At 42.4% G+C, this 144,179-nt stretch overlaps 3 protein-coding genes across 3 annotated transcripts; 1 reads left to right on the top strand and 2 right to left on the bottom strand.

Annotated features, from left to right (window-relative positions):
- Positions 1-36,772: 36,772 nt before the first annotated feature.
- On the bottom strand, positions 36,773-106,098 carry arhgap35a (Rho GTPase activating protein 35a). The gene is made up of 7 exons (XM_073483065.1): positions 105,289-106,098; positions 60,220-64,069; positions 53,669-53,810; positions 45,638-45,715; positions 43,847-43,978; positions 42,248-42,353; positions 36,773-40,935 (listed from the first exon to the last, which is right to left on the bottom strand). The coding sequence occupies exons 2-7, from the start codon at positions 63,955-63,957 to the stop codon at positions 40,437-40,439; spliced, it is 4,695 nt and encodes a 1,564-aa protein (XP_073339166.1). The 5' UTR covers positions 63,958-64,069; positions 105,289-106,098; the 3' UTR covers positions 36,773-40,436.
- A 4,051-nt stretch (positions 106,099-110,149) lies between these two features.
- On the top strand, positions 110,150-118,019 carry ap2s1 (adaptor related protein complex 2 subunit sigma 1). The gene is made up of 5 exons (XM_073483078.1): positions 110,150-110,279; positions 110,872-111,021; positions 111,530-111,643; positions 114,661-114,720; positions 116,227-118,019. Exons 1-5 carry the CDS (start codon positions 110,277-110,279, stop codon positions 116,326-116,328), a joined length of 429 nt encoding a protein of 142 aa, XP_073339179.1. The 5' UTR covers positions 110,150-110,276; the 3' UTR covers positions 116,329-118,019.
- A 1,789-nt stretch (positions 118,020-119,808) lies between these two features.
- rab4b (RAB4B, member RAS oncogene family) lies at positions 119,809-132,922 on the bottom strand. Its single transcript, XM_073484050.1, has 8 exons — positions 132,711-132,922; positions 128,137-128,217; positions 126,139-126,253; positions 125,785-125,847; positions 123,407-123,561; positions 123,134-123,229; positions 122,796-122,974; positions 119,809-122,670 (listed from the first exon to the last, which is right to left on the bottom strand). Exons 1-7 carry the CDS (start codon positions 132,724-132,726, stop codon positions 122,859-122,861), a joined length of 642 nt encoding a protein of 213 aa, XP_073340151.1. The 5' UTR covers positions 132,727-132,922; the 3' UTR covers positions 119,809-122,670; positions 122,796-122,858.
- Positions 132,923-144,179: the final 11,257 nt, after the last annotated feature.

Here is a 144,179-nt window from a genome sequence, read left to right as displayed (position 1 = left end):
CCTGTCATAATTACCATCCAGCCCAGCCTGAGTGTACACAAAAGAAACGCTGCACTTCACCTGAACTGTATTAAATATGAAGTTGAAAGCATCAGCGCACGGAATCATATATATTTACAGTTTTTACCAAGTAAAATGATTTAGTCTCTGAAGACTGCTCTGATGTCATCCCTCGCTTAGTATTGACTTCATCTTATAAACTGACATTCTCGGCAACAATTGCCATTTTAAAGGTGCACTACGTAGTTTTGGGGGAGAAATTTTAATCAGAAGAGAAAGATCTTTAGTGACTGAAACAAACTAAATGAACACACTCTCTTTGTTTTAATGACTGAATAAACTAAATCAACAAACTGACCTTAAAGGGCAACACAGTTTCATACTGTTTTATTTTAGCTTCAAATAGTGTTTCCGGGGACCCCATTTTCCTCTGAGAACAGCTTGTTTCAGTTATGTAAACAAACAAATATTTCTGAGTTTGTATTATTTCCTCATTAACATTGTAAATATAAAAATTCTGAGTTTGAATTTCCTCTCCAAAACTACATAGTGCCCCTTTAAATTCTTATTTATGACTTCTGGAGCAACTGGATGCACAAAATAATCCACATAACGAATACAATTACGTTAAATCAATCGATATGATTTTACAAAATGTCTAATCTTAAATCCCTAAACGCTGTATTAAAAGTAGTGCAATACATCCTGGGGTTAGTTTTCGCTATAAATAAAAGGCATAAAGAGACGCTGGATCAACAGTAAGCTTGAAATGAACTCAAATGTATGAACATAAAGTTCAAAACATCTAAAAGTCGATAAAAAGAAATACAGTCTCTAAAAACGCTCAGTCCATCATGGAGTTAACCATCCCTGACCTTTATGATATCTAGGCTTGAAAGAGAAGATCCCGGGTCAATAAAGTAGCACAAGTCAAAATAATAGCTGCGATCTATTCTGAGGTTAAATACCACGACCTCGATGTAAGGCGAGGCTAAAGGTGAAGGAAGTCAATGATAAAAGCTTCTTATTTTGTATTGTAAGAGAGAATACTGATCATATTCATATACAGCGTTTCTAATGTTCAGATGTTCCCCAAAAAAGTTAGTGGTGAACAAACAGAAAAGGTAGAAAGAAGAGAGAAAAACTTCTCTCTCTGACTGTGGAGAGAGGAGTCCGCTAAGTGGATGCAGGTCTCTATAAGGCGGAAGATGGTAAATCCACTCCCGCAGGCAGAGACCACATCAGCACTGACCTCCAAATAACCACAGGCCAAAGCACAGCACACAGGGTCACTCACTCTCGCCAGCACATGCACGTACACACCAGTGTGTGTGTGTGCGGACTTGAAAGCACCACCCTCGTTCTACACACCAGCACTGAGATGTCCACATGCTAATACAGACACATCAATTAGCATGGTGCAGATGTCAGAGTTCAGAGCGGTGTCAAACTCTTGATAAGAGTTGCACAAGTTGTGTAGGTGTCTCGCAAGCACGCTGGGGAAAAACAGGATACCCGTTGGCCTCATACTATATTCCCACACACTGCTCGGAGCTTTGTTTGAGTATTTCCAGATTTAGTGTTAATTTATGTAGCATCTGCTTTATGTCACGGACTACATGAGAGAGCAAGGAAGAAGGGGAAAAACGACATGAAAAAGAGATCTCGTGAGGCAAATTCGCACCTGATCTGATGTTCGATTTAGAGCCCGTGGATGCCTATACATTGTGCGCACGTCACTAAGTAAATGCATGTGTGTGTGCGAGTGTGTGTGTGTGCAGCCTGGTGGATCCCTTCAGGCCGGTGTGTGAATGACAGCGGGGGTTATGTAAGGAGCCACAGCGGGGCCGGAGTGGACAGTCCGACCGGAGATCAGGTCAGCAGAGTGTGACACTAAACACATCTCCCTGACACTGCGCTGACACCCTCTGTCACAGACCCACACACTGTCTGTCAACGCTCTTCACACACACACACGCACGCACGCACGCCGAGAGCAAGGCATGTGTGAGCTGCTGTCTGTCAACACACCAGACACTGACCACCTCGGTGTGTGTGTGTGTGTGTGCGCGTGTGTGTGTCGATGAGAGCAACAGAGAGAGACAAAAATATCAAGAGAGGAAGGGAGGGAGTCTGTCTACCTGAGAAGTTGTCCATGAGTCACAAAAAGTGAGTCTGCCTCTGTCTGCCAACCAAACTACATTTAAAAACGACTGATTTAAACTTTCTTGCTTATTTATGGAACATTAATAGAGAATCTGGCAAAGAAAACCAGATGTGAACCTCCCAGCAGCATCAGAAACACACCCAAGTGCTGATTTTTGGCAGAAAAATAAAAGCGGCGCTCATCTGCCTGCTGCTCAGAATTCCTTTTATTAAAAAATTCATTTCAACTTTTGTCTGCCATCTTCAACGGGACTCTTTGTTTTCAGTTTCACAAAGTAATCCAAGTCGGGGTCTGTCACATAGTTGCCTGTTGGCACGAGCTGCAGATCCTTAAATCCAAAATCCGAAGGAGAAACCTGCGTCTGGGTCTAATATAAAAGGCCTAATGGTGGGTCACGACCGGAGCATCCTGCACATGCGAGAAGAGAAACGGATGGAGAGGCTTCGTGGCTCAGTGGGCCGAGGTATAAACTGTACCAACGGACACGCTCTGACCCTAATTCGTGTCAGTTTTGCAACATGCATACGTTGCTGCTGTGTGCGATCTTTACAGAAAATTTCAAAAAGATAAAATAAAAATTGCACAAAGTCACTCAAAACTGCCGGATAACGTGAGCACAGGCAGTAACTCTTCTCACTCATCCTGACACCTGAGAGAGTGGCTCTCCTCTGCAGGTAGTCATTTGGTTTGAATTTATCTGAGCACCTGCTCTCTCAGCAGGTGTGTGTGCAAATGATGCTGTTGGCGGTTTATGAAACAGAGCAGAATTTATAGCAAACACACATTTGCACACACTCATGCATGCACACACACATTTTTCCTTTGTGAAATAACTGCTCCACCACTCTGAGAGTCTGACTTTTTTTACTCCAGGTGACAAGCCTCCAGCCACAGTAACGACAAATTATGGCAAAAAAAGAAAGAGAGAGAAAAAAAAAAAGCAGAAAAACCTGAAATCTCTCCGTGATGGTTTGATGTTGTTATTTACTTTACAGCAGCGGCGGCGAACACTGTGCGTTTGTCACAGTCATTCTGCCAATTTGGACCACCTGCTGCAAACACCCTGAAGGCACCGAATGTTACTGAGCCAGTAAACTGTGTCCAATTCTGCCTCTGCAGGTGGAGACGGACACGCAGCCGCTCACTCTCTCTGCTCTGCTCTCTGCTTCTGTATCTCAAACTCCAGCGCGCGCACACACACACACACACACCCCCAAACACACACACACACACACGCACGCATGCAAAATTTATCAGAAAGAGTTGGGCCATAATTACCTACACGCACAATTATCTGGCTTATCTGAAGAGGAAAGATTGGAGAATGTTTTATCTGTTACACTAAATTGATGAAATGCAAAAAGAAACTTTGTGGAAAAGCAGTGACGGTGCTTTCAAGGAAGAGCAAATATTAATCTAATTATCTGAGCAAATGAAACAACAATAATCATTTATAGTACATTATAAAACGGCCGCTTTATCTTAAAATACGCACATTTATCAGTGGATTTTCTGTGTATTCATGCATGCTGTCATGCAGTAAAAAAAAAAAGAGATGTCAGTAAGTAGAGGAGAGTTTTAGAAATAAACTCCTAATTCCTTTAATCTCATTTTATAATTTATACCCTAAATGATTTTGACTTTCTACTGATTGCTAACGTGCAAATTAAGTCTAAGAAATGTTACGATTGTGAAATATTTCTGTTCTGCTCTTAATTAGACTCAGTAAAAAGTTCCCTCCGCTGCGCACATGCTGATATTTTATCACAGAATATTTTTTTTTTTTTTTTTTTTTAAAAACACTACTTTAGGTGTAAATTTAACAAGTTATAATAAAACTCGTTTTTTTTCCTTATCGAGATTTGACGATATATTGAGACATCAAAATAAATCAGACTAACAGCAAGAATCTGCATGATAAAAGGGGACAACTTTATGTGCATGTGTGTCCGGCGTGTGTGACAAAAACAAGCCCGAGAGTGAGAAAGTGTGTGTACGCTCATGCATGTGTGTGTGCGTGTGTGACCATAAAGTTGTTAGATCCATTATCTACTCACCTGACGGGCATTTCCAGCGTTCAGTCTGTTGCTGTTGATCTGATCCACTTTGTCTCTCTCTTCTTCCTCCTCCTCCTCTTCTTCTTCTCCTTCTTCTTCTTCTCTTCCTCCTCCTCTCCGGAGCCCCTTGCTCTGCCCTGGCGGTGCCCCCCCACCACACCACCACCACACCACCACCACCTCCACCAGCAGCAGCAGCAGCAGCAGCAGCGGCAGCAGCAGCAGCACCACCTCCACCGGCACCTCAAGCTTAAACACAGCAAACAAACACTGTGTGTGTGTGAGCCGAGGGGGCTGGGACGGGGGCAGCGTCAATCCCCTCACTTTCACAAAAGCCGTGACCGTGCAGCCGGACACATCGTGGACTCCCGTTGCAGAAAGAGTGTGTGTGTGTGTAAGAGAGAAAGAGAGGGAGAGAGAGTGTGAGTGTGTGTTTGTGTGTGTGTGTGTGTGTGAAGCTGATGTAGCTCTCCTTGGCTCTCAGACTCACTTCACCAACACTCTGCTCCGCTGCTTCTTGGAGATGGACTCGGATTAGGACACAGCCAGTGTGAGAATCTCTTCCTCGCTCTCTCTCTCTCTCTCTCACTACGTCTCTCTCTCTCTCTCTCTCTCTCTTTCTCTCTCTCTCTCTCTCTCTATCCAGCCGGCATGCTCCCTCCCACCCTTCCTCTCTCCCGCTCACTCATTCACTCTCCTCGCTGAGCTTCTTTCTTTTCATTTCCTCTTGGGAAAGCCGTGCACACCAGTTGTCTCTGCCTTCAGCTGCTCTCTCTCTCTCTCTGTCCCTCTCCCTCCCTCTCTCTCTCTCTCTCTCTCTCTCTCTCAGTCACTAGTAAATATAAAAGGCATGCTTGTACAGCCCCTCGCCTCAGTCTCTCTCCGGCTCTCCCTCCCTCACTCCCTCGCTCGCTGTGTCTCATGCTTTCGTTTACCCCCACCTCCCTGTGCCCCCCTCACTTTCTTTCTCAGTGTCAAAGCTGCCTTTCAAATGCTGATTAGCAGCCGGAGTAAAAGAGAGAGAGAGAGACGGAGAGGGAAGGGATGACTGAAACAAGTGGGAGATTCCATCACATCCACACGTATTGTAAACTGTGACTCCTGTCCCGTGCAAACACGCAGACACACACACAGACTTGTTTTTGGCACTTAGTAGGACATGACATTGACTTAAAATTAATTCCTGGAGACTCACCTGACCTTAACCTTAACCGAAAAACAAGTTTTAACGCTAAAATTGAATGCTTTACCTTGTAGGAAAGGGATTAATGTCCAACAAGTCATCCAAACTAAATGAACAAACCCAGCGTTTGCAACTGTCTTCCAAAACGACCCACAGAGTATCAGAATTTTCTGATCTTTTATTATCAAAAGTCAATTAATTCGGATAAAAACACGGAAATTATAGTTATTCTCATCCAAAACAACCAACACTGCCACCGCTAAAGTTAAGATTTGATTTGATTTAGACGCAATGCCTGCTTTGTAAAGAAAGGTTAAGGTCATGAGATAGAGGTCATGGTAAATTAAAAAAAAAAAAACATTTGTTGACCCATCTATCCATAATTGTTAAAAATCTCACACTACCTTGGCCTTTGCCTCTGAGGGAAAAAAAAGATCTAATTCACGACACCACAAGAGAGTCTTTGTCAGGTAAACATAAAAGTCGTATTAGGCATTTTAACAAGTGACAAATGTAGTCGTTTTTCTTCAGTAGACAGTTGTCTTTGTCCTTAATGGAAGATGAGTCCACATAATGTGACCGTGTGAACGGATTATTTGAAGTCCAACAAACAGCCTCACACTATGCACACAGACACTACCTCTTAGCACAATGTAAAAATACATAATTACAAATAAAAGTCTTGCATTCAAAATCTAAGTACAATCTAAGCACTTATGTACAAGTACAGACTTATTTACAGCAAAGTAAAGTCAGAGTTAAAATACTCACTATGCTCATAAAAGACAGAGATCATAATATTGTGTTATTATTACTGATGCATTAAAATTAAAGCAGCATATATATGGTTTAGCTCGTGGAGGTGGAGTTAATTCCAACCACTCTATACAGTAAAGATGGTGGACTCTTAATCTGAAAAGTAACTAAAATTAATGAAGCTGAGTAAAAAGTACAACACTTTTCTCTGCAATGTAAAGGAGTCAAAGTATTAAGCAGTGTCACACCAGAATACCTCAGCGAATGACTTGATTACCAGTGCAAACAGCGGCGGAGACCCTCATCTGATGCCTCTGGCAGCCTTCTGGATTCACATCCAACAACACTACTTGTTACCGCCACTGCCACTGGATGAATATAAATGCACTTTAAGGTCAAAACAAAACAAAGCCCCCTTTCCCAAAAGCACCTGAAAGGTTCAATGTGGTATTTTTGACCTCTGCAAGCACTATGGAGCTGTTTTTATATGAGTTTTGGTTGTCTTGTGGATGAGGACGCACACACCCTTTCAAAATTATTCCACTGATCTACAGGTGGAAACACGTCAAGATGTGCAGCGATGTATCAACAAAGGCAGAGCAGAAGAAGACTGTTAGCTACTAAACATGAATGTAAACAATGACACACTTTAGAAATAGGATTATGAGAAAAGAAATGCATTCAACACATGTATTTAACCCCAAGAGTAAGTGTTTTGATCAGTGACACTGAATGTAAACATAACTCTTGCTTGTTGAAAGAGCTACGGGGCACCTTTAACTACAATAATCAAAGTAATAATCTATGGTCCCATTGTTAAACCGGATTGGTCACTGTGTCATATTAGGTGATTATAAAGTTATAAATTCTTAACAAGACTTGACCAGGAGACACGACAGGCTATACTTCGGTCCTCAAACATGTTTTTTTCAGGAAGGGGGTGCTAGGGACCAACTTCTGGAAACAAGATTTTTTTTAATCACTGGCGTCTGAAGCAGCGTGTATGATACTGGCTGTCTCCTGTTTGGAAAAATCGAACGAAAAGTAAGAAAAAACTAACGGTGATCTTTCCCGTTTCACAGTTTCACCTCACAGCACCAACGACACTATTCTTGCTCTGCCTTGTTCACAATTGTGAACTGAAGACTTCTCTGTCTCTTGGACATTTCACACGCCGTGGAATTTGTTTCAGAGAGCAAAATAAATTCAAACGTGCTCGTCTTTGTGTTGGGACATCATGAGGCAGCACCAGTCGTCGTCCACTGTGTTACACACTGCACAGGATAAAGCATCCAATTGTCACGCCCATCGCCCATTTTCATTCCTGACTGACTACATCTGTTGGGTCGGACTATTAATTGTGTAGTCTGAACCCAGCTAAGTCTATTGGTTAAGATCTAAGGCTGAAAATGCTTTCAGAAACGGGGCCCAGATGCAGTCATTTCACGTGTTTGAAGGCTTTCTCCACATCTGCAGAGACCACAAAACCACATTACTGCCTGTTGCGAACATATATGAAACATTCAGTAATCATCTGATATTAATACATGAACTGTGGCACGTCTAAAAGCCTGATTCATCTGATTGGTCAGCATTATGATCTCACATATTTAACATATGTTCTGTTGATAAATGTTTGACAAAGCGGGATAAAATCGAAATACTCAAGTACAAGTACCTTAAAATCGTACTTGCGTACAGTGATTGAGTAAATGCACTGTATGTACAACCTATGGTCAACACGTGCTCAGACCCACAACCTCATACACAAAAGCAAACAACACATACGATCACAGATGCACATACACACACATGCAAGCGTATACGTGAACAAATAATCACTCAGAGACTCACTCAAGTACTCTCTCTCCCACCAATCTCCCCCCTCCTTCCCCCTCTCCTCTGTTCGTTCCCCTTGCCCTCAAACACTACTCAGAATATTGATACATCACCCCCTCCTCCTTTTTCTCTCTCTCGCTCTCTCTCTCCGTCTCTCTCTCCCTCCATCACTCACTTTCTCTACTGAATACTGATAGGCTGTCTACTCCGTGGTCTGAGTTTCAAATCTCTCCCTCCCTCACTCCCTCCATTGCTGCACCCACTGCAAAAAAAAACAAAAAAAACAGCAACATAAAGGAGGAAATAGCAGAAGTTAATGCACTGAGGTAGACATAAATTCACTTAAGTACCATTTCAGATTATGTCAAGCTAAAAATGGGCTTAACATTGTGGAAAAGGAGCGGAGAGGGGTGACAGAGGAGGGGGGGGAGGAAAAGTGGCTGCTTTGGTTGGCTGTCTTGCCAGCGGAAACTGGCTGAGCGGCTCACAGCACCGTAGTGAACGGGCGGCCGGCAACAAAAGGAAAAAGACGTGTGAAAAGTTCAGGCAAATGAAGACGCATTCAGTGTTTTTTGTCCCACTCCCACCCTCCCGCCTCATTGTTGGGCATGTCGGCTATGGCGCGGCCGAGGGGGAGAAGAAGGGAGTGAATGAGGTCGTCAAAGAGTCCCAGTGAGCCCCCTCCACTTCACACACACATCGAAACATGCACGCACACACACACACACACAACACTCAACAGCTTGAAACAGCTGAGAGCAGGAGAGAGCGACAATAAGAGAAACAACACAGACAGAAAATGTCCTGCTTTTCTCACATGGATGGGAAGGTGGAAGGGCCTTTCAGGGTATTTGTGTGTTTAAGTATAAGTGTGTGTCTGCGCGGGAGAGGGAGTTTGTGTGTGCCTAGTCTCTTTGGAGGAGGCTTTCTGTCTGCATTAGAAGTGCAGCGCGTCTGAGACACTGGGAGAGGGAGTGTGTGATTTTGTCCTCCAAGTCTTCCCCAGGCGTCCTTGAAGGAGACTGGCAGGGAATATCTGACTCTGTGTGTGTGTGTGTCAGTGTGTGTTTGAGCCCTCACAGGCTTAGTTTAGTACCGGAGGCTTGCCTCGCGGAGCAGTATTACAGGTGTTCCCTTCACAAATCAGGGTGCTCCTGGAAGTAACAAAAACCACAACCGCAGGCTGCAGAATTAACCCGGCCTGATGAATGAGAAATGTAATTGAATCGAGTGGGTAAATAAGAGTAAAAATCCTTAAGTCAGTGTGCGAGTGTGTGTGTTTCTGTGTGTGTGTTTCTGCACATGCATGTGGAATAGCGTGTGACGACTGTTGCAGTCAGCAAGACAGTCACACCCATGTCTGGCCTTGTTTCTCCGCCTGTCTACACATGCTATCGACTGTGGTCAGTTCGATGTAGTGACAGAAAACAGCCTTTTTCAGAAAAGCAGTTCAAACAGGTCAGGCATCAAAGGCACATTCAGAACCTTCATTTCAATAAAGTAGCCAAACCATAAAAAAAGTACAAGTCATCCATTCAGAATGAGATTCTGGATAAGTGCCAGAGACGGTATGTTATAACTGGAAATGCATTACGTGCATGCACAGAAGGTCGAGATATAATACCAACAAAGTCACATGTGTGACTCGAGTGATGGAAGTGACCTGATAAAGGGCAGTCGTCTCCTACAGAATCTTCTCGTCAGGAGTCCAAGTAACGAGGAACTCTGGCAGTGATCCAGGATTCACGGTGATCCAGGTTCTGCTTCATTCTTCCTGACTGCCAAAGATTGCATGTAATACTTGGATGACCCAAACGGACAAGGTCACAAGGAACCTGGACTCAACGTGCCTCAGTTGCAGACTGATGGAGCAGACAAGACCTGAAAGAAATGAGAAGTTGGGCCACATGGTAATCCCAGACCCCAACACAAACAGTCCCTGGCAACGAACATGGCATTAGGCTTACGGACTTGCTTTACAGATGCAACAGCGAGGGGAAAGGCAGTCTTACCAGACAGCCTTCTCAGGTCAGCTCATTCCAGGGGCTCAAATTGGCAGGCACCTCGCTGGAGATCAACTCTTAGAAAACAGCCCACCAGATGATGTTACCCTACAGTTCCATTGTCAACTAAAACATGTTGAGTTGAGGTACACCTTAATGGTAGAGAAGGAGAGTCCCTTAACCAACAACATCTACAAATATTTCAGCAGTATAGTCCCAGAGCAACACTCTGATACTTGCACTAACTGGAAGAGCAGAAGAACTAAGAAGCAGATGGATCACATGAAAACTGTATCCTCCCTGGCCAGTTTGGAGCCACCAATAGCACTGTGTGGTTGCATTTGTCTATCCAGTCAAGGATCAACACGAGTAGTGGAAGTGGGAAGGGAAGGTATACAGAAAGCTGTCTGGCCAGGCAAGTTCCAGGTCATCCTGCCCCAGTAAACGTTGCTTTTGAGACCAAGAACCACAGTGGAGAGTGTATTGATATTCCTGAGGCAAACAGGTCGACCTCCACTTTGCCGCACCTCTCCCAGATCAACAGAACCACCATCCAGTTCAGTCTCCATTTGCCATGTCTGCAGCCTTGTTCTGGACACCTGGCACATGTATTGCCCTGAGACTACACATATATGTGCTGCAGCCTCTGCTGAGGACTCCGGGTTCCCCTGCCACAGCCCCCAGCCTGACAGGTAGGAATTTGTTGGCTTGACTCCTATAACCGTGTGACGGCTTTGGGGTTAGTTTGTGGGAATGTCATCTCTGGGTGCCTTATCCCTTTGTGTCCACAAGGAAGGCTGTGGAGGAACTTGTTAGAGGTGACCCTGCTGACAAGGGGAGCTTCTGGCTCTCAAGCGACTCTGAGTGCTGGCTGCAGGGCATAAGTCAGCAAACTATTTCCTGACCTTATTCACTTGTGCACTATGTTCCAAGGTCTGTTTGGCTGCAGGCCCAAACATCTGGCCTGGAGTGATGGCCAGCGTGGAGTGAGAGTGTCTACCTATACCCCTCTGACAAGGGGGACTGGGGAAGCCATGTTGAGACGCTGGCCCAAGTCAAAGTGGACATCAGTTTGTCAAGCTCTTTGGTCATGAGAACAAACACCTGGTAAGAAGCATCACTCAGGCGCTGTATCAAGGCAACAACTGCGAAAGCCTGCAATAGAGTTAGAACAAGATGGGAAAGACAATTTCCAATACATCCCATCTGAGCTGTTATATCATAGCCTTTGGTAGGGAGGTCATCACTGACCACAGGTGTTTGGTCCAAGTGCATCATCTGGAGATACTATCAGGGAAGCAATGGAAGTATCAATCCTTCATAGCAGCCAAATCCCTGCAGTCACTCGGTAGGTGGAGGAACACCTTGGGGTCTGGTCAGCACCTCTAAAGTTTGTCAATGGGTGGTACCCTGGAGATGGCCACCTTAAATTTGCAGATTGTTGTGGAGGGCACAGCCTCTACAAGGACAGCTTCTAGACCAAGCCGTGATATGGCCAATTGAAGGGTTTACTTAACCGTGGGATGATCAGCCTCAGCTCAGTTGTCCAGCTTTCATATCAGTAAAAAGATTACCTGAGACCACAACAGATGGCACATCCTCAACACGTTGGCTAGCAACAGGTTGGTTGTAGGTAAATACATTTTTTTACTTACTCCACCTAAAAGTAGGCAAAGAATAAAACTGTAAATAAATGAAAGCAAAACATATTATAACTAAAAGTCCGCAGTGACTAAACTGAACTCTATACACTTGCTGGCATGGTTTGACTCGGCACATCGGCCCAGCGTGGCAGAGATTTCCATTTCCATTACAATGCGCCTACCTGCTTGAAGGTGTGTCTTTAATTTATGACGCACTTGTCTTGAATAGTGGTGAAAGGAGCAGCTGCAAGTACTCTTCATTCTTGCTATGGAAGAATCGCTGCTAATATAGCTCTGCTAATTTGGTGATAAACTCATTTTATTTCCCATGAATTCTTCACAATAAAAGTCCCCCGTTACAAAGCTCTGTAAAAGCTTTTACTACGAAGCAGCAAAATCAGGAAATGCTTAGCTTTCACTCGCGGTAACTGTTTCGCTGAAAGCAAACGTGATGAACAGTAAAAGAAAGCAGATATTAGAAATACGTAACAGGAAGCAGGAGAGAAACTAAACTCTATTTGGTTTCCTGCATGAATGTGATAAATATTAATTATAATAAATAATACACTTTTTTTTCCATCTGTAAGGTTTCATAGGTGACTGGTATTTGCTCAAACACAGAAAGGTTGAGAACTTCTGACCTAAAGATTGATCAGATTTATAATGTGTCTTCTGAACTACCACAGTATACTCTCTTTTTCCGAAGCAAGATAAAATCGTGAAAACTGGCAGATTCTTTACAGCTAAAACACTGCGTTCATGCACAGAATGAGAATGAAGCTGCTCTGCTGAAATACTGCCAAAAATAAACAAGGCTACATCAGACATAAACATATTGAAATTTGATTTTAACATATCTGAATGTACAAACCCCCAACAAGAAAAAATGCTGCCAGCATTTATAAAATACTTCTTCCTTTGGATAATAATGTTTCTTTGGATAACATTCAACATGCAGTAGTGAATGTTAAAGAAATGATCAACCATGTGACTGCTGAACGCTCAAGCAGGGCAATTTTCCCCAATCTTATTCTAACTCTTGAATAATTAAGAGATAATTCTTGATAGTCAACTAGAAACTGGAGTATTTTCACAACGGCAACCTCAAAAGGGAAGAACGAATAATTTTCCACATCAAAATCAATTTAGTAGTCTTGGGAAGTAGTTGTTAGACCAAAAAGACACAATCGAATTGCATTATGTGATGTGTAGGATCTGGTTAAACTGCTGAAATGCTCTTAAATGAGAAGGAAACCTAACCTTCATACAAATGTGTTTAAAATACCATTACCATTATCATTATTAGTTTGTTTTAACAAAATATTAATGATAATGGTGTGAAGCAGCCATTTCTGCAACACTGAATATAATTTATTTTTATCTGGCATCTTTTTCTGACAAGAAATGAAATACTTCTCCAGATTCTGTAGCTGTCAGTGTAGTATTTAAGACTGTAAGAACAAAACATTTTCTTCACCTTCCCCTTAGCCGTTCACACGGATGATAAGTATAAAAGGGGTGTTTAAAGATAACTGCAATAGAGCAGATAATATTCCAAATCTATCAGACAATAATTCTTTGAGGGCATGTGGCCATTAAGGAGCCATTTCGCCTTTTGTTGAGTATGCTCCTCCATATTTCATTGAGATGCATATCTGCCTTTCACACTGTCTGCCTGCTCCGCTATTCTCTATTCAACAGTGACCCATTGCTCCCTGCCATACAATCCTTCACCTTTCTGGGCTTAAAAGTAATTACCACTTTAATTTGCTGTCCGCTTTTGTGCATGCCTGAGTGTATCTGTGGCTGACTGAAGTGCTTGCTGTGTGTGAGTGTGTGTTTGGGGGGTACATATATGCATACAAAAGGAATTGAAGTGCAAGTATTTATGATTGTGAGTCGAAACAATGAGTTGATCATTGAAATGAGATAGAAAATGAACTGACAGTTAATCTTTGAGTAATTGTCATTTATCAAGTCGGTCAAGCAGCATCTCAAATGTGAGGATTACCTGCTTTTATCACTTATATATTACTGTAAATTAAATATATTTGAGTTTTAGGACTGTCAGACCGAACAGCCTAGACGTTACCTCGGGATCCAGGGAAATGCGAGGTTGCATTTTTTCCCCTAAATTTTAGACCAAATGGTTTCGAATAATTGGGGAAGTAATTGACGAATGAACCCAAAATGAAAATTAACATTAGTTGCAGCCCAAAAATGTGGCTTAATGAATGATTGTGTGTATGCAATTAGTGTCTGCATATGTCTAGAAATAAACAGAAGGAAGGTGTGTGTGCATGTTTGTTATTCTCCCACATAACGATTTGTAATATATATGTCTTTGTACTGAAATATTTGTGACTGTGTGCATATAAAAAGTGCGTGTGAGTTTTCCTATTTTTTAATGTGTGTGCACGTTTATGTTTAGCCTCCCATTGGCCCAATTACTCCAGAACCAAACCCCCTCTGCATCCCTGCTTCCCCCTAAAATCCCTCACCCCTCTCACCTCCCAGTCCCAGCGGTGGACCCCTCAAACACCCCAACCTTCCACACCCCCGCCTCGCAGCCCTTCACGGCCAGATTGTCCATCACAATACACCCGACCCCTCACAGGACCTCCACCACCTCCACTGTACCTTCTGCTCCCCCTCGTCTCCCGAAGTCCCACTAAATTGCTCCTAATTCTGCCCCCCTCCTCCCCAACATCACTCCTCCACCCCCCCACCCCCCTGCCCTCCCCAGTCCCAGGTGAGCTGACGACACAAGGAGAGCAGAAACACCCTGCGAATATTAATGGTTTGATCTGAATATTAATAAACCATGCATCTTAATGATCTTTAAAAAAAAACAAAGAGCCACAGTCGAGCGCTATACTGCCAGGATACACACATACAGAAAGGCCTATGCAAACACACACACTGAGCTGAACTATCTGTCCTGCGCTGTGCAGATTAGTTAAAACAGGGCCTTATCCTCCAACCTGCTGTTTAAATGCTGAGCATCACGTTCAAGACAAATGTGTTGTCTTTTTTTCCCTCTCAGTAAATGAAGACACCTCTCCTTTCCCACGTCCTTCTCCTCTATCTCCTCCTGTTGCTCTCTTCATTTTCTTTTTATCTCCTTCTACTCTTTTAGTTCAAGCAGCCCCCACCCTCCCTCCTCTTCCTCTCACTGTTGCCCCATTTCACCCCCTCCCCTTCCTCTTTACCTTCTCCCTCCCTGTTCCCCCCCCCCCCCACTATCTCACCCTCTCTCTCATTCTATCACTTTCTCACTAGATTACCCCATCTCTCCCTCGCTCCCTCTCCCAGCCTCACCTACTCGATATTCCAGCCTTGTTCTCCTGCAGTCTCCAGCACAACTTTCTGACCCACTTCCTCTCTCCTCCCTGGCCCCCTGATCAAAGCCTGCAGGACGGCATCGCCTTGGGCAGAGGAGAGGGAGAGCGCGAGATGGGGGGATGAAGGGATCGGAGCTTGAGAGAAGAGAGGAAGAGACAGATAGAGAAGGGATAGAGCGGCACGAGAGAGGGGGAACAGAGAGATCACAAGGACGGGAAGAGGAGCCAGGTGCCCTCTCAGCCCAAGGACAAAAGCTCTTCCTGGCTGATCACACACACACACAGTGAGTCCTGTCAGCGCCGTCATTCCTGGTCATGTACATCATGTGTAAAGATGGCGTTGACATTAATGTGGTGTGATACAAAAATATCTTTTTTTTGCCACGGCTCGAATCCCCCAAACAACTCAACTTTACAAGTGATGGCCATTAAAATTCAACAGGATGTTTAATAAATTACACTTTCAGATTACATGTTGTCCCATCTTGTTATTCTGTTTTGCATTCAGGCGTTGCACAGGTGAGTGCACTGACAATGTGTATCTGTATCTCAGCAGGTGTCAGTCAGGGTGTAAACTCGCCTTATTATTAAGTTGTTGTTGTTGTCTTAAAGTCGTACTCTCTTCAAAAAAATCTGCACGTGAAGGAAGAATTTTGAGTGTTTTCCATAATCAAGTTGCACTTTGCACTGCGATATCCTTCCTTGCTTTCAACAAGGAAGGAGACGCTCACTTCGAGAAAATTATTACAAAATTCATTACAGAAGAATTTGCACTGACTTGTTCTGACAAAGTAAGTGTTTTAGGACTCAGTTCTGCACAGACACGACTTGATAAGATGGAGAATTTCGCAGTGCACGGCCTTCTTCTCCGAGGAGTCGTTATAATTTTAAAGGTCTTGCGTCTGGGTTCGGGATGTAAGCTCTGTCCATCCCAGTGGCCGTGTCGGTTGGGCAGTCGGGGCGGGCGGAAAAGGATGGAGGAACACCAGCCCATTTGTACCCAGAGCGAGGTGGCGTGTACTTTAACATTCCCCGCACATCCCGACAAAGAGCACTAATTATAAATAAATTAGGGACACGACACGGTGTGCCACAGGGGGACCAGCCAGAGCAGTCACAGAATAGAGAGACTGATAGAGAGAGAAGAGGGTGTGTAAAAGAAACAGAGAGAGGTAGGAGGGAGGGAGAGGAGAAGACAGAGAAGAGCAGACAGGAGAGATTTGGCAATGACATAGAGGAGCAAGTAGGAGAAGAAAGTAGATAAGAAAATAGAGGAATGGAGCGCGGGGAGGCCTGGGGATAGAGGGAGTGAGGGGAGGGAGTGTAAGCGAGCGGGTATACAAGGCCTGAATCCTCAAAATATAGCGTGAACATACATCTGCTGCCAAAAAACTGACAAGATTCTCTCTAGATGACAGAGGCAGTGCAATATGTTTGAAGAGAGATAGAAAAAGGTGGCAGGGAAATTAACAACCAAAATGAAACAGAGGGAGGCAGCGTCTTCAAAGGAAAAGAAATACCCGATACAAGACGAACTCTACAAAAAGAAAAAATTATCTGACCCGTATCTTTTAGGAATGGATTGCTGTTATTTAAGAAGTAAATAATACAAATCTGATTAAGCAAATACTACAATAATCATAGGGTGGCGATATCTAGCAGAGAGTTCTACACACACTGGTAGTCAACACTCCCTACCTGTCACTCAAGCTTATCTGAGATGACTTGTCAACCAAGCAAGTGCATGTCAAGAGACTGCCGTGTGTGTGTGTGAGAGATCTGTTTCTGTTTCTTTGCGTCCATGTGCACACGGGGGTTGTGTGTTTGCAAGCGTTTGTTCGTCGCGCGGTGTGTGTGCTTAGCGGGAGCATGTGTGCGTGTGCGCAAGGGAGAGAACCTCGCCGCTATCTAAATGGATCACACTTCAGAGTGTGCCGCCATTTCTCAGAAGCTGCCATCTCCGCGCAGACAGACAGACACACAGACAGGCAGACAGACTGGGTGGGTGGGTGGATGGGTGGGAGACGGGCTCAGCCGGCTTGCTCCACTCAAGGTTATGTCCTGCCTGGAGTTGAGAACTGATGACTGTCGCCACAGCAGGAAAATGCGCCGGAGTCAGAGAGGAAAAATAACCGTGGTCTTCACTCGCGGGCGTTTCTCCGTGTGATGTGATGTGAATGTCTTAAATGATGGAAGTTAACAACCTGCCAGGACGATAGAGCCAGGAGACGTATATCGTCCCCAGAACAACTGCTTTGTGTCTCTCTGTTGGGGCTGGGGGTCAGAGGTCAGCCGACTGCGACACAGACAGAGAAAGGTCGACTGACTGACCTGCGATTGGCCCCCTGACATGGCGACCCCCCACTGACACAGCGGTAGCCATGGCTACTGAGCTGCAGACAAACATGATGTCAGTATAAGACTTGACAGTGGGGGGGGGGGGGGGGGTGCAGGAGAGAGGTCAAATAATAACTCATCTCACATTCCCCTCGACACACACACACATTCACACACAACTAATCTCCCATTAAAAATCATTATTTTCCGATGACATGGCAACAGACGCATCTGCAAAGTGCAAATGGTATAAAAGCGTCGGGGTCTCCATTATCAAAGTCTACGCTTTTGTCTATAGTCTCTAAACTTTCTGCACAGAGGAGAGTTAAAGAAGAAGAAAGGTAAAGAAGGGAGGGAAGACAAGAGAGGAGCAGCTTGTTGCATTAGCATTCCACCAGCAGAGAGGCTGTCTGTTTGCCTCTGGCAGCAGCCGAGAGAGGGGGACACTCTCTGCATCCTCACACAGCTCGTCTATCTCTCCCTCTGTCACTGTCTATCTCTCGCTCTGTCTGTCTCTGCCTGTCTCTCTCTCCCCATGTCTGTCTGTTACATTTCTCCCTCCACTCTGCCACTGCCTGTCACTGTTTTTCTCCACTCTGGACAATTTTCTCTGCAGTCTTCTTGCATCTCCCTATCACTCTATCTCACACTGTCATCTTTATGTTTATCTGCCTCCCCACTAATTTCTACTTCGCCCCCCCCTTTTCTCTTCACCTTATTTTCATTCGAGACCTCGCGTGCCCCCCCCCCCCACGGCCTCCCCTAGAAATCATACTCTTCGCGACTGAGCAAACCAAACTGCTCGAGCCTTGATGGCCAGAAGTGTGCCGTGAAGCTACGCACTGTATCAGGATGTTGGCGGCTATGTGTCTGCATTTGAAATAACAGTTTTATCTATCAATAATGTAGCGTGAATAAATACATATGCAGACGCGCACAAACAAGACTCATGGACGCGTGTTTGCACAGACACTGTATCACAATCCATTTCCCCTCATTAGATCATTCCATTAAAACGGTAAATATAATTGTGAGGGTTAATCTGCATTTGAATTTAAAATGTAATTCTACGTTATCGAGTCGCACGCATGTAAACACAGTCACGCAGGTCATGTGTTGCAGGATGACTGCGAAGGCAAACTCCCTCTGTGTTGCCATGGGGATTTTAATAAACACAAGCTTTGACCACTCCACGCATGCAGATACATAAAAAGCAATCCATTAAAATAGTATCATGTTCATTCTCAATAATTCATTGAATGTATTAAAGGTTGCATTTTTTTGCATTAATTATTAAATGGAATTCCTTCTGTAAATGAACACAAGATGGAAAATGGAAGAGCGCAGCCAAAATATGAGATTATACCTTCTTCTCTCAGACGCTACTAAAAGAGATGTTCATCTAGCACCTTATCTTTATTAGAAAATGGCAAGTGGACAAATGTACCGCGTAAGTCTATAAATGGGAGGACGGCTATTACATTGTTTAGGTTGCTGACCTTCAGCGTTGAGCTTTCAAGGGTGTTTGCATCCACAGAAGGCAAATAGTTGAGGAATCTTCACCATTTCTATACATATTACAGCTTAAAGCAAGGAGCATTTTTGGGCAAATACTGGAATGTTATAGACTTGCCCAGTCAGGCACCAACTGATTACATGTTAAATTTGCTGAAGAGCAAAAAAAAAAGCCTTGAAACAAACACAGAGTGACGTTGGTTACAGCACAAATGTGGTGGAGCTTCACCAGGGATCATACCAAGTGTCTGCTTGGTTGTTGGTTACTGTAAAGGCTCTGACACCAATGTGATGATTTCATTTATGTCCTCCATTTTCACAAATACATTATTTATGTCACGTAGTCATCAACTATGTAGATACAAACGTAAACACTTGAATTAAAGTTGAAAGCTGCTTTAATTAGATTGTTATTGTTTTATTCTTAATCAAATTTGCTGGATTAAGCAAGTTTGATACAGACGTCATAAGTTCCTGTACAATAATCAATCTTCGAACTCATCAGCTATAGTCTGACAACGATTTAGCCTGTGCAATGGCCAATGTTTCGGGGCTTACAGTGAGACTAGGTGAGAAACGACATTTTGGCTAATCTCTTTAAACAGATGTGTGCATATAAATACAGATACATTTTTTAAAAAAGCTATAAAGAGCTAAATCGTCATCAAACATTAGCTGATGGGTCCTGAGTTAGGGGTATTAGGGCCAATTATTGGGCTGTTGTTTAGCATTTCTGTGGTTATCGGTATCAGTAATCAGATTGCCGATTAATAAACTCATTTAAAAATGTGCTGCTTTGGCTCTGATACAACGTCCTCTCACACATGTGATAATATGAATCTGTAAAGTAACTAGTAACTAAACTTAATAAATAAATGTAGTGGAGAGGAAGTGTAAAGTAGCAGAAAATGGAAGTACTCAAGTAATGTACCTCAAAATTATACTTAAGAACAGTACTTGAGTAAATTTTACTCATTCCCTCACCTGAATTTTGAAGATTTTCATTTTTACCACAAATGAATATCAGATCCAAAAATCGGTTATCGGTATCAGTATCAGCCCTGAAAAAGTCATATTGAGTCCTGAGATTGCATTTAAGCCAGTGTGCTCGAATGGAAACCAGAGCACTTCCAAATACCAAAATCTTGTCCCTTGCGTACAGATTCTGCAATCACATGTGGATATCTGTTTATAGAGATTATACACTGTTAGATACAAGTGACAGACACAAGATAAGAATGAAAATATAAACAAATAAAAAATAAAACCAGCACAGAGCCAAAACTACAAAAACGTGTCACTGTCCTACTACTGTTTGTGCAGGTGTTTGCACCTATTTGACTTGAATTGTCAAGAGAGGAAAAGTGCTTTTTGACTTGTCAAGATCCAGTCTCTCTTCTCTGCCATGAAAGAAGTCAAACATTTAAAGAATTCAACTTTTGTCAGCGTTTTTTTTTTTTTATCTCCACCTGCATGCGTGAAAGGTGGCGCCTTGTGACTCTCCAGCACCGTTTCCCGTCTGTCTCTTCCTGAAAACAATGAACATCAGCTCTGCTATCGACCACATACCGCAACAAAGTGAATGCGGCTTAAAACACAGAAAAAAAAACCCTTAATGAAAACATTCAATCACGATAGAACAGAATTACCATATCAGTACGATGAGTACTCGCCATAATACTCCGATGATTACTCTGCTTTATCAAATTTAATTAGATTATAAAGGCTTAGCCGCCAAATAGCTGTGGGTAAGTAAATCATGTGCCGTTCAGGATGCTGAGCTAAAGCCAAGCCAACTCTGTACTGTAGCCACAGAGACAAAATGCATTCAAACAAATTAATAGTCCATTAAATAAAAGCAAAACTCCGCCGGCTAATAGTGCCTTAAAAGCATATTAGCATTAGAAGAGGATAGACACTCATTTGTCTGGTAGGAGAGTGTTTTAGCAGCGAGAAGCCTCGTGATTCTTTCTTTACATACATGTGACATCTGGTGGAGGTCTTTATCGCTACAGTGCTGTGAGTGATGCTTCGACCTAACCCCGACATGATCAATTCTTTCCTTTTTTTCCTCCTTCCCTTTCTTTCCTTTTCCTACACTGTCACTGAAACTCATCCTTCTCATTTAAAAGCTACTGTATCTCCCTTGTCTCAATTAATCTCACTCTCTCCCTCTGTTTGCCCTTCCGCTTTTCCACTCCCCCGCATGCCTGCATCCATCTTGTTGCCGCCCTCTCCCCTTCCCCCTTAGTCGCCCCCCCACCCCAGGCCCAGCCACCACTCTGGTATTCCCAAAGTCATCTGCAATCAGACATCTTCAATGGATTAATTACACTGTCCTCACACGGCTTGATTGAGCATCTAACATCTGCTCCCCACCTCCTCAGACCCCTGATGCTCCCTTTTCACCTCCGCCCACTTACACAGACCTCGGACGCTTTCTTCTCCACCACTTTTCATCTCTCGTTCATGCCTCCTCTCCTCCTCCAAACCTCTTCCTTCAACTCCAGAACCCCAGCCCGACTTCCTGTTCTCTAAAATGACCAAAGCGGCTGCCCCGCTCTTCTGCGGGCTGGGGAGCCTCGCTAATTGGACATCGATTGGCAGGATCCTCTCCATGATCTCTCTGGAATATCTGGATCACGCTAATTGAAGAATTAACTTAGGTGAGACTTGGACCTGGAAGGGAGCGAAGACAGAGACGGGCAGAGACAAAATGCTTCAGCTTAAAGAAATACAATAGCGTACACATGGGGGTGCATCCAGGCGCACGCACAGCAATCGGGGAAAGACGTGCAAGAAATCAGAGTTCTCTCAAAGATAAATAGGTATAGACATTTTGCCACATGGTAGGCTTCACAAAGTGGTAAATGGATCATTATTATCTGATTTAGCGTAACTAAGCTCCCATTAGCGTCCTTAACAACACAGCAGAGAGAAAATTAAACAAACTTCTCCAGAGGAAGAGTTTAACTACTCATGTTTAGCACACAGTCTCTTCCCACACCTCCCTCCAACACACACATGCACCTCACATCAATCATGGATCCCAGACCATAACCCCAAAAGCAGAGTGCTGCTTTGAGTCATTCTAAAATCATGATGGATGACAACTTCCCAAAGCAATCCCTCTGCGTGCCAGCATCATTTAACTAAAGGCATCAACCTGCCCCAGCCAATACCACTCCTCCGTTTTCGCCGGCCTGAGAGCGCCGGACCCGGCATCCAAACCCCTGACATGATTCCCCAAAAAAAATCCTCCTGAGGAGACATATGAAGGCTGCCACAGAAAGAATGAGCTTCACACAAGTTTCTGATCATGAATCTGTTATTGCCCCCCCCTCCCTGCACCCTCTTCTCACGAGCGGTATAGATGACGAGAGACGAGATTGCGAGGAGGTTAAGCTGACCTCAGGCTCGCGCTTTGGAGCTGGCTTACCCTGGAGTGTGAGATGACAAAACATTTAGCCCCATCTCACTTGCAGCTCACTGACAGGCAGAAACAAAAGAACAGCCTCGGAGGAATTTAAAATCATTGAATGAATGTCAATTAATTTCACAGGACGGAGTTGAATTGATTAGAATATAAAACAATCTTTCTTGAAAGCAAAGGGGAATTGATGTCCAAGGCCTTCAAACAACGCGAGTGGGAAGACAGAAAAACGACAGAATGAAAGAAAGACGGCGGATTTTTTTTTTGTGTGTGTGTGTGTGTGCCCAGGTGCATGTGTGAGCGTGTGTGTGAGCTCAGCAGTTGTGTTACACGCTTGGCTGGCGGGGTGTGTGTAAAGTAATTAACATGATAGCCTCCCTCTCAGCCTGATAGCCTGTTCCCTGCAGCGAGGTCGTTCAACAGACACCAACAGACACCTGAGCGGCGTCTCAGACACAACCCTGGAACGCATCTCTAATGCAAACACACACAAACATGTTCGACCCGCATATGCCTGGTACCAACAAATACTGGGAACACACGGCTATCAGCAGAAATGACATGGTACATGTATACCTGTCAGCGGCATATTGCATGATAGCTGACAAACGTTTTTTTTTTTTCTTTCAAAATAAACTCACATTCATTAATTCAACTTGACGATCATGCTGACAGAATGCAAAATACATGTTTAAGAGACGATGTGGACGCAGGAAATAGAGATAAATAGAAAAGCAGAGCTCAGACCTCTGCCCAGACACGCTCTAAATAACAGGAAATGTGAAGATGATTTTAAGTCACGTCTAAATCTGCTTTAATCTATATTTTTATAACAACGTGACGAACAATGGGCCGCTCATAGTGATGAACATGCAGATCCGCAGCTCCCCTCCAGCTTAACAGTGAGTTTCCCCTCATTGTTTAGCGGTTTGTCCTGCAACTTGACTGTTTTGGGTTTATTCTCTCTTCACTACCTGCTCAGCATAGGTTGAACAGGTGTCGCACTGTATATGGCACTGCACAGCATATTTATCCCTTGTCCCCGTGTCCCACATATTGAGATGAGGTCCCACATTTTGTCAAACCACTGCAGTGATGATAGACAGATGACACGCTTTCCTAAAATCTGGCTTTCATCCACTGGCTGTCAAGAGAAACCAGGCTGTCATCACGGGAACGTGTTTTGTTTTATGTCAATCAAACCACACAGACATGAAATACAGGTGAATTGATAAAAATACAGGTTAACATATCACTGTCTTTGTTGTGCAACAGCATTTCGGCTGAATATGGAAGAAAAAGGACAGATAACAGCAGCTGAAATAACTAGTATTTAACACACTGTGCAGCACTCCAGGTCAGAAGCATGGGGTAGTAAATTAGCACTAGTGATTTTTCTACAACCAGAGGTACAAAAAAGACAAAAAATATCATGTGGTGGTACATAAGCAGCTTACTACTGAACTAACCAAAGGGCAAAGCACCGGTTAACAGCAAAGGTGCAGAATAGAAATGTTTATTTGAATGATATATTAAAATTTTAGACTCTCAGCATTGGTAATGTGTCCCACATTGGCCCACATTTGGCTTGTTGGGATATGGTCACCATAGCTCTGCACTTAACAGCAGACAGACACAGTTAGCAATTAGCTGGTGAACAAAGTGTGGCATTTAGCGACTAAACAAATTTCCCTCGGTAACTGTTGGATGTGAATATAAGCAACTGTTTGCCATCAAGTTCACAATATCAACTTAAAAAGTGAGGATATGTCAGTGTTGGCAACTTTTTGTTGCGTCTATTTTTGGACATTACCCAAATTCTATATGAGAATGATTTGGACTATGTAGCAGAATAATTAAAGCTATGTCAGACTCATGACCAATCACTTAAGTCTAATTAGAAATCTGATTTCCTGCGGTGCCACCTAAAGATGATACACAAATGTTCACATTTTATCTGTGTTCAAGACTTAGGACAGAGAAGTCAACACAAGTCATGTCTAAAAGAATTTGGATACAATTTGGCAAAACAGTAAATATCAAAAAACCTAAAGAAAATCTTTTTTTCAGCGTCATCCAAATATATTATGTACCAAACGATGACGAGATGATTGGATGAAGTGTGTAGGTATTCTGTTCAGGCAAAAATGGGCGAAAAAGATTTGTCTTAAGGAATCTAGAAATGTTGTTTGTTGATTACATGGTTCTGTAGTAATGAGTGAAAAGAGGTTTATGAATAGTATTTGAATCTACACTGTTATAGTCTAACTTTGTACCAATGTAACTGAAAACAGTTGTGCAGATTTTGATCCTAAAAAACACGTGAGGGGACGCAAGACACGGTGGAGGCAGCAAGACCCAAATGACCACTGATAACCAGCACAATGCTAACAATATCCTTCCCTCGTCTTCCAGTACAATCTATTGTTTCCCTCTTCTTCATCCCTCATAACCCTGGGACCTTCGCTCTGGTCCTCTAATCCTAAAACTCTGTCTTGGCGCAGACCCCCAAAGACCCCCTTCAGCCCCACACAGCCCTCATTTGCTAAAGGATTAGAGTGAGGGCACCGGGGTCAAAGTGAGGCCAACACCAGAGCGCCTAAAAAAGAAGAAATGCACACACACCAGGGACCGCAGAGCCACGAACACAAACACACACACATTAGCATTGTGTGAACTGTGCACACATGACACTGCTTTAGAGCACACACACAGTCTGAGGAGCATAACTGCATTATGTATTCACATACTGTAGGTTTGTAGGCAGGACCCTCATCCCCAGACACGAACTGAAACAGAAACACAAATTTGCATGAGCATGTGCAGAACTAAATAAATTGACCTTAACTCTCTAAGTCAAAAAAACACTAATACATATTTGTGCGACTTTAAAAAACCAGGGTCAAATAACAACTTCAGAGAGAGGAGGGCCCCGGTGATAAATCGCAGCAGCTTTAAGGCGGCATGAGACACACCTTCGAAAGAAGTCTAAGTGAGAGAGAAAGACAGGAGGGAGAGTCAGCAAGAGAAGAAAAGTGATTGTCAGGGAGAGAAGAAACATCACTCTGAAAACTTCTAAAGAAGGCCCTGCTCTGGGTTTTAAATGCTCTCCTCCCTCTATCACTCCCTCTCTCTTCCCACTTTCCTCTCATCCCTTTCATGAATTAAAAGCACGGCCGGTCTGTGGGGAGAAGCATAGTTAATTCCGATCAGATCTCCTCCTCCCCCCTCTCCGCCTTCCCCCACCCTCCCCCTCTCCTCCCTGGGCGATGGTTGCCGTGCAGTCTGACAGACGGAGATGGGATCTGACAGTAAACAGGCGTGTGGATGCCCGGCGCGTGATTGACACGTAGGCAGGTCGGCGGGGGCCCGCCCCCCTCCTAATCCTGCCCTGTCAGCTCTAATTGGGGAGGTGGGGCTCTATGTCACCAAGGTGACTGATTGACAGGACCTCAGCTTTGCATAGATATGAGGGAAAGGTGGGGAGGTTCACGCATGGCATAACACTGTTAACACTACTATACTGCTAATAGAGATGTGTGTGTGTGTGTGTGTGTGAGTGTGTCCGCGCGTGTGCCTGTGTACGTGTGTGTGCGCGTGTGTGTGCACTCATGCACGTTCACAGACACCCCGATGCAGGTGAACACACTCAAGAACATGGCTGAGCGCACAAATAAACCCACAACAATAACCATGAACAAAATCGACATGCATACAGAATGTCTGAACGCAGAGTGCATCTACAAACATACACACACACACACACTCACACACGCACAATCTCTTGACATGCTGTGATGAAGAGCAGAGGTGGTAAATGCTACAAGTGCTGAGACACGGGACGCAGGGAGGAGTGATCCTCAGGTCTTCACCATGTCGAGGCCAATGAACGACATGGCAGGGGTTAGACACTTTGCTATAACACTTCAACCTGTGGACACGGAAAGGCATATGTTAATGTGTTAAATGAAAGATTGTCCATGCGTCGATTTGTGTGTATGCATGTTGGGGTGATGCCTTTCGCACACATTAGATGTTCTCTATGGCAGTGGTTCCCATCTTGGGGGTCAGGAAGCCCTAAAGGGTCGTAATATGATTAACAAGACCAAGAAACCATTACCAAGGAGTTTGAGAAACACTGTTTTAGCACGTAAGCATGCTAACAATTGCTAATTAACACTAAACACTAGAGCTGGGATGATACGCTTATCTGTCGATGCGATACGATCACGATACTTGGGGATTCGATACGTATTGCAGTATTTACATCCAGTGATCCAATTTACTGCGATTTTTGTTTCTTTTTTGACACTAGACCATGGAAAAAAGTTAAATCATACACTTCTTAAAGACTGTGTATCATGAGTCATATTTCCAGTCAGTCTCTCTGACTTTTATTTCAGTTTTGACCCTTTGAGGTTCTCGTAGCTGCTCAGGGTTGAAGCAGAGTGTAAAGTCAGCAGTTCATATGAAATACTGTATGTTCCTGCAAATATGAGCAGACATGTTGTTTAATGTTAAGTAGGTGAATTAAAACGGATAATATGTAAAGATAGTGTTATCGCGATGGTAACTTTTGTTTGTGATAATGGGAGTTCCCATTATGTGTTAGCATCGAGCTTACAGATTCGATTTAGGAATCGTGATAAAAAAGAATAACGATACTTACGTGAATTGATTTTTCCCCCCCTATCCCTACTAAGTACAAAGTACAGCTGAGGCTATTGGGAATTCAATCAGTTCAGTCAGTTTTGCAGGTAAGTAAAACCAAATTATTGGACGGATTAAAATATCAAAATGTCTTGGTAGCGCTTGAAGAAAGGGCAGGGGATCACCAAAGTCTATAATATTAATTTACTGGGCACCATGACTATCTGTGCAAAATGTCATCGCAATCCATCCAATAGTTGTTAAAACATTTTAATCTGGATCAAAGACTGACAGACCAACATTACGTAACACTCTCAGTTACCAATTTATTCATAAAAACCAACCAGTCCAACACAACGGCTCTGCGATAAATCCTACATTCATGAGGGGTTTGATGTTTCAGAGATGTGTTGATTCAACTTTATGCCCATTTTTAAAGGCTGCAGTTTGCGATGTTGTTAAACAGTATAGCGATACTGAGAGTTTAATCAAATATATGGCTCGTCCCATGTGCTATAGCATGCTATGCTGTCTCACTGTCCACCCTATATACGTACATCAAAGGGGGTAGACTAAATAGAGGCAATTCTGTCTATTTCCTCTACTCAAAAGTCTATTTTTTTATTAACTTTTCTCTAATCTTTGCTTTTTTTCTTGTGAAATTCTGGACAGATTTACACCCTCGGGCCTTTAAAAAGTCTAAGGGGGAAAAGTCACTGTGGTTAAGCTGCTCACAATCTCACAGACATGCAAAAACTATAATGCATGTTACCACTGCCTGCTTCATTATAAGAAAAAAGGTTGGGAGCCACCGCTTTCAATGTGCTCCGAAGCGTCTGAATTTGTGCGGCTAATTATAAATTGTTAATTGTAATACAAAACAGCTCACATCATTGTGTGTGAATTCCTTTTTGTGACACAGTGCTGTATGTGGGTGCATGTGTGCACGTGCATGTGTGTGTGTGTTTTGATTGACAGCTGCCACTGACCTGTGCCAGTCAGAGTGCCATGCTGCGGGGCGGTGGGGTCGATCGCTACGGAGACGACCTTCGCCCTCATCTGCATCCTGCCTTCATTAGCAGAGCCAGGCAAGGAGAATAACAACCCAATAAATTAATAAAGAGAAAGAGGGAGGGTGGGAGGGAGGGAAGGAGGGAGGGAGCGGACAAGAGGAGAGCAGGCAGAGCAAGGGTAAAATGGGAAGAGAGAGCGAGGGAAGGAAGGAAGCAGGCGTGAGGTAAGGGCAGGGAAGGGGAGGTATGAGAGGAAAGAGCGACGCACTGAAGTATGGAGAGCTGGGAGGGAGGAGATGGAGGGAAAAGCTGCAAAAAATGGAGTGTGTATGTATGTGTGTGTGTGTGCGTGCGTGCGTGTGTGAAGGCTACATGTGTGTGTGGTCAGCTCAGGTAGAAAAAAAAGCTAATGAATGAGAAGTATAGAGAGGCTGAAAAAGATGGGCAGAGAGAGTAAAAGGTGCATGAGTATTGAATTTATCCATAGCAGGAAAATCGAAATGCATATAAAAGATGCATCCCACAGTATATCGTGATGATACACCGAGCCACGAGTCAACCAAAATTTGTAAATTCACCCGAAAAGGATTGGAAACAGATTTAGCCAAGAATATCTCAGGGGCTGATTTAGAAATGTGGCTCCGAGCCCTGTTTAAACAGAGTATTGATACATTACCATCTGTACTGGCTCTTAAAATGCCAGTATAGACGGAGACGCTCTAACTGGTCCACAGAGCAGCATTCTGACAGGGCCAAATGTTCCCAGTCTCATTCATGACTGGGATGAACTTAGCATGCCAACAACACAGCCAATGTGTTAATAAAGTATGAGGTTTAATCATCTACTATTGTACTGGATACGGAGCCTTGCCGGTCTTGTTCACAAGCAGACAGAGATCGAGGAAAATACCTCTCGAATACCTCCACACTTGCAGTAAAACACACAGCGGAGTCCAGGGGACGCTTGCCGCGTTAATAAATTATGAACAAGTATGTTACACGGGATAGACTGTTGGTTGGGAGCTTTCCCAGGAGGACTCTAGTAATGATGCTTTCTCATCCTCCAGCAGAGCTGTATAGCATACACCAACTTCCATTACTCCATCTTCATCAGTATGATGGATGGAAATGTGGCCTATCCTCATACCAGCAGATCTGTGTTTTAGATTTCTCAGAGGGAGGCTGTTTTCAACAATGAACTGTATATTTCAAACTTATCTGGTGTTCCCATGGGGCTCCCAATCTTTTCTGTCTGATACACAACAACCCTGCTAGATAAGCTGAAGTGCCCCTTTAATGACCCCACCAGTCTGAACTGATACAATGGATGTTATTTAACTCTATTGATTATATAAAAGTGGATAATGTAACAGTTTTTCCTGCAACTGAACTGTCAGTGTTTAGGCTACTTTCCTCAGGTTTACATCATGAGTGGCAGGAGCCAGGATATTCAACCTTTATCCAGAACTTAAAGCTAACTATTAGAGCTAGATCCCAGACCCAGAGATGGCGCCTATACAGTTCAATTAAAATTGCTTGCCTGGCATGTACGCTAAAAAAGTTTCCTGCTTGACCAACAGACTTTACATTGTGATGACGTCACAGACTTTTACATTGCTTTTCTCGGCTCAAGGAAACTTTTATAAATGTAAAACCTCAATGGATCCAGGTCTAAATAATACACTCATAGATGCTTTAAGCTAAAAGTTTTTTGTTTGTTTGTTTTTTGTTTTTGTTTTTTAACTACTTTAACCAGTTACATTGCTTTTAGCTAACCATTTTAAACATTTATTTCAACCATTAAGGCTAGCCATCCTTTTAGCTAACTCTTTTGAACATTTACATTATATTTAGCACCGTTTACATTACTTTTAGCTTTTATTTTTCACTAACTATTACCCACCACTTTTAGATTATTATCTTTACTTTTAGCTTACTATTTCAGCCACTTAGCCATTTTAATCACTTATCAATTGGTAACTATTTAAACCCTTCATCCATTACATTAAGCTCCAGTGTTTAGACTTCCCAGCTCGCTTGCTAACGATTTTACCCACACTCTTAATTACAACCCAACAATTAGTCGAGCTACTACTGCCGCCTTTCCAAGTGGCAGTTGCATAAGTACATCATACGGTAAGTACCGCTTGTTTTTAGAGGAATACAACGGCAAACTGACTGCAGCTTGTGATAGAAAAAGACGGTACAGATAGCTCAGTTTGAAACATTGAGAGATGTTCATCGAGCCTATCACAGCCAAGTCTAACTGAATTTGGCGAGGCAACAACACCAGCCCTCTCAGGAGCAACACGCCGCCTGCTATAACCACATAATAACACACATCGCATCAACTAGACCCATCTGTTGAGATGACACAGGTAATGTGCCTGACCCTGTTTTCTCTGTCTCTCTAACTGAGAAGTGCTGGCTGTTCAGGGTTGAGGAGTGTGAGCGCCGGGGAGCGGGACCTGCTGTGCTGGGGAGGAAATTCTCAGGGCGATCGATGCGGAGGATTAGGGCCGGCTTTGGGGCTCAGAGGCCTGGATCTGAGCAGTATTCTCAGTGGGGCCCCTGGGAGAGCTGGAGAGGAAAGCTGGAGGAGAGAGAAGAGTAGGGCCAGGGGAGAGAGGAGAGAAGGCTAACCTGGAACTGTCAGGAGGCTGAGAGAGGGTTGGCCAGGCTGGGAATAGCAGAGCAGTCATGGTCCCACTTGACATTATGAATGGCACTGAAACTCTGCCACCCACTCTGATAAACACACACTGGCCAGTCTGATTGGATAAGCTGCAGAGCAAAGAGGAGGGAAAAGGAGATTTAATGTAACAAGAAAGAGAAAAACAGATAAACACAGATGAAGTTGGTTATTTTGTCTCTTTACACTCCATCTTTTTATTTTCCTCAGGCCAAATGGGTAGTTGTCTTCTAACTTGATGAGTGCAGCACACAACAAAAGGCTCCCTCCGTCTGTGTGTCTGCCTCTGATGCTCATGATTGGTCAGCCCATTCGCCAGCTCGCCGCTCTCCCCCGGGTACAGACGGTTGGATCCATGATTCATTTCGCAATGAGGAAGAAAAAAAATAGGAGAGAGCGCATGTGAGAGAAGAAACAGCCAAGACCACTGGGAAATTATACGGTGGAGCGGCGTGGTGGATCTGGAATTAAACGGCATAATTAATCAAGCAAAAAAACAAGCACGTTGCTCATACATTTATTATTTGCATGTTTTCCACTTCAGGAGATGTAATCAGCAGATATACGTTTGGGCCCCTGATCCTTGTCGCGGGGACCTGGAGGCCGAGAGCCCATTTCGACCACTGACCCTAAAAGTGTAAAGTGGGATCAGTTCTGCTCAGCGCTTTATTTTTTTCTCCCTGACTATCATCTCCACACAATGCCCTCTGCCTCCGAAGTAATCTCCACAACAAGCAGAACAAGTCCCACAGAATCATGTTGTTGTCTCCCTGTCCTTTAAATTAGGGTGTCTGCAAAATTGGGTTCACAACTCCGGGCTCTCTGTGGAGTTGTTCTGCATTATGCAGTGTGTGCACTTGACCCGATGAGGAAAAAACAGCCACGTTCAGAAAGATAGCGTGGAAATAACACAGCAATATGATTACATACTTGTAAGGAGCTGAGAAAACCATATAAACACATCATAAAAAAAAGTAAAAATAAGTGGTTCACTGTTACAAACAGAGCTACAAAGGTCACATTAGGTTACAAGTGATTACGTGTAACCCTGAGCACTAGCATATCATCATACTGTATCTTTATGAAAGCGAGTCCTCTTTGTTTTTGTTGATTTGCAATGGTTTTCAGGACAGGTAGTAATTTAGCATTTTCTTTATTGATGCACCTACAAGTTGAGCACACATGATTTGGCTTATTTGAAGCTCTGTGAGTGGTCTTATGTTGCTTTAAAACTCATTGATCACAGTGCTGACTGTCAGGTCTGTTTTGTACCATCTTGTTTTGTAGCTGTGAAAATGATGATTGAGTCACTTTCCTCTCAGTGTGATTCTGCCGGCCCTTGTGGTCATTTTCAATGTTATTTTCAAGGTATTTCTCTTACGAAAACCTCATAAGGTCGGCAAACTGAACACTGGTTCCCAAAACTTTTGGCTTGTGACAATTTAAATACCTTTTGTAGATGATGATATGATGAGAAGTTCAACAAAAGATCAAGGTTCTCCTCTCTGACTGATCTCTGTTAGCTGGTGTTTGAAGTCCTGCAGGGGGTGAAACTTCTGGTAAAACATAAAAAGCAAAGATTTGGAGAAAGTCATCTCTCTATTCTACTACACGTCACTGTACATCACTGATTGTTTTCATCAGTGGTGGAAAATGTACCCAAAAATCACACGAGAGTAAAAGTAAAGATGAAAGTCACCCAGACGAATAGTACTTGACTAAAAGTACCTGACTGTAAATGTACTATCAAAAGTAAAAGTACATTATACACATATTTAGCTCTGATGCAGCGTGTAATCTGCAAAGTAACTAGTAACCAAAGTAATCAAATAAATGTAGTAGAGTAAAAAGTACAATATTTGCCTCCATAATGTAGTGGAGTGGAAGAATAAAGCAGCAGGAAAGTAAAACCAACTCAAAATTGTACTTAAGTACAGTACTTGAATAAATGTACTCAGTTACATTTCATCAGTGGAAATAGTGAACATAAAATTTAACAAACAAGTTCTTTGTGTAACTGAGATTACCCTGTATTTTTTTTCCCCATTACTTTATCATCATCTGTCAGTGTTTTTTACCTGGAAAGTAACTAATTACATAATTAATAATTACATGCTTTGCTTGAGTATTTCCATTTTTTTGGAACGTTATACTTTTACTCCACTACAATAGTCTGACAGCTTCAGTTACTAGTTACTTTTCAGATTACCTTCCTGCCCACGTATCTCCAGATGTCTCCAAAAGTCATACTTGAGTAAAAGTCCTAAAGTATCTGATGTTAAATGTAATTAAGTATCAAAAGTGCCAGTAAAAGTCAACGATACATATATTTACATGTATGGGTCGACTGATTATCAGAATTAGTGTTTTACCAATAAATCCATCTAAAAATTCTCTACTTTGGCTCTGACGCAGCATGTAATCTGCAAAGTAACTAGTAACTAAAGTAATCAAATAAAAGTAGTGGAGTGATAAGTACAGTGTTTGCCTCCAAAATGTAGTGGGAGTGGAAGAATAAAGCAGCAGGTGATGGAAATACTCAATCAAAATGACAGTACTTGAGTAAATGTACTTAGTTACATTCCATCGCTGCTTTTTATGCTGCTGTAACACCTATTTCTCCTCCGGATGATCAATAAATGTAATCTCATCTTCTAATAATCACACTACATCTTATTACTACACGTCATCAGTAGTAATAGCAGGCTATAATAACATGTTGTTGTTGTTATTGTGGGATTACTGATGTGATCTCCACCTACACCTCCTGCTCCTGCCTCCTCCACGTGTATCTATAACCCTCATTATGCCCATTATGCGTAAATACATCCGCCCAACACTTTGAAACGTATCACTTTCCGCGCGGGTCGATACGGCTGTTCCTGAAGCGCCGTCATCAATCGAGGTATCAATATGGAAATACCAGTGTGACCCAGACATTAATCAATGGGCTCCTCGGGGAGGAGAGAGGAGGGCAGGGGCACGTAAAATCATCAATGAGACGGATCGGGCCGCGGTCAGGCTCGGACAGTGCGTATTGATAAGAGCATCTCCACCTGTAGCGGCCCGGAGCGGAGAGACAGGCCGCATCTGAATTCAATACCCGCCGCCGCAGCTGCGAGCTCGAAGCCCAGAAAGACACGGTTGAGCGGAGATACGTGCCTCGACTCATCATAAGACCAGTCTCTTTTTCTACATACATGTCCCCTCCTCCTCCTCCTCCTCCTCCTCCTCCTCTGTCTACCTCAACTTTTTTTTTCCGGTCATGCCTCTCCACTAAAGAAGCACCTCTAACACGCAGCAGCAATGACTTCAAATTAACTTCTTTGTCTTTATTCCGAGGCTTATGCTTCCTCCTCCACCTCCTCCTCCTCCTCCTCCCTCCGCACCATCTCTGGAGTTTAGTCAAACCTATTTCCTCCTTCAACTTCAAACTGTGAGAGGGGAACTGCAGCTCCCACATCAATGAGAAGAGTCTTCAGATGCTCGTCTCAGGCATTCATCTCGCTGTGAGCGCCGGATTAAAACGTCGTCTCGCTGTTGACATCCAAACCTTGACCCAATCAATTAGGTCCATGCTCTGCGTTTGCCTCCTTTACCCGGATACAGCAGAGCGGTGCCTCACGGGTAGTGCGCGGGGCAAGTCGGCCTCCTAGTGGCGCGTTCGCGCACGCACACTGGGAGAAGGCAGCAAAGTGCCCTGTGGAGGAACATTTCATTAAAGACAGAAAGGGAATATTAGATGACAGTGGTGTATTTAAACGGGCTCACTGGAGCTGTAGTCATTTGTTTCACTTCTGCAAAGTGTGCAAAAATTCCTCATCCATCCTTCATCTCCATATTCAGTCGAGCAATGTTGACGCTGCCCATATTTGACTTCCAATCAAACCCCACACCGCTCGCTCCCTCATGACACTCCTTAAAGGTTAGAGTTCAAGGGTCGTGTGTCCTGTGTGCACACAGTCCTGCCCTTTTCATTCCCAATCAGCCGCCCGTCTCTCTCTCTCTCTTTCTGTCTCTCTCTTTTTCTTCCTGTGCCAGAGTGGAGAGATGCACCACAAAGGTCATGGACATGGATTTCCTTTGGTTTGACTCAATGAAAAGGTCAGATGAGGGCACCATGAAATGGCAGTGAGGCCTTCACATCGCCCTCACAGGGACCGGAGTCCTTGCATCACCCTGAAATGGCACAGGCCCAGGCCCTCTGGGGCCGCTCTCACCAGAACCACGAGGGTCCCGTGAGCCCCCGTGACCTCGTTTGGTCTCCCTGTGGCTTTACTGTCCCTTCAACGGCGTGCAGGAAAGAACAGAGGAACAATCTGCGGTGCAAAGTCTGTCATATGTTGTGTGGAACGAAACTTTTTAGAGCACACTGCGGAGGAAATTCATGTGCGCTTGTCCCTCTATTTCATTGGAAATTGCTGTTTCCCGTCTTTTCTTACAGTATATGTTTGAAGAGTGTGTGTTGTAGTGTTGTTCTCTGTGGAAATAGATCAGGATTGCTGTGGTATTTTGCTCCTCCACCCAAAAACTGCATCTAGGCCAGCTGTATCTCTGCTGGTAGAGCAGATTGGCTATCAATCGTAAGCTTTGTAAGGATCCCAGTTTCCTCCTCCACATGTCCAAGTGTCTTTGAGCAAGACATAGAGCCCCAAACTTTAGAAAAACATCTGCAAAATTAATGTAATATACCTTACAGGTGACTGAACGAGTTCAGGTGAATATACGATGAAAAACTGGTCTGTGGTCTCTGAAGGTTTGACTCACACCAAATACCATGTGTGTTATATTCCAACTTTATTTTCACACTTAAATTTATTTTATTTATGTGGTTTTGAGCCTCATTTTCAGCTTTTTTAGTGTGCGTACACCTGTGGTTGTTAAACCTGGGGGAGTCGGTATCCAATAAGGTGTTGCAAGATAAAGCCGAGGGGTTTCAGTTCAAGATTATCAACAAGAAATTAATTGATAATCATGCAACTATTTTTTTATTATATTTTACCAGAACCTCTTCTAATCTTTAATTTTGTAACAGCCGGATAATCTGACCTCTTTAAGCATCTAAAATCTTTTAATGGACGTCTCTTCATTTCATGGTGTCACATGCTTAAAAGGTTAGGAAACACTGATAAAGACCATTACCTGCATGGATGGATTATTGAACAGGTCTACTGGGCACAGGGCCCAGATGTGTCAGGGGGCACCCGGGCCAGAGCCTCTGATTGAAGTGACTGTTAACATTTCTTTAAATCTTTGTAGTCAATCATAGGACTAAATAGAGACTCAAAATGAACACAAAGCCACAGAAAACAACAACAGAGACACAAAACTACCACAAGATGATAACAAACAACTGTGCGGAGAAACAAAACAACTACAAAGACAAAAGAAAAGAAAGAAACAAGGGACACACACCTGCCACAAAGACACAAAACAACTACAAAAGGACATAAACACAACTACAAAGGGACACACACCTGCCACAAAGACACAAAACAACTGCAAAGGGACGTTGATGAAGGTTCTGTCATCCAGTTCATGGTAACTTCTAAGTGCTGTATTGTAGGCAACTGGACTCGTTTCAGTTTCTTGAAGACGTTTCATCCGAGAGGCTTCTTCAGTTCTAACTAACTGGAGGGGACTACAAAGGGACACACACCTGCCATAGACATAAAACAACTACAAAAAAAGACACACCTATTACAAAAAGAGATAAAATTATTACAAACAGACCCTGTCTCTTTCAATTTTGGTGTGCTCCTATAAAAAAGAAGTGAAGAGCCTTATGAATGTGCCCAGCGGCCCGTTGTCTCATAATCCGTCCATGATTTCCCGCTTTAAAACTTTGGTTTGGAAATCTGGATAAGTGTTTGCTCATACGTAATGTGCTGATTTTTCATGTGGTGCTGATAAACAGCTATGTATGAGTTCTTTCTCGATGTTGTTAACAGCAGTTTGACTCACAAACCTTTCCAGAGCTTTGTGTTGATTCATTTAAAGTTTGAAGTTGATGAAGGATTTGTTACTGCAGACGGTGTCCCAGGACGTTCACCTCGCTCCTCAGACTCGATCAGGATTTCCTTTACCTGTTCCACGCGTCACTGATTGCTCATGTGTAACAAAGAGACACGAAGCAGATGTTTTACAAGATTTGATTTATTAACTATGATACAGATCACATAAGGCCTTGCTGTATACACCATTCCCATTGAGACAAATTACCATACTCAGCAAATAATGACAGGTTTTTTGTTTGATGTTATCTTTTCTCTTTACAGTACTTCATTTCTTTTTTTTTTTATCATTTTCTTTTCCCCCCATTATTTCTTAATATTTTTTTTTATCATCTCTTAAATAGTGAGAGTGGTGGAGCCCTCTTCCTTGGTTGGGAAGAAATCATGCACTATACTGGGCTGGTCTCTCAATCGTTCACAAAGAAATTGTTAAAAAAAAAAAAAAAATGCTTTGTATTTTTTTTAATTATTAAAATAAAACATAAAAAGAAACTTTATTTTTTTTCTATCACCACTGACTAAAGGGCAAAGTGTTAGACCCCCTAACATACCAATAAACAACCATTTGAATATAGTTTTGCTTGTTTCTCATTTTAACTTAACAGACATCTGTCACCATTGTTGCAAGAAAGAAAAGAAAAAAGAAAAAGAAAAGCAATGCAGCCACATGTTATCGCTTAACCAAAGTCACATTTTTAATTCAATTGTTCTTCTAAACTGTCACTTTGCTTCCCATCTCTCCCTCGACCCTTTTTTCCACAGTCTTTGGCTGCCTCACAGTCAGTTCAGTATTAACACATTGATATACACAGGGAACGCCACTGGCCGGCGTTCACACACAAGTACCAGTGGTCACCCCTCCTTCCTCCCTCCGTCTCCCAAATAATGATCCCATTCACCAGCTCGCTGTCTGTCTTCCCTCCCTCTCGCTCTCCCCAATCTCTCCCCCATCTCTCTCACACTTTCTCTGAGGATCAGTGTGTGTAATCTGGACGAGCTAACAGGGTTACACAGCGGGGTAATGACCGCAAGGAGAACTGCATTCCTCTCCTTCACGTTTGTTTGGATCACGCTGGTGTCTGGCCGTCTGCCAAGCACAGCTTGCTAGCATGTTAGCTCAAACCCACCCACCCAAACACACACTCTTTAATTCCTCCATCACACACACACACATACATCCACACACAAGGTAAATAGGTAGTGTAGACTGATAAAAGCTCCTGTAAGAGTTCAGTGATTGGTTAAAAGGCTTGGGTTTTTTTTTTTTTTTCACTCCTTTTGGGAGGAGAGGACAGTCTGGGGAGACATGCAGAGATGCAATTCAGTGTCAAACAGAATAAGTGACCTTGCTGAGCATCTGCTTAACATTAACACACGTAAGTTCACATGCGCACACTCTTTGTCGAGACACACATGCGTGCACACACACACTTCAAAAAGCTGCTTCGATCAGGGCTCAGCAGTTCCTCTCGAGCCCCATCTCGCCCGTTTCTACGGTAACAGCAGACTGGGCCGAGGAATTCTGGGATGCTCCACTCCAGTCATGCAGACGGATGAATGGACTGTCTGTTCCGTCTCTCCCGGACCCAAATGTCTCTCTTGGACAGGGAATGACTCGGGGATGTGGTGGCATAACAGTGACAGCAGGGGGAATCTGGTGCAGTGGTTACACTCTTGCAAATCATATTTCGAGTCCGGAGAGAGCAGGTTTGAGTCGTCTTTCCAGAGAAATGATGCTGTGCCGTTCGAGGACAGCGTGCTGAGGCCTGGAGCAGTGGTTACCAATTATTTCTAACGATAAAAAGCCTCCCACCTGTCTAAGCTCTTACTCTCTGGCCCGTGATGCTACATTGTGCCTCAATCTCCTAAATCTCCATTTCCTTCCACTTAAATATGGCGTCTGGGAGGTGGCACGCACTCCTCTACAAAGGGCTGAGTGCTCTGGTGAAGTGGAAACTAACAACAGAAGACAGAGAGGCAATTTTATTCACTGCATGTCTAATCAACTGCAACACAGCCACTTGCTTTTTTGCTACAGAGCCTGAATCTAAATAATCTCAATTGATTTGTACCAGAGTGAAAACTGCTGTTGTTATTTTATTTGCCCTCTGACACTTCATGAGCTCCAGAGTTAAAATCACCTGACATACAATGATGAAAAATCATAACAATTGCACCTATAAGAGAATCTGACGCTACAAAAAAAAAATTGAAAAAAAAAAAAAAACAGTAGGAAAATGGTGCTACGCCCATGCAGTAGTGGAGGCGAGGTTATGGCTGCAACACCCAGTTCTTCCTCTAGATGTCAGTGGTGTGCTCCCAGAGAAAGAGAGTAGGGTGGACTGACAATAAAGTGAAAAGGTGGCTGTCATGTCACAGCAGCTCCAATTTAAAATGTGCCTTCAAAGTGCTCAGAAAAGTGCTTTTTGAACAAGGTCCTCACTGTGGAAACTGCAGCGTCGACTCGCTCGTAAAAACCACTGGAGCGTGAAAGAAGCAACATGACAGGTGAAGGTCCAACCCTGGAATTATTCCCACTATCTGCCTAATACAGGGAAATTCAGGTTACACAAAATGGCATGGATACATGCGCACACAGTCACACAGACACTTGCACACAAGGCCACTCATTGAGCAATAGGCCAGGAGATCTCTGTGTTCTTGTGAAATGAAGAACAGAGTAAAAAAGAGTGGGAATGTGACTGTAGAATCAAGATTTGGACCAATTAAAATATCCACTTTTTAAGCTGCTTTCTTCACGTGTTTACAAAGATGAGGTCGAAGTTCAAACCGAGAGAGAGAGAGAGAGCAAACAGGAGACTGGGAGGAGGAGCCTTCCCAGAATGCCAAGGGTGTGAGAGCCCCCATAATCCTTCGCTCCAATTTGCTGCCTAGCTAGATCCGGTCGGTTGAGATTGTTTTTTTGTTTTTTTTCTGTGCTTGGCATACTGCCTTGACTGAAACTGAATTTTTGTGAGTGTGTGTGTGTGTGTGAGGGGTTGACTGATAGGAATGTGTAAGTCGCAGAGGACAGAACATCCTGTCGGGTGAGTAGTAAGACGTGTTTCTTGCTCCAGTCCTCTGCACACATGAAATAAACAAACGCATGTTCAGGACTCGCTCTCTGCTCTCCAGGTAGGTACAGCAGGTGGGTTGGTTTGCAAAAACTGACCACCAAAATTCCCAGCACAGTTAGACGCTACTACGGGATTGAGGAGGATGGTTGTCGGAGGCACACTGGCCACTGGGTGTTTGTGTCAAGTGTGTGTCTGTTTGTGTGTGTGTGGTGAAGCAATCCCAACATAACAGATCATATTCGCCCTCGCACTTTACTTCCGAGGCCCCTCCCTGAGTCCCTTTAACAGTTACTGGCATCATCTCACTCTTCTTCATTAGTGTGTTTGTGTCTAGGTTCTCTATAAGGCAAGGAGGGCAGGTCTAGATGAAGCGAGACTGAGAGACAAAGGGATAAAGTGGCGAGGAGGGAGAAAGATCATACTGCCAGTTCAGAGGCTCTTCAGTGTTCCCCTTTTTCTGCGTTGCGTGTGTGTCCATTTTTCTAAAAGCAAACGGAGGTTCAAGCGCCCCCTTCTTCTCCCAAACATGTAGGTTTCTCCCTGTACATACTGCATCTCACTCAATCTCTCCCAACTTCTCTTCCTACCTCCTGTTCTCAATTCATCTTCTTTAATTCCTTCCCAAAACTTCAAAATCTCTTATTCCGAACCCTTAAATCTCTCTGAATTTTGTTATCCGTCATTTTTTTTCCCTCTTTCCCTTGATCCCTGGTTCACAGCGTGTGTTGTTCCGTAGGGGGGTGATGGGGGTGCAGGGAGGGTGGCAGCAGGGCTGGGATCGGGGATTGAGGGGTGGCAGGAGGGGAGTGGGGCGGGGACTGATGTTGATGTTGATGGTGGTGGTGGTGATGGTGGTGGTGGTGGTGGATAGGGGGGCCGTAATGGGGGATGACAGGTGGGGTGGCGGGAAGGACGTAGGGAGTCGGGGACGGAGTCGGCGAGGATGAGTAGCCTCCAGCCATGCAGGAGTAGGCCGAGGTTCCTCCCCCGGAGGAGAGCGTGGAGGTGGGGGAGCCGGGCAGGCCATCAGCCAGTGGCTGATTGTAGAAGAAGTACGAGCACTGGTGGATGAAGCTCTCGATGATTGTCTGGTAGGTGCGGGTGGCAGTCAGGGCGTCCATGGTGGTGAAGTCTGGTCTCATCAGTGTGGGCCAGAAACAGATGGACAGGTTCTCACTGGTCATCAGGTTCAACTTGTTGTTCTGGCTCACCCTGGGATACACAAAGAATGTCATTTTAGCAGAAACTTTCAGAAAAGGGATGCTTCACATGATCTGCTGCTGATCAAAACCTCATGGTGTCCTCTGTATCTCCTGATCACATAAGCTGATGCTATTATGGAAGGCTTTCGCTCATAATATGGCATGAAATTGAAACAGTAGAAGTCTCTTTTATCTACAATGTATACTGTTTATTATTAGGCTGCATCTAACAATTATTTTCATTATTGATTAATCTGACAATCATTTTCCGAGAGTTCTAGATGATGTCACCAAATATCTTCTTTTGTTGGGCAAACAGTCCAAAACTTAAAGATGATCAGTTAACAGTGATATATAGCAGAGAAGAACAGAAAATCCAAAGACTGGAGAAACTGGAACCAGAAAGTGTTTAAGATTCTTGCTTAAAATTGCTTTCAATAACAATTGATTATCAGTATAGTCACTGATTAATTTCTTGGCAATCGATATTTGCAACTTATCTAATATTTTTTATTTTTAAATAATTTAACAAGTCTATGCTAGCAACTCTGAGAGGCACAGTGGTGTTGTAAGCTCAATGCTAATGCTAACATACTCACAATATTAGTATGCTGATGTTTATGTGGAATGCTTACCATGATCATTGTATTATCTTAGCTTAGTGTGTTAGCATGCTAACATTTGCTTATTAGCACTAAACACAAGGCCCACACTGAGACTTCATAGGAGTGCAATGCTAGAACAGTGGACTGATTCTCAAAACCTGTCACTTAAATTACCCACAATGCAACTTAGTCACTGAGTGACATCATTGGAGGAAATTTATCAAATTACATGCAGCTTCCTCTGGAACCACAAAAGGCTTTATACAATTTTTTTTCACGAATGCAGTAGTACTCCCCAACACCTTTAAACACACTTTAATGTGTAAAATTGGTGGAGTTACCCTTTAATCATCTTTTGACCCCTTCAGATTTATCATGGGACCTCTCTGGTGTCCTGACCCACAGGCAGGGACCCATCTGATATATAATATAATTATACAAACTCTTCCTGGCATTTTTGGAGCACATGCAGAAGTCAATTTGTCTTACCTAAGCTGACAGAGCTACTAATACATAAACAAACTGCAACATCCATTACCTTCCACACACAAATACAGATTAAATAACCTCGGTGTTAACACAGATCATGACTCAACCTGAGTAAAACCTCTATTCTGTCAGTTTCGGTGATGTCACCATGAGGTCACTTGACTGGGTGACCGGCGGTGTAGTCAGCACGGCTGTCAGAGGCCATCTCTGACCCCGTCACTCACTCACTTGTTCAAGTGGCTGATGACATATTTGAAGACCTCGTAATTCTCCTTGGGGAAGCGGCGCAGAATGTCCTTCATCGTCTGGAAGCGCTGCTCCCTATCGTTGATCTCTGAATGGTGGCAGAGAGAGACGAGAGGTTAGAGGAGGGAGGAAAGTGGCTGAAAGAAAAGATTAGGGGAATCTGAGGAAAAGATGTCAGGGGAGTGTGAGAGTACAGAAAGATGAGGAGGGACAGGAGGAGAGGGGGGTGTACAATAGAGGAGAGTTTGAAGAGCATAGTGAAAGCAATTGGATTCAGCTCTCAAAGAATCCGTGCAGGACACAGTGATTTCATCCTACAACAGTACGAGTTTCACACATCCAAGTGATGAAAACACACACGCACGCGATTCAAAAGGACTCCAAACTACACTTCACCAGACAAAGACCACACACATTCCAGGGGAGAAACATACTGCGCATACACCCATCACAACGTCCTATAAACACACACACACACTCACTCACGTACACACTCACACAACCAAACATTCACTCACATACACTGGGTGTGTTGAGCCTGATGGCAGCGAGGAGTGAGTCAGAAAAAGCTGACGTCACCAGCTAACACAGTCCATCCTGTGTGAATGTGAGCGAGGCGAGAGAGCAGCAGATGTTCTCATCCACATCGCAAATGTGATTTACAATCAGAGAATCTGAGTTTGTATTCCCTCAATGAGGTCAGCGTGGATCAAAAACAGATTTGAGGCGTAGTGGCTTCACACAGCCTCAGTTCCTCCTGCTGCACATCCATCATCGGCAATCAAAACTTAACTAACTTCCTACGGCTTATTTAAAGCAACGTCACCATGACAATATCCACTAACATCCACCGCAGCTTTTTTCTACATCTCTCTTCTCCTCCACCTCTTCTGAAAATGCCAAGCATAATTTGCTATTTTCTCTCGTCTCCACCTCACTTTTTCTCTTTCACTCTCTCCTCTTTTTCCTCTATTGTGGCACAGACTGCAGGAGCTTTATCAGGTCTCTGTCACGGCTGAAGGGTCTCGCTGGGGCCGTTAAACACACACACACACTCACACACACGCACATGCAGAGCTTGGTGAGTGACAGCAGCCTTGCGGCCCCGGGGTAAATCTCTGGCGCGATGCAAGACTAAGCTACGCCTTAAATCTCCATTCCGACAGATTACAGGACACAAAGAGAAAAAGAGGGGCCGTGGAAAGCGCAGGAGCACCCTCGTTTATCTAACATATGACTGTTTTCTCATGACTTCATCCGGACCCTGTTATCCATAGCGCTCCTGCATCCCTCCATCATGTGCAATCATCCCCACATCCTCCCTCCCCAAAGCTTTAAATATTCTCTCCTCCATCCATTTTTCCTCCGTTGCCCGGCTCCTCACCGAGGAGGCAAATCCAATTCTCCCCATGGATGGATTTGGATTGCAAGAGTTTTGCTTGTTAGGTTAAAGAAAAGTTACAATGAAGGGGAAAGGATTTAAGGCGAAATCCAATACACCCCGGATTTTTTGTGGACAACTCGCCCCACATCCCTCTTCCCCGCGTGTCCCCTCACACCCAGACCCGCCCCAGGACTTACTGAAGGCCTCCACCAGCTCTCCCTGCATGTTGTAGGGCACCAGAGGCTCAGGTAGCTCAGAGAAGAAGGCCTTCATGGCTCCGGCTACTGTGTTGATGGTGAAGTCTTTCTCCACCAGGTCCAGGTTGTGGTCTGGAAAAGGGTGAAATGGAAAGAAGACATTTTGAGCAAAAAACACACATAGCACATGTATACAGTAAATAAGGTATGTGGGCAAAATGGACAGATTATTAAAACTTCAGGAACAACAGCTCTGTGAAAAGAAAATGGCTAAAGCTTGCTTTGTAAATGTCTCATCCACCATGTCACCAGCCATAACTCGCATTGCATTATTTACAATACGTCACCCAAGGAAGAGCCATGTGAGGTAATCTGTCCAATCAGCAGAGCCATCTGGTTGGTTACATCACTCTCCTGGTGTGTTATCGTAATGCGGATCTGCTTGTCAGTGACGTTATGTGAAGTTTGGACTAAGAAGTAAAAGGACATTAAATACCGCAATCTCTACAGTTTACCCGAAAACTAGACTTAGGACGCCTTCGAGATCAATCACGATCAAATTTTGCCAGATCACCCATCCCTTCATGGTGCCTCGACTTATCAATGAACAGGAGTGTTTTATGGAAATGATGGACTTTTATATGAGTTTTCTATCAATGTGATAAAGTACTTTTATTTGTCAGGTGTTACATTTTCTGGATCAAAAACAGACATTCCTGTTGCGTCATTGATTTTACAGAAAATGTATTAAATCATGATATATATCGATATTACAATGTGAAATTACTGTTTATGATTGTTCCAAGTGTTTTATCCATTTCACCCACATACTGCCCAAACAGGAGTGTCTCTGACTTCTCAATTTCTCTCAGTCTTTGGTGATGTAACTCAGCATCGTTTTGGTTTATAAACACACTTAAATAAAAGCAGAATTAACTGTAGACAATTATAAAGTCGATTTGAGCAGAGCGAGACAGCTCAGACAGTAAAACCACTAGAGTGGTGCTCTAGTGCTCTAGGGAGAGCATGTGTGTGTGCAAGAGACTTAATTAAAAAAAGCCATTTTCTGATAACTTTTTACTTACTACAGAAGGGTAGCATGTGTAGAAGTGAGAGTGGCAAGAAAAAAGTAATACAGATACGCGGAGCGGCTTCTTAAAACAGCCTCCCATTTAGAGAGTTTCCAGAACGTGGTGGTTCTGATGCTGCTTTTCTCCTGTAATGAGTTATCTGAATCTTCCGGGAGCTGATGAAGTGCCATCTTCAGTATGGCTATGAGGCACCTTCGCTGTAGTTTCGCCTGTAATTGTCTCGTCCTATCGGCCTGAGGCTCCGAATGATTCAACGCGGGGCTTCAACTCTGATTACCCGTGTTGGATTTTAACCTCGACCAGGCGTGGACGTCCGCGTACACACATCCGTGCACAGGCCATCTTGCTCTGCTATCTATCTCGGCAGCGACATGCTTCATTAACCAAACCAATCTGGAGGTAATTAACTGCCCGCGCCAGATAGACACACGCGTGGAAACACACAAGTTGAGAGCACTTGTACAGTACACACATGCAGGAGCAGGTAGGAGATTGAGGAGGCAGCTCCGCAGTCTAAAAAGGAAGCCAAGGCCAATTCCCTCAGTAGAATTAATACCCTTGGTTAATTAAGGGGATCCAGGCTTGTTATAGATAGAGGCACACACAGAAACACTCACATCTTCATGGCCTTTTCCTCACACGAAGCAATTGTACAGCTGAATCATGAATTAGCATGTGTGAGTCAGAAAAAGTGACTTACCTTGGTCAAACTGCCGCTGCATGCTCTCCATCTCCGCCTTGTTCCCGCTGACCCTGTAGATGCCCTCTGTGCTCAACCCTATTGGAAAGGGAGAGAGAAAAGAGGAGTTTTATTAGCCCAGTGTTGGTTTCATGTGTTTAATTTGCACCGAGTATTTACAGCAGCTGATCAATCACCTCCTTAGATATATCACTACGCCGGGTACAGATGCACTCTGAAGGGCTGAAAAAGTAGAGCTAATGCAGGCAGCTCTAATGGCTTCTCCTCGTGTCCTGTTCCATCTAAACACACTATTAGCACTATTTATTAAACTCATAAAGAACTCCTGCAGGCCTGCTAAGAGCCCACTGGTACACTGTGACAGGCCGAGGTTGCTTCAGTGCCACACACTTTCAAATGACTTGAGGAACTGCAGACGCCATGTGCTTTGTGTCTCACATCCAACGTCCTACTTAGGAAGATATTTACTGAGGATTTGCAGCATTTCTTTCGACACTTAACAGTCAAATTGTGTGACTTAAAGTGGCAACAGACAACTTTTTTTGCTTCTTTATCATTCTGAAGTAAATAGTCATTGCACAGTGTAATGGATGTAGAACAAGGCCACCATCTGCTTATAGATTGGTTCCCTATAAAACGTCTCTTTCACTTTGCCATTCAGCCTGCCCACCGGGAATGCTTTTCCCCCCAAAGATAAAGGCAGCAGGTTTGGGCCGATGTTAGATATAATCGAATATCGCCGTTGTTTTTTGCTTTGGACATTAGCCAGGCTGCTAGTTATAGCTATGTTGAAAACACTGCGACAGCAGCAGCAACAGTGCTACCACAGAGAAGCACTAGGAGGGGGAAGAGTTGAAAGGTTATCCACTTCTGCTTTAATATCTGGAAAAAACACTGTTTTGTTGAACACACACGTCCAGAAGGTGTTATATAGTATACACTTTGGTGCATTTGATAATTCAGTCGACTAAAGTGGCAGCAATGAAGAACACTGCAGGTGAATACATTAGGTGCCTTAACAAGAGCTTTCCATTCATTACTTCAACAACACAAAACAAAACAGCAGGGATGCAATTTTTCACACAATTCAGCCTGTCTGTTTTTTCTCAACTTCAGCTTGAATATGTACTTTCCCAGACTTTTAATGGATCACAGCAGGTGCACTCTGAAGAAGCCAATTGAATACTTATTAAGGAGGCCTGTTTGGATTTTTATAATCCATTTACAGCAATAACCTTCTCCTTTACAATCTAATAAAGTCGACAGTTTTCTATAAGTTTTAAGACAAAAAAATCTCGCTGATTTTGCGCAACTCTGCCAGGCCTTTTTAATTAAATCACTGATCTTTTTTGTCGAGCTGACAACTACCGACTAAATAAGCTAATATTTCCTCACATGCTGTCTAACTTTCATCCTGCGGGAAAAAAAATAGAGGTTTGAAAACTGTCAGCCTTTCAAAATATTTTAAGTTCAGCCACGGAGAGCGCTTGTTTTTAGCTCCACTGCTTTGCAGACATGCTCAAAACATGTCTTCAACAGCTCAGCGTCAGTTCTTAATTAGCATATCACATCAGTCGTATGTACTGTGAGTAAATACCACCCGAAATTGGAAGGAATTTAACTGGTGGTAATTTGCAGTCTTGTATTGGACGAAATGGATCCATACTCATATAGATTGTAAGCATTCACCTCAAAGGAGGACAGTTACAGAAACCTCATTAATATTTTTTCCTATTTAAACAAGATAAGGTTCCACCTCCCACCCTTGAAATTCTCTGTTCGTCGACACTTTGGAGGCAATACAGGGAGACAAAGAGCAATCCAGAGGGAGTGAGGGAGATAGGGAGTGGCAGAAAAAGAAGGCGAGATAGAGAGAGGCAGGGAGGAAATGAGAGAGCTCTCAGTCAAGGCATACAGCATCGATCTGCTCCTTCTACCAATCAATTATCCACAAAAGCTTTTCTAGCCAGACACTAGGAAAACAGGGATGGGAGGAGAGATAGGGAGGGGGGGGAGAGGCGCAGCAGTGGTGGGGGAGAGAGAGCGAGAGATAGGGGCAACATAGGACGAGCACCCATGTATGAGAGAGATAGCGGGGGAGTGTGAGGACGTCTAGGAGTGAGGGTCAGACTGATGAAAGAGAGACTGAGAAAAAATAAAGGGATTAAGATAAGGAGGGATATATAGAGGGATGGGAAATGTGTTAGAAACAACAAAACACATAAAAGATGGAGGTTACAGGAGAATGAACACCACAAGGCAGAGGGAGGGGGAGAAAAGTCAGTGGATGAAGAAGGTCAATGTAAGAGTTTTACAGTGATAGCTCTGAAAGGTGAGCGCTCCAAAACAGACGGCAGCATCCTCTTCCTCTGGGGTCAAACAAAGCACCAGCACTTCCTGGGGTCAACGTAAATATGAGCACTTCCTGTGGCAAACAGCATCCTGAAACAATGTGTGCTTAAGCCCTATAGAAAGTTTAACGTCTGCATTTAAAAAGGGACCGTTCACCCCAAATAAAAAATACATATTTTTCCTCTTACCTGCAGCACTATTAATCCATGTAGGTTGTTTTGGTGTGAGTTTTAGAGATGCCTGCCTCGTCTCGAATGAAATGGAACAATATCAGATTTCTACTCCACAATTATTCATTAAAAACAAACTTCAGGCACTCATGCATGGAGCAGGAACAAAAACAAAATACCTTTTATAATTCAAAAAAACAAAACAGAAATTTGTTTGCCAAGTTTAAAAAATGTTTGCTGATCTTTGTCCTCCATTTTGTACCCCAATGAAAGACCTTCAAGGTCGAAATCTGTCAGTGTTTTATTGTTCTGTAAGTAGCCATGTTCTGAATGAAAGCTTTTAAACCTTATTTAAGTATTTTTGTTCCTTGAGTGCCTGATGTTTGTTTTTTCCTCTCATTGGCTGACCCTTTTCTTCAAGAGCATCTGTGTTTTTCTTGAATTTGATAATATAAAGACAGTCCAGGAGCACACCACTACCTTTTTCATAAATTAAGAAACAACTATTATTTGTGTATCTGCTCATGGACAAGAGGCTTGTGTTTGTGACAGCGCAGATGCAAACTTTAATGGCTTTTACTCTCCAACTTAGCTAGCTTTGTTAGCTCTTTGTTAGCTCTTGTCCTTGAGTAGATGCACATTTCCTGTGCAGTGATACAGCCAGCGGGTGTAGTTCGGTAGAAAGAAAGAAAGCAGTTCCTTCATGAAACTGCTCACAACAAGGTGTGTGGATTACTTTGAGTAACCAGGACATGATTTCTGCAAAGAGACATTACTTTTAAGCTTTTCAAATATAATTTTTTGGCGCTGCAAACACCATAAGCAGAGTGCCAACTACTTCCATTATGTAAGCAGACACATCTACGGCTGATATCTCCACAACTCGGCAACTCACCAAACAATCTAGATGGATAAATAGTACTACAGTTAAGAGGAAAAAATATGTATTTTTGATTGTGGGGTGAACTGTCCCTTTAAGCTACTGTCAATCCTACAATCCTACTATACTACAGCGCACATAGGACAGATAAATCAATACTTTTATTAGGTACCTCTAACCTCATGCAATGCACATAACATCAACAACATAAAACCTCTATGGTGACTTTGCAGCTTCTATCAGCACTCAAGTGGCCAAAATCCCCCCGTGAGCCTCCAATCACTCAAAGTCTGAGAGCACGACGAGTGCTCCTGCAGCATGCGACTGTCTGACAACACTCCAGCTGATCCCACATCAGCCCGGACCGCAGCGTCTCTCCGGGTTCAGCAGCCCAGAGGCCGATTTCATAGTTCACCACGAAAAAACAGCCTATCGCTGGGTGCTGCCCTTTCCGTCGCTATGGAGGCTCCCACGGCCAGGAGATATGCCCGCGCACGCTAACACACATTCATCACCTCGGCACCCATGAGCCGACCACACTGCGGCTATACCACGCTGAGAGAAAGGCAGAGCCGAGGAGAGATAACAGCAGACCCTCCGGATTGATTTTTATATAGTTGCTATCCAACAAGAATGCACGAAAAGCACACAAAATAACACATCCACCCCTATTATTCTGGAGGACAAAGGGAGAGAGGTATGAAGTACAATTAAAAGGCGACAAAGAAATGAGACTTTTGAATAGAACATCTTCAAACAAAGAGGTTTGGTTCAGTGTATTGCCAAAAAATATTAATTTAAAATGTGAAATAATAAGAAAATGTTGCATTTTCTCACTTGTAAATCAGATTTTCTATCCTTTACCACATAGACTAAGGTCAGTTTTTTCCAGATTCACACTTTAAGATGATTATCGATGACATTTAAGCAGACAAGAATAAAAGCTGGGTTTGGGTTTAACTTAGCTGGGACTATTTTTGTTAGAAGAAAGAGGGAAAAGGGAAGGATGTAGGTCAAAGCTGCAGGTCCAGGGTCAGCCTCACAACGTCACTCATTATCAGCTCACACTATAGTGACAAACATAGTGTCAGCGCTGTGCGGTAATTTCCTGCAAGCGCCATTACACCCACAGATTGTGGACGCCGATACGGGATAAGTGAAGTCAGACTTATGGCAGCTACAATCAGAACTAAGTAGCACATTGTAACTCGTTTCCCCTCCAGCAGCAGTCCTTCTCTGTGCGGGTGTGTGCCACTCTGTGCTGCATGTGTTAGTGTGTAAACAAACTATTCTTATTGGTTGTGACGGCGAGGTGTGTGGAATAACCAGTGAGTACTGTACTTAAGTACGGTAAGGGTACTTGTAATCTACTTGAGTATTTCCATTTCTTGCTAATTTATACTTCAACTCCACTACATTTTGGAGGCAAATATTGTACTTTTGAATCTACTACATTTATTTGATTACTTTAGTTACTAGTTACTTTGCAGATTACATGCTGCATCAGTGTGTATATGTGTATAATTTACTTACTAACTAGTTTTGATACTCAAGTACATTTAATATCAGTTACTTTTGTTCAAGCAGTATTCATATGGGTGACTTTCACTTTCACCACAGTAACATTTAACACAATATCTTTATTTTTACTCAGGTATGATTTTTGAGTAGTCTTTACAACACTGCAAATAACACAGGAGCTCACTAAACATTTACAGAAAAGAGCTGAGCCCAAACATTCCTCCAATTTCCTACCTTACGTTATTGATCGGACAGAGGGAGCGATGGGGCAGAACATTACCTGGCAACCCCCTGGCTAAAACACACCCGGACACACACACAAACACATATACTCACGCACAAAGCATACTGACAAGAGGAAGGAGAGAAAGCAATGAAGGAGGGAAAAAGGAGATGGAGGTAAAAATGCAGTGAATTGAGAGAGGTGACGGTACGACAGGGGGAGAAATAGAAATATGGGTTAGCAGGAAGATGAAAGAAATCAAATGTGACAAGTGAAGGTACAGCGGGAGGAAGATGACTGGATCAGAATAAAGAAGTCGAGGAACAAGGGCACAGGAGGAGAGGAGGAAACAGAGGATTAGGCGAAATACTAAAGGAGTGAGTGAGGGTGAGAGGTGGAAAACACCTCCGGAGCAGCGCTGCATGCACACACCAGTCTGCATGTATATTCAACCAGTTTCTCTCCTTCATCCAGAAGTAAGTGCTGTGACTGCTCCAGTTAACACGTGAACAGGGAGAGGTGAAATCTAACGTGATGCCTTGTTATCTAGAGCTTTGGCCCTGTACTCCTGCACAGAGGAGGGCTGTGGATGTTTTGTGAGGCCGCAGTAATCCACAAACACAGAGTCTTTAATCAGGACGAAGATTACACTGGAATGATTTGGCATGTTAGTAAGCAGCAGACAAACTCACTTGGACAAATGCAACTTAACCTATGCAAGGTGACAATAACATAAATGAGTGTGTACATTTTTATGCAACATTAACTTTCATTTAACTAACAAGTGTAAAAAAGTTCCCTATACCACCTTTAATTTGCTTTAAGACTAACATTCAAGCCAAAGTATCTGCACAGGAACTACGTTTGACGTCATATAAAGGGGTGAAGCAATGTATCTGTATTGATGATAACGTGATGTTTAAAAAATATATCATCTTTGATATCATCTTAATAATACACACCTCTTAAATCACATTCATTTCTTTGCATTCCAGGTTTGTCAAAGTAGGTGGCGATAACGCACCTTAGATGATAAGCAGATGGAAAGTCAGGGGAAGCTTCACAGCAAGACAGTGTTGCAGCATCCTCCTAATCAACTGAAGTGGATGGGGACTTGTTCTAAAATATTAAAAAATGGCTCCATATAGCTCATCCAGTGTAATCAAAGTCTCTCGAAACGACGAGATCCCAAATTGTTTTGAAGTGACGTTATTTACACCTTATTTAATGCTGAAATCTCACTGAGCTAAAAGTGTTAGCATGCACGCCATCTGAAGTGGGTCCACAAGCTCAACTGCGCATCGAGGGTGTAAATAACGTTTTTTTCATGTCAATTTTTCATCTCTTGGCTTCCAGAGACTTGGATGGAGCCCTTTTTATCTTTTGTTACTTGTTTTTTACATTTTAAAACACGTCCCAATCTACTTCAGTTGTTTAGGAGAATGCTGCAACGCTGTTTTGCTGTGAAGCTCCAGAAATGTTTTGTGGACTACGAAACTTCACCCGAAGTAGATAATGTCAAAATTTTCATTTTTGGTTGAACTAATCCTTTAATGCTGTTTGCCGCCAGCCATAAAACGGAGATACTAAATTAATTTAATAGTTGTTTTTGTGCTTTAAACAGTAATATTGACTTGACAACCCTAGGTCATATCCCTTTTACTTTTCTGGAACATTTGGGGGGAGGTTACAATTTGAAATTATGAACTTGTAAATTTTATTCATTATTATTAATAGAGTCGAAATAAAAACATTATTGAAGAAAAAAAAAAATTCTACTACTCCACCACTTCAATATTGTATTCCTGGCAGCATGGAGAGAGCTTTGGAACAGCATTTAGAGCGTCATACTGAAAAATAATCACTCCTTATTTTATGAACCCAATTTCCTAATAATTCTGAGGGAAATTTCCTTGTTAAATAGAAAAAGTGTCTTTGGCAGTTCTTTTAGCTACATATAAGTTAGTCGAGTTGAGTTAACTAAATAATAATACGCAAAAAATCCAAATAATATAAAATGTTTAGACGTTTGGTGGTGGAGGATTGGCAGCAGACTGATGACTTCAGTATCTAAAATCCTGGTTACTGCCCAGCCAAGAATAGAGACATGTGCCAGTATCTATACATCGACCCTGCGCTAAGTCGCCTCCGGTTTACTGTAACAGCTGGTGTCAGACTGAAAGGCAGGCTGGCAGTCCTACAGGCCAGTGGGGCACCAGAACAGCCTGGCAGGGGGCCTGACATCTGGGCAACAGGGTAGCAAGGTTAGAGGAGGCTATCCAACCACATCTGTGCTCCCAGTACTCCCAGAGAGGAGAAGAGAGGAGAACCTTGGCTTTTCTGAGGCTCTGATGACTCATTTTAAAGTTGCTGTATATAAAATAAGTAACCTGCTTCCCCCATGGATGTTATCACACTTCATTCATCTTTAATTTTATGAGACAGCTATCTAGGTTATCAAAAAAGTACGTTTATATCCCCCCATGGTTCACATCCCTGGAGGTGCCCGCGTATAAAGCCTACAGCTCAGCCAAACACCACCATTTATCAAACAAAGAATAAGGGAGACACAAAAGAAAGCACCGTTGCACGCGCACACAGACACAAAGGCTGCGTGTGATTTAAGGAGGACGACAGAATCACAGTCTGAGAGGCGAAGACCACAGTACATAACAATCCCAGCGGGGAGGAGGATTAAGATAAGGGAAGAAATGCAGGGAAAAGGGAGAGATCAAAGGAGGCAGGTATAGCATACGCAGAGGCAGAATGGAGCCTTTGAAATCATTTTAAAAAGAGTTAATACTTAAATGACTGGAAACAACAGCCCGTGCTTCTCCTATTAAGCATCTGTACTCATTATTATGTAAATTAAAGCAGAGTCGTACCTGTTGTTTCAATAAAACGGATGCACTTCTCAATGAAGACTGGGATCGGCCTCTCAGGAGTGACCACTGTGGGCAATGGCATACCGAAGTAGTTGCTTTCGATGGGTTTGGAGATGGAATGCCTGGGTTTGGGTCGCGGTTTCTAGGGGGAAAAAATTGAGAAGAAAGAGGAGATTGGTGAGAGAGATTATTTGACATAGGACAACATTTCAAAAACGACACCGAGCCTAGTGGCATTGTTCCTGAGATGACTTGATTTCAACGGGAAAGAAGATGACCTGTTTCAAAGTGTTTTATGTTTGTGTCTACTGGAGCAAAAAGGTGAACACACCCATCCCGCACATTCCTTCAAACCTTAAACTGATAAGTAATCAGACATTCCTGTCTTGAACCCTGTTCTGTGCAAAGTCAGATATACATCAGCTCCTTCATCGCTCTGGTCTCGTCATCCTCGCCCTCCTTTCCTTTTTGCATTCAGTGTTTCTCTCTCTCTCTCTACTGCACTGCAGCTCTCAGATAATCAAACTCACTTATTCATTGTTTAATTACTTTCTAACTCCCGTTATTCTCCTGTTAAGAGACCTCTAATACACTCCTGCAACATCCTACGCCTGCCTCCGTATGGCCGAGGCATCAGCAGTAATTGTACTGCGCTTTAATGGTGTTCAGTGGGAATGTTTTGAAGGCCCCTGAGGCCTGGATCTCTAGTAAGTCTGTCAGCCCCCCGAGGCTCTGCCCTGGCAGGCAGGGTGGTGAGGCAGGGATGCATGGTTGGCTGGGCACATACAGACTGTGGGAGCAGTGCAGGCCTGACAGATAGACACAGGGAAGGAGCAGGGGAGTGCTCATTAGAGAGAAGGAGCCCGGCGTGCCCTCTGCTCCAGATACCGGCCTCGCTGCACTCCACCAAACATTTTCGATACCATGTATATACATGCTCGCTCACAGCGGTAAGCCGAAACACTAATTAAGACTGAGTAGATCAACAAAGGGTCACCTGGACTTCGTCTGCACTGCCTCTTGTTTGAACATTTAGTGAATTTATTCAGTTGTTAGGCTGTAGTTTTTGGCTCAATAGTGCTGCAAAGTTATCTTCTTTCATTAGGCTTCCACCTAAAAGAGCCTGACCAGTACATCTGCAGGCCAATATTGTTGGCTGATATGTGGTTATTATAGTTTAATCATTATCAGCCCTGCATGTGGGGAGATACCCAAAAGAGATGGAAAAGTATACTGCAGCAATACATGTTTTATTTGCAGCATTCCTATATTAAATAGTGTCTTAAATATACTACAAGGAACATTTAAATGGTTATGAAACAGTCTCAATCTAATACTGAAGCCTGTATATCACCTATAAATAAACCTACACAAACAAGACAATCAGCAAGAAGATGGCTATTTCTACATAGTTATTATAGTTATTCTTGATAATTTATTCAGGTTGGATGAATCATAAAACTAGAATGGCTCTCAGAAGAGCACATACCTCAGCCAAGGCCAAACAGTCCCCTTTAACTGCATACAATTATTCTCACTCATAGATACCAGCCACCTAAATATGCCTATTTTTTTTTCATCAAGATCGATGCATTACTCCCTGAGAAATTAACGGAAATGTTGAATAATTCTGAAAATGTTAAAGGAAGTGAGAAAAATTCCTGAATCTTTCATTCGAATGCGCACCAAAAGTTAATGGAGTTTACTCTGACTCAACCAACAACCAACCTAGAAACAGACACAGGTGAAAATATAATTTCCTTGGCAGTGCCGAGGATGAACTGAGGGGTCTCACAGCCTCAGGAAAGAAGTGGCTCTGTAGTCTGGTACAGCACTAAAACAAAGTTTGCTTCGTTTCACCGTGGTCATATTACAGTCATTGACCTTAGCCACAAATAGATGCATCACCTCATTGCCGTGCATCCTGCAAACAGCTGTGTTTAAAAAAAGAAAAATTGTAATAAAAAAAAATTGGTTCTTTCTTTCACTCTGTTCCATAACAAACATGCACTAGCCAGATCAAGATCTTTACGACAGGAAGTGGGAGTGCTCATACGACTTTTGTCCACAGGGGCCGCCAGAATCAACACAAAATGAAAGTTCCTTGTAGCAGTTGTAATGTGTTTTTCCTTATAGTTAAAATTCAAAATAATAACGGTTGCGGTCAGCTTCATGAAAGATCTTATTCTTCAACTCCAATATATTTTCACTCATGTCTTTTCTCTGAAAATGTTTAAAAAAGAAATGAATATATTGTTATACTGATCAGTATTGGCTTCAAAGCTCCAGCACCATTCAGGCTCCTCTACCTCGGGTATTTTTATATCATAAATTGTAGAAAAAGGGCACTGTCGCTACGTCATCTGTCAACTGGGTGCTCAAGTGTCAAGAAAACAAAATGTCACAGATAACTCGGCGGCACTGACTGCCTTATTGGAAGAGTCTGCACTTTATTCAGTTCAGCCCCCCCCCCACGAGATGCTGATGAAAGCTCTGCGCTGACACACAACTGCAGACTTTTCCCAGCGAGACAGTAACTTCTGCCCAGTTATCTTTCAATCCTTACTGGAATTCCTTCACTTATCACTCCAGCTACCTCCCACGCTGCCCTGCCCGATCCCGATCCCTCTGTGACACTCAACATAGAGTCATCCTTATACTTGTGGCTATGTCGCATATGAATGTGAAGTATGTTTTCGTGCCTTTGCATCTGCACAAAACACCCACGAGGCTTTAATTGAATTCAAAGGTTAAGTAATAATAGACATGACGCTACAGGACAACAGCCTAGGTGGTAGCGGAGAGCTCCGCTGTCATAACTGCCAGCTTGAGTTTTGCAGCTCATAATTTATTTGTGTCCTATCACACTGACTGTGTTGTATATCTGTGCCCTATCTCAGTTTAGCAGACTGTCTCCATGCTCTCCCCCTCCTCTCTTCCACCCACTTTTTCTCTCTCACTGTCTTCTCCCCCTGCAGTTTTGCCTTCTGGCCACTCCTTTTAGTTGCTGACTGAGACAGGATATTTTGCCAGCGCTGAGAAGACAAAACAGACCTCTACCACAAAAGACAAACAAAACACATCCTTAATAATAACATACAGACATCATGGCGAGCGTTTACATACACAGCAGGCTGACACACACAAAGCCGCAATACAAAAAAAGTGCAATCATAAATCCTTTTTCTCTCTGACGTGGTTTCATTTTCTTTCTGAGGTTGTGTTTTCTACTGTTCTTTGATTGTCTCCCTCCCTCTTGTTTCTTGTGAGAGGACACTAGACTGGAACTAGGTGACTGAGGAATCTGAAGCATTCCTCTTGCTGGCTGAGGAGGTTTGAAAAAAAAAAAAAAAAAGCTGCAGGAGAGGGAGAGAGAGAGGAAACGTTTCCGGCCACTTGCTGAGGGAGGGCGGGCAGGACAGAGACACAGTTGGTCATTGCCTGAGGTAAAGGGGTTTTTAAAATGGGCTAAGAGTGTACTTTCAATTATTTGTTCCTACCCGTCATGACTCAGAGTGGTAGACAATACCCTAAGGCTTTGACCAGGAAAGTGTTTACACTGCATAAACCCAAAATTGGACTTTGTGTTAACCCTGACAAGCTACTAACAGGAACGGCTGCTTCTGTATCAACTCCAAGTCACTGCTTTACAATACATCTCCCCGAAATGACCAAATAACTCCATAATACGTCAGTTATCCGGAGGTGACTTTCAGGCTGCAGCAGATTGAAAATGGACTCTTATCTCTGAGACAGCTGCTTAGAAAACAGCTGATGGAATTTGATCACTTTGTTACAACCACAATTAAGCCATAACGGCCTTTAATGTAGACATCCAGACCCCAGACTGCTGGAGGGCGCAAACCAGAGGCACTAATTAGAGTAATGATGACGACACTGATCTCAATTCTGCTGGCTTGGGGATATGTTTTGAAACATGTAGGTTTATAATGTGCTATTTGATACCTTATTGATCCAGCTTGCCTCCCTCTGATGGCAGGATCAGAGCATAGGGGCGGGTTAAAGTCAGAGTTACTGGAGCTTGTATACTCAAAGGGTAACTCCACCATTTTTACACATTAAAGAGTGTTGAGAGTGATACTGCATCTGGAGCCTACATACCCACATTGCAACTTAGCCACTGAGTGACATCACTGGAGGCAATTCATCAAATTTCACGCAGCTTCCTCTGGAGCCACAAAATGCTTTATACTCCTGTTTTCATATACTGTATGTAGAAGTACTCCCCAAGACCTCAAAACACAATTTGATGTGTTAAATTGGTGGGATTAACCTTTAATAACATGGGGCATGAACTTGGCTGACCGTACACACTTTTTCAGACGGACAAAAGGCATTGAGTTCATGATGAGCTTATGGAGTCAGTTGGTGCACAAAAGGAAAGAACGTACTAGTTCTGGCAGTTAGAAACTATGCAAGAAGACAGGCTTCACATAGGTACTTGGACATCACAGCTGAGTGTGTGAAAACATTAATCATCCCCCTCCTGTTCCACCTTACTGACAGCCATGGTAATTATCACAGACGCACAAGCACAACATAAGCAGCTGTAACTCCTATTCAGCTGGCACTTCTGTACCACACTGTGTGTGTGTGAATGAACAGCATACCAGGCAGATAAGCCTGACGGTGTCAGGTCAAAAGTGTCGTCACAACACGTGTGAGAGACAAGCACGGAAAGAACAGGAGGGGGGAGACAGAGGTTTAGGGATGTTGCTAACAATTATTTTTATTATCAATTAATCTGCTCATTAGAACTTCCCAGAGCCTAAAATGATGTCTTTAAATTGCTTCTTTAGTCCAAACAACAGTACAAAACCCAAACTCTTCAATTACTATCATACCTGACAAAAAAAACCCAGCAAATTCTAACATTTAAGAAGCTGGAACCATCAAATGTTTGACATTCTTGCTTGAAAAATTAAATGATGAATCGATTTTCAAAATACTAAAGCCATTATTTTTCTTTAGATTGACTAATCGTTTAATCCACTAATCGCTGCAGCTCTATAGAGATGTGAGAAATGAGAGAAGAGGTTCCTGCGTGGATGAAAAAACTCTAGCAAAAAAATACAAAGAGAGATATGAGGAGAACATTATGGGGAGTGAGAGAGAAAAAGTGTGGCAGAAATGTAAGAAGTAGAAAGCATGAATCAGCAAGAAGAGCAGACAAATAATGTGAATAAGAGAGAATGAAAGGAAGGAAGCAAAGAAAGCTAAGCCGACAGCGAAGAATTCAGAGTCCTAGGGAACAACTTGACCAGCCTAGGCACATTCTGTACTTTACTGCAGCAGCACAACAGTAAACATCACTGCCTTAACTAGATGTCGCTGATGTCAATCATTAGGTCAGTAATGGCACATGCAGTGCACCCTTTGGCAGTTAAGCTGTAAACAACGTGTGGCCATATTACATATGACGCTGACAGCAAGTTGACTGCACAATCCGCTTCTGTAAATAGTAATTAAAGTGTAGGTTTTATGTTTGGACAAAAGACTCCAGTGCTTAGATTCTCACAGTTTTGTGTTGCTTGTTAGTACTATTGTTTCCTGAATAGCAGGGTTGTTTACAGCTAATTTTCTGAGATGTAACATTTGTTTTAATTCTTCTTCAGACACTACTATAGCGAGAATTGTAAGCTGGATGTTTTTCCTTCAAAATCTTGCTAAAATAAATTGCAAACATTATTATGCCAGCTCTAATATAATTGGAAACCTGATGCAACTAAGCAGACATACACATGTGCACAAACAGATAAAATAGCACAGTATATACTGTGGCTCTGTCCCTATTCATTAAGAGTTTCTGCCTGCTGGTACAGAAGTTCAGTGACTGGAGTTTGACTCTTTTTCCTCTGATGATCTGGCTAGTTTAGTGAGCTCTCACAGAGTGGTCAGGGGAAAAGTCTGCAGACATGCCTTTCAGAGGACCTTCTATAGTATTCGATGCTTTTACTGAGCTAAGCGGCAGAATGTAGCGAGATTATACTTAAATCATTCGTCATTCTTCGACATTAGTGATAAACAGTTATTAAGCAAACGATAACTTATTATACTGGACATTTCATCCAATCTGTGCATAAGCAAATACATGTGCATCTGTACTGCAGACAAAGTAATATACGTGCACAACATCCTGTATTGCTGAGTTAGTCATTAGATACAATTTAAAGTAAGTGTTTTGCTCAAAAATCTGATCTCCACTATTTAAACAAGTGACACTTTCCCTGGCAAAATACTTAGGAGAAATGGTGCTTTACAGTTAGTTAATACAGGTTACTGTATTTTCAGCTTTGGTTGAGAAAACTCAGTAAGTCATTAAGTGATGTACTTTGGCAATGGATGTGCTCCAAAAGTAAATATGCAAATTTTTGGAATAATATCTGCTGTGTTTGGGAGTAGTTAAATCAACTAATTAATTCAAATGTGCTCAGTAACACTATTTTATGGCACCAATATAGATACATTTGCATATTCAACCCATATGTCACGAATATTTAACTAAAACAGACGGTTGCATAAACACTAACCTTTGTATTTCTGCGCAGGCTCTTGAGAATATTTCTCCTTTTGGGGTCCTCGCTCTCCTCGATGGAGTTGTCTTTTTGGGCTCCAACCTCGTCCTGGCCGGCCTTGGGTGGACCCCCCATCTCATCATCACTGCCTATAGAGAAGCTCGTCCTAAAACTGCTGAACTTGCCAAGCCGTTTGGATCTGTCTCTGTAAAGCTTAGGCTTTACCCCGATGGCAGACAACTTTCTCCTGCGCTCCAGTGAACTGCTATCAGCCTCACTATCTGACCCATTCCCCCCAGCACTCCCGTTGGAGTGACCCTTGTTGGCATTGCGGATGGTGATAATCTTGCCCTGTGTGCTGTCATGAGGGACAGAGTAAATATTCTCCTCTTCTGTGGGTCGAGGTTTGCTCACAGCATCCATGGGCTCCGCGTAGTCTGAGGGGTCATAGCCACCATCACTACCTGGCGCCCAGGTGACAGCTTGGGGCAGGGAACGGCGGTTGGTGCCACCCTGCTGATCCATGTAGGGGCCAAGGTTAACCTTACGGACAGGCTTGGGCTTCACTTGTGGAGGAACCTTGTTGTTCAGCTTGCTCTCAAAGGTGCTCAGCTCAGAAATGACAGAGAAAGTGTCACTTGAATCCAGATCTGGCAGCTTAAAGGTTCCTAGGTGAGAACCAAGACTGCCATCCTCCCTCAGGGTAGGGTAAGGCGATGATGGGTCGATATCATCCTCTGAATCCATAAGAATGTTAACTGGACTGGGAGAGCCACAGCGAGGGCTGATGCTCTCATTGGTACAGGCCTCAGCCACATTATCATACATGTGTGTGGCCTCAACAATAGTGCGCTTTTCTACCACCTCTTTGAGGAAAGATTGGAAAAGGTCTATCTTGTGAAGCCCCCCTACCACCCCACCATGTCCACATATTACTGTGTTAAACCTGGCCTCTATTTCATGGGCCAGTTCCTCTCCCTGACTGACCTGCTCCTTGGCTGACTCTGAGTCTGACAGCTCCATCTGACTCTCCCCTACTGCTAGCAACTGGACTGGGATGATGTCTTGGACCTCACACAGGAAAGCACATAATGTCTCCATAGAGGCCTTGCGGCGAGCAGAGTAAACTGCAATGTAGCCATGGACCAGCCTGGTCTTGCGGAGGGAGAATGTGGAATGGAAGGAGAGCAGGGATAGCTCAATGTTCTGCCTCTGACCTCCTATACTCATATCCAACAAAACGGAGGTGCCACTACTGAGACTGGAGGCAGGACGACAATGCTGGGGCAACAGGAAGGGAGCGAGGAGCTGGTCTAGGTCATACGTGTCTCCACACATGAGGCACATGACTATCCTCAGGTCAGCCTCTAGCATTGGCTGGGACTGAGAGTCTCTGAAGGCAGAAGATGGAGGGGGTAAGGGAGGGGAACTGCTCCCTATGCTTCTCCGTGATTCTAAGAGGCCCTTCAGCATCTGGTTGATCTGCTTCTCATTGACATTGCGCCCATAGCCCATGCCTGGAGATGCAGGGTCTAGGTAAGCACACTGCAGCTTTCCAGCCACCTGCTGCCCTTGTTGGATAAGAGTCTGAGCTGTCTCCCCCCCAATATCCCCTATGGACCCCACCCCACGCTTGGTGACCAGAAGGAGGGACAGCGGGATTTGGGATAAGCTGTTTTCCCTTTCCCTTCTGCTTATAGTTGACTCTCTAAGCTTCTCTATACTTTCTACAACATAGGAGAGGGATTCCTTTGAGTTGTACAAACACAGACAACCATGGGGTGTGAAGGTTGGTGTGTGGAATGAATTAACTGGCAGACGTACGTTGCCCTCTATGGGACGAAGGGCTAACTCATACATCCTGCCATCTAACACGTACCGGTCATCACTGGTGCACAAGGCCCTTATCTCATTAGCCATCTCTCTGGCTAGTCCATCTTTCCCTAAGATGACAAGATTTATCCGTTCAGCCCTCCCCCCATCCGGTCTTGAACTGTCTGATGATGGGTAGCGGGTAGGGAATCTGGAGGCCAGTATTTGCTCTAACTTACTGTCCACACAGTGGGGGCTGTTGGGACAGGTGTCCTTTGTTGGATGGTAGACGAAGTGGATATGTTTCAATACCAGAGCATCCCTTTCTGCCTGCAGCTTCTGCAGGGCTTTAAACCTTTGCTCCTCACCCAACACCTCCTGAATGGCTCCCATTTTCTCTTTACTTGGCTTTGCATCCACTTCCAGCTCATAGAAGAGCTCAGAGTATTCAAGAAGCAGTTCCTGAAAGTCCTCTTTGGCTCGGTCAATGATTTCCTTCTGGTGTTTGTTGTAGATATCCAGATATTCAGCCTCATCCAGCCACTGGTAGAAGTCTTCATTCATGATGAAGCTTCGGGCCTCCTCCCAGGGTTTCCCTGGTGTGATGAAAGGTGAGACACTTAGCTTCTCCTTGAACTCCCATCTCATCTCAGCCCGTTTGCGCTCATTCCTTAGCTGCTCCAGGTGGGTCTCATAGATAGTTTCAGCTGCAGGGGTCTCCAGGAGGTCCTGGGGGATCCGATCATCCTCCATGTTGTCAATGTGTGGTGTTGTCTCCCAAGGGGTGTCATCCAGCACTACGAACCATTGGGAGAAATCTCGCTTTGTCTCCAGGACCTTCTGAACTCCAGACCAGCTCAAGTGGTCTATCTCGTCCAACTCTGGCAACAGTACAGACAGGGCCTGTGGTAGTGTACTTAGATAGGCCTTTCTACGTTTTTCTATATGCTCTTGTTTAAGTCTATGCACATGCTGCTGGAAGAGCTTCTTGGCTTTAGCTGTTCCCTCAAGGAAAACATAGTCCTTGTACTCAGGAGCAGTCTGCATACGGCGACTGACAACAGGCCAGGTCTCATTGTGGTTCTTCACGATTCGGTTGACCAGCCACTCATAGCGGTCTTTGGCTGAGGCAATCTGTTGACTCTGCTGTTTCAGTGCCTCAAAGTAAGGGATAATTTTGGGCTTTCCCCTACTCTTGTCTATTAGCTGAACCAGTGTAAGAAAGGCTAGATCAACATTGACATTAGAGCGTGCTGATGTTTCTACCACCTGTAGGTTCTTCTTGGCTAGGGCAAAGGTGTGTGAGTCTTTAATGTAGCGCTCAACTCCTTCATCACATTTGGTGAGAACCAGTACCACAGGTTTCTTCGTTTTGGCTAGCTGGTTGTACAGGTTAGTCACAAACTTCATCTGGTCCTCAAAGCTACGGTTCATACCCCTGCTAACATCCACACAGAGTAAGAAGCCATCCACCATAAGCTTGCCTTCGGGCATCTGTTTCTGCTCAAAGTCCTGCTCCAGCCCCAGCTGATCTGTGCAAAAATACATTAGCTTCTCAGCCGAAGCCAGCTTGGTGGAAGCTGCCCTCTTGATGTAAGGCTGGAGTGCCGTGCTTCGGTGTGGCTGGAACGTCTGATCATCGATGAACTCTGTCTGCTCCACCACATTCATACGGCATTCTGGCCCCTCCTCCACCATCCGCCCGGCCTCTCCCCAGAACAGGAAGTGGTCATTGTTCACCACACGGCCTCCGAAGTCACTGGTACTGAGAACAGAGGTGTGGTCCAGGTAGAAGTCATCTGCACTTGGCCGGACAAAGCGGTTACACAAGCAGGACTTGCCCACACCACATTGGCCTTTCTCCTTCTCCGTGCCGGACAGCCCAACCACGACCAGGTTGTAGGTGGGTGCCCGGACATCTTGCTTTTTGGCCATCATCATCGCTGGCAGAGGCTCATCCTGCCATGCTGGCCGCTAGCTCTAGGGAGAGGAGAAGGCTGCCAAGGAAGGAGGGTTTCCATGCAAGAGGAGCTCACTGGGCTGGGGTCTGGTCCTGCATGATAGACAGAGAGAAAAAAATGGGGGGATACAATTAATCTAGAGGAAAAAAATACAAAAAAAAAATAGCATTCCAATGGCAGGATTTATTATTAGAGAGCTATTGTGTCTCTCATCTAAATTCCTACTGTGTGCCTATGTGGTGTTAATAATGTTTAATCTGTGATCCTATTTCTCCACTGAATGTTTCCTGAAAAGATTGAGGTCAGTGGCAAAGCTGCTGGAATGCTGCACATTACTTAACCCAGCTGTAGCTCAGTAAAAGGCAATTTTTCTGATTTAACACATTTAATTTGGATACTGCCCGGACCACACTGCTAACAGGGGTGCCTTCAACATTTCACTCCTGTTTGCCGAGACTCTGTATGTGTTTTGGCTTATTATCTGACATCTAACAGTATGGCTGGTCGTCTAACTGCCGACAGCAGTAGAATAAAGTTATGTGGGGTTTACAATCGCGAACCGTGCACACAAACACATGCACTACCACATACTTGCAAAAACAGGCTCACTAAGCTCCCTGCACCCCGAACGAAAGACACACACACGAAGATGAAAGCAGATAAGTGTTCCAGAGCTAAAGTTACTAATTGGCCAACTAGGGAAAGCCATCTGCATTTTAAAAGGCTGCACTGCCTGTTGGCTGACTCGTCTCCATCAAAAACATGTTTTTCTATGTTTCTCACCGAACAGCACTCTGCAAACGGATAAGAGTTGGCTGATGTACCGTCACTAATGTCTCGACATATTTACCTACAGTGGATGCAACAAATTTGTGTAGCGCTGTCTAGAAACAGCACATACACCTACGATACATAGAGGCTTATTTGACTGGCCAATCTCAGTATAATTTATTCCATCAGTAGATCAGACATAAAAATAATGAGAGGGAGGACAGAGGGTCGGGGATGCTCTTTATGGAATAGCCCTGTTTGACAGCACAATTTGTAAGGAACAAAAATCTTCCAAGACAGCCAGCACACAGACTCGCAGTGTAAGACCACCCCCTCTATGTCATAACTGAGGAGTTAATGTAGTAAAACAGACATTAAAACCACTATTAATCATGAATAGCTCTTTTGACGGAGTGCACAAAAGCAGACAAAGCCTTCATTGCTGCTGAATTGAGTTTGTCAGACAACAGAGAACTGGGGAAGCGCAAAGATGAACTTCAAAGTCCAACCCGCCAACAATGAAAAGGAAGCAGTAGGAGGAGTAAGAAACTCAATACATTTGAACACACTGTAGATAAAAAGCAGCCTCACACCTGCCACCATCGACTACAGCATATACTGTATATTTCTGAGTTTTATTGAAAAAGCTGAGTGCCACTAATCAAAGTTCAAAGCTGACAGTTATGGCAAAGCCGTGAAACCCCGAGTTTCACGAGAGCAAATTCCAATCAGCAGTGAATTAACATTACAGAGGCAAGATCTCCCAAGTGCTTCACCAGGTGCTTCAGTGAGTGCCAGAAGAAAAGGGAATCAATATCAAAAAGAATGTCTTGTGTTTTGATATTTATAGAGGAAACATGCATGAAAAATGTATCAAGGCACCCAGAGACAGACTCAGTCCATGTAATAATGAGGTGTGGTGTGTGTTGTGCTCAACCAGGCCTGCTGGTCGATACACTCGTATAGGTGGATGACCTGGGGATTGTGGTTAATTCATGGTCTTCTCTTTCCAGAACTCTCTTCTTCTAAGTGTTTACTGCATATGTCTGTGCTTGCATCAGTTTATATAAGATCTTTATTGTGTGTACACCTACTTCGTGATCACTATATACACATTCAGTTGGGAAATGTGCTGTACATGCAGCCTTGACCCGATGAGAAGAACTGCAGGTGTGGTGTCTATAGAGCTCGAATCAGCAGGTTGAAAGTGCACCTGTGTCCTGACCTGATCATGTTCACATTACAGAGCAGACAGCCTAAACTGCAATCACTCCAAAAAACATGACCTGCTGCCCCTGGATATGTTCTACTGGCTGAACCGAACATGCATCCAGGCTGCTAATCATCATCTTTTGTATACTGTATCTAAATTTTCCCCTCCTGTGCTACACACTAAAAACATAAGGTAAAATTTCAAATCTCTTCAATAATTTGAATTCCTTGCTAATTGCTATTAGCTAAATTCAATTCTATAGTCATGTGTGGCAGACGCCATTTACATTTCCTTTCGGAGTAAACCACAGAGGATTTCAGGTAGCTATCCGAGCTTTGCTGTGGCAAACGTTGCTGTGAGCTGCATCTCTGCACACAGACTGAACTGTTGTGACATGCTTGAAGTCGCAGGCGACTGAGCTGACAGAGAGTGTTACATACAGATAAGTATGGAAGCCCTGGCATAGACCCACATTAGCACAAATGACCTATACGAGCGTACACATAAAAATGCACACACATACACACACATACACAGACTTTATCCTATGTAACATCCCGGTGGTCATCGTGTCATGTGTGAAATAGGTCATGTTTGTGACCGGTTGTGAGAGTGTCTGGATTAAATAAAGTCAAGCGCTCCTAGAGTCCCTATGGAGCTGGAGGCTAGCCAGGCTCAACACTCTCACAGATGCAGTCGCGAACATCTGCTTCCCTGACCCCACCTATCTTTTTCTAAGAACGTTCCTGTGCGTGCACAGCTTATGTGAATCTGGACATTTTTTGCGACAGTCAACTAACATACTCACTGCAGCAGGGTGCAGTTTGAGCGCATTAGCAGTGGCCTTTTTGCAATGACGTCAAAAGGAATGGCAAACAAAGGGGACCTGATGCGAGGTTTTCTTTCATTTTTTTCTGTTCTGTCAGACCGACATGTCGGCGCGAGATGCAAACAGACGGCTAAGAATTCAGTCTTAAGTGATGTGTGGATGCAATAGTTTAGAAGATAGCAGCAGCTCATAATGGAAGAAAATAAAACGCCTCATGAGACTGACTGCCGAGCTCAAGCTGAACTGACAGAAACAGAATATATATGACTTTACAACTGCACAATTCAGCTTGTTTCTGAGTTTCTTCAGCCTCTCTGCTGGCAGCCTCAGTGCAGCATTTCATACACAATAGATCCAGTCATTTAGGGAATACATTTCCTCTTTCCGCAGACCTATAAAGACACCACTGCCTGAGCACAACTAGTGCAGCAGTCCAGTAGTCGAGCAGTGAGGCAGCCAGTCTCCCAGTTCACCCTGAGGCCTGGTGTCTGGTGCGCATGTCCAGCCACATACCACTGTCTCGAGGCTGAGGGCTGTTTAGGGCTGAGGCAGAGATAGGTTAGGGCCTGCATTGCATCTGCCTCTGACCCTGAAACACGAGGGTAAGCCGAAAAGGAGAGGGAGGAGAGAGTAGGGGGGGATGCAGGAAGGAGTTTGGGGGAGGAGACAGTGGGTGAGAAGTTTGTGCACATGGAGAGGATGGGGGTATAAAGAAGAATGAGGATGAGGGGAAGGGGAGAGAGGTCAGTGGCCTGGGTCATGTGAGCCGCACATTGGAATCCCCTCAGGGAAGAGGGGCCGGGGCGTGGCGAGGCCTGGATGAGTTAAGGGTCAGGGTCTGACCCGTCACATCACTCTCCCCCTGACTAATCACAAACAGCATTACAAGCAGGACATACCCAAATACCACATCTCAATTTCCCCTGTTGCCTTTTCCCCTTCCTTTCTCTTACAGTCCATCTAATCATATAGTCAAAACACACAGCAATCTCGCCTTGACTGAACCACCACCTTTCTAGGTCACTGACTGTCTCAAGGACAAGAGAAGCCAATGAAGATGGGATGCATCTGTAGGGTATTGGGAGTGCAGCCTGAAGCTAATGCTAGGGCGGCAGGGCGTGAAGTTCATCATAACACGTGCTACAAAGGGCAGGCTGTGTTCACTGCCCATGAGGAGAGACTATGTAGCCTTCACAGGGCGGCTGCATTCCTTTCATTACAAAAGGGAAGAAGAGTCAGGGACAGGGAATGAAGAGATTGTCAGTCAGGCTTGTTTTGATACACAGAAAAATCCTCATCGCTTTGACGTGCTAGCTTAAATGGAGAGTGCACATCTGATGCAAATCTAAGTATAGAGAGAGAAGAATGTCCTGGGGAAGTGGAACATTTAAAGTATTTAGTGGATGTTAAGAGTATTGTGTGCTGACAACAGGAAGGACAGATTTTTCTATTTTTCAAACCTGATTGCGGTTTTTATTATAGTCCACCCCCTCTATGTCCTCCTCTCTCCTCACGTGCCACAGGACCAGGCTGCACACCAACCACCAAAACTAGCTATAGCCAATTTTCTTTTAGGAAAAAGAGGGCTTGAAGGTCTGACAGGCCAAGTTTGTGCAATCTGCACAAGGTGAATAATCACCACAATGTAAAATAGTGAAATCTAATGTAAAACCAATGAAAAAAGGCCTAAAGCAGAATCAAAGACACCGACTCCCTTTTGTGACGCGGGAAAAAGGCGTTTTAAGCTCAAAATTTCTGCCCTTATGTCTTTAAAAATTTAACCTGCAGGTTGCTCTTTAATACAAATAAGGGGCTAATATAATTCTAATATACGTGGGGGTACTCAGAGATTTCTCAGTAATCTTCTTCTTCAAGATATTCCCTCGCACAACGACAAAACTTTCTGATACTTCTGACTGAATCCCAGGGCTTTCCCTGCCCTGAGCCATTATGGGCACCACCTAAGCCAGATAAATGTAAAATCAACGTGGAGAAAATCAAAACTAACGAAATTACTCCTAGTAACGGTTCTAGTCAGTCACCAGTGGAATTTTTTGCATTAGTTTTCTAACTTTCTGTACACATATATAATACTGATCTAAAATGATGTGAACTTGTCTATTTATTCATTTTTTATTAAAAAATGTTAAATTTTCTTGTGGGAGGACCCCTAAACCCTCTGCCGAATAAGTGCAACTAAGTCTTCCACAAACCAAAGGAAAACACTGCTGAACACACTTAGTATTGAAAACGAGGATAAACGAGGAGGCCAGCTTGCATGGTTTCCCAGCATGCCCTGTGGTTGTACAGTATTATACACTCAGGAAGGCTGGGAGTTGACAGAAACAAAGGTCATGAAATAGTCATGAAGCAGTGGTGGTGGTGCTGGTCATGATGATGACAGAGAGGCAGCAGGGAAAAACTCCTTCTCTCCCTTATTCTCCAAGATACAAGTCTGGCTCGCCCTCCCTCTGCTTCCGTCCAAAATATGTTTTCCCTCTCCTCTTCGCTCCTTCTGCATGATGTAAGTCTGCAACCAGTTGTACTTCCGCTCTCCACTCCGTTTTTATTATTTCTCTCTCTCTCTCTCTCTCTCCTCTTGTGCTCTCACCCACAACATTATCCTCATCATATAGATTTCCCATCTCCATCTGTCAAGATTTTTTTTCTTCTCTGTCTCCATCACTCTCTCCCACACTCCTCACCTCCCCCTTTATTCTCCCCCCTCCCCTCTCTGGAGACTTGTTGTCCATTAGTAAGAAACTAGGGGTGTGGGCAGGGGCTGTGGGCGGGTGGGGGCAGTCCTCACACTGATGCTACTTCCTGCTCAGGCTGTGCTCTCATTACACCAGGGTATAAACACACAGATGAATCTGCAGAATAAAGGGGGCGGGGGTGATAAATATGATATGAATGCAGATGAAGACAGGGCCAAAACAACATAATGCAAATACATAGCACATAATCACTGGCGTGCAGGCATGAGTGTTAAATAATTACTCTAAGAATATATATAAATATATAATAATCTGCCTCCACACACCACATTTAACACACTTTAGAGGAAGTGCTCAGTGGTGCAGTGTATCCACTCAAACAGAAGTCATTTGTCTCTCCCCGCAATTGCGACACATCCATCTATCACTCACCAAACAGGAAGTACAGTAAGACGGAAAGAGTGAGGAAAATTTTAAGAAAACTTAACACGAGCAATCGCACCATTGCTAATGCATTTCACATGTGGCCATGAGTGCAAAACACAACAACCCAACCACGCTAGCAAATCCAACCGTCATAAATTATTCCTAAAAGAAGAAAACACTTACCACAACAGCTCAGCACAGCCTGAATCAATCGACCTATGTTATAACAAAATACATATCTGCTGCTGCTGCTGCTGCACACAAACACACGGATATATTAATCCAGCACCCAAACAGCCCATCACATATCCAGGTCCTCATCCAGGAGAGCTGGTCAGTTGTGACTGGGATTATGGACACTCTGGATTAGCTACGGCTATTTGCATCTTCCCATTTGCGGGATCACAAGTTGGCGCCGCCTGTGCATTAGCATGATCCGATGGCACGGTGATATAACCACATAAAAAAAAAAAAAACAGACCACAGACGCAGATAACAAAATCCCCCTGCTGCTGCTCCCTCACACTTCACATTTGCATATTGACAAGAGCGCCAGAAAAACACGTGCATGAAGTAATTCATATTTATTCCACACTGGTCTGTTATGTCGGAGGTTATCTGTGTGTTATAGTCGTTAGTAACCTAAACTGCCATGTAGCCCGTCTCTAAGCTGTAAGTTCATTTCCACTTCCTCCCTGCGCCTGGCACTGCCGAGACAGAGGCCCAGTTACTGATCGACCCCCTGAGGAGAGAGGTGGACATACAGCGAGAGGGAGGAAGGATGCAGGATAAGGGCAGAAGAAAAGAAGGATAAGAGAGACAAAGACTGTAAGCAAACATCAGTCGACAACTGAGAATGCAGGATATATGGAGTAAGACAGAAGGAAGAGGGCAGAGGAGACCATATTTACAGCCTAATCTGAAATTCAAGACTACAACTGAGCAGTTCAAGGAGCGGAGACAGAGGAAAGAGCAAGGTTTAAGTCAGATAAAGACGGGATCTTGAAAGAGTGGACAGACTATTTAGAGAGTGGAAGGAGAGAGCGAGAAGGGCAGAGAAGGAGTGTGTCACTGTGGTTTAACCTCTTCAACTGCGCCAGAAGGCCTCGCAGATAGCACAGCTAAATATAATGTGCTGGAAACATGGACAATGACAGCTATAAATTTGAACTACCACCGCATACAGTAAATCCGCCGCGCTTACGAACATGCACGAGTACTCACAGTGTGGTATCTTCTTCACTGATAAGGTTATTTTTTCTCCAAGCTGACAGCAAGCAAGCAAAAGTGAGAGACACAATTTAGCAAACTGCAACAGCAGTTCTGACCTTCACACACATCTGCTGTGAAGTTATCTCAGATATTAGTCACTAAAATGTATTATACAAAGATCTGCATTTTGCTCACTAAAGCAGGGATCAAACTACCGGTGTTTTGGGCTGATTTATCCTTGATTTCCAGAAATTCGGAGGACAAATCTGCTCTGGGACTTTGGTGAATACTGATGTTCGGCCCAGATTATCTGCTAATGTGAGGGGTTTACAGATCCAGTCTTAAACCTCCCGAACTAACTGGCTCGTCAGAGCTGCCCCGATAATTTCAAATACATTTAATATTTAGGAGTCAATACTTTCCAAGTGGGAACACAATAACCAATGAGAGAGACGTATAGACCAAATCACCATGACATCGCGCCTGCAACAATCACTTCCAGGTAAAAAACTAGCATTTGATTTGTATTGTGGAGATTTGAGAAATAGTCACACTTGTTTATTTCGGTAGTTATTTTCAGCCATATCTCTAACAAGTAAAAATATATAGTTAAAAATGTTGGTCCGACCTGTCTGACGTTTCTGCTGTGCTTACTTCATGTGCTGTGTTACTTTGCTACCGTCTTTGATATCTACACAAGAGCGACACTTTTGAGTTTTTAGTGAACTCAAACTGTCATTTTCTTTAACAGGCAATCACATAATCTCCATTTTGTTTACATCTGCTTCCTCATGAGATCACGTGAGATCATGTGGCGCACTGCTCCCTCTGGCACAGCAATCTTAAGAATATCCTGCAGTGTGAGATGTGCCATTATTTATCTCCTTATGTCAAGACACAAACTGATTTCAAAACTGGTTGGAGTTTAAACTCCTGTAGTCTGAGCTTGGCTTTACATCTGTCATCATGATGTATCTCTCAGTGGAACTGAAAGAATTGGAAATGTTGATCAATTAACTGTTGTGTTGATAGAAAATTAAGCGGTTCGGTGCTGAATGTTTCTGCTTCTCAAATGTGAGTCGTTCCTTTCATCTATTTTACATAATTGGGGACTGAAAATATCTTTGGGTTGTGGACTGTTGGTCACAAAAAACAAGCAATTTGAAGATGTCATCTTGTGCTGGTGATAATTAATTTGGTTTGTTTTGTTTACATTCTATGTACTGAACAATTAAGAACAAAAATAATTACAGACAGAACCCTCAGTAATGAAAATAATCATTAGTTGCAGTTGCAAAATGCAGCGTGACTGCCTGGGATTTGGGGACCCAAACGCTGAAAGCTTTGCACTTTTGACATGCACTCTGGTACACGGAGACATTTGCTCCACAAATTCCCTGTTCAACAGGCTCCACAACATAAACAACAACAGCAACTGTTGCTTTATATTCACGGCCGGCAAGACAGACAAGCCTGTGTTTTCCTTTGGCACAAAAGCTCATCTGTGGGCCTCTACTCTCCCTCCCACTTAATTCCCTCTGCCAGACATGAACTGCCTCGCTCCTCATTTCTTTCACTGCCCCCTGGCCCTTGTCTAATTCTCCTTATATTTCCTGTTCCTATATTCCTTCGTCTTAGCATGTCTCTGCTGTGCTCCATCTCTCTCTCGGCTCTGTCTTCGTACCTAACCTCGCAGCCCAGCCCCTGTCAGACTAGCAGACAGTCTGCTGGTGATATTAGCATACATCTGATCCCTGCTCCCCTGCTAGAAGGCTTGTCGGTATCAGCACAACTGTATACACACTTTCAGACATCCAATACAGCTGTCCTGCCCTCCCAGCCAAACTCGACGCAACAGCACAAACAAACAGCTGCAACGCAGACAGATATAGAGCGTACGCAATGAGTCCAGTAGACTCAACAGGAGAGGAGGGATGCTTGTATTATTACACACAAACACGTGCTGTTTTTGCGGTTAAATATGACGGCATTTTGTTCTCTTCGTGCAGGAGGGGGATTGGACGGCGGGCCTTCAAACCCAGCTGCTAATCTTCCACCTGAATGAGCCTCCAATTCCAAATGCAAGTGTAATTGGTTCGACAGCAACGGTGTCTGCGTGTGTGTTTGTCTCATTTCAGAGCTGGGGGCGCCCTTCGTCTTTCAATACCGAGGGCTGGCAATCATTTGAGGAATACTTTCAGACCCATGCCCGCTTTTCAAACAAAACGAATATTTGTCAGTGTTAATATACGTCTCGGTGCATTAGTGTAAACTGAAAATTGCTTCCAGCACATCCTCTCTCTGTTTACAAATAAAATCAGACTGTGCATAATAGATTTCCTCAATAAAAGAGCCCATAAAGCAGAAAAGGAGTGGTGTTCTCATACTGTAGCAACATTACAGCCGAACAGTGTTTCGAACAGACCTCGCTCCTCTTTATTTCCTGACAGTAGATGATCTGCTCTCTGACCTCTGGTTCATGCAGTCAGAGAATATCTTAATAAAAAAACAAATATGATTCAACATTTCTTAAGATTTCCAATAAATCGGCTCAGTGACTCACACTTATTCAAAACCACAGTCCCACTCCCCTGGCGGAGAAAAGCCATCCACATAAAATACTATGATTTGTGAGCGACACATCAACTGCTGACATTACCTCCAATTTAATTGTCATTATTAACCCATTTTCAGCAGAGCGCTCATCCTTAGCTAGAGTGGGGGCCTAATAGATGTGCTGGGTGTGTTTTCCAGATGGTGCCCGAGACTAGAAGGCTGTGCACGTTCGCAGAGCGACGCTGCTGCCACCAGAGTTTAATTTTTATCACTTTATCTACCGCTGCGAAGATTGTGACGGCCAGAATTAACTCACGGCACAAGTCCTGATTGCAACAATTATGTGATTGCGGCCACAGAGCTTCCATTGTTTTGCCTTACTATGACAGAAACTTTCCATCGTGCAGTATATGGGCTGCATTCACCTGTGTGTTCAGCATCCTCTGCTTCCTGCTTTACATGGTGGAAGAAAAAGGGAGAATGGATAGTGCAAAATGGTTGCTGCTGGCTGATTTGACTTTGTAAAACCACTGACAAAATATATGCAGCCATATTTCATAGATTTAGATGTGGTAGTGACACAATAGTAGGGCTAGATGATAAATCTAATGTTAGTTTTTGATTAATGTTGTTATTAAGATTATCTATTATTTATTATTTACGACACTTTACCAACCCCAAAATGTCAGTATTTGACGTCCTGGGAATGAGACATGTCAATTAACTATTTTTCTGGTGCGTTTACAAACAGCTGGGACAAATCCTACTGATTCTACCTTTAAGTTCAATGGTCCTTGAATTATATTAATATGACGTGATGCTCAGTTAGCTTTGCACAGAAATGGCCGGTAGGGATGCTATTTATACTTTGTGCTTTCTTAATTTTACTTAAGTGAAGAAGTTGAATCTATACTTCTACTTGGGTAAAGAACGTGTGGACTTCTGCCACCTTTGTCTACCCGTGATGTTATGGTACCGGTGCTTGGAGTGGCCAAAAAGGACGGAGGAGTAGCATTTCGGTAATCCTTTCTCGCGTTATATAGAGCAAATAATACGATTATTATAGACATAATTTATTAAATAAGTCTTCACATTTATCATATCATATATTACATTATATTATAAGAAATTATTAGACTTTTTTCAGTTTAATTGTTTTTTTTAAAAAAGGTACACAATGCAAGACCTACAGTGCAAGAATATAGGACTATATACCAAAATGTCAATATGGGTCATAATCAGCTGCTTTCACAGTCAACCTCTATTGCCATTTTTCTGATGAGGGCAAGCTGAAAAAGTTACATATTGCACTTTTAAAGTTAAAAAAATGCATTATGTTTCCAAAGTTACTTAGTTATCATGTTAAATAATCATAACCTCAATACTGATTATGATTTTTGTCATAATCCTGCAGCCGTACCTCATCGCTAACAAAGTTCTCTGTATGTTGCTTAGCCTATGCTCCCTCACTACACTCCCCAAACGTATTAAATTACATTATTATACATCAAACAGGGAGCAATTAATAAACTGCAACACCTGCTGAGACTCATCAGCCCACATATATTACACTAAATACAAAGGAGTCAGAAAATCACAGCTGTACTTAAGCCACATTTGAATATTTATCACTCTGAAGTTGAAGCAACACAATAATTTGCCTTCTGATCATCACTCAGAATTGAAGGATGATGTTGCTAAAGTCTTCCCATCTGGACTCTTAACCTTCTTTGTATATAATCAGGTCTCATGATCCCTGTGGGGAGATCTTACATCATCCAGAGATCACCCGAACTGTTACTAGGTGACAGATGGTCATCACGCACACACACAAACAGCCACCCAACACCTACACCATATGCTCCGATGTAGATACGGCACGTTCTCCTCTCACACGTTCACGTGCCCTCTAACTCGCCTGCTCTCTGCTTAAATAACAAACGTTTTTAATAAACAGCGTGTTAAAAGTTTTTTTTTTCCTCTCAGCCAAGAGAAATGTTCAGGCGCTGCTGATTCGTGAGACCAATTAAATCTGAAAGTGACAGAAATAAAGGAACAAGGATGGGCTAAGAGGGAAGTGGAAGGAAGTATGAACCAATTTCTACAGAACGCTGGGTGTAAGTGTAAGCTCTGAGAAAGTGTTAGCAGCTACGGTGCATCACTGTGAGGCCGTGAATGCCACGCCGCATGCGGTCTGTTCTTGTCATGTTCTCATGTGTGGAGCCTAGGTGCTAATGGGCTGGCCTGAGCAGCAGAATCCTTATAGCATCATCTCACCCTGTCAGTAGCACAAGACAAACTAGTCAATAGGTGCCACTTCCACTCGCATCTCCAGTCAATCCCCTCAATCCTTCCCCGCTCTGTGGAAGGCTAATAAAGCAGCCAGCAGTAATAAAAGCTACGGTCTGGACACTGCTCTGCCAACTGGTTTTGACAGGCTCAAGGCACAACCCAGATTCAAACAATCGTCAGAGACAGAACGTCCCAATCCTGGCTTTTGTTTGTGTAATTACTTTTTCATCGAACTGGACACTTTTTGTACCCACAAACTAATCGACTGAGCGAGCGACGGGGACGAGAACCTGCTCGTTACAACTAAATGGATTTGAAAACTACAAATGGTTTTTGAAAGGGCTCGTATTGTTTGAAGACACCGGAGCAAAATTGTGTTTTTTCATTTTGAGTGGCTCAAAGAAAAAAGAAATTATTTTCCACCATTATATGCAACCCTTTCAAGAACCTGTGTGTCCCGCAGTATGAAAAGAGAGAGATGAAATGAGGCAAAGAAAAAAAGTTTGTTGGATGTGGATGTAATGCGAGGGGGAGGACGGGAGTGTCTGAAATCATAAATGAGGTAATGAAAAATATTATGAGAGAACAAGAAGAGTTTCCAGCTAAGTGAGGAAAGAAGGGGAGAACGAGAGAGTTGACGTTGGGGGAGGAGAGGAGGAGGTTAACACAAGCAGCTTCTGGTAAGTGCTTAGCACTTGCGGTTGGCTAATGGTACACAGACAGGGCTACTTTACGATCGCTCATCTGCACTTCTTGCTGCTGCCGCCCTGACAAGCCTCGACGTGAAAGATATAAGCCCCCGTTAAGAGGGATAGACAACCACTTTCTCTACTTCTTTGCCCTCCACCTTCTCTACAGTTGTCTCCGCTGCCATTCAATTTTTTATGCTCCTGTCACTTTCCTTCTTTAAATTGTTCTCTCGTCACTTTTCGCTCCGTCTGTCATTGTGTCATCCATCAATACTACTCCTCGCCATCTGAAAGCACAGTGGCATCATGCTGCACGCCCAAAGAACGGGATAGCCTTACAGACGGAGACAAGTGCTTGAGATACACACACCCTAAATCGCCTGAAAGAAAGCTACACTGCACAGTAAAAGAAAGGATGACACAGGGGGAAAAAAAGAACCAAGAGCCCCAGAATGAAGCGAAGGACCGCTGCCAAAGACGGGTGAGTCACTGCGGGGAGAAAAAAGCTAATGATACAATTGAAAACACCTGAACCTGCCACAGTGTAAATTAAAGATAATGACTTTTTACTGGTTGCCACAGTAACCAACTGTTGGCACAAAGGCAGATGGCTACAGAGGCGTCCCCCCCCCACGTTCCTCCCCTCCCTTCCCCTCTTCCTCTATCGCTTTCATTTTTTCCAAGAGCTCCACTCTCTCTTTCTGCCCTCCCGCGAGCCCCGCCAAGGTGCAATTCATGCAGGAGCAATAGAAAACCAAACAAACAAACCATTTCCATGCTTTAATAGCTCCTAACTAAAGTAGCCTCTGCTTAGTCTCTTCGGTGAGCCAGATTCAGGTTCAGAGACGAATGAATGAGATCGGAAAAGTGGTGAGTTGGCTTAAACACGATATATCTCCCGCAAGCTTAAACGGAGAATGCATATGTAAACACATCACCTTTTCACACTCTTAAAGCATGTGGGAGTGTCACCTCTGAGCTCCTTCTGCAGTCCGAGTGGAAGAAGCTGACAGGCTCTGGGGCAACTCGTCCAGAGGTTACAGGGGTTATGCTTGGTCATCCATTTTAAATCAGCCTCCAGACAACAACTGGAGTGCCATTACAGCTCGAAACTTTGCTGCTCTGCACTCAACTGCCTGCAGCTGCAGCAGCATCGGAGCCCAAGGCCGAGCTCTGCCTGCCGAGGCTCACTTTAACGGTGTCCACTGGCCAGTTGATCCTGTCTACAGCACAGTCAGAGGAATGCAGCCTTTCAGGGTAGTAGGGAGTCAGCTTTCGCCACAGATAGATAAACACTCTGCAGGGTGCAGGATATTTTGTAAGTGTGTCCTTGTGCATATACAACTCGAAAACAGCTTCTTTAATCTCTGTCTATTTAATATTCTTGTGGTCATCCTGTGAATATACTTGTTTCGTACGACTTGTACTTTTTGGTGTTCTTGTAAATAGAAGTGAGAAGACATGTGAAATAAAGCAGTGGCTATCACACCACCAATGGACTTATGTTATCCCAATAAGTCTTGATATACTAGCATCGTAAGGCCATGATGGGGAAATACTTTAGCACTAAGTGGAAGAACTGGCAAAAGCGGAAACTGGATCAAGACATCAGAGTGTCTGTATGCTAGTCATGGAGCTAAAGACATGGGGACAGTTAGCTTAGCTTAGCATAAAGAATGGTAGTGGGGGGACACAGCTAGCCTGGCTCACTCCAATAGCCACAACTACGTCTATGTCTCTATGCTAATTTGAGCTAACTACCACCCTGGCTCCAGCTCAATCATTGGCACACACAATTAAATGCAGAACCAATCTTCACATCAAACTCTGAAGACAGCAAAATAAGTCTATTTCCCAAAATGTCAAACCATTCAATGAATAGCTAGCCAACAGTTACATGTACATGCTCTATGGGCCTGTCCCCTCCTATAAAACCTGAGAGTACCTGCGGTCAAACTAGTATTCTGGACTAGAAGTCTCAATCTGTGGAGCAGATTTGAGCCCGAGAGGCTGCGGACTAAAGTAACTTTCTCATATAAACTCTGATTCTGACTCTGAATTAGGTCCAGACATTTTCTGGAGGCGTCCTGTCACACAACACAAGAGTATCCATGCCAGATGGGTTCTCACATACTGGAAATACTGCATTTAGTTTAGGTAAGGGGTGGCGCATGGGTAAGCTGTGCAGGGGGAAGACTCATCTGTTATGATGACTGTTTTAATCAGTTCTACTACATTTGTATTTGGAATATAAACGAGAGCGTGGAAAGCAATATACACCACAGGCAAGCAGAAAAGGACAATAAAATGGACTTAACTGACATTACACACACTTTGTGTGAGGGAGCTGGAAGAGTAAAGTCTATTTAATGTCCGGGCAAACTCATTCAGACATTTTGCATTCAGCTCCTCTGGGTAATGTCCAGAAAAAATTCAGGAAGGAGGGCATGTGTGAACTAGGCTTAGAAGAGAAGTCTAAAGTTACATTCTGCAATAATGTACCATTGTTGAAATGTGAGAAATATAATGGTAGAGCACGGACACAGATGGAGCCTTATAGAGAAAGAAAAAAAAAATCGATCTTGACCTTTTCTGACCTCCTCCTCCTCCTCATTTCTAAAAGTTACATGTGTAGTATATGATTTATTCTTCCTCAAACTAGTTTCTATGCCGTGTCGGCCCTGTTGCCTCTCCAGGCCCGGAGGAGGGAAATGTCTCAGGAAAAGGCAGGGGGCGAGAATTAGACCATTCTCTCTGCTGAAACAGGAAAGCAACCAGGTTGGATTTTAAAGCAGTTCTCCTGGCTCTAATCCAAGTGTTAACCCCCTACCTCCCACCCCATGAACACACACACAGACACACAGACACACACACACACACACACACACACACACACACACTATTAAATTCCACTACTTAGCGATGATGCCAAGACTCCTTTCCACTATTCCCTTCCTCTCTCCACCCATCCCTTCTTCCCCCTCTGATTGGCACCGTTGCTCCTCACTACCTCATATCCCAGGGTTCTCGTATGAGCACATCGGCCAATCAGGTTAGCTGATATGGTTCCAAAATCTCTGACATCACAGGCCCTAGAAAGACAAAACAAGGACTCCTGGCTTAGGAGGAAACAGTGTGCAATCCTTCATGCTGATTTTCGCTCTAATAGCCTTTCTCTCTTTTTTAAAAAAAATCACACAGATCATATGTGCTAAACTGAACTTTCACAATATTTCACAATATATTCTTATCGTGAATTTCAAGAGCTATAACTCCAACCGTGAAGCAACTGTTGCACAAATAGATAATGGATAACATAATTTAATGCAACTGTCATAATATAAATGTCTTTGTATTTTATATACGGCATATATTAACCATACTTATATTTAAATAAATACACTTATAAGTATTTATAAAATTCTTACATATTGCACTTTCAACAGTTTATGGACGTTTCATAGGTGATATAACTGTTGAGAAAAACAATTAAAACTGTCCTTACATCTGCTGAAAACCTACATTTTAATGTGCTATAAACGAGTACTCATATGTTGCTCATAAAAGCTAAATAGGGGGAAGTTAGGTGGGACAAAAAATAGGGACAAAAACAATCTTGTCTTTAAAGTTACAATGACCCCATGAGACTATCAGCACCAAAGAATAGGTTTCTCTTTCTAAAACATCCCATTCATTGTCAATATAACTGCAGTCTTCGAATTTTAGAGTTTTATATGCACCAACAGTCTCTTTGAGTGCTGCTGACGTCATCGTAGATAACACTAACCTCACAAAGACACACAAATGCGCACATCCAGCTCGCTGTACCATCTTTAAGCCTTTCTAATCCTTGATCTCAGACAAAGGAGGAGGCCACTCTCACAGACACACACCGTCTCACACGCCCCACCTATCCCCCTGAAGACGCAGGTCCGTCTATTGATGAGCGCAGGCTAAGGTCATTACAGTGATTGTCGTGTGAAGGTAAAGAGGGATTATTTTGCCAGCGTCCACTCAACACACATCAGGGGACTTAAGGCTCTCTCTTTTGTCTTTATCTCTCTCTCTTTCTCCTGCAATCTCTCCGGCTCACTTTGCTTCGTTTTCTTTTTCTCCCGTCTCCATGGGGATTTGAGCCGAGAGAGTGGGGAGGAGGGGGAGGAGGTGTGAGCCAGTCAACAAGTTTCAATTTTAATTTTTTTATTTTATGACAGGAGATAAAGGAAGTATGTGTGAGCTGCGTGTGCAAAGCCTCGACAGGCACAGTGACCAAATGACCTTGAGGGGGCTCATTCATAAAGCCAAACTACATAGCAGGGGGGCGCAACCAAACATCTAAATGTGATAAAATCTACTGGGGAAGGAGGGGTGGGGGGGAGGAAAAAAAAAGGCCGGAAAGAACGGAATAAACGAATTAAGCCAGATAAAGCCTTGTTCCTATTGCACTCTGGAGACTTGCTGCCATGGCAGTCGAAAGGGGAGAGAGGAAGAGAAAGCTTTAAAAAGGCCCTTGGAAGTGAAAGAAAGGAAAAGTGGCGATCTGAGTCGCACACTGAAACCTGTTTCAACAGCAATTTGTAACTTTGTTAAAGAGAAAAGGTTAAATCACTATCGCCTATGCAGCAGCCAGAAACATGTCCCCAACTTTTCATTTTATTAACAACATTAATTTGAAACAACCTACATATCAGCTCCTATAGCCTCCAATAACCTCTAAAATCCTTTGGTGGCAGCAGCAGGAGCAGCAGCAGCTCCTGGCTCCCGTCCCACAATCCACTCTGATGTTTAGGTTTTCAAGTGAGGCTCTTGCCTCAGTAGAAACAACTCATGATAGAAGCTAAATCAAACTCTTGGCACAATCAGGGGAATATGGTAATGAACGAGCAGAATTAAATAATAGGAATTCAAAGACAAATGGCACAGCGAGGCCAATTTAAACACAATCTGACACAGTGCAGACTGGTAAATATTGCCCTGTTTAAATAAATCTACTATTCTTTTCTCTGCTGCCTATTAAACCCTATCCTTTCATCTCCCCATTAACTGCCCTGTCAGGTTTGTCTGTTTGCCGGGCTGCTCTACACAATGACATGTTTACCTCCAGTCAGATTCCCATTTAGATCCCTGAAGGAGCACAGCGAGGTGAGAGCCCGTCTGTGTGTCCAACAATAACTTAAAGCCTTGCTGTGATTTTGTTATTATCACCTGTGTCGAAAACAAGCTTTGTAAAATAAACAAAAAGGATGAGTTAGTTCAGTCGGACTCCTTGTCAATTAGCAAGGTGCGGCGTACACGGAGTAAAATGAATGTGTCAGGTGGGTTTTTAGCATTCAAACAAATTACAAAATCCATATACAACAAGTCAATTACCCGGCTCCACATCTTTCATACTACCCTCCACCTACTACGACGACACCAGCATATTCAAATCCACGAACACTAAAAGAATGTTGGCAACTAAAATTCTTACATATTGCACCTTTGACGCCTATCTTATTCGCAGAAAAAGAAGATGATAGAAGACTTTCTGTACATTACGTGCCGTATGACCAAGGAGCAGAACACTTTGCATCATAGCACCAAACATGAAAGCCGTATTTGTCTCCAGTTTTAAAATGGTCTACACTGCTCACTTACATCTCCGTCACAGCAAGAAAGAAAGTGGCTGGGAAACTCCTCCTCCCTCCATCTTCCTATATAGGGTATGAATCTACACCGAGTTTTACTGAACAGGACCTGTGTGTAAGTGATGCTTTCCAGACCATAAACCCAACCATTAATGCCCAGTCATGCTTTGCACTCATTTTCTCTCCTACAAACCAGAAAACATCACCGCAAGAGTTTCTTTTAGCGCTGTCCATATAGTGGTAAGCCTCCATAGAAAATACTGTCAGTGTAGTTACAGACAGCTGTATTTATTTCCTCAGATGGTTCAGAGAACATCACCTTACTGCTGAGTAGGGGGTGGGAATACCATGCAATTCATAACCCACTGCAACGATAGTTACTAATACAGCAATTCTACTATAATCAATACACTCAGGATAATCAACAAACGTCTAACTGAAGAATACAAATAGAAATAAATGCCAAACTGCCAGAAAGAATAAGTGTCCTGGACTTAAAATGTTTAAATGAAAGACACAACTACTGTATGCTCAACTAAAGTTGCGTCTAATTTTGCCTCTAAAGTGAAGTAGTGACACTGGGAGGTCAAATTGTCAGGGGAATCTGTTTAGAGCGCCTTCATGTTGTAATTAAAATATTGATATTTGGCGCCAGTTAGGTCCAGACAGTATAGGGTTAGGGTTAGTCTCATATCACGATAAGGATATATATCGTATACATTGCCCAGCCCTAGCACCAGTGTATCAATAATCATATCGCAAGAGGAAGCGATACAATATATTGCCGTATCCATATTTTGTCCCACCAAGACTGCTGAGACAGAGACATATAATAAGCTAAGCCCTGTCCCAGATTGCCTGACTGGCAGTGACCAATCCATCAAACCCAATCAAACAGGCTTTGGGGACTTAAACAGTTGGACACACACAAAACAAAAAACATGGCTGACAAACACTTAGAGGCACGAACAAAGGATGATTTGGGAGGATGTTCTTTGGGGTTTTTGTAGTATAAAAATACACTGGGATGAATCATGAAGAGACAACACATTATTACATAGTCAAGGAGTCAAATTTACATTTAGCCTTTATAGAGTAGGACTGAAGCTTCTTTTTAAGAGAACACCTCAAGTAAAAAAACTCACTTGAATGTGTGTCAAACTGGGCACGGTGAATGCATCAAGTTATCAAATAGTCACACCTGCCGTTTGTAATTGCTGTGTAGTGTAATCCCACAGGCTCTACAGTAACTTCCCATCCCAGAACTACCTGCTTCCACACCCACAGTACACAAATCACAACCTGATTCATCTGCATAAAGCTTAAAGGCATAGTGTGGTGTGTTTGTGTGTATGTGTGCGTGGGGTGCGCACACTCTCCTCGTCTTCTAAAAGAGATCCCAGTGGGACCAGTATCCATCTATAAAACAGGAGGGAAAAAAGACCTCCCCACGAAAGTATGGGTTTTCTGATATCACACACTAAACCATACAGCCCGTCTACTGGCAGGCAAATTTATGCGCACACGTCACCGTATCATGAATGTGTCTGGAGGAAAATTATTCAGCTCCTGCTTTGACAGCATTTTCTCAGAGCCCGGCGCTCGCACACCGACATATCTACATGCCGGCACAGGAGCCAAAAACACACATACACACTCTCATAATTACCCGTGCAAATGGAGAGAACACAGCTATTCTATCTGATGCAAGAGATGTTGGCCTGTTGCAATCGGACATCCACACAGGTGCATGCCCACATGTGCACATGGCTTATAAACACCACCCAAATGTCCTCCGTGTTAACACCTTGTTCGCGCACATGTGGTGTGTGAACATCTTAACACCCTCTCATGTAAAGAATCGTTTCATTCAAGCCACATTAACACAAAACCCACCCACGCTCGCTCGCTTGCTTGCCCGCCGCGCAGACACACCGAACATGCAGCGCTTGTGGTATAATAGGAGAACATGCAGCGTAAAGACAGCACAAAGGCAGCTGGACCTGACTAGTGACAACACTCCCATTCATCACCATGCCCCTGGAGACTCTACATCCCTCCACAGTGACAACAGTCAGCAGAGCGTGCGCGCACACACACACACGCACACATGCACGCAGTTGTGTTACAGCATACAAGGGCCCGTGTCAGCATCACCACCAATCGGTTGCTTGTATGTGTGTGTGTCTGTGTGTGCACGCTTGTATCCACATATATTATTCATCTGCATGCGAGCACATGAGCGAAGTGTCTCTGGTGGGAGAGATAAGGGGCTTCTTTATTTCAGTCTTTTCGCTTGTGTGTGAATGAATGTGTGCAAGTGTGTGTGCTTCCAATCGTCTATCAAACAGACCATTTGTTAAAAAAGAAGGAGTGGAAACATATAGAGTCACCAATAAAGGAAGAAGGAGGGTTTCTAGGACAAGGAAAAACAAGAGGAGGTAGAAAAGAGGACTCACTGTTTGGACAGAGGAATGAGAGAAAGTGCGACAAGGAAAGCAATGAAAGTGGAAGTGAGGCTCAGGGATGGTAAAGAAGGAGCTCAAGGGGGCTTATCGTTGTCATATTTTCATTTTACTGTACAACCTTGAATTTATCAAGAGAGATTTGCGGAATTCAGACACATGCGGTACAAGAAAACACTGCAGATCTGCCTTCCCATTCAAGCCCGCCGCACCAAGCATTCATCCACCCCATCAGCGCTAACAAGCCAATACTGTCAACACTCACAGTCGGCTTTATTCCATCTACATTGCAGGCTGCTATCACAAAACCTAACATACACAACGGCACAGGCGCACAAAACTACACACACACACTCTCACACAAAAACATCTCTGGAGGAAAGGCATGGACAGCACCGAAATCCTTCTTTTTCATACTAAAAGGAAAAAATAACCCAAATTCTCTGGGCTACATCTCATCATGCTCCATCTGTCTACGCCCAGATAAACATGGAGTCGCGTCATCAGACGGGTGGCGGAGAGAGGATTTGATGAGCTAGCGAGGATTTTTTTGTTGAAAGATATAATATGTAAAAGTCTAAATACAAAAACACCTTTGTTGTATATTTTTTTTAAGTTGTATACTTACATTATCCCAAATGTTTTTAACAATGTTCAAACCCAGAGAAATCCCTAATTTTACTCGAGGTAACGGTGCGTTTCCTTTGCTCACCTGTCGCTATAACTTCCGGGGAATCGTCAGATGATGCATCAGAGAGTGATGAAGTAAGTCGGCGAACGTGTCTAAGTTCATCGTGAATAAACTTTAAAACATCACCTCGTCTGTGAATATTTCTCGTCACGTTGGATACATTCATGTGGTGAGCCCCGTCTCTGGGCGAAACCTAGGGTTTTTCCTGCATGCATCTTCGCACGACAAGCATGCTGCATGCTTATTGGCTCACTAACACTGATGAGATTAACTCCTTAGGTATTGAAATTTGGTATCGAATGTCAAGACATTTTTCGATACCGGCTCCTAGTTAAAAGTAGCATTAAGTGTAATGTTACATTACGTAGACTACAAACTCAGGCCTTAAATCTAATTCATAGGAAATAACTTTTTTTTTTTTTAAATCACAATAATCAGATATCATAATTAGATATATTTGTCAAATCTTTTCAGCCCTACAAGATGGTCATTGCAGTTACCACATTAGCGACCACGCCCACGACCGACTATCAGCAAGATTTGTGTTCCTGTTGCTGTACAGTTCTGATACTGTATGTATGTGCAGACACCGAGGGAGAAGCCACAGCACAGACCTCCTTCCATATTTTACAAGAAAAGCTATTAAAGCATGCATGTATTAAAGTGCTGCAGTGCAGGGATTCTGGGATTTGTCGTGTCTGAGTATTAACATGTTTCTGGCACAGAATCTCAGGCTGCTATCTTATGGGCTGAAACAGAAATGGTATACTTACTGTATGCATAATAATGTGTATGCACAGATACACACACACACACACACACACACACACACACTTCCACAGGCAGGAAAGACGCACAAATACCCACAATAGAAAGTCGGTCAATGAATGGGAGGGGGCAGGCAGACTAGCAGGTGCTGTGTTGGTGGAAGATATGGCTTCTGTCCACCTCAGCATTTCTAAACACTCACAGTTATCTTCCCTCTCCACAGGAGGAGAGGTCAGTCCTTTTCTCTTTTCTCCCCTGCATCACCGTCCCCTCTCCTCTCCTCGTTTCTGCTCCTGCCTTTTCTCCCGTCTCATTTATCTACCCACCCCACCGCTCCCTTTTATATATTCTTCCCCCCTTGGCTTTCATCTTTCATTTTTTTTTTCTCCAGCATTCTCCCGCTTTTCCTTTTTCCACTCCACCCTTCTCCTCGCCATCCCTTCCTTCCTCCTCTGCTCCTCGTCGTCTCCTGTGCTCTCAGTGGAACAGCCCATTCAGCAACAAAACAAAGCTGCCTACAGCATCACACACTGGCTAATCAAGCAAGACCAGAATTCAGCAGCCCTCAGATCCACTCAACGGCACCATGATACCGGGGCTGCACTGGAGGGGAGAGGCTTCTCACACGAGGAGACGAAGAAAACGTAGAATTTGATCGGGCTGAGGAGAATAAATATGCACAGGACAAAATTACCTGTTAAGGTCTTGCAGCTGATAAGCACCAAGGGTAATAATTGCAAAGGTTGGGTCGGTGTTTACATTTGCCTCATCTGAATGAGTGAAAACACACACGAACACAGGGTGAAGAGAATGAGTTTGACAGTACAAAAGGCCGTAACAGCTACAGGTAAAGACGAGGCGAGAAGGAGGGCTAAAGGAGGGCATGAAGGAGAGGCAGAGAGATAATGGGGTGAAGAAAATTCTCTGACAGGCCATCACAGAGTGAGGCAGTGCATTCATGATGATGATGAAACCCAACAATGGTCAGCTGCAATCTCCTCCTGGACAGAAGATGAGCGTTTACAAGCGAGCGTGCCAGAGAAAGAACCGCTGTTCGACTTCAGGGAAAAAACTCAAAACACAACAAAGAAGCTGGTCCTGCAAGATGCAGAGATAGGAGAGATATGTAAACACAGCAGCGCAACAACAGGGGGGCCACATCAAGAAGAGCTGGTGCATGAACAAAGAGTATTGTGAGCAGGGCTGCAACTAACGATTATTTTCATTATCGCCTAGTCTGCATGACGATTATTTTCTTGATTCACTGATGAATTGTAATTTCCCAGAGCCCAAAGCTTTAAAATGCATCTTTTGTCCAAACGAACAGACCCAAAGACGTTTTTCTTGAAAAAACGACTTAAACATACAATATGTAAGTAGTCAGGTGCAGAGCCCGGCCCTCTGGAGAATTAAGACCCAGAGTCACATCGGATTCTCTTCTGATCTGGAGCCGTTTACAGACGGCAGGAGAGCTCAGGGATTACTTTTTAACTTTAGGGATTAAAATGTGGATTTATCTTCACTCCTGTTTATCAACCTGACTGCAGCAGCAATCCATGGAGGTGACCTCCATTGTACAGCAATGTTGACTGCTGACTGGAGCTGGAGGGGAAATGAACTTCACTTCATGAACAAATCAGTACAGAGAGGAGAGGGACGAAGAAGAGAGACAACCTGAGTCTCTGGTAAAGTCATCTTGCTGTTTGGTGTGGATGAACACTGCATGAGCAACCCAAATTATCTCGTCGTTTTTAAACGTAATAATGCAGAATTCCGCCATATCATATCTTTAAATGATTAATCAATTACCAAAATAGTCGGCCATTAATATTCTTTCGATCAATAAATTGATTCCCTGAACGAATCATAGCAGCTCTTAATGTGAGCTGGAAAAAAGGTTGGTATCACCCCCCCAAAGATCAGATCATTACACAATGCCAGGGCCACAGATTTGTCCCACGGTGGGATTAGAGAAGTGTGGTAGTGACACAAGAAACACATCCTATTCTTACTACAAGAGGCAGAGAGAAGGCTTAGCTTAAGGACAAGGGCAGGTAAGAGAGTGGAAGCAGAACTGCTGCGGACATGGAAATGTGCTAAAAGAAAGCAGACTCTGCCAAGTTACTTGTTATAACACTCTACCATTTTCCCTGCAGGTTCTCAGTCTGGCTTCAACCTTTTGAATTTTGATCAGAGCAGCCATTAGTGCCTCACCTCAGAAAACCCTCATTATGTGCAGGATTACTTTTTCTGTCAAGCTAACACTGGATAAAGAGCATGGATAAGGCGGGAGATGTTCATATTCTCCTAAATTGCCTCCAGCATGTAGTATTTATCACTGCTTGGCATGTATACTGCATGTACTCGTGCAGTTCAATCATGATCACATAATTTGTGCAGAATATAAAGCACAGAACTAATATTGTGACATTTTCTGTAGGAGTTACATGAGAAGATCGATACCTGCTGTACATGTGAGAGTAGCATCGATAGTTTCATCTAACTTTTGCAAAATAAGCACATTTCCACAAAATGTCAACATTCTGAAGGCTTTTCTCTGCTCAGACAATACACCCCTAAACACTCATCAGCACCAAGATTAGAGGCAGACAGAGTGAACTACAGCTGCAACAATTCATCGATTAGTTGTCATCTATTGACTTGAAGGTGCACTTTGTAGTTTTGGGGAAGAAATTTTAATCAGAGGAGAAAGATCTTCATTGACTGATTTTTTAATTTTTTTTATCCGAAACAAGCTAAATAAACAAACTCTCCTCGTTTTCATGACTCAAGAAACTGAATAAACAAACCTAACACAATTTCATACTGTTTTACTTTGTTTATATTTGGCGGACCCTGCCACCTTTCTAGCTTCAAACAGTGATCTGGAGACCTTATTTTGCAGCTTGTTTATTCAGTTATGGAAAAGATATATATTTCTGAGTTTGTGTTATTACCTCATTAATATTGTAAATATTAAAATTCTGAGTTGGAATTTCTTCTCCAAAACTTCATAGTGCCCCTTTAATTGGCAACTATTTTAATAATCAATTCATGGGTTTGAGTAACTTTTCAAGAAATTGATTCCGACTTCTTAAATGTGAATATTTTCTGGTTTATTTACTCGTCTATGACTGTAAACTGAATATCTTTGGGCGGTGGACAAAACAAAACACTTGGACGTCGTCTTGGGCTTTGGAAAACACCGATTGTCATTTTTTACCTTAAAACTTATCGTAGGACGAGGTGATGTTTTATCCACGTCATGTTCATTCTCTTGTGTATCATCTGATGTTTTCCCGGAAAGTTAGCAACAAGTGACTAACTGAGACACACCGTTACCTTGAGTGTTTGCACATTGTCGTTTTTAGACATTTTAATGCAGAAACGTCAGATATTAATTCTTTAATCGAGAAATCGCCAATGAAAATGACCGTTAGCTGCAGCCCTAACAACATAAAACATCTGTAATACTCATTCGGGTTCGGCACACTACACTTTACTTGTTCTGAGGATACAATGGTACATGGTAGATCTGGCTGTTTTGTTATAAAGGAATAAGGTTGTAATGTAGGCTGGACAGGACGTCAGGGTGTGATGGAAGGCATTAATGTTGTTACAAGGAGAGAGTGGGATGGTAAGGAGCAACAGAGGGCAGAGTGTGTGCTGCGAGGAGGAGAGAGTGTGATGCTCGGCAGCAGAGAGGAGAGCGTGGTGATGAAACCGAGAGGCGCGAGTGATGGTGTGGAGGAGAGGAGAGTGTGATGGTAGGATGGGATTTGAGTCTTTTAACTTCATTAGTTCCGCCTCAGTCTGGGGTCTGTAGATTATGTCTAATTAAGCAGCTTAACATGGCTTAAAAAGCACCACACAGAAAGCACAAGAGCCTTATCTGTCAACCTGCTCAAACGATTCCCCGCTTCTCCTTTTCTTCCTGTGGCAGGCTAACATAAATTCCCTTTGCATGGCCTTTATGCTGGAGAGATTAGAGGCTCTGACATCGGCGCGAGCTGGATAGCTAGCAGCCGCGGCGATAGCAGTGTGGGCTGCGAGGAGAGAGAAGGAGAGAGCATGTGTGGTGAGCGGTGGGGAGGCAGAGGAGCAGGCAGATGCTTCCTTTCAGACTGCAGGGGGAGAGAGTCGATGAAGAAGGGTGGGGCTCACCAAACACCAGTCCTCCCGTCGTTTGAATCAGAATTGGTACACCAGCCGAAATTAGGCCGTGCAGTCTGCTCATTATCAGTAACAATACATCACCAAGCAGGCCGCGGGCATTACCAAACAGTGTGGTCCAGGTAACAAATGTAAATTACAGGTGGTTTGTTGAACAGCTGTGTCAGGAGGAGCGATGTTATGGAGTATTCTGGGAATATGTTTAGAAATCAAGTTACTATTATAGAGTTTCTGATCACTGTATGCATGTGTTATTTAATAAAACAAAAATTTGAAGATTATATATAATGGTTAAAATAAATATGAAGATTTGATGATATGAAAATGAAGATTTGCTGTTTTCTATTAACCTGGCCTCCCAGATGGTTTGTTACACAGAACCAACTGGAAAGGAGTCGCTAGAAACTGTTTGGAAAAGGGCAGAATCACTGGTGGCACAGATGTGTAATGAAGGCAGGGTATTTTACGGATTAATAATGAACTTTTATTGTCTACAATGAGAGCACTGCACTCAAACAGTAAACCTCACAGGAAATGTAATAAACATAAATCAGCCCCAGTGTCCTTTTTATGCACTGTATTCTTCAACACCAAAATGTTTTCATATCAGCTGATACTGACGACATTTATGCCTATTCGATATATCTGTGGTATCTGCTGATGATACCGGCCAACCAATATAGAGAAATGATTTACACACAGAGATGAAGTCTGATGTCTGTAATGTGAAGGGTAAATTGTGTTGTTTTTCTCGTTCTCCATTAACTGCTGATCCAGCCGACTGGTAAACCAAAGTGACTCCATCCTTAGCAGCTGATGTGTCTCAGTTGGAAGGGTTATAACCATAAGAGTCCAAGACAAACAGCCCACGCCTCAGACGATTAGAAACCAATCATGTCATAATCTGTAACCAGGTATCACATGTTCCTCGTAAACATCTTATCAAGCTTGATCCAAACCAGCATGAGACTCAAAACTGGGATGTGCATGTAAACACACTGATTACAAAACAGTTAGAACAACAACCTCTAACAAACAGATGTTTCTGCTGGGTTGGGTAACTGTAAATCTTGTTTGGTGAGACACCTCATCACAACAGCGCAGCAATGAAACACTCTCAATGAAAAAGTGTGTGTGTGGCCTCTCCAACTCTTCCTCTACACAAACTGTTAATTATAGAGCCGGAGCGACATATGTGACACATGTCAGCGCGGAGCAACGATGTGGTTTTACACGATTGCGGAGCAGCCGGAGGAAACTGTAACGAGAATGCAGGTCACTGGGAGCTTTCCACGCCGGGCAACATTCCCTCACACAGACACAGACACACACACAGACACAGACACAGACACACACACACACACACACAGACACACACAGACACACACAGACACACACAGACACACACACACACACACACACACACACACACACACACACACACACACACAGGTAAACAAAAACACTTCCTTCTTCTTTAGTAAGCTATCTTCCTCTCTAATCTTTATTCAGCCCGTGGTTAAGTTCTATCTTTTGTGACACAGGTATGCAAAACAAAAAAACAAGCAATTCCCTCTAATCTTCCAGGTTGTGCAGTATTATCTCTTGTGTGGTTTCAGACTGAGCAAGGCAAGATGGCCGCCCTGGAAACTGGTCCATCTTGTTAACATGCACAAACCCAGCGGGGGATAGAGGGAACTGTTCACACACACAGACTGTAATGTGCTGATGTCGATGAGTAGCCTTCGAGCAAAATCCACAGAGCGTCTCTCTCTCTGACACCAACTCATCTCATTCACTCCAGGTGTGTGTGAGGCCCCTGGGCAGAGGAAGCCAGCTCTACTGCAGACACCCAAATAGGTGCACGACGTGAGGTATTTAAATTATATAAAAAGAGACATAGTAGCAAAGAACAGCAGCGACACAGAAGAGAAGAGGAGAGCAAGGTAGCAACAAAGAGATAGAGTCAAAGCCTGACTGATATAGTGAAGAAGAGAAAGGGACTTGGAACGGAGGGAGAGATGAAGAGAGAGCTGCTATCTGATAGAAGGGATTTGCCCTTCCCTGGAACAGTAATTTACTAAAGCCATTCTACAGAGGCCCATCAGTGGCGATCGGCTGGCAGATTAGACGACAAAACCTCATCCCTCGCTTTTCCCCCCAGCCAATCAGCGCCAGGCATTGAGCACAGGGCAGAGGATGAAGGGAGGACGCAGGAGGGGAGGGGCAAAATTTCCTGTCTCCGTCTGCTGAATTTAGGGAGGCCACATACACAAACACAGCCGCACACACAAACACACATGAGCGCAGAGTACGTACAGGAGATTGGATTGGAGTCGGAGCTATTACTGTTGCATTTTCCCACCCTCAGGATACAGCAGCTAACGCTGTTTGGTTGGAAGAGCTGGGGATTTGTCATTTATAATCAGTTTTCTGCTCTTGTTTCCTCTGCACTCGCTTGTCCTTTTTTTTGCAGTTTGTATCCTGCCCTGAAGGCCCTCACAGCATTCCTCTGTCTGTTCTATCGGTCCAGTCTCCCTCTTTCTGTGTCTGCCTCCTCTCTCCATGCACTGCAGAGGCCCGTCAAGTGTGCCCCAGCTGTGCAAGCAGTGGGAGCTGTTTACCATGGTACATCATCGGGGAGCCCCGGGAGCACCGCCCCAACACGCTCGCCAAGCTCTCACATCCTTTGCACAAGTGTTTTCACACATGATGTTGAAAATTACAGACGAGGCGATGACCCAGCTTGGGTTAAAACAACCTTTTCGCTCTAAGCGCGGCGCAGAATCGTCTTTGCAACAATGCGGCAAAAACAATGAATCTCTGGAGAAGAAAACAAAATGGTTCCAAAATCTTGCAGTTACACACATGCACACACTTCTTGGTCATAGAGCCCTAACCATCGACATCCTGCGTCTCCCTCTTTAGCACTGACATGTGAAAAAACAAACAAAGCAGAACAACAGCGAGCTGTTCCTTCCTGTCTTCCCCTTTGGAGCTGCTGCCCAACCTCACAAGACCCACGAGGACCCCCTGGATCCCCTGAGGAGAGGCCTGACACCACCCACCCATGTCTCCTGTCAACTCTGACCTCTGGAGGGAGCAGGGAAAGGAAGAGAGAAAGGAAACGGCAAGGCCCTAAGATGTAAGCTCTGCTCTGTGGTTGAAAAGCTGCACGTGGAAACTCTCAGAGTTGCACAATTTCCAAGAATCTGATCCACTATGGCCAAACACTGAGCAACCGAGGGCAAAGAGAGAGAATATATTTACATAGTTGTGAAGCAAAATTTGAAATATTGTGGATGGGAGCCTCTGTAATATATGAGTATGTTGAAAGAGAGTTTGCTTAAGGTCTGACAGTAAGTGTGCTCACATGTAATACCTTGAGTTGTGGTTCAAGGGCAGGTTGAACTAGTCTCAGGGACTTGTTTGGTTTGTTCTACCGAATAGCACACAAACAAGAAGTGCCCTGCAATCAAGCTAGCATGACTCAAATGATCTGACATGTTTATGGCAACACCTAAACTGATGGCTCTGATACACACTTTTCTCTTACAAGTCTTCTCTTGCTATTCAGAATAACCTCTGCCTGACTCCTGATCTCACTGACAAGCACATACATATTTTCACCATACATACACAGCAGGTGGTGGAAATAATGTAAGCTTCAACGTCCCTACAATGATAGCTTTATGTCAGTTCTGGCAGAAACTCATAAAAGGTAAGGTAATTGCCAATTACTGCTATACTGCATTCATTTCTAACGTTCATTAGGCATCATGGCTTTTCAATCACATGTTCCAGACAAGATCAGAATCATGCCTAGCTTTGTTTAAAATCATTACTATTGTTATGTTGTGTATTTCACCCTAACCCAAATCAAGATCACATTTCTGCTTTCTGTCACAAAGAAGATGTTTTTTACGATGCTATCACCATGTTTTGATGTGTAATGCAACATAACAAATAAGAACCAACATAAAGAGTGAGAGAACCAACGTTAGGACTGAAACTTGTTCACAATGAATTAGCATTCTGAAAATGTAAGCCAATGTCATGTTAAAACATGAATGGTACGCAGTAGAGCACATACCTCCACCAAGGACCAACAGCCCTCTTTTATACTCACTCATAGATACCAGCCACCTTAACACCTGATTTTTTTTTCATCAAGATCCACGCATTATTCCCTGAGAGATTAATGAAAATGCCCTGAGAAAGCGAGAAAAAAATCCTGGATGCTTCCTTTTATCCGCACCAAAAGTTAATGTGGTCTATTTTGGGCTGACACCCATCCTCCATCCAAGTTTTGTGGAAATCCACTCAGTAGTTTTTGTGTAATCCAGGTTAACAAACCAACCAACTCACCAACCAACAAACGGATATGAGTGAAAACCTCCTTGCCGGAGGTAACTATGCAGTGACAGCAGAACAGGATATTGTTGTATATAATTAGGAGGCACGTCTTCATGTCTATAAATCATGCACATTATTCAGATGGCATGACACACATTGTAAAATAATGATGGGACAACACAAGATGTTATCGCAGGTCACGTCTTTCTAGTTATTCCAAAATCCTAAGCTTGTCACCCGTGAAAAAAAAAAAAAACTTCTTAACAAGATGTAAGTTGATTTTCAGTATGTATTAGTTCTATTTTAAGAGTTTTAACCTCATTTTGATTATTTTGATTATTATTATTATTATCAGGATAATATCATGAATTATTTTATGAAATACTCACATCATCCCATGCCTAATGTAAAATGCTATATAGAGGCTGTTAGATGCTGCCACTCCTGTTTATTTAACGTAACTGTAGTCGTGTCTCAGAATTGACAGACTCAATACATATATGGTTAAAATAAAGCATTACTGTTAGTACTCTCAGACAACACTTAAGCAGAGAAGTACAATTGATTTCCACTTAGCAACCCATTCTTCTCAAGTAACTTTATCGGAATAAAAATGTGTTGTCTTGACTGTGGACTAGAGCCTGAATAAGCCCGAGTTCACATGCTCCAGAATGGGTAAAGCTGCATTTTAATTGAATGAAGCTCTAGGCTGGGGATTCAAGTACTACTGGAGTGAAAGTTCAAGCATTTTCTGATTAATTTCTTTTGCATAAAATCTTAAATTTGATGTCAGGAATGGAGCCAAACGCTTCACAATCTATGATGCATGTGATTAAGTAAATGACAAATTCCACTTACAGTACCACAATGTTTCGGAGCTTGTTCAATGTCTTTCTTGATTGTTCAAAGATATATGTGGATCGAAGTCTTCTCATTGACCAGACGTGATCAACAACTGAGAACAAAAGACATTCTTAATCAGCATTAACCACAATCACTGTGGGACGAATACGCCATTAGTCATCCGGAGTCATTAGTGATTAACTACGCTGCCTTTTCGGAGTAACTGCATGACTGAAACCACAACAGCCTGAATGAACAAACACTGACAGAGTGCCAGTAGATTCACACTGGTATGAGAGACAGTTTGTCTCCATTAATCAAAAGCTCAAGTTCATAAACTTCTACAACATGCAATATTTTATCAAATTTAACGGGAAAAACTGAAAACACAGTTTACTTTATTGATACAGTTAAAGTTTCTGTTCTGTTCTTGAAATATCTTTTCCAAAAACAGATTGGTAGAGCCATTAAAAGTGTGCTACGTAGTTCAAACTCAAAATTTGTATATTGACAATATTAGAGAGGTAATAATACACACTCTGAGTAACAACTGAATAAACGAGCTGTTCTCAGAGGAAAATAAGCTCTGTTTGAAGCTAGAGAGGTGGCAGGGTCCACCAAATATGTTGTGTTGTGTTGTCCTTTAAGGTAGATAAAGATATTTCTCTTCCAATTAAAATGGCGCTGAAACTACATTGGGCACCTTTAAGTGTGATTAAAATGTGTTTTTAAAGGGGCAGTCCACCAATTTTACTTAAAAGTCAATTTACTAGCCATGTTAAGGACTACACAGCCTGTAAAAACAAGTTGTCTAATGTCTTCTACTGAGTTGCATTATGGGAAATGTAGGATCCAGTGTTTTTGAAGCTTGACCTATACTGGGGACAAAAAAAATAAATAAATGCCCCCGCTGCACAAGTTTGGAGCTTTTATCTCTAAAACGTTTCCAGACTTTATGGAAATGAATTAATAAAGAGCTGGAGTACCCATTAAGTGGATATGAATAATTTTCTCACGACTTGAAAAGGTAAATTAGACATCTGACATTTAATTTTAAAATAGCTCCCACACTTATACAAATGGAAAAATTCAAATGTTAATCCAAATGTAAAGAGTGAAATCCTGCCTCCCCTCTTTGCATTATAGATCCTGTGCTCCTCACTAAAGTGGTCCCGACTCTACGGTAGACATAAGGTCTGTAACTGAAAATAAAAATAAGTCACCTATACACGCTAATGGTCTGCTAGTGTTTTGATATTCATGTCCAGTTGAGTTTCACCTCTCTCCACTTCATTTTCTCTCTCGCAGTCACATGGATTTAAGCTACAAACAGGCCCAGCTCGTCCTGACCTGACAAACTGCATTCCCAACGACCTTTTCCCTCATTGGGCAAAAAGGTCTGCATTCTCTTCTCTCCGACGACTGTGACTAATACGAGCCGTGGTGCGGTGCGGTGAGGCTGTCCTCTCCCTGAACAACCCTAAGACCGAAAACAACTCCGAGAAATGTTTACATTCTTCACCCATGTTTCCCTTACTTTTATCCTCACAATGTAGGACGTACAGGGGAGACAGCGCAGCAACAAAGGAAGAGGCAGGACTCAAGTTTGTGGTTTGAGGTGATTTACGACGAATGATGATGCATTAGAAGTATTATTAGATTATTATTATATTCTTAGAATTAGAGCATCATCAGCAAAAACTATTGGAAGTAGTGTGGGTGACCTCAACTATGCCTACAGTTTATTACTGTAAAGCTACATCTACAGTTAGCTACATACAGCTAAAGTCTATATTTTCTACTACTTTATCATCCTGTACAACACTGGTTAGGTCAGCCGATCCTAAATAATCTAAAACTATGAAACACATTGTGTAGAGTCAAAACGCCACACATGGGCTGTGAATCGAGACACATTTCCCCAGTCCTCATCAGGAATGTTACAAAATGGTGGATCTTCAGGAGCTGCTGGAGCACTGCAACAGGAAATGAACTCTGACATAAGAGCTATGGACCTTGGGGCCCCTACTGCATCCTGGGAAATTATGGCACTGAGAAGAGAAATGACCCATGTCACTCCCATGAAAACCAAACTCGGAGCTAAATCCATTCACAGTCGTCTGAAATGTAACACGTGGATATAGATCTTCACAGCATTCATAGCAGCCTTTTCTAATTGCCTCGAGATTCCAGGTGATTCATCAGTAAGAGTATTTATTTAGCAAAAACAATGTGCTGTTTTGCCTGACAACAGTAACAATGGGAGTAACAAGGTCAAAACCAGGCCAACACGGGGACTGGCAGACTGGCAGAAATCACGGCCTGTCTTTCTTTGATGCAGATGGACCGACCAGCACCACAATAACAACAGCCAACAACTGACAGAGAGAGTAAAAGCTGTAATAATAATAAAAATAATAATAAGAATGACAGTGCTCCCATCCCAAGATAGCACAACACAGTAACAGTTGGCTCAGGCTGCTTTGGGTGTGCCTTCTCTATCGGTAAGATCCATCTTTCCCTCCGACGACGCCGTTAGTCGCCGCTCTCTGTTTTATGGCCGTTTTCCCAGCCGTGAGACAATAGCATGGACATCATTAGCTAAGTGGTGGCTGGATGACAGGCTGTGGCGCTGCGATCGATAACGGCAGGCGCAGCCATCCGCAGGCTGAGCAGTGCTTACTCATCAGCCCTGGGCTTGCATGAGCCCTAGCTTGGGCTGGGAAACTGGGGCTAGGCCAGATAAGGGATGCAGAGGTGTCGGAGGCTCGCCGCCTGTGATAACAAATGGCTATGAAGAGCCACCTTATCTTCTCACCTTAAAGAGGATATGATGTCCGCTGTCACACAGCTGCCTAATGGCCAGAGCCGCTCTGACAGTTATGTTATGAGGGTGAGGAGAGGTCAGTCACTATTAGTCACAGTGTAGGTTTGTAGAGTTGTGTACATACATTTTTTTCAGACTGTTTAGGTGTCCTCAGACGGAAAACAACAGTTTCCAAACTTTAAAAGTTGAGTCACATCAACCATGAATACTAAACGAGAAGAGCCAAGTAATGATTTGCAAATGTTAAAATGCCTGGAGCAAGCTCCAAGTTAAGAATACCTAATCACAACATTGTAAAAAATGTCCCCTGTCAAAAAACAAGGGTTTTGTGTGTCCTTGTTGTGTGTGGGAGAGAGACAGAGTCGGCACATGTTCACTCGGGAGATGCCAAAGGCCACCACAGCGGTGGCCAGATCCCCCTGAAGTGGCATCTGAGACAAACGTATAGTGACAAGGTGGTGCCCTTCCTGTGTCCTTAACCACAGCTGACAATAACATTGCACTGTGCTCCAAGGGCAGAAAAACTGAGGGACGGCGGGAGCCAGGGGAACAGAAATAAACAGAAAACAGAAACAATGTGAAAAAGTCAAGAAAGAGAGAAAAGAAGTGGAGGGGAAACACGATCGATAGGGCTTTAAAGGAGTTCGGGAAAAGTAAGAAAAACTTGGGGTCAGGCGAAGTACTTTCTGGTTGTCTGCAGACCTTCAATTCCTTCTCCTCTTTGCTTCCGTCCCTCTCTTTTTTTTTCTCTCTGATGCTTATCAGTCTGTGATTAAACCTGCCAACTTTAATTAGAATACGTCAGAAGCAGAACACCTCTCTGCCTCCCACTCTCCACCTCTCTCTTCTCTGTCTGAGTGCTGCAGGTGTGCCAAGACACTTCCAATAAAGTTGTCAGAGCACTGGGCAGAAGCCATCATGAGAGATGGACGACAGGGCAGGATAACACACAAACTAGACATCATGTTCCAGCAGTGCCAATGTGCATCAACCATGAGAATTAACATACACTTATCTAAAGTGGTGATACTATTCACTAGACACCTAATCTTATTATGGCTAATGTGTAGAAATGAAATGAAAATAGCTTTAGTTAGCAACACAACTTAAGCTTTCTATTACAATGTTTACAGAACAGTTCGAGTGGAGGAGAGGAGAGGAGAGGAGCTGAGATGAGTTTTACTTGATTTTTTTGTAATATTATACCTGAAAGGAGCAGCTTACATGTGCAGCCAGTCTTCACAGATAAACACCCAGACCTGCGAGTCTCTCCGTCACACACAAGTTGCTGTTACAGAACCATTTTTCCCTCCTTTTTTCCGAGTGAAATTAATCCCACTGATGGTGCCTAAGGAAGTATAAATAAAATGTCTGCACAAGGTGGATTATTGACATGTTCTACAGAAGCTAATAAGGGAGAAACGTTCTATCATACGCAATAAATCCACTGCACTGCACCTCTCTCCTTTTTAAAAGGATGGGCAAGGATTGACGTGCACTGAGCTTCATACTGAACCGACAAGTTGTATCAGAACACAGAACTACTGCTCTGCTGTTAAGCAGAAGGTGTGACAGCCTCCGTACCTGCCACTATTCAGAAAGGGAAGCATGAGCAACGGACACAGCATTTACATGACGAACTATAATTTGCATAGAGGAAGTGTTTCCAACGGAGCTCACTAGTTTATTCTGATTTAGTGGTTATTCTGACTATTAGAGGAATCTTAAGCAATCAGGAGGACAAGGCCATCGCTAAAGAGGGCAGCTGGTGGTGGGTGATATTAATATCAGTATTTGGAAGTTTAACCTACATGAAAAAGTTAGGCGCACTAGTGCAACCAGTGAGATAAATTAGTCTTGAGCCCTGGATTATCAAAATAGTTGCCTGATTTGACTGTAATCCTAAATATTAGTGGAATAAAAAATCCTCAGTTGCTGCTCTCCTCTGAATCGTCCCCTCACCTTTGACCCTCAGCTCTCCTCATCTCCTCCACCCTATCCACTTCTCCTGGCCTCCCCCATACACACATATACACAACCAGGCATCGTAGGTGGACTTCCTTCAGGAAACCCAGGGGCGCCACGAGGGAGAATCTCCAGAAAGAAAGTCAAACAATGACACACGGGGACCTCTCCTCCCGACTCCGGCCCAATTTAGGCAATGAAGCCTGGAGACTCGGGACGAGAGGCAGGTCAGCACGACAGGTTACGACAGAAATGAAGTGTGTGGTTAGTTGTGAGAAATGTGTCCGCAGACTGCAAACTTGCTCAACGTTATCCTTTAATACGTGTGTAGGTGGATTTCAGGGCAGTCTCTCTTTGTTTCTGAGGGTGAGAGGTTTTCCCCAGTACAGTCAGCGTAAACACTGACTCACTCGAAAACCAGTGAGACTAATAAACCCTTAACATGATAATGTAATGGACTATGTATTAATGCATGACAACCCTCTCCGTTCAGGCTCCACAAAACTTGGTAAAACATTCAAACCTGTGCATGTAAGTGGTGCAAACTTTCTGTGTCCAACCTATTGAACTCCGGGCAGTGGCCTCATTTCATTGGCAGTGACTCAATCATAACATCTTATCTGCGGACATGCTGAGTCATGGAATTCAGCTGTGGCCAATAGCCAAGCAGCAGGGTTACTTATGGCTGTCATTGATTGGTTGATCCCTGAGCACAAAGCTGAAAGGGCACATACCAGGAACACAGCCTGAAGCACAAACTGGCAGCCGTTTGCTCGAGCTTTACTTTACTCTCTCGCTCATTCTTGTAGCTTTTTTCTCTTCCGACTGACTACCAACTTTGTTGTGTCACTCTCTCTCTGTCTCTCCCACTGATCCCCTCATGTTCCCTCTCTACAGCCCTTTCAAATTACCATAGCCCCATTACCCTTGTCCCTCTGTTGCGTAATTGTATCTGGAATAGCAAAGCGGGGCCGCTCACGTCCAGAGGTCACCATTCCTCTGTGGCTTACATCCTGGTCCTTCATCTCCATGGCCACCAGGCCTCCAAACAGTGTCACCGTCTCGAAATATAAAGGCTAGTTAAAGCTAGAGCCCCGCAGAGTCCCCATTCAAACCATTAATCATATCTAAAGCCCTTGCTTTCCACTAACATTATCCATTAATAATACATTTGTATTGGAAAAGCAATACCATAATAACATGGGCTTGGGATATAGAGCAAATGCAATCTTTATTACCGATTGATTTCTTTAAAAATTAGGTTAAAAGTTCTTGGGTGAACCATGCACAGGAATACTGGTGATATATTTTTATAATTTGTTCTCTCATTGCTGATTTGGGATCAGTTTCCTCAAACATAATTCTCCCATTCAGGATTCAGAGTAAAACTGGCTCTAGAACAGAATAGGGCCACACTACAGAGGCCTTTATGTCAAGCTGTCCCCATCTGCAAAATCTGTAATGAGCAAGGGAGCTGCAACAGTGGGGAGAGAAGAGAACCTCAGTTCAACTGAGGCAGGCACACTTTCTAATGGAAATTCAGATACAATCATCCCAGAATGCACTTCTCTCTGCCTAATAATCGGCCACTAGAACAAGGCGGCCATTGAGAGCAGAGTGACTGTAATCTGGTCCACCAAACTCCAAAGCTGCCCGCTATAATTAGCTCTTTTCTCCATCAAACACAGGCTTACACTGACTCACAAGCAAACCTCTCCTGTAATACAAGAGAGGGAGAGATTTAGCGACGAACGGGAGGGACATTTTTACATCCTTGGCATATGGAGTGGCCCCGCGTTGACAGGTAGGCTAGCTGTGAAATCAGCAAATGAGCAGGTGAGAGAGGCTGCCGTTTCATTCAGCGGCACGGTGGTTTGTGGAAATAAAAGCCTGGGTTGACGTGGAAATTATATGGTACGGGGCAAGTTTTCAAATAGAGTGGTATTACAAGCCAGAAACACATCGTTCCTTATTTAAATAACCTACTCACACTGATTTAGGGCATGTTTCACACTAAAGGGCTCAAGTACTTTTCAATTACCTTTCTCATTTTATTACTGGTCCAGAACTGAGAAGTGAAGGACTAGTAGAATTTAGAGATGCACCGATTTATCGGCCGATATTCGCCTTGTTGACCGCTATTGGCGGATGACATTCAAATAAGGGCAGCGGCTGATGTTTATCTGTTGTGTCGTATCAATTTTACGCTGGCACATTCATGAGCTACTGGGTGCGACATCCCTGCCATCAGCTTGTAAGGCTGTGTAAGTAGTGAAACATTCTTATCAATGAGTTGGTAGTGTAGAGCAGACAAAAAAGGCTTTGAAGCAGTTCATTTTCATGTAAAAGAGTGTTATTTAAAAGGAGCACTATGTAGTTTTGAAGAAGTATTATATTTTCAATATTAATGAGGTAATTATACAACCTAGGAACTATTTATCTTATCCATAACTGAATAAACAAGCTGTTCTCGGGGAAAAATTAGGTCCCCAGAACCTTGCTTGAAGCTAGAAAGGTGTCAGGGTCCGCCAAATATAAACAAAGTAAAACAGTATGAGACTGTGTCGTCCTTTAAGGTCAGTTTGTTTATTAAGTTTATTGTTTAATAGGTTTGTTTCGGCATAAAAAAAAAAATCAGTCAATGACGATCTTTCTCGTCAGATTAAAATTTCTTCCCCAAATCTACAAAACTACATAGTGCACCTTTAAAGGGTTGTTTCATAAATTTGCGTGATCAAATTTGTGCTCTACAAAAGGTAGAGTAGCGAACGGCTGAATGACTTTTTATAATACTTTTCATGATAAAGATTCCTTTGTTTCGCTGGCACATAAGGGGGAATAAATAACATGAAAAACAAAAAGAGACAACAACAAAAAAACATCTTTATCAGTATCGGTGCATCCCCATTAGAATTAGACTTGATATGAGGAGTAGATATCCCCTCCTGTTTCTGTTACTAAGCACGCCAAACCCTGTGTTTATCCGTCCACGTAACGCGGGACAGAATCTCTCTTCCACTGCCCTCATCAAAGGATGTATCCGCATCTCTGGCCTACATCCTGACGAACAAAGCCTGCCCGCCTCTAATCCCAGGAACATGTTCTAGCCCAGGGACTCACGACACGATCCGCAGCCCAGAGGCACAACGGACAGACAGGGGCGAGTGAACGAGCGAGTGAGTGAGTGAGTGAATGAGTGAGTGACTGAGTGAGTGAGTGAGTGAGTGACTGAGTGAGTGAGTATATGCTGGTAGCTGCAGCATGCTGCCTGGGCAAATGGCACGGCTATTAGGGGGGAAAAGAGGCTTCCTGGAGAGGTGTGACTGCACTGCAAAGGGCCCAATCAAGCAGAGAACAGAAGTGCTGACAGCTGCTAATGCATTTACCTGAGAGCAAAGAGACTGTCCTACCAAGGAAAGTGTGTGTGTGTGTGTTTACTTCCTCCATAGCATGGTCTTCTCAATAAGGTTGATTGAGATCAAAGAGAGAAAAACCCAGTCAAAGCACTGCCGGTAAATCCACAACATACCACCATTCTCGGATGACAAAGTTCCTCTATCTGACGGTGACACAGCAGTGCAGGCCACAGCCCCTGCTACAGCACGCACCTCTGTGTTATCACAAGCCTCCGCTGACATTCACCCACTCATCTCACTCTCTGTCTTTCAGTCAATCTTGAATCACTGTTCCACATGCAGGCAGGCACATCACTTTTAAAATGAAAGTCCAGTGGAAGGACTCTGACAAAAAGGGAGTGGCTGGCAGGGCAATGACCACTTCGCACTGGCACTGAGATTAAGCCGTGACACACAGGCAGTGACTAGCTCTGGCACAGAAATAGATTAATGGTTGTGTTGTCATTGGGTCACCCTAAAATCTGCGTCTTATCTGGCAACACGGAGGGGGTAAGACATGCAGCTTCCAGAGAGGAAAGTTAAATATCCCCCACCTGAGACATATAATTGGTGGAAAAAAAACAAGCCAGACATTGAGTGTGTATCCTGTCAGAGCAGAGTTACCTCCCGGCAGGGCGTACGCACATTAGCTAAGTGTGTCACCAGGAAGCCCTGTACATGCAGCTTTGATGTTGCCAAAGTTAGTGGGGCATTTAATAAGGGAGAAAATAATCAGTCACGACAAAAGTTTCTCCTGTTTGAGAGCTTACGTCATGACCCAAATCTGACGCAACACGCCAAATAACAGCATGTTACACCTCATTTATAATTCAACTAATTGCTTGAGTTTATCCAGGAGACGATCAGGACATGAAGAAACGCAGACACAGCTCCAAACAGTTGCTTGACAGCCAAACATCCTATTTCCCCTCCAACCAATTGAAAGTCCTTATTTCTCCTTGTATTCAAGGCAACACCATGAGGGAGGAGGAGGGGGGGGGGGGGGGGGGGGTGTTTCTCCAGGCCTGACAAGACCAATGCATTCCAGGTGTTGTTGTACAAACAATTTTAATGTTTGGACAAGGTCCATTTTTTATGACCTCTGCTTTCTTCCTCTGTGAACTTCCCATTTCCAACATGCACAGCTCCAATCTACACCAGAACAGGTTTATTTTTTATAAATACATATATATATATATATATATATATATATATATATATATATATATATACGCCCTCGTATCACCATTAGAATAATCATTATTATCACTATGAAAGGCTTCAAATCACACCAGCCCTCAGGGGGACTGGGGTTGACTCCCAGTTTCTTGTTATTCGCAGCACTTCAGATTAACCCAGGCTGCAGCTCGGGGAGAAGTAAACGCCTTTTTTTCTTTCTTTTTTTTTTTTTTTAAATGCCTTTCTAACATCGCTCAGCTCTTCACATCGTGTATTATTTGGTGTGTAATAAAGATTATCCAGTGTAGTCTACATACCATAGCATTCCTCCCTCTCTCCAGCTCTGGTCCGCTCCTTTCTTTTCTCTCCCTCCGCTCCTCTGCGACTCACAGCCGGTGAAAGACTTTCAGCAGGGCAACACAAAAAAAAAACAAAAAACACACACACTTCCTCCAAAAACACTCACATCGATAATTTTCCGCTGTTTTCTTTTTCTCCCTCTCTCTCTCTCTCTCTTTGTGTTATTATCGTAGCAGCGCTTCCCACATTAAGTGCTCGTTTTCATCAGCCTGAAGTTTTCAGAGACGAGATGCACATCTCTCTCTCTCTTTCCCCGTGTGAGGAGAGAGAGTGCGAGTGTGTGTGTGTGTGTGTGTGCGTGGGGAAAAAACAACTAAATTCTCGTCGGGAAAAAGAAGAGGAAAAAAAATGCTGTTCAAACTCCAGTCTTCTCACCACGGCTGGAAACGTCTTGTGAGGAGAAAGAGAGAAAAAAGAAAGGTGGTGGTGGGGGGGGGGCGATGGGAAAGCGAGCGCTGTTTCGGCGTGTTTTTCCTTCTTGGTCCAAGCACCACGTTGTTTTGACCAATTATTATTTCCTTTGTTGTGTCAAAAAATAAAAAGAGTCCGTAGCAGACGCGAACACGAGCCGTGCCTTCCTCTTCATGAGGCGAAGACCGCGTTCAGACAACAACAGCTCGTCCCCGACCACCTCTGTTTTCCTTTCTAACGTTAAGCCCCTTACAGGCTAAATGTGTGACGGTGTGTATAAGTCTATTTTTTTTTTTCAGCTTCCCAATAATGGCGGACCTTCTCCCGAATCCAGCATCTCCCCTCCCATTCACAGCTCAGAGGGAGAGAGACACTGAGAGAGAGTGGGGGAGAGAGAGAGAGAGAGAGAGAGAGAGAGAGAGAGAGAGAGAGAGAGAGAGAGAGAGAGAGAGAGAGAGGCTCGCCCAGCGGTTCATGGACACAATTACAACACACGCACAGTGTTGAGGAATATTATTACTCAGTCAGGATTTATAATCTAAAACTATTAAAGGGGCGCTGTGTAGTTTTGGAGAAACAATTCAAACTCGTAATTTTAATGTTTGCAGTATTAATGAAGTGATAATACAAACTCAGAAATATATATTTTTTCTCCCCATAACTGAATGAACAAGCTGTTCTCAGAGGAAAATAAAAAGGCGAGGCCACGCCCCTTCCGGTTTCCCTCATGGGACCTTATTTCAGAGAAACTTTGTAGCTTACGGTATTGAATGGAGAGAGACAAATACGTTTTTTGATCCACGTGTTTGTCAGTTTAAAAGATCATTTTTTAAAGTAAAGTAAAATATCATCTAGTTTTGTGTTAAACTGGTCAGCATGGCCGCCACCAACATGGCCGCCACCTTGTCACAGAAAAGTATTGAAAAATCACAATAAATCTGGTCAGATTGACAAATGCAGTTATGTGAAAGTAGTGTTCGTCAGTTTTGTGAGCTGCTAATATACAGGAGCAGCTCTACGATGTTTACATTACGGGTTTTGGTGACTGTTGGCTGTGTAGTCTTTATAATTACAGATTTTATTTCATGAGTTTAATGACAAACTGCGACTTAATTGACTTGGGAAATTATCTTTTAAAATGTCGAGAAAAGAAAATTCTATCCTTTCATTCACCACCACACAAAGTTTTGCTGAAATAAGGTCCCGTGAGGGAAACTGGAAGGGGCGTGGCTTCGGTTCTCTATATGGTCCCCAGAACACTGTTTGAAGCTAGAATGGTGGCAGGGTCCGCCAAATATAAACAAAATGAAACAGTATGAAATTGTGTTGTCCTTTAAGGTCAGTTTGTTTATTCAGTTTATTCAGTCATGGAAACAAAGAGAGTTTGTTTAGGCATTAAAAAAATTGTTAAATTAGGTAATTAGAAGATCTCTCTCTTCTGATTAAAATGTCTTCCCCCAAAACAACACAGTGCATCTTGAAAAAAAACCTAATAATTACAAAACTACAATGTTCAAAAAATGAAAAACATTCATAAAAAATATCTAAAATGTGAATCTAGATTTAAGGAGGAGGTCAAAGTAGGGCAGACAAACGAGCTGCCATTTTCATTTTTCACCCACATACAGTGTATTATCCAATTAGTCCATCTTGTAATAGATCCTTTCTCAGTCTTTACAACTCATAGATCTCAAAATGTGGCGTATCCTTAGAGACCTAATTAAGTTTCACCTCGACTGGCTACAACAGTAAAATGCTGCTTTTATCACCAATAATCAGTATTAATGAGAACTTTTACTTTTCATTCTTTTAAGTGCATTTTGCTCTTAATGCATCCGTACTTCTACACAGGTTAATTTCAATTGCTGTTTTTAAGTTGGCACATTATCGCAGAATTATGTAAATACAACTAAATTGTAACTAAACTTAACAAGGACTAAAATGCTAATAGTTATATGTAGCCTACTTCATTTTTTCAAGGCAACTGGTTTCCTATTTTGTTTAAAAGAACAACTGGTCAGATTTTAGAGTAAAGTCAGACTTTACTGACATTTTTGATTAAGGCATTATTTTTTTCACCTCTGATGATTACATCAGCACACATGGTTTGATTTGTTTCATGGTTTATAGTTTCCAGTCATCCTCCTCTTGTTTAGTTGATTGTCTTGGTGGTTGTTTACTTGCTTTTACATGATATCAGACTACTCTTGTCTGTCCTATGGCAACACTGTTTATGAGCTATAGAAACAAGGAATGTCTTCATGTCATCGTGATTGTAATTAATTGACTTTATTTTGGTCCATTTGCCCTCTTGGCCCCATGCCTCACACACCACTTCCTTTCACAGCTGATCCCCGTTTCCATGTACAAAGTCAAACATTTGTCATCCTCTAACAGATTTTAATGTTCCGTGGCTACATGAGAGGTAATAGATTCGTTCTGCCTTCACCCGAGGATTTCTAAAAACCTTTTCCAGCAGCACAGAGGAAAAATATCTAATACATTTCCTGAGCAAATCAATCATTTCAAAGGTCACTTGTAATTATACGTGTTGTGCCCTGAGTCATCCACTTGGTAAAAGAGTTGCAGTGACGTTGTCTGTCCTTTGATGGCTTCAGCAACAACATGATAAAAAATTTAAGGCTCAGGCTTTTTGTCCCCAGAAAGACAATGCAACTACTTCCCCGTACTCTGAGAAATGTCTGCAATGTTGTACAAGACAACTGCCTGTACTAACAGCTCAAACAGATGTTTAGTGTCTTGCGCTGGGGCTTTCTCCTGGAATCCTCCTCTCTCTCCCTGTTAGTCCTTCCATGAACTTCCTCAAACATGCAATTTCAATCTGGAAATGTAAACTGTGTGTGATACGAAAACAAATACGTCATACGGCGGTGAAACTTATTTATTGATTTTGAAACTGAATTTGACAAGTTTGGAGATATTCAAGGCCATGGAAACGACACAGGCATGTCAGACGTTACGGTCAAGGGTGAAGCGCTAACGATACCTTGCTAAACATGAGACATAATCATTTGTAAGTACAGTTGTTCTATCATTCCTTCATGAGGTGTAAAATTATAATGCACAAAGTGCACTATGCAGTGCGCTGACAGTTTGAAATGTGACCCACCATTAAATACACAGCCGGGGAGGGTTCAAGGTGCACTGCCCTCCGTTTGAATAAGTCCACAAGCTTCTGTCCAATCATATTAGTCACTGCGTTCTCAGCAATATTTGCATGACCCCAATCACACAGAGCATGATTAGCAGGGGTCAAAGTTTCTCTTGAATAATCTGCCTATGTTTTACATCCCTTTCTCTTACCACTGGTTCTCCAACAAGGGCCAGGCCCCATCATAAAACTTATGTTCATTTAACACGTACATTTATTTGAGCTATTTAATTTTCACACACAGATTACCACATCTATGGTGCTTTAATTACCCTGGACACAGCAGTATCAAAACACAGCTGCAAATACTATATGGAAGAATAACACTACATTTATTGTTTACTCACGGGTTGGTTTTCCCTTTCATTTTATTTCTTTTCCCCATCCCACCTCAACCCACTCTGTATTTGCAGCTGAAATATTTCTGGGTCCCAAGGGCAGGCACATTCCTTCACTCACAGTTGTGCAATCCCTGACAATCACAGTTCCCCCCCCCCATCCGACTCCCTAAACGCCCAGAACAGAGAGGCAAGCTGTCCAGGCGGTCTGGGCAATGTTCTGTGGTGAATGGCCGCCCAACCAGACCAGTAAACAAAACTCTGAGCCCTGACTCTGCAGAAAACAACCACAAATGATGTAACCTCAAGAGGGTGGAAATATATATGGCTACTTTTTCATTCTGTTTTGTGTATGCAAGTGATTCTGAGGTGTGTCACAACTGTGGGGTCATAACCGCACATACACAAACACTCAAAGACAATATTGAAAAAGTGGCTAAGCTACTATTTTTAAAATGGAACACAAATATGGTACTTTTTTTTTTTTTTTTTTTTTTTACAGTTTGTTTCTTATAAAAAATCTCAATGATGGTGAAACTCGAGTCTTGCAGAAGCCTATATCCAGTTCAATTTAAATTAAACCGTTCGCTCATTGAAAAACCTACGTTATAAGTATTGATTGAGTGACGTTTACTGTCACATTAAAATGGTTGTAAAGTTTGTCATCCATATCTTTCTTCAGTTTCTTTAAATCTATTCATTATTTAGTTTCTGCTTAAGAAAAAAACAGTAATCGCCTTTTTGCCTCTCATGTGATCCAAAGTACGACTCAACGACACGCACTGCGAAAGAACGCTGGTCCTTGTAGTTCTACACCACATTTCATGCATTCTAAATGGGGCGACAAAAAACTACATTCCCCACCATGCAACGCAACTTGGCGTAGTCTTTCACTTCCTGTTAGCTCCGGGAAGATAGCGGACGAGCGGTCGAAGAAATTACTGATGTATTTATGTAAAATCGGAGCATAATTGTTCAGGAACGCTATTCTGGAGCCCCTGGGGTCCATATTTAGGAGACGAAAATGGTAAATATGTCACAGATGAGCAATGTTTTATATTTTTCTCATAGTAGTAGCGTGTTACCGTTAGCTTGTTAGCATTTGAGAGTTCGCTGGATAGCTTCTTCATTCAGTCGGTAGAAAACGGTAGCTAGCTAGTTAGCTAATTTACTACAGCAGTCTAAGGCCACAGATTAGAAGTCACGATGTTTTACCACGGACTCAAACTAGCACTTAACTCTAACAGATCGCACGGTGATAATTTTGACTTTGTCAAAGATTTTGCACAATCATGTTATCAATCTAAATGGGTGTGGTTCAACTAAAGCTGCTAGCTTACACGCTAGCTTAACCTAACGCTTTCAATATTTAGCAAGCTAACGTTACAGTTGGCTAAATAATGCTATCGCTGGAGAAATACTGCTGTTAGATATAAAGATGTGAATACTGCTAGACATTAAGGGCTTCTAATGTTGAATACAAACGAGTGACAGCTAATAGCTAACATCAGATAGTCTCTTCTGATCTATGAATGGTCTGACTTACATCTTTAAAACACCATTACAAGTGTTTCAGAAGTCTGTTCTTATCTAATTTTTTCTCTCTCTTTATCACATAGATCCGCTTCATCCTCATCCAGAACCGAGCAGGGAAGACACGACTGGCCAAATGGTACATGCAGTTTGATGATGATGAGAAGCAGAAGTTGATTGAGGAAGTGCATGCTGTGGTAACTGTCAGGGATGCCAAGCACACCAACTTTGTGGAGGTAAGGGATAAATCAGTATTATACATATGCATGCATTGGTTGGAAACTTCTTCTCTTCTGGGTGGTTCATTGGCATTGTCAATTATGTTGCTTTGTTCACTTAAACCAGAACTTTTTTTCCAATGCCTAACAAGGACCACAGTATAATGACCGAAGCCACACTGTTCTTAAACATTTCTTTTGTGGCTTCTTTCCAGTAAAATAATTGGGTGACTCGTATGTGTCCCACGTTACAGGCATTTTCCACTAGCTACTTAAACAAATCATAAGTCAGCTTTTAAAATAATTTGAAAAAGAAGCATTGCAACGATTGGGTGGCATTCTAGAGAAATAAAAAATCCTGATCTGCTCATCTCCTTTATTATGTTTAATGTTTTAGAGTTGTTAGAAATGCACTGGGTGGGTTTTACCTGAAAGCTGGAAGGATTAAGTCCAAGTAAAGCTGCTGTTGTTGTCACAATATGAGAGACAAAGTTCTCAAGAAGCTTAATCTCTGTTGTTCTCACAGTTCAGGAACTTCAAGATCATTTACCGGCGTTATGCTGGTCTGTACTTCTGCATTTGTGTGGACGTGACTGATAACAACTTGGCATACCTCGAGGGAATCCACAACTTTGTAGAGGTAACTGACACAACACATTATATATAGACTCAGTAAGTGAACTATGATGATTCAATTCTTATGGTATGACTGCTTTCAGGAATGTCTGTTAATGATTTCCTACTAAATTTCCCCTCCTGTACAGCCTCGCAGCTCCTTAATCTCAAACCTGCATTCATGCAGGAAGTATGGACTGCAGTCAAATGACATTTACTGGAATAAATGAATTGTTTATTATTCAGTATTCAAGTTTCTGGGTGAGTCATCTTACAGTAAGAGAAATGTAAGGCGTTGTCCAAACTAACTGTATGATTTGGCTGTGGTATCTAAATTACTCTGCTAATTATCATGTGAAGTTTCTATCTTCACTGGAGTATGGATTATAAGATTGGTACAAAGGCAGCAGATGAGTCACTGGTCAACCATTTAGCATGACGGTGTATGTCAGTACAAATTCCAAAACACACTCCTACAAGTTTCCAAATTCGTTTAACACTCTTGTGTTCAGGGACTGCCATTATTGACTTTGCTCAGGGTTAGATAATACCAGGTCAAGTGATGCTGGAAACAAGCCTTCAGCAATAAAATAACAAATTGATCACTAATTATAAACCAAGTCTGATAGTAACTGACAGCGCGGACAGTGCACACTGAAATAATAACCCAGGCTTAAAACAGCCTGCTCAAAAAGAGAGATGTTGCTAATAGCAACGAAACAGTGATTTCAGATTTGGGAGTTAATACTTTTATAATGTGCAAGCATTTTGGTTGGATAAAAACTTTGCAGTTTCATAATAAGCTCTGTGTCCGCTACTGTATGACCTCTTTCTGCACAGTCACCTCCTGTCAGCGCTCATGTCGGCCCATAAAGTGCTACTGCAGCAAAATCAGAAAAGTAGAGTAAATGCATTTCAGCATTTTTTGTTGCGCATCATTTCAGATGTTGGTTCACAGCAGATCTAGCAATAATATTATACGTTTCTGTTTTACCAGTCGTAGATATTGCATACACCTGTTTTGAAAAAGTTCATCAGTGTATGCCTGATGCCTATAAAGAAAGAATAGTCCGAGTGAAGATTGTATTTAATTGTGAAAGCTAAATTATTTCAGTTCTTACATAAAATGTACTTAAAGCAGTGGATATAGAGTTTAGCAAAGGGAAAACTTAACACTAGGGAGAGACCACGCAGCCAATATTCACCAAAAATACTGGCCGATTATTGCATCAGTGTTTTTGTTGGTCTGATTGCCAGTATCATAAATTAATTTTGAAATGCACTACTTTGGCTCTGATGCAGCATCCATTCTGTCTGTTTTCACCACACTGTGGACTCACTCAATGTCCTGCCCACAACACCATCTGAAATGTTACATGACACAAGAAATAGCCTGTCAACACTGAATAATTGGAATCAGCAAAGTTACTAGTAACCAAAGTTGTCAAATAAATGTAGAGGAGTGGATTAAGTAGCAGGACATGGAAATACTCAAGTAAAGTACCTCAAAATTGTACTTTTACGTTCAGTACTTGAGTAAATCGTACTTGGTTACATTCCATCGCTGGTTGTTCTCAATTTTGACACTAAAACTTTTATTTTTACTGTAAATGTCTATCCATTCCAAATAATCCTTCTTTAAATATAGCCACAAGGCTAAACATGTAGGAACATCAGCACCAAAAACTTATGATAGTGTGGTTTTGATGTAAAATCAGACTTCCAGTGGTCCATTCAGGAGCTGTGTGACCTGGAATGCAGCACATATCAGCCGGCATTGATCACTGCGTCAATCATAATTTGTCCTTCATATATCTGCAGTGTATCATTCCTTCCCACCGTAGTGTACTGTATGTGGGATGTAATATCGTCATTCTGGCATTTGTGTTTGTAGCAGAGTTTTTCAAACACCATGAATCCGAAATAGAAATTTCCTACTTACGCAATAGGTTTCCCCTGTGGAGCTGATAAACTAATGAGTTTCTGCAGCTCCGTGCTGCGTTCAATTTGTATGTACTGTGAGACAGAAATGTCTGACACATTTCAAGGTAGAGTCTATATTTTGGAGTAATTTTCTTTGTCAGCCAATAGTGTAACATACAGTGTAACACAAATTATATTGCCTTCAGAAAACTTAATGCCACTAGTCCATATGGAGTAGTTGGTGTCTTAATTTAAATGGTGGATATCTCATTTGAGATAGACGATACAAATAGAAGTTGTTATGGTTATTATATATCTTACTCTTGAAATGTGTTTTAAATAATAATGTTGAGGCATTATGCAGCTCAAGTGCATCTTGTTCTTTCACTTAGTGTTCGTTATTGCTGTGAAACTGCTTTTACTTTTTCTAATCACATTCAGTTTTATAAATCAAATAGAACCAAGTGAAATTGTGAGCTTAATGTACAATCTGCTGTTTGTTTTTGGCTAAGACAAACAGTAGAGCATTTTCTATCCAGAGCCGTCTGGAGTGAAGGTCATTCGATGTAATGTTTGACTATGAAGGAATGCATGTAAGTGCATTCTGAAATGCACAGCACGGTCTTAAGTTGTACTTTCTAAGCTGGTTGTTGCATATGGCCACATGCTCAAGGAGAAATAACCCATTTAAAATCACTACAGTAGAAGTTTTTTTTACTACCTTTTTTAGTCACTGCACCCAAACTCTAAGCAGGAGTTCATGTTTCAACTTTCACTATAGCAAATTATTAACAAGGGGTCAGTAATTCTGCCATTGAAAATGTCACTGTGTCACTCTTTAAATCTTGTGGAAACCAGCTGAGACGAGAACCACAAACATTTGTATGCGGTGTATTTTGGATGGATGTCCTTGTAGTGGAAATCAGGTTATTACATGGTTGTTAAGTGGATTCTGCTGCTGCTTCAACATCCGTTTATTTCTGCAGTAATGCTTCACATCAAGACACACAATTACCATACATCTGTATGTCTTCTCAGAGTAGACTATTTGGTTATCTCCTTGCTGCTATCTGATTAAATTGAAATTTTTTTTTTTACTGTTCCTCTCTTTCTTTTAAGGTGCTGAATGAGTATTTCCACAACGTGTGTGAATTGGACCTTGTGTTCAACTTCTACAAGGTAAGGACATCGCAAGATTATTCTTGCCTCTGAGACTTCATATTATTTTCTAAACACCTCGATCAGATGAAGGAGCAGAGGAGTACAAAAGGCAGATGAGAAAACGATCCTTTCATTACAGTGCCATGGCAACTGATATAATATTCGCAACTTGAGCAGTCATTCAGTTAAAAAGTCATCTAAATCATTTCCAGTGGAGGATGGATATACATTTCCCATAAATAGAGATGATAAACAACAAACATCTCTGAACTCGCTCCCACAGACTGCTGCTAGTGTTTATTCTAATTTTCAGCTTCAACTTTGAAGACTAAATATGTTGGAAACATTTGGGCTAGTTTTCTTTCGACATTGTAATGCTGAATTCTTACAATGTTCAAACTCAGAGAAAGACACAAGTTTACTCAAGGTAATTGTGTGTTTCAGTTGGTCGCCTAAACTAAAGACTAAACATGAATAAAACTTTAAAACGTTGCCTTTTCTGTGAACATTTGTGCCTGAGTCATGTCAGATAGAGTATCATCAGTAATGGTGGTTGTGCAATGGTGTTTTTGCCAAGCCTTAGTCATGCGAGTTTGACAATGGGGCCGTTGTTTATACGGGTTTTGGCAATTGCCCCAAACAACAAGGTATCTCAACTGTACAGTAGCTGTAAGCTAGCAAACAACGGCATACACTGGGGCTGTGTGTGTCTTTGTGGTTGAGCCTCTTACTGAACTCAGCACTCAATAGAGACTCTAGTTCTTTCTCTTTTCCCCCTCTCCTCTCTGTAACATTACGTTCATGAAGTAAAGCACATTTCCCCTCCAGCTCCAGTTGGCTGGCAAAATTGCTGCAGTCAAGTTGATAAACAGGAGTGAAGATAAATCCACTTTATAATCCCAAAAGTAAAAAAGTAATCTCTGAGCTCTCTTCCCGTCAGTAAACCGCTCTGGATCAGAGCAGAATTCAATGGGACCACGGTTGTTTATTCCTCCTAAAGGTCTGGCTCTGCACTTAACTCTAACCCCATACGCTAACCCCACCCGATCTGCCTGGATATCCCCCATCAAAATTTGGCAAACACCACAAATTTGACGAATAAGATTTATCAATCATTTTGCACAATGTCAGGAACATCCACTTTCATCAGAACCTCTCTGTCCGTCCCATCCAACAACGTACTGCTGCTCCTCAGCCAAAACTATTTCACACACTCAGTCACCCTCTTTTCTCAGGTGTGTGGCAAGGAAGGCTGATTCATCCCATTATACATTCAATTCATGTGTGGTAATGTTTGCCAGAGTATTTAGTCATCCGGTGGTTATTTTTACATTTTGATGACACAGAGGTGGGGTTGGGTAGCGATGACCACAGGCTGGATGATGTCTTGTCATAGGACAAATTTCCTGGAAAACCCAACCCTTAAGAAGATAATGTTACTTTGGTTTCAACAATGTTACATGTGGTTTGTGGTATTTGTACATTTCCTGCTCACTAATGCACTTCCTGTGTCCACACTTCAAGGTGTACACGGTGGTGGATGAGATGTTCCTGGCAGGAGAGATCAGGGAGACCAGTCAAACCAAGGTCCTCAAACAGCTCCTCATGCTCCAGTCGCTTGAGTAGTAACCGGACAACCATCCTTCCTGCCTGCCTCGGCACCTAAATCAACCTCCCCTTAACTCTGGAAAAAGGACCCCCTATCATTGGCCTGCCTGTACAGAGCAGACTTCACTCCTTACAGAACTTCAGGAGCGGGGTTTTTTAGAAATAGAAATACAGAATATTGTTTACATATGGATATATAATATGGAAGTTCAATTAACCTGTTTGTCATAGCAGTCTATCTGTTGTACTTCTAATGAAGTCATGCAGTGTGAAGGCTGTACATTTCAACATGTTAACATCTCATAAAGCCTTGTTACCACCCAAAGTACCAGGAACTTTTTGTCACAGGAACTGCTTTTCGAGAAACCAAAAGGTTCCTTCAACCTGTTGTTGTCTGCGTTTACACCATGATCCAAACACCCATCAAGCTTTAGGGAAAATAATGTCCCTGGAACTTAATTTAGACCCAGTTCCTGCAATGGAAACGCACCGAGTTCCTCAAGGTTCCTAGTCCCTGGGGTGGAAATGTGGCTTTAGTTACAATCAACTTTATATTCTGTTCACTTTCCCCAAAGCTGCAGAAAATGACTTATTTCATGTGGTAACCAGTTAGTATTTGCATTTATATCTCTGTGCAGTGTGGAAACACTGATTGTAGATCTCTGTCTCCTGCCCTCCGCCTCTCCTCCCTTCATTACCCTCAACATTCATCCAATGGCACTACTGTAACTAACAAGCACCATGTATGAAGAGAGACTGCCTGTAATGATACATGTGCGTTCATTGAGCACTTACAACAGCCTCGCAGCCAGCTCTATAAATCCACCAGAAGAAAGACCTCGCCTATGATGTGGCAGCAGACTCGTCACGCCTTCTGCTTGTTTTATATCTGGATCACAGTACAAGCAAACTACAACTAGAAAGCCCTTTAGAGCAATTGACCCACCACGGCAGGTTCATTATTGAATGGAGTGTACTCAGGATGAGTGCCATTCTGACAGTGTGTTATGGCGACCTGTGTACTGTGTCAGACACCCTCATGGCTGATGATGATAAACAGTGTAGGTTATGTTAGCTGCTCTCTGGATGTTGTAATCGTTCTCATTACATTTCAGATTGTCGAGATCATTCGATGCAACTCATTACGTTAAATGGTGCTTGTTGGTCACACTTAAAAACACTTAAGACACAAACGCACTCAGACCCGGACTTAGAAAGTATATTTTACATAGAGCAGTGCTGTGAAGTTTGCTTCGTATGGTGTGTACATACAGTGTATCTTGTTGAATATTGTGAAATTAACACAGTCATTCCAGAACGAGTGGTTCTTGCTCACCATATGGTCTGAGCAGTATTAAATAAATTGGCTTTTAAATTCCTCCTACAAGCTTCATGAACTTTGGCAGATAATGTCCCTGTGCTGGACTTTTATGTTTGAGATCACTCGTCATACGCTAATTTTAACCATATCCAGTCACAGAGGTGTCAAAAGTGGTTTCATATTGTTACTGTTGTCGAACTTTTGTATTTTTTTTTTTTAATGATTAGGCAATTGTGAAATATGTACTGCTTCCCTTATTGTCCACCTGTGTGAGTTTGTTGATGGAAGATGTTTGTTTGTATGTGTTTCTGTCTACGACTCAGCTACCCGCATCAATACGTCCCATTATATGTAAATAATAAAATAAACAGATAAAATGATACATGAACATCAACCGTTTCTGCTTCTAATTCCTAATTAATATCTATGAAAAGGACATTTTATTATTAAAATGAGATCTTCGATATTTTCCTATCTAGACAAGGGAGTCAGCAAGTCCTTAAAAAGTTTCATATTTAATAAAATATTAGGCCTTGAAAGTCATTAAATGGTCTTAAATTTGAATTTATGAGATGTTAATTGCAAAACATTTGTAATGTAGCTTGACCAAACTCACTCTAATAACCACATTCCTATGTAAAACCTACCTCTGTGAGATACCTAATAGAGTATATAGCACACACCTTTACAAGAAAAAGATGATTTATCTTAAACTTAGATTAAAGTCATCATGAAAAGGTCATAAAAAAGCATTTGATTTAACTGTCTGATACCTGTAGACACTATGATCTAGACTCTGATACGTCTTAACACATGCAGTTTACATCCTTCCTTAACATATTTGTCGGTTTGACAAGTATTCAGTCTGCATCAGAAAGACTACAAGAATCGACAGAACCCCATAAGATGAACTGTAAGCACTTAAGTCGTTAAAAACAGCAATACAGATTTTTCTGTCCAATATTTTAGCACCATCTAGTGGTAACACATCAGCTCCTCACTTTATTATGAGGTCATCCCGACAGCCTGTCTCAGATCAATAAATCAGTCAATATATCCACTTCAGCTACATTAAACCACTCTAGCCGTTGCTCCATCGACCCGAGAACATAAATCCAGACAATTGGACACGGAGGGCATTTACTCTTCATCATATGAGTCCTTTGATATCCTAACCTCACCCTGACTGCCTCCGAGAGAAATGAGTCGACTGAAGAATGGAAGATGGGCCAAATGAATCATGTGCATGGATCCCATTGTTGAATTTCAGGGTCTGTTAAGTCAACGGCCTATAAAGCTGATGTGTTATGACTTGCTGCTCACAGGAGGGAGGGAAGAAAGTGAGATTTACCTATGTTCAGGATCTGACATACTTCAACTATAGCCATGTTTCCATGGCAGGGATTTTCACCAGGGACTAGGAACCTTTAGAGGACCTCAGTGCAGTTCCATGGCAGGGACTAGGGTCTACATAAGGGAGAGGGAAGGGGCAGAACCCAGACATTTTTCATGGGGGGCCAGAGGGGGCCACCTGAACATCTTGGGGTGGCCATGGCCCATTCTGGCCAATGCAGAAGCCATGTGCAAGATGCGGGTACTTTTACACCTTCAGTTCCCATTGTGCGCCCATGGGTAGTATTTTCCAAAAGTACAGGAACTTTGGGGGTGGGGCTTACAATGCTTAACATTTCTGATTGGTCGAGTGCTCGCAGCATTTTATTTCAGCCACCATTTTTAAAATGTCTGCAGCCCCAAACCATTTTGTTTTTTGTTCATTGTGCTTTGGCACATCAACATTGGAAGCATACAACAGGTGGGAAAACATCAAAGTTGTTGTAGAGTGGAGCTGCAACGATTAGTCAGTAAATCGATTACTCGGTTGAAATAGAATAAATCTATTTTGATAATTGATTAATCGCTTCAATCATTTTTCAAGCAAAAATGTCAAACATTTGCTGGTTCTTGCTGTGTTGAGCATTTTCCCTCAATTTTTGACATTTTGCAGAGTGAATGTGAATTATTTGAGAAAATACTCAGCCGAGTAAACGATAATGAAATGAACCTTTTAGTTCTTGAGACTAAAGTTCTGGGGACTTTTGGTGGAACTGCTGAGCACCTAACAGGAACCCACAGTAGACAAGGATTAACATTAACATCCAGGAGACAGGAGAAAAGTATTAACTGAAAAAACAAGCAGTTTACTGGGAATTGCATAATCATTACAATCAATGAGCAACACTCACCCTCAACTGACAATAGACAAATCTTATTTACAGCATAGGTTACTTGAGATGTACAGTAGAATTTAGGGTGATTATATAACATTAGTTACTAAGCAACAACTGAGTGGGATTGTGTTCATCACGATTGAATCTAGACTAAAAATAATGTTTTTTATGGCTATTTTGAGTCTTATTATGAACTGTACAATAAATACACACAGGTGAATGTAAGCTAACTCTGCTTCAACCATTCTGATGATTTGACAGCTGAATGTAAATGACTGCTTGTGAATGAGTGATCAGAGCTGCTGCTGATGGCCTCCTGCAGCTCAGGAAGTCAACAGCCTTTCATCTTTACCTCCACATCAGCAGGAGGCAACAAACATGCCAAAACTCAGACGCAGCAGGCGTTTGCCACCACTACAGTCACAAACAAGGAAATCAAATCGAGAGCCTCAGTTGTTATTTAGTAAGAAATGAAAACATCTACAATTAAAATCTTTATTACAGTATACTGTTCAAGTAAAATAAAATGTACAATTCTATAGTTGCAGCATATAAACAAAAAAACAAACATGAAAATTCAAAAGTAAAAGTGCACTTGCAGAAGGAGACAAACTATCACACGATGCCAATATATTTTGAAAACTACTTTTTTTTTTTGACCATCTGTCTCTTGATATCCTATACCATCTCATGTTTGCTCGCCATCTTTTTTCCCTTCAGTGTGCTGGCTCACTCAAGCTTAAAACGCATATGGTTTGTCTGGGAGGACATATGCTTACACTTGAGGATAAGACATGAGAGATAGGCTTGTTTTTTAATATCCTCTGGGCTGGGTCAGTGTGACCTGCTCTCAGTGGTTCAGACAGAAGCAGTGCCTTTGACTCAACAGTAGGGAGGGATGTTTTTAAGTTATTAACTCACAACCTCATTCTCCTCCCGCAGCACCATGAACCACGCTGTGTGTTTTACGCGGAAAGAGGAAACCATGTTTCAGTGGAAATTCCCTGTTTCTCTCCAGGGGCAACACAGGGTCTGTTCTGAGGAGAAAACATCTGGGTCGGCTTGGCAAACTCAATGACACACAGCAGAGGTGTTTCTGAGCTTGATGAAGAGGACTGAAATCTACTCGATAAACAGAATCCTGATTTTTATCAAGGCGCACTGACAACCTCGCAGGATTAAACAGTGTTGAGCCTCTATGAGGGAACTGAGTGGGCAGTATGAAAGTCTCCCAAAGATGGCACTGAAGCAAAACCAACTGTGGTTTCCTGTGACGTCCCTTGTACAGTATGTGCAGCATGAATGAAAGGGAGGTCAAGAAAATGGAGAAAGTGCCAGCAGGAGGAGTCAGAGACATTGTTTTGCGAAGATTGATGACCCTTTCTTAACTTTACACTTTGATAGGACCAGAGACACTTGGGGATAAATCTGATAATGCAAATTTACAGACTTTGGAAACTTTGGAGTAAAATAAAGAGCAAAATCTCTTTTCTTTGTGCTTTAAACCTGACCCACAGGCTCCTCTATGTGGATGTAGAGTGGAGTGACTGGACCATTCCTTTGATAGTTTAGAGACAGGGTCACAAAGAATAATATACTGTAGATCAACAATACCAAGTATATTACTAAGGCCGACACTCTATGGCATAATAGTGCATTTTAATTAAAGCCGAAAATGGCAAATGACTCAAAATAACACACGTCTCAGAGTGAGAAAAGGAACATTTTGGACCTGTATGACTTTAAAAATCTTAACCACACTTTAAAAAGGTGTAATATGTATTAATTTTAGTTGAAACCATTCAGAAATTAACTCAAATGATCAACTGAATGTGAAGAAGAAACAGTTTTGATGTTATTAAGTCTGCATTGTGTTGCAGAGATATCTACTGAATTTAGCATGCTAACCAGTAAGCTGTCCCCATCCAAAGCTCCTGTGCTGGCGGTGTAAACACCAACACTCCCCTGGTGCTCCGAGCTCCAAGTCTGCACCACTAGATGCACAACTAACCGAGCCAACGTGCAAACTAGCTAACAGCAGCTGTAGTTAGCAGCCGTTAGATGTTGCTCTGGTCCTGTGCTGCTCCTTGTTTGTTTTGAGTATGAATTTGACAGGTGTAATTCTTATATGTTGCACCTTTAACTCACCAATTAGCTGCTTCCATTTGGATCGGGAAAGGTTACTGGACCACAACTGCAGAAACCGTTAAAAAGACTTGCGATGTATCTGGTTTTCAATGTATGTACAGTTATTTTAAACCAAAATCTGTTTTCTTCATCTGACTTACAGGAGGATACTTTTATCACTATGACTGACAGGCTGAATTTGTGGAAAAACACTTGATTAAAATAACTGATAATAAAAAGCAAAATATCAACAGGTGTCTTCATGAAGGTAACAACTCAAAAGCGCTGTCCAAACTAATCATGAATCATATCCAGATAGGTTGAGCGATGAATACGCGGAAATTGTTTACCAATAATAATTTATAAACAATGATGTGCAAACATAGAAAGCAGGTAGGTGTTACTAAAACCAGAATGAAAAAGCACAGCGATAAAACAACAGTAGGGCAGCCCATACACACAACCCTTGACTCGTCATTGTCTGGTAAGTAGCCGAGAAACCGCTTTTTTTAAAAGAAGAGGAGTCCTCTTCTTTATGATCCCAGCATGTTCACAACGAGGGGTTTCCCTGCCCAGACGCAGGGGCAAAGGGGTTGCAGTGATCTCCATGACCACTCATCCAGGTGATCCAAGGTGTGTGAGACTGAAGAGAGAAGGGTCCCACACACCAAAAAACACCTGGAGCTGAGACGTGGGAAGAGAAAGGAGACGAGAAAGCGATCACTGACTTGTCAACACTAAAGCAAGTTAGAGGTGGATTTCGTGTTAAGTAGTGATGTTACAGCCTGAGTTGATGACATGTCACTGACCTGTAGTGGGCGTGCTGTCTGTGTGGGCCTGTGGGCTGAGGTGAGGGTGGTGCCCCCCGAACCCTAGCAATTACACTGCTGTTTATTCTGTGTGGTGGTGCCTCTGGGCTGTCGCAGCTGCCTCAACGAAGCATCTCCATACTGGATACCTGAACCCATCCTCTCCGGGTCCAACTCGCCTTTGAAACATAAACAGAACAAGAAATGTCAGACACACTAGATTAAAAGAAAGGGCCGCATGCACTCAAGATCATAAATAAAACCAAGCAAATGTGTGCATACTCTGACAGGAACGCCCAACTTAGGAACACCTTTTAAACCAACAATGAAATGTGTACCTGAGTCTATCTTGTTGAGGATGGTGCGAGCACACTTCAGGAAACCCTCCTCCACATTCTCCCCAGTCAGAGCACTCGTCTCCAGAAACATCAGCTCTAATGTGCAAAAAAAGAGCACACATTCAAGGTGGAGGAAAAAAAGAAAGAGTGTAAAAGACGAGAGGAGCTACAAAGGACAGGATGGGGTGGCATTAATCATGAAAAGCAAGGATACAGAATAAACCAGACTAAAGGAATTGAAAAGCAGGATAATGTAGATTTAACATCAGTCACCGTTCTCCTGAGCGAAGCGCGACGCCTCCAGGAAGGTCACCTCTCTGTCTGCATCCAGGTCTTTCTTGTTGCCACACAGGATAATAACAATGTTGGGGCTTGCCAGAGTCCGTGCATCTGTCAGCCAGTTGGTTAGGGCGTTATATGTCTCCCGACTGTAAGACAGGATGAGACAGATGGACACTTAGTAGGACATGATGGCTAGTTTATGTAAAGGGTGTAAAGGATCAACATGAAACATGTTAAGCTCAAATGGTTTAGCATAGCCTCAAGGTGCAAGTGACATACAAATTCTGTCTCCTGTCTTTGTCAGCAAGGACTACAAGTGCATTTGTGTGAACATGTCCACCCATACAGATATATCTGTGCACATCTGCTGTGTGTGTCTGTTTAGGAGTATATGTAGACCCTTAAAGTACTCTTGACTTTGTGTGGTAATAAATGCATTTCAATTTCAATGTGTTGAATTAATCTATTAAATGATTGTGAGTAAATTCTCAAATATGCATGTACTGTGACCTCTTCCTTTATATAAACACCCAAAATGCTCTTATATAAACAGATGAAAACTCACATGCAGCAAATTATTTCAATTAAAGGACAAAATACTTTTTATTTGGTACTGTATTTCAGTATCTAAGGACAAAGTCTTGAAAGGGTTACTTTTTTCTAAAAACAACACAGTAGGTCTAAATTTAGACACATTTTTCATGTTTGGTTGGTGACTAACACAGAGGTACTCTCATGTGTGTAAATGACTAATAAATAGGGAAAGACTGACTATCGGCCTGGCTGTTTATGGGGGCCGATATTCAGCATTTTTCTGTGATTTATCGGATTGCCGATAAAATAAACTAATTCAAAAAATGTGCTGCTTTGGCTCTGATGCAAAATTCCTCTCACACAATGTCTGATTGGTAGAACATCACAATGAATAGCCTATGAACAATAAAATAGTATGAATCTGCAAAATAACTGGTAACTAAATTGATCAAATAAATGTAGTGGAGAGGAAGTATAAAGTCGCAGAAAAAGGAAACACTCAAGTAATAAAAATTGTACTTAAAATAAGAACTTCAGTAAATTGTACATCTGTAGTTGTTCTAAAAACTAAAAGATTTTCATTTTTATGGCACATCAGTTCCAAATATCGGTCTCCTTGATTTCTAATATCAGTATCAGCCCTGAAAAAATCAGTCGACACCTACTAATAAATACCAACCTTCTACCATGATTATCATAGTAACTACTTGTTAGTAAAAACAGCATTCCCTCTGAAACTTTAAGTTGGATACAATGTTTTCATCCTCAACTCACTGGATCAGATTAATTATAACATAGACAGGTTGATCTGTTGGGTAATGAAGAACTTTTGTAATGATTTTCTTTGGGTAAAAGCCAAGGACACAGGGCCATGGTGTCCATGGTAACAAGGGGCCAGTGAGGTGAGCAGAAGGGCGTGGGTCAGCAGAATAATGTTTAACAGCTGCTTTCACAAACAGCCAAAGAATGGCGTCATCACTCCTCATCCACATGCTGATGAGACAGAGCAGCTCAGCTGCAATCTGATTCAGATACATTCATCCATCCTGCTAACCTTTCCACCTGTGAAACGTGATAAATGTCTCCATCTCCCCTTCTCTTTCTTGGTTTCCATCTCCCTACACTCTTCCTGTTTTTTTTCCTCAGGTGACACTTTCTGTGATGAACTTCTGCTTTCCTGCCAGAGGATCCCTCCATGTTACAGCTCCTGCCACTCTGCACTCCACCTCTCCTGCCACAAAAGCCCATACATTCTTACAAACACAAACTATATTACATTCCTGTCTCTTTGCATTACCGCTTTCACTCCATCTTGATTTCACAACCCAAAGCTTATGAAATACAGCTCACACATTCATATCTCTCACTGTATGGGTCACAGTGTATGCTCATTAAATTGCACAATTTCTGGAGGTGGTATGGACACACTATAGTTTTCTTACACCACAAAGGCTGAAAGCAACAATATACGTGCTCATGAAAATAAACTGAGAGTGAAGCGAAATGCTATTTACAGATAAGCTTCATGGGTCAGTAAATTTCAATTTCAAATCCAGCCAGATCCAATTTCAACAGTTCAAAATATCATTGCTGTGAATGCATGGTAAGGTGCACCTCTAACTGCAATGTTGTGAGGGTCTTTTTTGGTACTTTGTGATGATTATTTTGTCATTTAAATTCCCAGGTTTGGGAGACATTTCCCACACTGGTAGGACAATACCAGTAATGGGCTTTTGTCTATGTCCCAAAATACGGAGAATGATAAATGTAGATGTTTATTTTGTTGCACAAAATGTAGAGAATTAGAAAAACAGTGAGTGCAGTGATTGTTTCACCTGGTAATATCATAGACGAGGAGTGCTCCAGCTGCTCCTCTGTAATAGCTGCGTGTAACAGAACTGTGGAGTGAATGAAGAAATCTTTGGTTACAATAATGGAATTATAATATCAACACAGCTTGTGAAACATGGCTGTTGAAGGTGAATGAGAAACTGTCCCTTGCTTTGAGCTATTATCATCAGTCAGGCACGTAATTACTCATGCTGCTTTGATATACAAGACCGTGGCATCTCCGCATGCGACTGTCTGAAGCTGGATGTTGCCCAAAGACAGCATGTGCACTCAGTAATTCCTGTTAACCTTGTATTTCTTTTTGCCAAACCCTTAGCAGGAAATATTGCAGGCTGTACCGGAATCGCTCTTGCCCAGCGGTGTCCCAGATCTGCAGTTTGACCGTCTTTCCACCAACATTGACCACTCGGGAGCCAAATTCCACGCCGATGGTGTGGTTGGAGTCCTGTTTGACTGCAACAAGGACGCAGAGAGAAGAGTGAAGCAAAGTAACTTATTTTGGCTTAGTTCTTGTAGTAATTCCATTTTCTTTTTTTTTTTCTGTAATAATAATTTTAAAGATAAGCCTTTCCAACAGATATCCACTGCCATAACGGAGACAAGACTTTCAACTCTGCTCCCAGAGTCATACATCTTTGCTTTTTTGTTATCTTCCATGGGCTCATATCCACATTAGAGACTAGAGGGAGTCGAGATGAGATTAACACTGTCAACCTGCCCTCCCTTTCTCTCTCCAGTGCAGCACAGGGACCTAACACATCTTTAATCAAATTAATACAAGCATGTGTGTGAGTGTGTGTATGTGGCAGTGGATTTTTAGACCATTAAAAGCAAATATTACACTGCTGATTTTTGATTTAGAGAAGTTTAAGTTATGAGACATCCTCAGAGATTAATGATTTACGAACTAGCTTACTCATGAAGTTGTAATAAACTGAATAATAGGTTTATTAGGCTCAATTCAACAGCCCTGATATAATTCCTGACTCTGTGAAGCTCATGATGTTTTATTGACTCTCAGAAAGTTTTGAAGTTACAGTTAGTTGGGGGGGTTTAATTGGATTGCACTGGTGGTGGAATGTAACGAAGTACATTTACTCAAGTACTGTACTTTAATACAATTCTGAGTTACATGCACTTTAAGTATATCCAATTTATCCTACTTTATACTTCTACTCAACCAGATTTCAAAGGGAAATATTGAACCTTTTTACTTCACTACATTTACTCAACTGCTATAGTTACTTGCTACTTTGATTTTACAAACAAAACATACTGTACAACCACCTCAACAAATATGAAGTGTTGTTACAGATTAGAGGCGCCATACTCATTATCATTGTCAGTTCAGCAATGTTGCTGATTAGAGCAACTCAGGTTGTGCAATGTCTTGCAAAGCTGTGCTGTGATTTATGCAAGGTCATCACGTACTTAGAATAATAATAAAGATGTAAATTGCCCCGCAACAAAACTAATAGGAGAGCCCCATAAGTCCAAAAGTAATTAAAAATTATTAAGTTTGTGTACAAGGCAATAAAAAATATCATCTTTCAGGACACTGAAGGCTTGATAACGCTCTGAAAAGGGCCATTCTGCATAGGAAGTGCTTCCACATTTGAAACTGAAGCACATTTTGGCGGTAATACTGTGTACTTTTACTTAAAAAGAATTTTGAATGAAGGACTTTTACTTGTAAAGTGTTTTTTCTTTTTTGTTATTTTAATATCTTCAGAAAGAAAAAGTCTAGAGTGCTAAGGAAGGTCAAACAAAATGTGATGAAGGTGCTCTTTGGTAAGGAACAGAAGTTCAAAAAAGAGAAAAATATAAGTGTTTTGTGCCACTACACGTGGGTTTCTACTCAGCTTATTTTTAACATGCATTGTCAATGTTTTCAAGTCATGTTTTTAAGTTCAGCATGAAATAGCCATCTAAATAAAAGTATTTTTATTTTGCCAGAAGCATGCCTTGGATTTTTTTTCCTCTTTTTTGAATTTTAATACTTCTTCCACCACTGGACTGCACTACACAGAAAGCTTGCATTGTGTTATATTTTGCTGGCTCAATAATTACCTATTGTGAATGTTAGGAATCTGGACGGACATAATTTATGCAGTAATTTCAGTCTGATTCCACGTGGAAGTCAATGAATAACTCTGTAACCTCACAGAGGCTCCAGGTCTGCTTTGAAGCATGTGCCATGAAACAACTCAGGAAATCAGCAGCACTAATTTCATGACCATGTCGATTTCTGTGTCTCTGTGTAATGGTACAATTATGTTTTCACTCTTATGCAAACCCGGTGTGACTAATGGCCTTTAATAGGGAGAAAAACTTACACTTGTTCTCAATGAATTGGTGGAGGAGGCAGGATTTCCCCGTCCCGGCGCTGCCAATCACCAGAAACTTAAACAGGAAGTCTGAAAGCAGAGGAGAGGAGGTAGAGATCAATGCAACAGCGTTGTGAGAGGAGAATCCCCAGAAACAATCCTCAGATTCCCTCCTAATCCTATTGAGCTCCTACTTACACAGTATCCAACCTCAAATTAGCCTGCTAATCACAAAGCCTGGCATGTAATCAGCATAACCTGCTACTTATGATTCTAATTTAATATGCTTGTTTGTCTGAGGTGGAAAATGACACCAGCACTTAATAGTACATGTCATTACAGCAAAGCCAAAGCTTTAGAGCTATTGAACATGGCTAAGGTTAACTGACTTGCTCAGGGATTTAATGAATACAGCCAGCTGGTTGTACAGATGTTGTTGTTGTTGTTGTCCCTTGCTCTGGAAAGTACAACCCAACCCACACAGATGATCCACAGCCCAAATGACTCGGGCCAATAACATTCAAAGCCATCCACAGTACAGGAAGCCTTTGTGTGCTGTGACCAAAGATAGTGCAGGGGTCATTTACATACGTAGGCTGTGCTTCACTTCCTACTAGATCCATGAGCTAAAATGAAACTATGTCATGATGACTGAGGAGTATGAGAGTGTGTGTGTATCAGGGAGGAAACAGTATCACAATAAACCCATGTAAAATCCCCAATGGCTAGTTTTACTATTTGACATTTGAATTATTATTAAAACCGTGTTCAATTACCGCGGCTTAAAAAACTCACGGAACGTACTGTCCATAACAGTCTCCCAGATGCAGGTGTGCAGGCACAGTAAGCAATATGGGTTTGTTTTGTCAATGAAATCATCGCAGAAGGCAGTGAGTGACCAACTCTGGAGGTTTTTCAGCCTTCTAAAAGTCTGAGGTGCGGTTTTATGTTGGTTTTTGGAGTGCTGAGAGACACTTGATTGAAGATTGTCACCTTGTCTGCAGGGCCTGCAGAAGGAAAATCAGACCGCCTGCTACTTCAGTGGTTTGGTTGCCTTTTCAAGTTGCAATCAGGTCATCCCCCCACCCCCTCCCCCACAACATCCTGAAATAGTCAAAATAAAAAAAAACATTTTAAAGTTTTTTTTTTTTAAAGTGTGCCTAACACTTTGACTCTCACGAAAAAACTCAATAAAATCTATTTTAAATCAAATGACATCACCGACATATGCAATGCAATGTAAAAACTATTCCTCAATCTAAGGTATGTTATTTTATTTTTTTCTCCACAAACTGGTGACCTCTGGAAATTAACTTCCGATAATCAGGTTGCAAACTGATGTAACGATTTACAGTGAATGCATAGCATGTATGTGTCATGTGTCTGCAGAGTCTATCCACTGGCTATGTTATTATTTTAATGTGTATGCAAACAAAACGTGCATAGAGCTGCAGGATTTATTTGTGATTTACAATTCAAAACTTGATGAAATGATTTCGGTGTGTATCGGTACTTAAAATTTAGGTCACTATAATACTGAATTTAGATGTTCATACCGTTTCATCTCTAGCGTATATGTGTGTGACTCATAAGTGAGTGTGTGTTTGTGAGTAATACATAGAGAGGCGGTGGAAGAAAAACAGGAAATCTGAGAGTGATGGTGTTTTCCTATGACTGCGAGAGCAAGTCATGATTGCAAACTGCACCTTTCCTCCTGAGAGCCTGCTTCACTTGGAATTTGAAGACAGTGTGCAATTTTGGTTCAAGCTTAAGCGCTGGCTCTGCAGGAAGAAGTGCTGCCCCGGCAAATGATTAGTGACTACTGTTGAGATTAACAGCCAGGTAAACATTCTGTGAGTATTCAGCTCCACGCAAGGTCAACAGAAACAGTAATTTAGAAAAGCAAAAAAAAAAAAAAGAGGCACGGATGACATTGATCTTTAGTTCCTGGGTGACATTTAGACTTATTATGATAATACTCATGGAGCCACCTTTATCTGCCGACACATGCCACCTGCCAACTCAGTTTACGGTGCACCTTTGTTTGTTGAAGCGGGTGTTTTCCCAAGGAACACAAGCTAGAGGTCAAATTCATGGTAACAGAAATGCTCATGCAAACCAAAGGTGCCTACAAGCACTTAGTTTTCTTCAGCAACAGCAGCCAGCGTTACATCTCAACCACACGTTGTCAACGGCCATGACAGCAGAACTGACAGAATCAAAAGCTAACAGCTCCGTTCTAAAAGCTTGCCTCAGCTTTTCTAAGGCTTCCCAGACTTCACATATCCCCATGCGAGATCTGCATACAACAATCAAGCTGTCAATATGTCAAAGCAATGGGGAGGGAGGGAAGCAGCGATGGCCTCTCAACAGCAGCCTCTCAGGCTATTGTATTCTTTACACATCAATATTAAATAACCCGAGGGAACAGACGAACACTCTTATCTGCATTCACTTAGACTGTGACAACACTTAACACACCCAGGCCAAGATCTACCTACGGTCTACGTATGATCTGTCCTCTGATCTACTGACAAAGTACACTGGGCTTTTGCACTTGAAGTTACATGAGATGTTTGCTCTATTGCATATGCATGTGTACTCTTGGAATGCAGCACAACAAGACAGAAGAAAAATATGGAAAGAGAGAGATAAGACTGAATTCAAGCAGTCATAAATTATGATACAAAAAGGCGTGTGTAGGAACGGCCAAAATCAATGCCAAACAGGTCATTTTTCACAATCTGTTGACATTTTATAGACTAATCAATTACCCACAAAATTGGGGCTGTAATTAATGATTACATTCATTATTGATTATTGTCAAGATTAATGGTTTAGTCTATGAAATGTCAAAAAATTGTGAAAAATGCTCATCACAATTTCCCAAAGTGATGTCTTCAATCGCATCTTTGGTCCAAAACCAAAAGACTCTTCATTTACCATCATAAATGACAACAACAATAACAAAGACAAGCAGCAAATCCTCTAATTTAAGAAGCTGGAACCAGCAAATTAACATTTAACATTTTGCTTGAAAAATGACTGCAACGATTAATCGATTATCAAAAGAGTTACTGCTTACAGTTTTCTTCCAACTGACTGATTGATTAATCGCTGCAGCTTGTAGAGAAATACAGATTGATTTATCAATAAAGACAATTAAGGAAAAAATGAAAATTCAATGTTTTCAATTTAATGGTTCATTGCAGCTCCAGTATCTATACACATTTTGCCTACATGAAGCAATATGGACTACAGAAATAGATAAGCTCAGCTATCCATTAACAACAAACAAAGTGTCTAGTATATTTTGACTTGTGTCTAGTGTTTAGAATTACGCAGAAAAATCCCTCTCAGTCCATTGCTACTGAAAAACTGCCATTTTCTGTTTCATCTTCTATTATCTTACCTAAACCAAATTCTGTAGCTATACAAATAAACGAATGAAAAGACTGCCGAATACTGAATCAAGAAATGAATTAAACATTTTCATGAATTCCATCTGGGACCATTTAACCTGGCCGTGTACTTATTGTATTCATAATGCTTCTTGCCAGCTCCACTACTGGCTCTCCAGGAGGGGAGACAGCAACGGAGACTGAGACAGAAATCAATAAGAGGCTATTACAGCTACCATTAGCGCTGGCACTTTATATAAATACTGCCCACTGGGATGAAGTTTCATACAAGGAATGAAGGAGAAAGGGTACAAGTAGAAATAGATTGAGAGAGTGTGCGTGTGTGAGAGAGAGTGCAACAAGAGAAGATGATGGTGTGCCATTTCAAAACAATTTGGTCTACAGTGTCAGGCCCATTGTGCTACTGATACTATAAGGCAGAGTCATGTTGGAGGATTTCAGGCAGAATAGTAATAACTTTCTGTCTCTCAGTTGATTATGTCAATGATCACAGACAGCTGCAGCCATGTCATCTTGTCAGTATTACTTGAGATGTAGATTATCTGAAGTACAACCAGAAGTGAAGACACTTGGACTCAGGATGGGAACAGATGTGGAAGAAACCACAGAGACGCCTGACAGCTGCTGCTCTACAGGTAACCAACAGATAACCCACAGCTATCCCACTTCCTCATTACAGGCCTGGTGGCTGATAGCTACCTTTAAAGTGGAAACACACAGCACCCAGGACTGAATCTTGTTGCAAGGTCACTCAATCTGCTTGAATTCATAGCTCAGGTTACCTCAGCGTCTGGGGGAAGGTTCATCATGTACCGACACGCTCCTGCTGCTTTGTGTCTCAAGTTTGGCCAACTTTTACCTGGAAATTTATCACCATCTGTTTTCATGTTACTGACCGTTTAAGGAAGCAACGCACTCCGCCATTGTAGAACAGAGGTGTCACTTTATACACACAAAGAAATCAACTACGACAGCCTCTCTGAGTGAACTGTCAGCAGCTATACCTTAATTATCACCATTAAGACCCGCTGACACGCTGAGGTGGCTGCTAAACTAGGCTAACCATGTAGCTAGTTAGCCGACTAGCAGCGCCTGTCACATCACACCACAGAGCAGTGTGTATGTTCCAGCTAGCAAGCATGAAATTACAGTCAAACATACCGTATGTCTCAGACATGTTGACCCTCGCTGTATGAAGATGATGCCTTTTTTTTTTACCGCTCTCTCGGTATTGTGACAGCCGTGTACTCGCTGGGTTAACACCTCTTTAGGGTGTTTATCTAACGATGCTAGAGGTTTTCTCGATCCCTTCCTAGCTTACTCGCTCCGACCACAACCAAACACGGCAGCTGCGTGCTACGTCATCCATCGTCGTGTTGCCTTCGTCGACTAATAGCTCTGCGGGAATTTTGACGAAAGCGAACATGAAAAACCCGACAAACAGTCGAAAATAATGTGTTTCGTTTGGATTGATGAGTTGTTGTTTGTAAGTGCCTTACGTTTTGATTACATGTCGGAAACCCCCATAATCCCCCCATAAATCAATGTTTAATTTGATCAAATTGGCTAATTCATCATGAAATTCACACTTGTAATCCTCATTTTGTAAAAAATGTGTTCCCGTTCATTTCAAAATGAAGCTTAATATACCAGAAGTATATTATATTATAATTTCCATTTTGCTTTGTCGTTAATTTACATACATTTGCTCTGAGTCTTGAGAAGAAAGTGCAGACGTACAGAACCTGAAGGCAGCATTAGATCACCAGTCTCACTTTCTTTGCCTGATTGCCAGCACTGCTCTTTTTTTTTTTAAAAAAGCAGGTTTTATTCAGATAATGCTGATCTTGTCCCAATATTTTAATGTGGTTATTTTTATAATATTATACTAGCAAAATGAAACATTCATGAAACTGTATTTTTGTTGTTATATATCTTTGCAGGTGCAACAACCAGCCACAAGGTGGCAGGCAAAGATAAAGGTACTTGAGGACTGAGTCTTCTAGAGACAGTCAAGTGCAGTCTAACCTGGTTTGATACAGAAGCATTAACATGACATGATATAACATGATCTGGCATTTTTGGTGCATTTTGGTTTATTTCGTGTTCATTTTGTCCGTTCTGATTGTTCTTACCCCCATGTCTTAACCCAAAAAACAAGAAAAAAAAAAAAGGATCAATGCATAAACATGTTGTGTCAAAATCTGTGGTATAGGGAGTTATGCATGAATATGGTGTCTTTGGCAAGCAGATGACTACTTTCCCCTGGAAATAATTGCTCATAGCAATGTCTTTTGAGGTTTTAGAGGAATGAGGAATGTCTGTTTTCTTGTTCTTTGCTTATTCATTCATCACCTTTCCATACCTGCACACACACTTACACACACACATACTTGCACACACTCAAGGAGAGCCCAGGGCGTGGAGTGCAGGGCCGCCCAAGGGCAACAGGTGATAAATTACAGAGCCCTCCACTCTGCTACTATCTCCCCTAGTTCCTCCCTGCCTTTGTTCTGCTTTGGCAGATCCACTCATCCTCCCCAGCCTTGTTAAAAGCTCTTTTCACTAAGATTAAAGACAGAAGGAAACACAAGGCTCAGCGTCGTGTGGGGGCACGGATGTTTTCCTAAGGTGGGCTACAAGAAAGGCTGGCCTCAAAGGTGTGCAGCAGGCAGAAAGAAAAGAAGGAGGTTTTTGCTTCCGTTCGGCGCTCTGCTTACCTTTGAGGGTGTCTCATTGTGTCTTTGTCTCTCTTGTCCTCTTTCTCGTCCTCCATCAGAGTAGATATTTGTTCGAACTGCGGGGCAAAGAAGGTGCTTGTGTGTGTCTGTGTGTAGGTTGATTGGGGATTTTGACCTTGGACTCTCCCCCGTCACTCACTGTTCAGACAAACAGCAGAGAGGCACGCTGCATTCACGTGCTTTGAGAAAGACATGTCAAGCAGAAAATAGCCATGACTTAGAAACAGACCCTTTCATATGCCGCAGGCAGCTCCATTCCAAGATTAAAACAAATGCGTTCATGATGAGCACATCGGGGAAGCCCCTCATAAAACCCCAACAACATTATGTTTACAACAAACAATGAGTCATTTTCCAGGGGATAATTTGAGTGAATCACTTCTCGAGACAGGTGAGCTCTGCGGTCGGCTGGCATCACTGTAAATACAAAAAGGTGTCTGTCACATCATGAGTCATAGGCCATACAGTAAAGCAGAGTGATGCCTGATGACCAGCTGTTTTATATACAGACTCAAAGGCATTCTGTGAAGTAAGGGCTATTAAAACACAGGGGTGGTGTAATCATAGCCGAAAGGTGCGAATGCAATAATGAGTTGAAACAAGTACAAGAATTCTGTAAAGGCAGAACAGACGTCTCCTTTGGAGGCTCTGTGGTTGCAGCAACTGAGGTTTAAAAAATCACCAGTCTGAAACTGTCACAGATTCTCAGACAGGCAGGTATGTGTGTGTTGGAGTGGAGAACGAACAGTACAGCTCTGATTCAGACTGCAGGCGTATATTTATGAGCATGCCTAGTCTGCACAGTAGTGCTTGAGGAGCTGTTTGTTTGAACAAATCCATCTCAGTACTGTACCTCACTCTGCACTGACTTAATCAGTAAACCCCTCATAGGTTGCCCTACATTAGAGCTGAAACCTCAGGCTATTTGAAATATTGTTAGTAAAGGGAACCACATGTTAACAAAGGGGGAATGCAGTCTCTGGAAAGAATGGGAAGAAAAAGAGAGCATCTCTTAAAGTCACACATAAAAGAGAAAGGTCTGTGATATCGACTTCCTTTTAGCGATTCATAGTTCACGTCACTTTTATCTTCCCATTATCAAGAGAGATGTAATGCTGCGGATACCCTGCAGTCAGCCATAAATAGACTACAGACTGCATATTATCTATGAAAATGACAAAGTGAGATAATGGGATGATTATCTTATCAGTCATGCCCACATTATACTGGCAATATAGTTTCATTGTGGTATTTATTTTCCACCCAACCATTTAGTGCATCTGCTTGAGTGTCACAAAGGAAGCTGGAGCCAATCCCAGCTGACATTGCATTACTTATTTTAATTGATTTTTTAATTAATTTTGAGGTATGTTTGTTTTACTTGGGTTTTCCATTTTCTGCTACTTTATGCATCCACTCGACTGCATTTTGGAGGTAAATATTGTACTTCATGCTCCACAACAATCATTTGATAACTTTAGTTACTCGTTATTTTGCAGAATACATGCTGCATCACGGCAAGTAGCACGAGTACAATTGTTGTCAGAAAATTACTTTTGATACAAAGTAAATTTAATATCAGAAACTTACTTTTACTCAACTACTATTCGTCTGGGTCACTTTCACTTTTACCAAGTATTATTTTAACATGATATCTTTACTTTACTCAAGTATGACTTTTGGGTACTTTTTACAACACTGATTTTTTTTTTCTTTTTTCAGATTAATTTATTTTCAATACAAATTAAACACCCCTTTGTATGGAGGACCACAAGTGTCACGGAAATAGTAATAAGACATTTTATTAATTAATACCTAGATAAAATAGACTAAATTACAAAGTAATTCATTATTGATGGATACATGTTTCATTTTTCCTCTTTTTAAAATGTGAAATTATGAATTACTTTTAATTACTTGTTTAATTTTGGTTTTTGTGTTTTTATGTATGAAATATCTTCATTTTATTGTAAATGATTTTGTCATGTATGGTGTTAATTTTGACATATTGAGTATAGGCCTCTTTTATGAAATGTGCTATATCAATAAACTTGACTTTATTCAAAGATTAATTAAAAAAGATGCAAACAAATTCATCCATGCCTATTTTTATTGTACAATTAATTATTAATTAATTAATTAATTAAATGCTTGTCAGACGTAGTGGTGCTGCAAAATCAAATGGAGACATGAATCAGGGTTAGACGTTTTCCTTAAAGAAACAGCATTTTGTCAAACATTTTAAATCTTGGTTTGGTGACGAAGCCTAGCGTATGTTCACAGAAGTCTACCATTTACCTCAAAACGGCTCATTTTAACATGAATGTTACGTGCTAAAAATGGACTTACTTTAAGGCCACAGCAGACAGGGTGCTGTGGATGGACGATCTAAAATAGAACGAGGGCATCACAGTATACCCGGAGACCCACAGACCTATTGGTTTTCACTTGACATTCATTTAGCTTTTACTTCACTTATGAAACATACATTAAAATCTTTGAGACTTAACATTCAACACAACTACAGACTCAATGGAAGATCCAGAGAAGCATTCAGCCTATCTGCTTGTCCACTTATTGTAAGTTGACTCTGTAGGTGGCCATGAAGGGGTACTGACGTGAGACCAAGTTCCAGAGAAACAAAGAATGTCGATGAGTTCAAGGGTCCAAGCAAACCCAAAACAGCAACAACCGAGGCGTCTCATGACAACCACAGCTCTGTAAGCTGAGGTGATGCTGAAAGGTTAAAATTTAATGGAGCAAGTCGGCAGGCCAGTCGTACTACTACATTCACACAGGGCACACTGCGTGCTGCAAAACATATGCAACACACCCTTTGCAATAAGGCGGCCATTTATAATCTTCAAAGCTGTGCCCACTCCTCAGATCACCAGGAGGCACTGGACGTACTTTCAGTCAGTGTCGTTGACAGCTAGCATCTGTGTTGACTTGTGGCACAAATGTTAAAGTGACAGTTCAACCCAAACTCAAAAATACATATGTTTAGCTCTGACCTCAAGTGCTATTTATCCATCTAAATTATTTTGGTGTACATTTCCAAGTTTTAGAGATATCAGCGATAGAGATGTCTGCCTTCTTTCTCATATAATGGAACTAGATGACACTCGACTTGTGGTGATCGAAGCACCAAAAAATTCATTTGAAAAACCCAACAGCTATGTCTCTTTCCAGAAATCATGACCTGGTTACTGAAGATAATCCACACACCTTGTTGTGAGCAGTTTCATGTAGGAACTATTTTCTTTCTCCTGAACTACACCCATCGACCGTATTACTGCTCAGAAGGAAGCATGCATCTACTCATGGACAAGAGGCTAACTAAGCTGGAATACTATTCGAGCTGGGACGCCATTAATGTTTACATCCAGCGCTGTCATGAGCAAGAGCTGAGTGCCATCTAGTTCCATTATATTCAAGGGGAGGCAGACATATTTACGGCTGATATCTCCAAAATGCGGCAACTCGCACCAAAACAATCTATATGGATGAATACCGTCACAGGTAAGAACACTGCTGGACTCAGTGGGGGCAATCACCCCCCTGGTGCGCCCCGCGTTCGAAAAACACAGCAAATGTGTCCTCTTGGATGCCCCTATGGTGGATAAGACAAAACACAGTTGGAAAAACACAGCAAGAGTGCCCTCTAAGGTGCCCTTCCAGTGGACAAAATGTGGTAAAGTGCCCTCTCTTCACTATAAACATATCATGACTTTCTGCACTCTGGACTTCAACAAGCCCAGTTTTTGTTACTTGGGTTATGAGTTGATCTCTTGGCCCTGTTTAGTCTGTGTTTTTGCGCTTGGCAAAATCATTAATTAATCGTCATCTCCTCTGAGTTCGCTGTATTCATGAGGGAAGTGACGAGGTCAGAGCCTCGACGCCAAACATCAACTCTGTGCATATTCGATATAAATCCTTTCCACATGAGCTGGCTGACTGAACTAAGGATTTTACGACCATATTTTTCCTTATTTACTCTGTTTTACTGGCAAAATGACAGTGAAGCTAACATCATAAAACTTCCATCACTTCATTTAAAGAATGCAAACGAATATGGCAGCAAATCAGAACATTAAAAGCATATATAACTATCCTGCTCAAAGGAATTGGAGAATCATTTTAATTAAGAAACCTTAACTAAACCTAACTAAAACTAATGCAGTCCAATACATTAGCCCTGCAGCAACTCCTACAGTCTTGAAGAGTATAATGTTCAACTTTTTTAAAGAGGTGTTGATTTAACTTTAAAGTCATTTTGAGGCTCACTTTTTGTCCATGCTATTTGTATCAAGATTAGACAAAATCTATGTTTATTAGGCTCTTTAACAAGTTGTATTTTCAGTGAGAAAGAGGTCATTTAAGATGTGATCAGGAGGAGATCAGAGGTTAAGAGTGTGGACTGAAGCGTCTGTGTTAGTGGAAAGAATCCTGCTGACCTCTCCGGTGAGCAGATCTCTATCTAAAGCCCAGCAGCCTCGTCCCATATATCTTCTACAATCAGTGCTCAGACCCACCTCTCTTCACCTCCACAACACCAACTCTGCTCCCCTTCCGCGTTTCACACTGTCACACCACAGCCTGGAGGAGAAAAAGGGAGTGGCAGCCAAATGTTGTTTGTGGTCAGGTGCTTTGGAGCCAGAAAGAAGGTTTCATGGTGTTTGTTTTTGTGCCGCAGCAAGTTTTTTTTTTTTTTTCACTTGGAAGTAAAGTGTGTCAACGAAACATATTTAAGCTCAAGACGTCTTTTTATTTTGCAGAAGATATTTTGCAAGAAAAAGCGCATGTGTAAATAATAATGTGATTAGTTGGCATAATTCCATTTAGCTGCTTCAGTGTTGTGATGTTCTGTTAAAGGATAAATTCACCAAAAATAATAGGTAGGTCATTATCTACTCACCGCCATGTTGATGGAAAGTCAGGTGACGTTTTGAAGTCGACAAAAACTTTCTGGACCTTCACAGCAAAACAGTGTTGCAGCATTCTCCTAAACAATTGAAGTAGATGGGGACTTGTTTTAAAATGTAAAAAAAAAAGAAAGAATAAAATAAAAATAAAAATAAACCTTGCCTCCTGAAGCCCCAGGATCCCAAATTGAATAGAAAAGACTTCACTGTTCCTTTAATGTATCTGACATCTTTTTTATTTGTTCTCTCGTGAAAACATTTCATTCTATATATGGAGAATTTGGAGCATTTTTTTTGTTTTTCATGTCAAAATAAAACCTGAAAGTTAAAAGGAGAACAATAGATGGCTTTTGCTGGGGTCAGAGAATTATTTGCTGGAGGAGGGAAAAGGAACAATGAAGAAAAGTGAATGTAGCATACATCCTGAAAGAAGACAATACAACATTGTTGCTACTCAGTATGTTACTGCTAGAAGTTCCTGTTGTTCAAAACATGCATTTTTTTCTCCCTCAGGTTTCATCCAACACCAAATTGTTTTTTTTACATGTTGCATCAGTCCGTTGCGTAAAAGCTTGGACTCATCATCCGAAGATTATTGCTGAAATCATAGGAAAAAAAAACATTACCGCATAACATTTCAATCAGCAACATGCCCTGATGTGTTCCTGCCTTCTTCTTGGCCCCATTAAGATAATCAATCACAGTCTTTTGCCTCATATGACACATATGGACATATGGAAGGTCTTATCATCTGCTTTCACTGCATGCTGGATGTAACTTGTTAAGGAATCTTTGCATGATGTCATTCACAATGTGTGGAATTCATACAGATCTACTGTGAAGATCGTCCTGCAGGTCCCCAGGGGTAGAAAAAGTGAAGTGGTAGCTAGAGGCGCCACATCTCTCCTCTCTCCTGTTGCTCTCTGTCAGTGCTTGTTTTCTCTTTTCAGGCTCCAGCCCTGCAAATAAGGAGAACTCATATTTCTTCATTTAGGGGTATTCTGCAAATGTGAGTGTCAGTTCATCTTTCAGCACATGCTTAGCTGAAAAGTCCCCTCCAGAAAACATCAAGGGGCATGCTAGACTGCACGTATACAAAGGCTGCGAAGAAAAGGCTCTTTGCTTTACATTGTATCTGTGTGTGTGTGCAGAGGAGGGAGGAAATCCCTGCTGCCCCCTCTCCTGAATATATATAAAGTATCTATGCAGAACAATTATGAGCTTCTCAATCTGTGCTTTTGATGTTATCTTCTTCTTTCCTGAATTGCCTTCTTTGCCACTAACTCTCCTGTCTCAGAGGTTATCTCTCACGTTCTCTCAGCGGGCTCATATATCTCCCTCGGGCACAAACATATGCCAAACCCTTCTCTACCTTTCCCATTCCTCTCACACCTGTCAGAAAGCCTGAGAATTTATCATCTCCACACAGATATAATCCCATAAGTATTTGATTTCATTTCCTCACTTTGTTATGTAAAGACAACTTGCATCGCTTATTTTAGTCTTAGGATAATTACGTAGTGAAGTTTTGTTGCTATCACGTTGCTAAAACAGACCCCAAACTCATAGCTGATAGAAAAATAATAAATCCCAGGACAACAGGCACAATCAGGGCAGTGGAGCTTGTCTGTAATGAAGTCCAAAATGTGAACCAGAGTGGAGCCATCTCCCCAGGTTGTGTGCAAGTTCATGCATGCCCTTGGCTGGCCCTGCTGCAAATTGTCAGTGAGAGAAAACAGTCACCCCCTAAGGATGGAGTCAGGGGCCATGATGGATGACATCACTGACCACAACACCCATGTATCCACAAATCAAAGAGACGTCTGTGCACATCCGCTTTGTGTCTCAAAAAGTTGGAATAATTGTACTGGAGTTGCTCACCATAGAAGTATTCTAGGTCCAATTTCAACTAAACCACTGCACAGATAATAGTAGATACAGCTGTGGTTTAGTAATGTTTTTTAATAATGATATCAAACACACAACTAAACATGCAAAGTCAGTTTTAATAATCCATTAAACATGTAATTAGTGTGAATAGATTAGTTGATCAGTGAGATAAAATACAAGCTAAATGCTGGTTGTGAGTATTTGCTGCTTTTAACTGTTTTGTTTGATTCTGAATTGATTATTTTTGGGTTTTGGATGAATTAATAATTACATAAAAGTTATTGAGACAAAAAAAACTCAACATAAAAGTTCTTCAGACTAAAAAACTCAAGAATTTAGAGATACCACACTGGGTCTGGGACATTTTGATGGGCATTTTTCACATTCTTTATACAATTTGCAGACTAAATGAAAAATAGATAAAAAATGGAATCAATTTTTTTTTCATAATAATAATAAATGAAAAAAGGTAAAAAGAGAATTGTTATACATTTTACAGACTAAACAACAAATAGCTAAACAATAATAATAAAGAATAATAAGTAAAAAAGACAATTTCTATTCATTTAACAGACTAAACTACAAATAGATTGATAGCTAAATAAATAAAAGTCAGAATAGCTGTCAATAGTTTCAGCCTTCCATATAACACATGTATCTGTAAACTTAGAAGAGGTGCTGTCAATGGCCTGAACCTGCTAATGTGTCCTAATTCCACCTCACAAAAGCCTGTGTCTACTTGTAACAGGAGAGACAGTCATTGACCTCAGTTAGGTGGGTTAATCTATTTGGCTAATGGGGATACCCAAAGGCCCAGGTGTGCAACACCTGTGCTTTGGTCAGACTGCTCGTGCAGGTGAGTGTGGCTCACCCTCATCCCCTCCTCACCACTTTTCTCCTCCCGCTGCCCTCCCTTAAGCTCCTCTAATTGTGTTCTCATCCCACATCCCCTCGAAAAGCTTCAAACACAACCTCAGCCCCGCCTCACGCTGCCGGTCTGACTTTTTTTTTTTACTCTTTTCCTTTCTTCTCACAGAGAGGAATGTTTACTGTGTCTGGTATATGATAGACTGTATGATATTCTTGCCAATAGACCCATCAGATGAATAGATGTTGAAGTACAATAGAGTGTGGGTCTATATACTTTACATTTTCTATTATCAATGATGTGCTTGGCTCATATGTACACATCTATCTCCCATGATAAACAGGAACAAACTCACATGAAAGAACTTGGGGAGACATAATCAGCCTTTTTATTAGAACAGAAAAGGAATTAAACAAAGACCATAACCTGTGAGCACAACACTGACCTATTACCTTTTAAGTTGAAAAGTGGTTAGCAAAAAGTTATAGATATCAGATACAGAGCAACATTAGCATTTATTTTGATATGTGTTTTTGCCACCTGATGAATCTAATTCATATGTTCACTCTTTTTTAGCTCTGTTTTTGGTCTCCACCAACTCCTAAAGGAAATATCAGGTTCTTTAGCTGCTAAATGCTCCACTACGTTCACCAGCTAATCATTAACTGTATCTGTCTGTCATTTGGTACTGTCATGGTGGATCAAACAGTTCAACTTTGGTGTCACAGTGGAACAATCAAAACCAACTGTGATGTCACAGTGGATCAAAAGTACAACTGTAATGTCACAGTGGATCAAACAGTACAACTTTGGTGCCATGTAAACACCAACACTCCCCTGGTGTTTTGAGTTCACAATCCAGACTGTTAGCTGCATTGCTAACTGAGCTAACTAGCTATAGGCTATAGTTAGCAGCAGTTAGCTGTTACTGTGGTCATATGCTATCCCCTATTGAATGATTTCACCAGGTGGCTAATTTTTACATACTGCATCTTTAAGTGGAACTGTGGAGTTGGGTGATAATTCTTCTGCACACAAGTAGTGAAATAATTGATTGTGTTTAAAGAAATATCGATTAATGCTGCTTTAACTCTATCAGCCCGTTGTCTGAAAGTCAATTCGGTCAACATCTAACCTAAATATGGTGATCAAAAAAATCTGAAAATGAATTATTTGTACAGTGAAACAGTGCACTAAGACTAACATTTTTATTATATGGTTGTGACTTCTGCAGACTTCGCTGTGTTTTGTAACAGTGAATGTGATTTCTGACTGGGACTGAAGACGGTCTATGGAATTAAAACAGACTAAACAAAATGATATAATAGCATGGATCACTTCTCCAAGGTCGGCTGAGGATACAAACACCTCATTATGGTGAGGTGGTGATGATGAGTCCAGCTGCAGCTCTGTCCTTACGGCCTCTCACTTCCAGTGGCTGTTCACCTCAAATGACGGGGTCTGTGCAAACAAAATGGTCTCTGATTTCCAGCAGGAGTGTGCCTCTGTGTGTTTGCCCAACCTCCTCTCTTTAACCACCTTTAATTGTCTCTCTTTCTGCCTCATGTCTGCACTGCAAACATTACCCACTCACTTGTCATCTTGGCTTAATTAAAAGGCCAATGTTAACCCCTCTGTCAGCATTTTCCTGAATAATTTCATCGTTTCCTTGAAGGGTCAGCGCTGACTTGACCGCCCCGAAGGACTCTCAGTTAATAAAGTTAAACCCTGGTCCAACACCAGGCCTTTAGAAGCCAGGGGTTAGATTAGCTGACCGCACTGCTCTGAGTGGCTTGCCTCCGCGGGCCTGAATGGTGGCTGAGCAGGACACAATGGAGAGCAGGGATTATCTTTTGTGGAAGTGACAAGGTTTGAGGCTGAGTTGGGGGGTCAGGAGTCCTTGTGGAGCTCACATGGGAAAGTGGCAATTTAGTCGATCCCTTCTTTAGTTTCTATGGCAACATTGTCTCTGTCTCACACACACACACACGAGTGTAAACATGCATCACGTTATAATCCTCTCAATCCTGTCATGATTTTACCTCTCTGCTCTACTTTCATCCTCTTTGCCTCCAGACTTTCACACACTTCATTTTTTAATAACCTGCTCATCACTTGAGACAAAAGCAGACCTTCAGGCTATGACAGCCCCTCCACAGGGACCTCCCCTCCTCACACACACACACACACACACACACACACACAC

Source organism: Pagrus major, chromosome 2, assembly GCF_040436345.1.
Source record: "Pagrus major chromosome 2, Pma_NU_1.0".
Classification (NCBI taxonomy): Eukaryota; Metazoa; Chordata; class Actinopteri; order Spariformes; family Sparidae; genus Pagrus; species Pagrus major.
The sequence above is the reverse complement of the archived record's forward strand: the minus strand, read 5'-3'. Positions and strand labels throughout refer to the sequence as shown.

What these genes read in the sequence shown, in the direction of transcription:
- arhgap35a (XM_073483065.1), bottom strand. Translation starts at nt 63,957, where the DNA reads ATGATGATGGCCAAAAAGCAAGATGTCCGGGCACCCACCTACAACCTG. An exon ending in GCCTGCGCAGAAATACAAAG is followed by an intron (nt 53,811 to 60,219) that starts GTTAGTGTTTAT and finishes TTTTCCCCCTAG; the next exon opens with AAACCGCGACCCAAACCCAG. An exon ending in GCAGCGGCAGTTTGACCAAG is followed by an intron (nt 43,979 to 45,637) that starts GTAAGTCACTTT and finishes ACCCTTTTCCAG; the next exon opens with ACCACAACCTGGACCTGGTG.
- ap2s1 (XM_073483078.1), top strand. An exon ending in AGCACACCAACTTTGTGGAG is followed by an intron (nt 111,022 to 111,529) that starts GTAAGGGATAAA and finishes TTGTTCTCACAG; the next exon opens with TTCAGGAACTTCAAGATCAT. An exon ending in GAATCCACAACTTTGTAGAG is followed by an intron (nt 111,644 to 114,660) that starts GTAACTGACACA and finishes CTTTCTTTTAAG; the next exon opens with GTGCTGAATGAGTATTTCCA.
- rab4b (XM_073484050.1), bottom strand. An exon ending in GCTGGGCAAGAGCGATTCCG is followed by an intron (nt 125,848 to 126,138) that starts GTACAGCCTGCA and finishes TTCACTCCACAG; the next exon opens with TTCTGTTACACGCAGCTATT. An exon ending in GCGCTTCGCTCAGGAGAACG is followed by an intron (nt 123,230 to 123,406) that starts GTGACTGATGTT and finishes TTTGCACATTAG; the next exon opens with AGCTGATGTTTCTGGAGACG.